The 144,179-nt window shown below is 39.1% G+C and overlaps 3 protein-coding genes across 4 annotated transcripts in view; all 3 read right to left on the bottom strand.

Annotated features, from left to right (window-relative positions):
• Window positions 1-9,624: 9,624 nt before the first annotated feature.
• On the bottom strand, window positions 9,625-29,168 carry TWSG1 (twisted gastrulation BMP signaling modulator 1). The gene is made up of 5 exons (XM_068993761.1): window positions 29,080-29,168; window positions 27,464-27,620; window positions 17,373-17,472; window positions 13,983-14,249; window positions 9,625-12,509 (listed from the first exon to the last, which is right to left on the bottom strand). Exons 2-5 carry the CDS (start codon window positions 27,584-27,586, stop codon window positions 12,328-12,330), a joined length of 672 nt encoding a protein of 223 aa, XP_068849862.1. The 5' UTR covers window positions 27,587-27,620; window positions 29,080-29,168; the 3' UTR covers window positions 9,625-12,327.
• Window positions 29,169-38,413: 9,245 nt separating this feature from the next.
• ANKRD12 (ankyrin repeat domain 12) lies at window positions 38,414-101,667 on the bottom strand. Of its 2 annotated transcripts, XM_068993563.1 has the most exons (12): window positions 101,581-101,667; window positions 93,265-93,412; window positions 85,565-85,633; window positions 81,538-81,684; window positions 78,025-78,222; window positions 76,763-76,905; window positions 66,943-67,090; window positions 51,601-56,294; window positions 46,664-46,762; window positions 44,295-44,438; window positions 41,796-41,891; window positions 38,414-41,166 (listed from the first exon to the last, which is right to left on the bottom strand). In XM_068993563.1, exons 1-12 carry the CDS (start codon window positions 101,665-101,667, stop codon window positions 40,981-40,983), a joined length of 6,159 nt encoding a protein of 2,052 aa, XP_068849664.1. In that variant the 3' UTR covers window positions 38,414-40,980. The 2 variants fall into 2 exon arrangements, with proteins under 2 accessions (XP_068849664.1, XP_068849665.1); XM_068993564.1 differs by lacking the exon at window positions 85,565-85,633.
• A 37,651-nt stretch (window positions 101,668-139,318) lies between these two features.
• NDUFV2 (NADH:ubiquinone oxidoreductase core subunit V2) overlaps window positions 139,319-144,179 on the bottom strand; it is a 20,555-nt gene continuing 15,694 nt past the window's right edge. The window contains exon 8 of the mRNA XM_068993620.1: window positions 139,319-141,511. Coding sequence (XP_068849721.1) covers window positions 141,418-141,511 — 94 coding nt within the window. The 3' untranslated portion in view covers window positions 139,319-141,417. The remainder of the gene's footprint in view (window positions 141,512-144,179) is intronic.

Here is a 144,179-nt window from a genome sequence, read left to right as displayed (position 1 = left end):
CCGCATGCCACAACGAAGACTGAAGACCCCACACAGCCAAATACATAAAATAAACAAATATTGAAACTATTTTTAAAAACCATTGGCTCAGACAGTAAAGAATCTGCCTGCAATGCAGGAGACTCAAGTTTAATGCCTGGGTCAGGAAGATCCCCTGGAGAAGGAAATGGTAACCCACTCCAGTATTCTTGCCTGGGAAATCCTAAGGACAGAGGAGCCTGGTGGGCTCCATGGGGTCACAAAGGGTCAGACAAGACTGAGTGACTAACACTCCCACTTTCAATGTAACTATCACCCAGCCAACAGTTCTCCATACATGGCCAATCCCATTTCACTTTCATCCCCCACCTGGCAAGTCTCAGCTACGGGACTGGTTCATCAGTAACTGCTCATGTGATTGTTTTAAGGAACAGATGATATAACAGAAAGCACTCGATTCAGAAGGTAGAAAGCAAAGTCAGGAAGATTCGACACAATGCTTACCTCCCTTCAGTCAAGCCCCACCCCCAGAGGCAACGACTCTAACTCGTTTCTAACTAATTTTAAATTCTTTTAAACGGAGGACCTCTTCCATGAAAAGGAGATTTCACCTAAGAAACCAACATAGGAATCAGTAGACTGAACTTGGTATATTTCATCGGCGGCGCCCATGGTGAGAATGTCAGGTTGGACTATACTTATAGATGAGTCAATATTTGTGACTCGACTCCACTGATCCTGGAATCACCTGAAGACAGACGCTAATCAAAACTAAACTAATTAAAGCGCACACTGTGCACCTCTGCCTCAGCAGCACGATAACTGTAAAAACAAGAAGGGCCTCAGCACTCGTTTCCTGGAGTCCCAGCAAGTGAGGAAACAGAGGTACAACGGTGGCAAAGGAGGGCTCAGAATCCGGTTCTCCCACGTCCAGCGCTCTGCCCACCGAGTGTCCTACGTTCCATGCTGGAACACACTTGGTCCATGTGACAGGCATCGCCATGACCTGTAATTGAGGGCAGATGCTGCAGGCTCTGAAATTTGCCATTGGAGAGGAATCCTAAGCATCTGCTATTGAATGTTTGATGGAACAGCCAACGGTGTGTTTCATGTGCCAGAGTTGGCCACAGACAACTCTTCCCAGGACTCGAGACATTCTCCAACAGAACCCATCTGATGAAACATCACCAAGGCCCACCCCCACCCGCCCCGCACCCTGTGGATTCTGCTTCTGTCCCTGGGCTCACAGCAGGTAGGTCACCTTAAGCTCACAACACTTTTGTGTAGCACTGAAAAGATCGTAGTTTTCTCTGCATCCAACAGTTCACACATTCCTCCTCCTTGCGGGCGGGTGCTTGTAACCCTGGTTTTACATAAAAGAGAATGAGATTCAGACTCGCTTTGTGACCTTCCCAGGACATCCAGGCAATGCTGCAGCTTAAACCACAGCCTGAGGCCCCACCCAGCTCACCATCTTCACATCTTGTCTGGCTCACAGATGAAGCTGGGCACGTGTCCTGATTTAAGGTGAAAATATAAAACTTGTCCATGGTTTTGGAAGCCTGTGTGTACAGTATGTGTTTATCTTGGCACCAGTTCTAATTTGCTGATTCAGGAAAGGGCGTGTCCAGCAGGAGGCAAGCAGGACATGTGCAGGATTACATGTAGTTGAGCTTCTGGAGCACAAGATGGGAGCCAAGCAGGAGTGACAGCAGAGACTAGGGAGGTGGGCAGGAGTCACTCTCGGAGGTGGACTATACACCATTAGGAGCTTGGCTGTTAATCCTCTAGGGAGTAGGCAAAAAGTAACTGTAGATTTAAAGCCAGAAGTGTGGAGATTTTGCACTTTGCAAAGGTCATGTGGTGACTATAAGGAGGATGGGTTGAAGGTGCCAGGACCAGAGGCAGAAAGAGCAGCCTGCGGCTGCACCTGGGCCAAGTGAGAGCTGCAGGGGAGTGGGGGGGGGGGCGGGGTGGAGGGGGCCAGGATGGGACATGAGACCCTGTGGCCAACTAGGGGAGCCCATGGGAAATGCTCACTTATTTGCACCCTAATGATATTGGGCTTCTCAGGTGGCACTAGTGGTAAAGAACACGCCTGCCAATGCAGGAGACTAAGAGACATGGGTTTGATCCTTGGGTTGGGAAGATCCCCTGGAGGAGGAAATGGCAACCCACTCCAGTATTCTTGCTTGGAGAATCCCATAGACAGAGGAGCCTGATGGGCTACAGTCCAGGGGGCCGTAAAGACTCAGACACAGCTGAAGTGACTTAGCACGCACACACGCTATTGTTATTAGGCAGAATAATATGTGCCACAATTCCCTGGTTTCACTTTTTTATTGGAAAAATTTTAAGATATAATGAACGCACAGCCAAATGACAGGTATTCAGTGTTCAGCCAAGTCGGTTCTGACAGCTGTGTGAGCCATGTAGGCAGAAGGATGGTGGCTGGCCAGTGACTTCAGGTGCAAACACGAGGGGGAGTGAGCACCTTTTTCCTTCCCTTTCTCATGCTATGTCCCGAAGACATGCGGGAGAGGACAGAGTCAGCACCACAGCCTTGGAGGTTTTTCCCTCCAATCTGGATGACCCTAGAGAGATTGCAGAGGGCTGGAGGGCAGAGCCGGGAGCGACAGGAGCTTGGTGTTTAGTGATGCTGGAAGTCCCACAAATGCAGGGGTCAGGACGGCACTCGGCCCAGGTCACCGCCAGGCCCATCCTCAGCACAGACAGCACTTGATACCAAAAGACGCGGCTTCCGTTTCAGCTTGTCTTGATGACAGATTTGTTCTTTTAAAAATGTCACAAAACAAGTAGAACTGGAAGTTATGCTTATGTTTCTCTGTGGCTCATTTCATGTTCTTTTGATAGTTCCAATATGTTTCTGCTCTTGAAAAACTGGTTTTGGCCTGAGACAGTGAGAACTATAGCTAAATGTCTTGGGAGGGCCAGGGGAGGGTGAGGGTAGTGGCCAGGACTGGGACTGGACGGACTCTGGGGGGGGACAACTTCACCCAACTGGGGTGGTGGGTTTCGTGGCAGATGGTTTCCAGTAGGTGGGCAGTAAACTGGACTTGGCTGTGATGATGACTGTTCAGAAGTCTGGTTGCCCGTCAAGGAAATTCTATAAAGCCTTAGCCATATTTATGAGAATTCTCACAATATATTGTCAAGTTAAAAAAAAAAAAAGACTGCATTTCATTGGCCCAGTTCTGTAAGAAAAAGTACACAGGTACATGTGGGTAGAGAAAAAACACTAGAACATTGGGTTACTTGGGATTTGGGGCTTTAAAGAACAGACTCACTGAAATTTCTCAAGAAAAATGGCTTGTTGCAAGAAAAGTCCCACACAAGAATACAGGAAAAGCAGAAAACATGAGGCTGAGATCATTCTGGGTTCAGGCAGGCCTGAGCCCGTGCCATGGGGGGCTTCGCTCTGTCTTGTGACTGGCCAGCCTGTGACACCCCTTTCTGTTCCTCTTCGATTCCTGCGTGCACAGGACCTGCCGGGCTGCACTGGTCCTCCTGGCGTCACTCTTTCAGCTAGGCCCCACTGCGAGCAACTCCTGGACCTGGGGAGAGAACAGCTGGGGTCCACATCGTGGGGTCCGCCTCACCGTCAGATCGCGGCTGGGAGGCAGGCTGCTTTAGGTGGGACACCTCTGCTTCCTGGTCCAGCCGGCATGGGACCTGGCTCCCAGGGTTACCTGACCGGCAGAGCAACCCCAGGTGTGCTCAGATCATGCACACACACGTTGACCTAATCATGGATGATGGGAGAGGATGCAGTTCTGCATGATGCCGTGGCGCCCCCTAGAGGGCGGTCGTCACCCGCAGGCTTCAGACCGGCAGGTGAACGCCCCTCACGCACCCCTTGTCCTGCAGTGTGGAGCAAGGCTAGCTTCCCGCTGCTGTCTTGCTCTGTGCTCAGTGTGGATTGGAAGCATCCGGAAGAGCCCCAGACCCGTCTGTCCCCATTTCTCAGGAGAAACATCTGAATTCGAGAAATAATTTAATCATTCCCCACCCCCCAATCGCCCCTCTCCGCCAATCCATTCTGTGAACCCATTACTATCAGGAAAATCAAGCAGTAAATAGTTTTCTCCTTTGCCCTACGTTCAGTGGACGTTTCCTTTTCTTTTTATCTAGAAATCAAAGAGAGAAAAAGAATGGGAGAGTCTTGTTCACAAAGACATGGCTGTTAGGAGACCTGAGTGCCGGAGGATGGGCCGCAAAAGCCCACACCTCTGGGCGGTGGGAAGGCCGGGGCCTTGCTGTTTGAATACCGTCTCCAGAGTCACCGAACACCTGCACCTCCTGAACATCACTCAAGATTCCTGATCAGTGAGTATGTGTTCTTTAAAGGGGTCAGGTCCCCTTCTGGAGCTTGGAGAGGAGCCTGCCTGGCGCCCTGCCACAGCCCAGGGATTCCTTGAGTCTGTGCTCTGGGCCCTTGTAGAAGGAGCTCTTTGTGTCTGTACTCATGTCAGAAGGTCCCTGGGAGGAAACCTGGTAGGTCAACTCAGAGGATGCATAAAAGGAGGGTTTTAAACACTCTGGGAGACAAGGTTTGTTTTAATAAACTAGCAATCACCTTGGAACAATGACACGGCTCTGCTTCCTCCTCCCCCCAGGGTGCTGCTGCTGCTGCTAAATCACTTCAGTTGTGTCCGACTCTGTATGACCCCATAGACAGCAGCCTACCAGGCTCCCCCGTCCCTGGGATTCTCCAGGCAAGAACACTGGAGTGGGTTGCCATTTCCTGCTCCAATGCATGAAAGTGAAAAGTGAAAGTGAAGTTGCTCAGTCGTATCTGACTCTTAGCGACCCCATGGACTGCAGCCTACCAGGCTCCTCCATCCATGGGATTTTCCAGGCAATGGTACTGGAGCTGCCAAAGTTGCTGGGTACTTTAGGAAACAGGCATGGACAAGGACACTCCAGCTCAAAAATGTCACGGAGGCCCCGCTGCTGGGCTGGAGGGAAGGGGATGTGGTACAGCCATGTCCCACAGCCGGTCAGTCGATGGAGCAGCAGAGGCGAGCCCTAGGTTAGTGTGCTTTACTTGATCAAAGTACATTCTTCTTAAAGATCATTCTCGTGGGGTTTTAAAAATCAAGGTTTGGAGTTTCTTGCTAAGGTTCTTGTTTATTCTGATTAGTTTAAGGAAGTTGAGATGTGGCTGTTTAAATGACTACTGGGCCTGACTTTATATTCTTAAAGTCTTTTATAAGGATAATGAAGTAAATCCCAGGTAAGAGAAAACACAGACCATAGGACTATCTGTCTTAAAATCTTTTTGCTCAAATCTTAGATCCTGTTTGGAATTACTTATTAGAATTTAAGAAATGAATATATGTCACTGGTCTGTCAGAAATGTGACTAGATCAACAGTTTGGGGGATTTTCAGTTACTATCAAGACTCCCACTGACAAAGAATTTTGTCCTTGTCATACGTTGTTTATTAGAGATCAGGTAGCTAGTCATTGAGAGGGACTCAGTTTTTGCTGGGCGACAGAAAAGATTTTTTAAGGAAAAATATTTTATAGGAAAATTCTGCTAGTGTCTTTTTGAAAATTTTAGTTTTAGGTAGGTATTTCTGAAGAGGCAACACATGCTCATGGGTCAGAGTTCAGGGAATAAAAGGGCGTGTCCCTTCCCATCCTGTCCTTCAGCCTCATGTTTGCCCGCTCAGCGCCAGTCAAGGTTTTCATCCTGCGAATCCTTCCAGGTATTTTATGTGTACAAGCGAAAGTGAGCATTGTAGAATACCATACGTTTTAGGGTTCCTCAGTTGGCAGCCCCATGGAGCAGCTACAGAAGCAAACAGAAAATATTCCCAGCAACCCAGGTCTCCTGGGAACGGACCTGAGCTTGTTTATCCGAAAGGATAATGTGAGTGGGAATGGGACTAGATGTAACCGCTGGAATCAAACGCGTCGGAATGCTCCTTTAGGCAAAACCTACCACAGACACCTGTGGTATGCCTGCTGCCTCACTGACTGGCCGCCCCCCTTGTCTGTCCAACTAATACACATGCTGAGGGACCCTAAGAATAAAGACACTCAGAAATGCCACCACTTCCTGTCAGCAAGATCTGTACCCCAGAACAGTACAGACATCCATTCCACAAGTATTTGCTTTATTCCCCAAATGCCCATAGGCATAAGTTTCAAAAGTTTAATTATCAATACTCCAATTTATTTTCTTAAAAAACCCCCCAAACCTGAGGAACCTACTAGCAGTACCTGGAAGAAAATCTCACCAACAAGCCAGGGGGAAAAGCCACTTAAACAAGCGCAAAGCCAAAAATGTTACAAAAACTATAGAACATGACCCCAAACGCTGTCCAAAGGCAGGGAATACAGGATCTGACTTGGCCGATGGAAGGAATACTCAGCACAGGTGTTTGTACTCAACATGGAGAGTGTAGAAATATTAGTAAGTATTTCCTGAGTTCCCTGTGGCCCAAGTATAGGCTCTAAGTAAGTTCTTAAATGTTTTGGCGGCCAAGAGTTAGCCACCTGGTTGTGGTGGGTGTTTAGTTGCTAAGTCATGTCCAACTCTTTGTGACTTCATGGACTATAGCTCGCCAGGCTCCTCTGTCCATGGGATTTCTCAGGCAGGAATACTAGAGTGGGTTGCCATTTCCTTCTCCAGGGGATCTTCCTGACCCAGGGATTGAACCCAGGTCTCCTGTATTGCAGGCAGGTTTTTTTTTTACCATCTAAGCCACCAGGAAAGCCCCAGAGTTAGCACCTACTAAATTATAAAATTAAAGATTATAACAAATTATTGTTGCATTATCCTCTTGTGAATTATGAATAAGCTTAAAATAACAGATGTAGCAGTGGAGGAATAAGTCCTTGTTGATTAATGTTTAGAATATCCTTTATTGAAACTCAAAGCACATTTTTTTTTATCCTCAGAAAATGTATCGTGCTTGAGAGTCAAACTGGCTTTCAGACAAGTTCTTTTCGTTCTTTGGCTAAAGTACTATTTCTTGACTGATTTACTAAATTATATTAGTATGAATTTTTACCATGTTAGGCAAATAAAGGAGAAGGAAATGGCAACCCACTCCAGTATTCTTGCCTGGAGAGTCCCATGGACAGAGGAGCCTGGTTGGCTGCTGTCCATAGAGTCGCACAGAGTCGGACACGACTGAAGCAACTTAGCCTGCATGGATGCACTGGAGAAGGAAATGGCAACCCACTCCAGTATTCTTGCCTGGAGAATCCTGGAGATGGAGGAGCCTGGTGGGCTCCTGTCTATGGGGTCACACAGAGTTGGACACGACTGAAGTGACTTGGCAGGGAAATAAAAAATATTAATTGCCAGACCTCAAATGAAAAACTGCAGGTGTGAAAACATTTTAATGCAGATTTTCTGTTGTTTGATGGTGAGATGAAAAGGCATGAGGCGAGCCTGGCGGGGTGAGTGGGATCAGACTGGGGGCCTGAGAGGCCTGCTGAGGAGCCGGGTCTTTATCTGAGTCCATTGCAGAGCCACCGTTTTAAGTGGACATCTGATAGGATCTGCTGAGTTCATTCATCCATAACCCAGTCAAGGCCAGCCTCCAGGGTGCAGGGTACTGTGTTTAAGGCAACCACACAACAGAAAAATAAGGCCCCTTCTTCATGGGCTCTGAATGCTGGATGAGAAGAGATGAGTAACAAGAGGCTGACTGGTAGATACTTTTGGGGGTGCTGTCACTGCCTATTAAAACAATGGAACTGGAGGGGGGTCATGGGGAGGGGTTGCTGCTTTAGAAACAGAGGTAGAGGCCTTAGCTGAGGTCTGAGTCAGAACAAGGAACCAAAATCTGCACAAACAGCAGAAGTGGCTGAGGAAACAACTGCAAAACCCAAGGGTAGAGTGAAGCTGCTGTGCTGGGGGCAGAGCCAGCAGGGGTGGACAGAGGAGAGAGGTGATTTGAGTGACGAGGTTGCTGAGGCCACAGGCTGGGGAGCTAGGGAGTTATGGCCATAGACCCGGGGCGCCTAGTGTCTCCTTTCCTTACTTCTTTAAATCAAGTCTGACCCTGAGTTCCGTGGCAACCAACGTCAGCCCGAGGCTGTCACCTGCCCTGTGTCTCACAGAGCCCTGGGGCCAGTGTGGGGCCCCTGAACAATGAGAGCTGAAACCTCCAGAAAGAGGCATCTGCAGGCTCAGGAGCCTGCCCCTCTGCGTGAGCTGCCAGCCCTCTCAGAGCTCCAGCCTCGTCCAGGGCCTGCAAAGGCCCCAAGGTTGGCGAGGCCCAGACCCCTCTGCAGCCTGCTCTGCGCTCTCTCCCCTCCCCACAGCAGCATCCCCAGGGGCAGGTGAGGCTTCTGGGAAACAAAAGCAGGAAGTCTGCCTGCCTGATTCCTCCTGGGCACCTCAACCCTCTGGGACACAGGAACACTGAGGCCTGGCTCTCCGCCTGGAACTGGAGCTAGGATTAGGTGCTGATGACCACAGTCTCAGAGGCTTGCCGTGGCTTCAGTGTGAAGCACTGAGCTTCAGGGGCAGGAACCATCAAGACACTGCAGGGGTGACCATGTCTGAATGAGGGGTGGGGTGGGGGAGGGAGACTACTTTCAGGCAGAGGGGCATCTCTGCACTCTCCAGCTTCCTCCATCAGTCCCAACAGCACCAGGAGGACTGGAGACCCTTCTTTCCTCATCTCTGCTCTTCAAGCTCTCATTTCAGAAGCCAGATGGCAGGGTTGTAGCTGCCTCTATCCTGCCAGCACAACTTCAAAATAAAAAGATGTGAATTTGTTTTTTGGAGGTTAGGAAAAACCTCTAAGAACTCAACAGCCACAACTCCTAACCAGCAGCTGCAGGCTTGTCTGTGGGCACTGTGGCCTGGAGCTGATGGGTCTTCAATAGCAGCCTGCTGCCTGGGGTCCGCCCCACCAAATTCTCAAATTCAGAGGTTCCCCCTCCTGACTCCAACCCTCCCTACGTCAGCTCCTCACAACCGCCGGCCCTGGACACCATCAGCAAAAGAACAGCTTTCTGGATCAAATGAATAACCTTTCCTGAAATTGATTCTACCCCTCAGGTCCATCACCCCTGATGTCAAGCAGGCGGGCAAGGACAGCCTGTCCCCTGGGCCTTTCCTCTCCACTAGGCTGTCACAACGCAGAGTCTGGGAACAGCCCTGACCTCACTGCACGAGAAGCCTAGGGCACTCAGCGCCAGCAGCCCTGCCTGTTGAGTCAGGGTGGGGCCGATAGGTAGGCCTCTTACCCACGGCATTCTCAGTGCTCCTGCTGACCAACCGACCAACCCTTGGAAGTTCACATGAGGTTGTGTGGCTTCACAAGGCCCGAAGGGCAAGGAGAATGTATGTATCTCATTCCAAGTTTTCCCCATGTTGGAGTAAAGCCCATGAAAAAGCAGAGAGCAAACTTCTGAAAGAGCCTTTGTTTCAACAGATCTGTAGGGATGTCCAGAGAGAGGGTGACATGTCTCAGCTGACCCCTTAAACAATAACTGCACCAGACAGAAATGGCAAACTTATTCTGGTTTGCCACGTCGACATTAACAAAGAACACTGCACACTCATTTCAATTTTTTATTAAAATACTTTTTTGTTCATAGGGACAACCAAAGGAAAAAATACATAATTTTATATGTCAGAGATCATGTAAAATACAATAAACATAAACTCTTGGGAAAGAATAGATTTTAAAAATCTTCAATGAAGATTTCATTAAAAACAAACTTTAAATATGTGGCTTTTTACATTTACCTCATTTTCCAGAAGTCTTGGTTTCTTTTCTCTATTGTGATGCTATTCTATTAGTAAAGTTATTCAAATATCCAAACATTTTATCAATTTTGCTTTCTAAAACATTAGAAATCATATTTCTAAACAAATGACTCTCTTTTATAGCATCTATGTATCTTACTGCACTTGGATTATCATTTGATTTGGTACTACTGTTGTGAGCACAGTCTTAGTAATAATTAGATGTTATTGGGGGGCTCAGAAAAGCACAGACATGTCTTACTAAAGGACTGAAACTTTTATATATGACTTTTAGAACACCTACTGGTTCAAGATTTAATTTTTTTGGATCTAGTTATAAAAAAGGTAACAAAATGACTTTTGATTTTTTTTTAAACCAGAGCTTCAATATAGAAGTGAATTGTGCTTAGAATGATAATAGATGGTATAAATCATAGAAGAGCTATCAGTTTCCCAAATGCTATACTTTTAATTTGGAAAACTATTGTTCAAAACCTGAAATACATTACAGAATTGGAAACGGAATTGTTTAGGTGAATCCTTTCTTTTCACTCCTTCGTAAGTCTAAAGGTTAAGTAAATTTGAATGTAAAACTTACCATTATATTTAGGGATAATTTCTATTGGGAGAAATAGTGATAAGAAAAATCAGTTAAAACACAACATAGTTCAAGAAATTATTCTTCCAATAAGTGATATTATATTTTAGAGTTTAATAATGAACACCAAAAAAGGAAGATAAATGCAATTAAAAGAAAAGCTTGCTGACATATTTATGGAAAATTAAGCATGTTGTCAATAAACACAAAAGCATTCCTCTATTCCTAAGTATAAATGACTCTGAAAAACAGTAAAGTGGAAATGAAGCAGCTGGCTGCAGATTTCTTTAAAATTTTCTCTCAAGTTCAATAAAACCTTTGGTTTTATAGTTATTAGTGAAGAAAGGGAGCTAATGTTTGTTTTCAAGGCACTTGTAAACAGAGGCATTCTAGGTAAAAGTAAGAAGACATCCCAATGTTTTCTCATCTGAAAAATACATCCATGAGCTAAATTTCAACTTTTTAAAAGGCTAAAGTACCTTGAGTGTTCATCAGAGTTATGAAAGAGAGAAAAGGTATCAAGTCTTTATATTTTATGAAAGTTAATCATAATATCACATATGATCTTATAACTACTGTTCAGATAATGAATACGAAAACCATTATCTATTTTTATATACTAAAATATTTAGATATACAAAGAGGTATTCCTAGAAAGTTATTTATAATTCAAATATATACTATTTGAGAAATTAATAATTTTGTAAAGCTAAGAGTCTCTGAACATAAACATGTACGTTTCAGTTTCACCCTTGAAGATCAAGATTTTATTACCAAGAAGGTCACATACTATTTAAGCTTATCTTCACTGACACAATGTTCTGTAGTGTATTTAGAGTTAATGTCGTCTTGAACAGAATTATCTGGGGGTTGGGGTGGGGGCAGGCAGCAGTTCATAATCTTAACCTCCTAGTGTGTGATTACCTATGTTTAAGGAGAACACTTGATTCAGATACAAACCTAAAGGACAGGTTACAAAATAACAAAATAATGAATGTAAATAGTTTTGTTTCTATTAGAATCCAGGCATTTTCAACCCTCCTCGTTCACACCTGGATTCTCTGCTCTGTCCCCTCCGACCACCCGTCCACTGGAGGACGCGGCACTAAGCCTGAGCGGGCTCATTTCCCCATCCAGCAAGCACAGGGCTGCCATCTCCATACAAGGGGCGCTGTGTCCCTGGAGTCCAGGTGGCAGTGGTTTCCCATTCCTGGAGCTCTTTACACTGGTACCTTAAGTCAGAGAAAGCTCTCCCTTCTTGCTTACCAAGCCGTCCTCTTCACAAAGCCTCAGGAGTGCCAGGCAATTCTTGTAAAGATGCTCCTTATGACCTACACCAGCACTCTGGGCCTGGGTTAGAGGAGGAGAGACTCTCCCTACAGCTTTGTCATATGTGGAGTGCAGAACTGAGTCAGAACCAGAGAGTTCTACATTGTAAAATACAGTAAGCGTTTACCTTCAAAAACCAACGTAAAGGGGTTTCAAATTAAACTTTTACGGTGATCTTTCGGTGAGATCTCAGAATGATCTATATGACTATCTACCCTACGCACAGAATGGGTAAATAATACCAGGCACAGTGGAAAATGGCAAACAACTCTAAAAACTCAGCGTCCTAGGAGTAGTACAATGAAGAAATCATAACTCATTAACATGCTCTAAACCTTTGACACAAGAGGCTTCTGGAATGTGGCAGAAAACGACAAGAGGCTTTGTGTTAGAAGCCTCTCCTTTCGGCAGGCATTCTCTGTGCACTTGCTCCTCAGATGACCAAGGCTGTAGGTGTTTCGAAGAAAGGGCTCCTGCAAGCAGCAGGCAGGAAGAGCAGTTAGAATTGGAAGCCAGAACAACCCTCGATTTGTCAGACTTTAAATGTAACTCGGTCCAAACTCTTTACATTTTCTCAATCTGCTGCATTTGGATGCAACCAGGAGACATCACTGAATAGCTTTCCATATCACACCTCTGACGAAACTGCTTCTGTCTGTACATCTTCTCCTTCCTTAAAACATGCAGTTCATACATTTGACAGTTTTGCTACCATAGTCGATGCACTCTGGGCCGATGCACTCGCAGCAGGCATTGTGGAACCAGCGATACTTGGAAGCACCCATGGACTCACAGGATATTTTACACTGATGTATGGACATGCAGTCATCAAAGTAAACCACGGTACACATGTGTTCTGAAAAACCAAAGATTAAGTAAGGTTTCAGAGCAATGCATAGGAAAAGGAGGAAATGCTCTAATACCTAGCCGAACACTGCTAACAAGTTATTTATCTAAGCTCTCTTGCTGTGAGCCTGCCCAGGATGGTGGGTGAGGTGCAGGGAAAAGAACACATCTGTAATCACACTGAGGAGGGAGTCTCCTGCTCCAGCTCAGACACACAGGGCTTCCCTCACCGCTGCCTCAAATTTCACTTTGACCTGGAAGGAGACCATTGGGCACCTCTGATAAGGAGAGGATCCTCCAGCTAAAACAAGTTTGGGAAATACTGTTCCAAATTTATACTGAGAATTTACAATAAAATAAACTTAAGAAATTCAAAGGATGCACTGTGGTTAGCAATGTGGCACAACTCAGCACTGGTTATTAGAAATTACCCTGGTTGGTGTCTCTAGTAATTAGCTTCGTGCTTATTATTAGTTCATGAATTTGAATAATCTTTGAGAAAAACTTATGAATTATTTAACATCTAGCATGTTGATTATCTGTATTTCAATAATGGGAAAGTGGTAGTAAGACATATTTGTACATTTCTGATGTTCCCCAGACCCAGAATTTGTCTTATAAAGCACTTTAAACTGAGGGGAATTACGGATTCTTACTCTTTATTATCAAAAACTGATCTGCTTTTACTGTTGAGGGCTGAAGCTTACACTACTTCAGATAGGTAGGCTTGTAATGGAGGGCACAAGAAAGGGAAACAAAAAAGCACAAACTATACTGCTTGTGCATAACGCATCTCAGATTATAAGAAATAACTGTAATACTCAAACCTGTCTTATTCTTCCACAGTGGACCTGTGTGGAGAGTTGTATTTGGAAACATCACAGATTTTATGAAAGTTACATCCCTCTTACATTCCAAAGTTCAGGTGTGACTGCTCACTAAGACATGTTCCTAAACACGCTTCTCCAAGTCTTACATGCCACTCTTTCATTCAGTTTCCGGGCTGACCAACAACACTCACTTGCAGACCACTGGCTGGGCCCAGGCTACACCTGGAAATCAGGTGCCTGTAATACCAGCTGGCTCATTACAAAACTGAGCTGATGGCCTGGCATCATTCATGACATCAATGCTATTACAGAAACCTGGGCTCCTAGGACGCTCCAGATGTTACCTGACGATGAACAGCTCTGCATAAGGTAAGCAACTGTTGCTGTCTCATGAAAATAACAACGAAAACCTAATGCAAATAAAATTAGAACCAGGTTATCTATTTTTCAGTGTAGGCTTTATCATCGAGAGTCTGAAAGAGTTGTGAGAACAACTCCTTGTTTACTCAGGGATGGGTTATTAAAGTCCAGAACTTACTTAAGACTGTACACACTCAAAACCAAAAGCTGCTCTAAAAGATGTTAAAACAGGCTTCACAGACCACACAGAAAGCAAGGGGGGCAAGAGAGAAAAAGTCGACTTTGGCAGTTACCTTTGTCACTAGAATATGGAGCGTGAACGTTGTTACTGGGAACAGACACATTTTGGTGGTGGGGTTGGTTCACGGTTTCTAAAAATGAAACCAGGTTCTCGTGATGTGAGAGCTCTTCTGCAACAGGGAAGGAGACGATGTTCCAGTTCAGCTGGGTGTCTCCTTCTGTGAGCGCTCGGAAGAGGGAAGGGATGGGCTCGTGAAGCTCCTCCACTGTGCTCTTCGAAGTTGGTGGCGTGTCGCTATAGTTTCGAGGGTTACACATACCTGGCGGAGGGGGTGGGGGTGGGGGGTTGTGTGTGTGGGGAGATGGGAAGGAAGGCAAAGGGAATAAAATTTCTTTTTTTCACTGATTGAAATGTCATGAGATATTATTAGGTAGTGCCTTGAAACCCAAGCTGCAAAATAGTAAGGTCAGGTGCCTTCTAATATTGTACACAGACACTTTCCTAGCTTTTTGGCTAAGAGGGCCTAGAGGCAATGACACCCTAGTAATTGAGTACACCAAGGGCCCAGATCTTGTTTTCTAAATACCTATACTTGGCTAAGAGGAACAAAGCTCCTTGGGGAAAAGAGTGACTCCAGAGGTGGGTTAGGGAATGTCCAAAATGACCCTGGGACACCTTTCTGTGCCAGAAAGTAAGGAAGTGATTAATGAATGATGGGACATGCCAAAAGACATGGGAGGCAACCTGAAAAGGCTCCCATTGGCCAAACTGACAATTTTAACATTAAAATAAATACTGACAATAATGGATTACCACTCTATGCCAAATTGACAATTTTAACATTAATGGATTACCACTCTATGAATAAAATAGCGATTTATGAGTCCTTATATTATAAATAAATGAATTTAAAAATGGAGGAGAAGGGAAGGTTCTTTTAGTCTTCTAGTCTATAGGAAACATAGAGGACAGAGCAACAAGTTAAATAACCACAAGAAGCTCTCAGTCAGATCCAGAAGGTGGCATATTTTCCACCACAACTCTCTAGTGCCTTCATCAAGTCAATGGAATTTTAAAAGGTGATGAGGGGAGGTGGAACTTTTTTAGAATAAAAGAAACTAAAGAAACCTAACAATCAAATATACTAAGTGGACTCTGATAGATCTTGCTTTGACTAAAACAGCAATAAACAACCCTTAGGCAACTAGGGCAATCTGAACAGGACTGGGTGTTAGACATGAAGAAGTACTGTTAAACATGTTAGCTGCGGCACTGATATTATGTTATGTAAGGAAACTCACTCTTTCTTCAGATGAATAACTAAAGCAGTTTGGAGGTACAGTAAAACTATGTATTTACTTTCTAACAGCCCAAACAAACAAGGCGGGGACAGACACACAGACAGATGATGGGCGGAGCAGGCATGGCTGATGGCACTGGGGACCATTAAACAGCAGTTCACTGTGCTCTCTATTTCTGTGTATATTTGGAAAAGCAAAAACAAAACAAACACACACATACCCAAAACAAAGCCTGTGGGTAGAGATCCAGGATCTAAACACCACAGCATCTGAGGAGTATGTTGAACAGCAAAGATGAAATAAGCTATGGCAGTTCCTCTTAAGAGAAAATCAGAAAAAAGGAACAGATGCTCTTACACAAGGGTGCTGGAGGAGAAAGCTTGCCGGACAAAGTGCGTGGTTCAAGTCCACAGTAGGAGAAGGGACCCCTCTAATCTGGGTCCCCTCAGAAGTCTGGGCCCCACCCACAGAAAGTATGGGACGTGTTTCCACTTAGAAGGGAGGTGCAGCCATAGGTCTGCAAAGAACACCAAGGGAGCCCAACTTGGAGGAGAGCTGCCTACAAGGAGGAGAGCACTGCTGCACAGAAAGATCTGGAATATCTAAACTCTATGCTAGAAACAGCAGCTGAAGTTAAAATGAGAGATGAAGGTATGTAATGAATTAACTCAAAGTTGAAAACCGGTCATTAAATCCTTAAAGGTAAATAATATTTTGGAGGGGGAAACTAGCTAAGAAGCTCACCAGTTAATTCTAAAATTGTAGAGATATGAACATGTATAATTAATCTTTCTCAGTGGAAGAACTCTTCCTAGAAAAAGCCAAATGGCACTATTGTGTGATGGTTAAAAGACACACACACACTCTCTCAAACACACATATACTCTTTCTCTCTCTCTCTCTCTTAACACACACACACACACACACACACACACACACAACCTCTTTCTCTCACACACACACTCTCTCACATACACACATTCTTTCACTCAAACAGTATTTTAGTTAATGATACAAGTACATTCGTGTATTTGGCCTCCATGTTTATGATAAATGCTTTTACGTGTTTATCAGGGGTTAATACCACTGTCTCTTTTTTGCTTTCATTATACATACTAAATTAACTTATATTTAATGCTCTAAAGCAATTCAAACTTCTTTTATTTCAGTTAACATCACACACACACACACAACTACACCCATCAAGGGCAGAGAATAAACTGTCCATTTTGGGAGGACAATGCAGTAAGAATTCATTTATTTGACAGTCACAAAACATTGGCATGCGTTCTGTGTGCCAGACACTGTTCCAGGTACTATCTTAGATTCCGAGATATAGGGGCAGGAAAAGGCAAATTGGCTGTGGCTGTCTCAGAACTCAGTACAGCGTAAAAGAGAAGAAGACACTGAAACATTAACTCCTCTTTGGGAGAGTGCAAGAGCTGAATGTCACCGCAACAGTCTCCCTCAGGCCCATGTCACTGTGGAACTCCGGGAAGATTCAGGAGCAGAAGACCTATTCTATCTATAAAACAAGAGCATGCCCCCTTACAAGGACAATCAGAAGAGGGCTCTTGGAAATTAAAATGAAAGCTAATGGAATTCCCTGACAGTTCAGTGGTTAGGACTCTCCACTTCCACTGTGGGGGCCACAGGTTTGATCCCTGATCGGGGAAGTAAGATCCTGCGTGCCGCACAGTGCAGCCAAAAGAAAAACCAACAAACAACTCTGCTCTCTGCCAAGACTGACCCACCCCAACCCCTGGCCCCCAGGCACCTATTCCTGACCTCTCTCATTTAAAATAATAAATAAAATTTAAAAGTAAAATAAAATTTGCATGACTTAAAAAAATATGTACAAACAGTACAAAAATTAAAAATAAAGGGTAAAAAAAAAATCTTCCGCTTGTTCCTCCACTCTTATTTCACAAGAATTTCTTCCCACACCTTTTCTATAAAAATACAAACACATATATATGTAAATACTATTCGAAACAAGCAAATGCAATGATGTTCTATATACCTACAATATCTTATACATACCCTAGTCTATGTACACAAAATACATTTATACTATTTAAGGTCTCTTAAAGTCAAGGATTCTGTGATAGGAAATATTAACAAACTTAACATCAACTTACCAACACAGTCACAGCACTCATCCCAGAGGGTCCCAAGACACAGCATGCACTCCTTACAGCAGGAGCAGTTTCCTTCTCCAGGGCGGCACTGGCAGAGCTCCTAGAAATGAAGCAGACGTTCAGACTTAAAATTCCAAATAACTACGTTTAAAACCGCTACTTTTTTGCAGCAAAAAAGCACTCCATAATAACTGCATTTATAGTAATTTACTCTTGGCACATTATTTTTTAAATTTAACATAATTCACTATTTGTAGGAACATAAATATCTACAAAGTAGATATTTAGACTTGGAATTAGATTCAAGTACTACTTAGATCTCAGGAGATCCAGATTTTCTTTTGGACACATTCAATGAATGCATTTTGGATCCTTTTATTTTATTTTGAAACAAAATAAAGAGATTTTACTTCATAACCTATAACTTCATCTCCCGTATTAACGCAACACACTCAGTACAAGAACAGAATTCACTTTCCAGCTATTAGATTCACTGTCAAATGCATGGCCAGTTGACTTGTAGTGGGAGCTGTGGCTCCTCAATATGTAAAGTGTAAATAACAGCATCTTTTAACAGCTATTTTCATTAATCTAAATGTGCCTGGCATGGCTGACTGTTTACAAAATGGGCAACAATCCTTCCCCTCCCCATGTCACCCTCTTTGCAGCTCTTCTGATCAAGAGACAAGGGTCTATTTCCAGACCTCTTGAATGGAAGTCATCTTGAAATTTGCTCTGATCAACAGAATTTGGTGGAAGTGATTTAGTGTCAGTTCTGAGTGTGGGCCTGAAGAGACCTGGGGTGTTTCCACTCCTCTTAGAATTTTGCCCAGCTGCCATGTGAAGTCCCAGAGAGAGCCACATGGACAAATCAATCCCTCTGAAGCCACCCCGGCTCAGCCATCCTCCAATCAACCAGCAGCTGACAAGAGCCACAAGAATAAGCCCAGAAAACCCACTCGGCTGATAAAGGCCCAAGCTGCTGATCCACAGAAAGAAAAGCAAAATAAATGGTTATTGTTTCAAGTCACAAAGCTTTGGGATGGTTTGTTACTGCATGAAACTAATTAATGCGGCTTGCTTTGTACATGAAGCTTCAAGGTAATTCCTTTAGCCTCTCCTCTATCCCTCCTCTGGCCACCAGAGCCACTGCTAACAAACCCAACCTAAAGGAAACTCTATGGAAACACATGGCTTACTTGGCTTTCTCCAGTTGGTGACATTATATATATATATATATAAACATAGCACAATATTCATCCCAATTAATCTTACTATGTTTCTAGACCATTAGAGTCAATCCATCATTCTTATATGACATAATTTTTTGCAAAATGATATCTCCAGTTTTAGTGAGAGGTAACTGACATACATCACTCACTGTAATTAACACTGACATACATTAAACTTTCACATTTAAGGTGTACAGCATGATGGTTTGATTTACATTGTGAAATGATCCCTGCAGTAGGTTTAGCTAACATCCATCATCTCATATAGATAAAATGAAAAAAAAAAAAGATTTCTCCTTATGATGAAAACTCTCAGGATCTACTCTCTTAACAGCTTTCCTATATGTCACATAGCAGCAGTAACTACAGTCACCATGTGGGACATCACAGCCCTAAGACTTACTTATAACTGCAAGCTGGTACCTTTTGATCTTCCTCCAATTTCCCCTCCCAGTGATCCCACTTCTGGCAACCACAAATATGACCTCCTTTTCTATGAGTTTGTTGGGGATTTTTGCACTTATTTCACTTAGTACAATGCCTTTAAGGTCAATCCATGTTGTTGCAAATGGTAGGATTTCCTCATTTTTTATGGCCGAATAATATTCCACATCCCTGTGTGTGTGTGTGTGTGTGTGTGCATATATATGTATACAAATATATGCAAATACACACACACACCATAACTTCTTTATCCATTTATTCATCAGTGGAAACTGAGGTTGTTTCCCTATCTTGGCAGTTGTATGTAATGCTGCTATGAACATGGGGGTGCAGATACCTCTCAGAGTTGGGTTTTTGCTTCCTTCAAATATATCCCCAGATGTGGAATTGCTAGATTATGTGATGTGTGATGGTTCTATTTTTAATTTTTTGAGGAACCTTCAAAATGTTCTTAACAGTGGCTGTATCAATTAATATTCCCATCAACAGTGCACAAAGTTCCCTTTTCTTCTGAAATTCTTCACCCCTTTCACAGCCTGTCCATGTTCCAGTACCAGCTTCAGAAAGATTACCTTCTATATCACATTCACTTCAAAGCCGCCATCTTAACTAGAGAGCTGGTTGTGCTGAGATGTGGGATTTCTGTGTGGACTGGCTATTTACTAGTTCACTAAATGCCCCGTGACCAACCCTGAGCACCACTCTGTAGGCTGAATGTAGGATCCCAACCAAACTGGATGCCCATAGAGCTGGAAAGAAAGCCTGACCTATTGCCTCCACTTTTGTCCTGCCACTGCCTCCCCCAGAATTCCTAAGTGGGTTTTATGTAACATTAACAGGCACTGTGCTAAGAGTTTTATAAACATTATGTTAAAGCTCATAAAGCCCTTACCAAGTTATTATTTATCTCTATTTTTTATATGTTATGAATTTGTACATCATTCAATTAGTAAGTGTCTGAGATCTGACCCCGGTTCTGGATCGCTATTCCTGCTTTTAAAACATAAAGCTTATTAATATAAATAACAACATAAAGCTTCTCATTAATTTAGCATTTCAATAATTATAGTTATTACTTTCTTAGAACAAGCCCATAATTAAACTCAGCTAACCCTTCAGGTTGCTTAATCAAAGGCACTATTATATCTTTCACTCTCAGTACTCGAATACAATGACAAGTGCTACTGCCCAAGTTTAATCATTGTTTGTAAAGGTAAAATAAGTATCATTGGCATGAGCTGCAAAACCAGTGAGTTGGGATTTAATACCTAATTCTGTTTTTGCTTCATCCAGTTAATGATCACATCACTGCCTCCCTGGTCTGCAAGTCTCAGGGAAAGTGTGGGTGCTGCTCCTGGTCCAGATGAAAGGCTGGAGGGGGCGGGTCAGCAACCCAACTCAACTGGGCTCCAGTGTCCTTCTTCTGCCTCAGGGCTGCTCCAGCCCCAAGGCCTCCGCGAGCCAGAGCCAGGGGGCCATTCATCTCCACCTCTGCAAAGTACCATGCTAGGTGTTCTTAAAGCATGGTGGTCACACCGTTCAACACATTTACAGTGGAAAAAACTGAAACCTTATACTAAATAGAAAACATAAATTTATATGTTTGAGCTAGCCTACATTGACCAGCACGAGTATTTAGAGATAATTTGGTAATCTGCTTCAAAAGCCTCTATGAAATGAAAACATGGCAGGATGAAAAGTTGTGGGAAGAGTCTAATCATTTAAAATGTATTTTTACTATGTTAGTATCAGTGAAAATCTTGAATATTAAAAAGAATTTCAATTTTTTCATGCCAAAAGACAGATTTCATATGACTATTCAATCTTTAGTGGAAAATCTTATTCTCTGTATGACTAAGGTGCTGGCGAGATCTTAATCCTCTATGCAAAATAAACTGGGGGGCATTATTCATCTAAGACTAAGCCAAGACTTACAGTTTCATTTTACAAACTATTTATGAAAGAGTTTTATTTTATAAACTCTTTATGAAAGAGTTCATTTTATAAACTTCCATACTTCCAGGTCAGAGATAGAAACTGGTCACTTGAGGGAAATTTGTATTTATATTCTGATGTAAATTCGCTGGTAGATATCTCCACTCTTTAACTGTTGCCAAAATCTGAGAGATTTGTTAGCACCATTGTTAAAACAGGGAAATATCATCACTGGAAACAGCATTAGAGTCTAGTGGACAGCAAACGACTTGGGCCCTGTAGGGTCTGGATTCAAGTCCTGGCCCGCAAATGGCAGCATGTCACACTAAGTCTCAGTTTCTCAGATGCTTTGTGATCCGGCAGTCCCACTCCTAAGTATTTACACAAGAGAAATGAAAACATACATCCACACAAAGACCTATACATGAAAGTAAATAACTTCATTCATCATCACCCCAAACTAGAAACAATCCATGTCCATCAGCGAGTGAACAGATGAAGAAATTCACACAACAGAACATCACTCAGCAAGACCAAGAAAGGACTCCCTGACACACACAGCGGCACGGTCAATCTCAGAAGCACTCTACTAACTGAAAGAAGCCAGTGGCTACAAAAGGGAACACACTGTGCGATCCTGTTAGCAGACATTCTGGGAAAGGTGAAATTACAGGAACAAAAATCAACCAGTGGTGGGAAGGTACTGAGGATGGGGAGGAGGTTAGTCTTGACTCCCTGGGCACGAAGGGACTTTTAAGGGTGATGAAAATCCTCCCTACCTCAACTGCTGTAGTGGTTACATGAGCAGATGAGACCAATCTTACCCCCAAAAAGCTTTGGGAGACTAAGGAATACCTCATCTCATTTTTGAAGGACCAGTATAGTACACTGAGGCCCATAAATTTATTATTTTAACAAATCTGACCTGAAAAGTATAAAGCATTATATAAACATAAACTGGTATTAAAAAAAGTAACACAAAAGATAGTTCTGAAAATACATTTCTCTCTATTTTAATTTCAAACTAAATTTTGCTAACATGTATTTTTTAAAAAACAAAGAAACATAAAGCAATGCTGGTGAAAAATGCAGACTATGAAAGTTGTATTAATATACAATAACCTTTATTCTATATTTAAGGGTTAAAAATCACCTAAACATAGAATAAAAAGGACTGTATCAAACATTAAGAGTAGTCAGTATTTAGATTCTAAACAGGACTATAAATTGCTTCCTTTCCTTTTTCTTCTTCTATGTGTTTTTTGGCGTCCCTTTGAGAACACAATATTTTCATCAAGGCAAATTTAAATTTAGGTAGTAGGTCTTCTTAAGATACAGTTTAATTGTGTACAGTACAAAAAAAAAAGACACTCAAAAACATAAGCTGAGGTCCTTAAATATTAAACTAAACAAACCGTAACTATTTATAATATCATGACCTAAAACCCCCAGGAATGTCAGAACAAAGGTAATTACGAAAATGAACACTGTGGGAACATCAGTAACCAACAAGGAATCAAACTGTACCTGTGATGACACAATTTTCACAACCCTTACTTAGGTCAAATGAGTGTTTAAAAACCAAATATAAACAACACATCTTCAAATAATGAACCTTTATTTGAAAGAATAAACATAATTATAATTATGTTAGTTACAACAAATCTGTTTTGACATATGAATACTCTTTAAGGAGGACATCAGACAGACTTTCAAACTTGGGACAGAAATATCTAACCCAAATCTTATCAACATGTCTAAATTCTAATTGGCAAACTTTTGTCTTGAAAATAATATAAACTTAAGTGAAATACTACTAACATTACAAAAACAGAATTTATCCTTTTGGTTAAATAGATCAACATACAAGTTCACGTATATACATGAACTACCAAAATATATTAAATTACACCCATTTTTTATATAACCTCATAACAAAACTTTAATTCTACTTCAAAAGTACCCCAAAGCATTTCTTTAAAATCATCCAGATGAGGTGAAGTGGGAGGAGGTAGAGAAGAGACCGGACTGGCCATATGCTGACCACTGCTGGAGCTGAGTGATGGGTGAATGGGGAGTTATTTTACTATTCTCCCTATGAACATTACATTCAAAAACTTCCAAGTGTCCCGATAAAATCCTCATCTTTGGGGTGTTTTTTTTTTTTGGCCCCACCATGCAGCATATAGGAAAGCACGAAGTCTTAACCACTGGACTGCCAGGGAAGTCCCCTGCATCTTTGCTTTGAAGGGAAACAATGACTTATTCTTCCCTTAAATTACATTAGGTATGACTTATTACTTCTGGATATTAATTTCAAAGATTTTCAGGAGGCGTTCCCTGAAGCAAAACAGGACAAAAATAAGTCAGAGTCACAACCTTTAAAGAGAGGGAAGTAGGAAAAAAAGGGAAAACATAGTAATGTTCATAAAAGGAAAGAAGAAACACTGCATACTTTACACCAAATATTACTAGTGTAGTAACCAAGCCAAATAACTGTAGCAAAAAACTAACATGGAATTTAATTAGCACTGATTAAGGCACAAGGGAGAGGAAGTTAATTTTTTAGTTTACTGTGATTAAAGAAAACCCTGAAGTTACCTGAACTATTGACAATTTTAACTTGAAATACATTTTAAAAAGCTAGAATTATTAGTGAGAAACTACTTTGAAATTTCAACTTGTTTCAGATAATCTAAGATTTATTGAGTAGTTAAATAACTTTTTAGAATAAAAAAAACCAGACTGTTGATTTAGTTCATAAAAGTGCAAAATAAATATTCAGACAACAGGCAAAGTGCTAAAAGAATGCATCAGTGATCTCTGAACCCAAGTTTGAATAGCTTCATGAAATATAATGTTTATATCATCCTAAATATGACCATAAATATTAGCTAAAAATATAAGTCAATAAGGGGTTTTTCAGTTCTTAATACAAAAAGGGTCTGGAGATTTCAGCAGCAGAAGTATAATATTGATCCAAATTTTAAGTATTCTTTTCAAAAAGGCAGAAGAAAAAAACAGGAAAGATTTTGTTAAAAGCAAAATCTTATATTACCATTTTTCCCCTAAAAGAGGACAGCTCAACCACTCGTTATATGAGCAAAGGAATATACCAAGATGACAATATTGCTTTCCTGATGTTAAAATTAGCTTTCTTTCCTGTCAGCACAAGATAAATACTTACACAGGGACCACCCTTCTACACAGCAACTTGTAGGAGGGGTAGGAATGACTGTGTTGGTGAAACACATTTACACAACTCTGAGCTTCCAGAAAATGTTTTATATTTAGTTGTTTCATGAGTTGCCGAGGGCTCAAACATAAACAAATGTTCTAACTTATCCTCACAGTACATCATTTCAACACGACAGATGTTGTTCAAACCAAACCAAAAGAACAAAAAGCAAAGCTAAATGCCCTCTTAGGAGGGAAGTTTCTTCTACAGCATGGCCTTCCTTAAAGTTCTTATCTCCCATCTCTGTTTCTGTGCATGTTTTTCTGCAAGTTTAAGGAGAAAAGCTATCATTGCCATCTAACATGTCAACGTGCCTTGATCTATGTTGAGTGGAAACGTGGAATTTTAATAACTCAGTATGTGTGATGGCAAACAAAGCCCCAGCAATTCCTCACCTTCTCAGGGCCGTCAACCACTCTAAGAACCTCCTGAACACTAGGGACTCTTTTCTTAGAAAACTGTACATATGCAAATTTGAATATAATTCTGGGGATCCCTTATAAGAGAAGCATTTACGAGGCCCAAAGATCCCAGCTGATAATTCTTAACACGTGAAAGGTCAATAACAATCTATTCCTCAAGTGAAGAGAACAGGACTAGAAGAGGGCATAAAGTTCAAGTTTCTACCTGACCAGTCAGACTATCCTCCACACAAGGGCAAAAATGACAAGAACCAGGTATCTACCAATCAACTACCACCCCAAACAGCACAAACATCAACCATTCAAAACAAACAAACCAAAAACTTCACTTCAGGAAAATGATCAGCCTCAGAGCAGATCCAGCATCGAGGACTTCTCTGACCCTCAAGTGATACCCTCCAGTCTATGTATGCCAGCCCTGCCACAAACAGTCTGGCCAATCAGACTTTTACGCTTCATTCTTAACTATAAAAGACATCAAAGGAATATTGTACATTTGAGGAAAGCCTCATGCATGAAATAAATATACATTGAAAGAAAAAAATTATCTTGGAAGAAAAAGAAACCTAGGTAACAGAATGGGGTCGAGGGGGAGGGGAGAGACATATCTCCATCTCCATCAATAAAAATTCTAGTAATTCTCAGAGATATCTGAGAAAATGGCATATTCGATACAAGTAAAAGTGTTAATATGAAAAATTACCAAGCAGAAAATAAGTTATTGCTAAAATTTTAAAATTCAATAGAAAAGGTTTTAAGAAAATCCTCAATAAAAAGACTCTCATTTTAACCTTACACACTCTGCCACTATACACTACCAAGGGCTATCTCCACTATTCCAGAAAAGGAGTAGATGATTCCTGGCTCTGAAGGAGCAGGAATCAGAAATGCTCACATGTGTGAAACCGTGGTGTGTGTTTTTTATTTTTTAAAGAGTCCTATGTTCTTCCAATGAGTTTACCAGAATCATCATTTAATAGGAGAAGCTGCACCTGATTTTCCAGTTTTTACACATTTTTTTTAACCTACTTTTGGAAGCATTTTGTATTACAGATTTTTTAAATTAAATAGCAAAACAAAAACTTTAAGAGTATTTATCGACAGTAACCAAAAGCTTTCTTCTTTAAATACTGCCTTACCAAACAAGGTCTTTAAATAAAATCCAATTTTTAATTAGCTGAATAATGGAAATCATAGTCTTGGAGAGTCAAAAATAATTTGAGATTTAAGTAGAGTTCCATCTAAGCATGAATATAGCAATTATTATGAGACTATTTCTAATAGTGAATAGTGAAGCTACACTGAAACAATGTGGGAAGTGGCACAGATTCCCCTATGACCACAGCATAAAGCTGGACTTCACGAGAAGACTACAAAATTTTCAGCCACCATTAAGCCAGTGTGTCAAATCAAAACTTCCAGGTATAAAGCTACATGATATTAAAGAATTATTTTTAATTTTTAAATTGCTGATAGCTATGTTCAAGAGTTCTTATCTTTCAGAGATAGACATTAGAATTTGATAAAATAATGTCAGGGGTCTGCTTGACACTAACAGAGATGGGGACCCTAACAGTGCTAGGGAACAGAGATGAGGCAAGGGAAGCCCTGGGTTAATGACTGCTGCAACTGCTGATGGTTACTGTTGTTCATTATATTCTTCTCTCTTCTATTTAAAAACATCCAGAGTTTAAAAAAAAAATAATTAACAACCAACCAACCAGCCTCTCTAGTTAAAAGTTTTGGTTTAAAATGCAAAGGGAGGGTATGTGGAGTATGAGATGGTGGTAACCACACTTGCAGAAAGGCCAGGCTTCCCATAATGTTAACTATTAATGAGCACCAAAACGTCACAAATCAGCACAGAATACCTCTCATCTACAAAACTCATGATCACTTCTAGTACATATGCACAAGTGCTCTCATATCAGGAGTACAGGCAAGAGTTGGCTGAGTCATACTTCATACAGAATTCAAATATACGTAGTTTCAGCAGTGCACTGAATCTCTTAGCCAACAGCTAGAACAGAGGCTAATTAATACAGACACAAGACTGCCGATGGTCTAACAGGATGGGAAAAGGGAGAACAGCTATATAAGAGGTGAAGTTCACCACTAATTAACAAAACTTTATGGACAGTAATAATCAGTATGCATATGGAAAGGCCATAGCCTTCGTGTTCAGACACAGGCCACGTTCCACAGCCACTTATTAGCTCTGTGAACTAAACCAATCGCTCAACCCCACTTTTCTCTTCAGAAAGGCTTGCCTTGATGGCCGAGAGAGATCACTGTCAAGTATCTTGAAAGCAGATTCTCCCAACACTTGCGACCTTGAGAAACCCTGGCCCCAAACCACCCAGCTCAGCTGCTCCTAGGTTCCCAACCCTTAGGAACTGTGTAAATAATAAATGTTTACTGCATTAAGCTACTCTGTTTGGGGTAACTTGTTACACAGAACAGACAATTAGTACATTATATTTAGAGAACAGTCTGTCTATGATTTGACTAGCTAAATTTTTTTTTTCTAAATATAGTAAGTGAGCCTCTTTGCTATGTAAACTCGATTGTACAACAGAACCCTTTAATTCACCTGAATAGATAGCTCATCACCTTGTAACGGCCTGTTTACAAAGCTGGATATTATTTCCTGTACTGAACTCCTTGAGTCTGAGTTTGTTTGTGAAGTATGGGGGCAAAACCCCAGACTAGTGTTACGGTTCTTACACTGTATTACATAGACACTCTCTGTGTATTTGCATTCTGTATTTGCTATATAATAAATTTTAATATTAGTAAAAAGAGTATTCTTAGTCCTACCTGAATGAGGCATTTGCTCACATCACTGGCACAGAGTGCTTTGTTACAACTCAGTGACATAGGGACCCATGTCAGGAACACCAGAATGGGGAGAGTAAGCATAACAACAGAGAGTGACTTCATGATTCTTCAAAGACAATCAGTAACTCCCAGGAAGCTAAACAAACAAAAAAACAAAAAATTTTAATTCAAAGGCAAGTACTAAGGTAAAAGCAAATACAAAAATGAAAAACAAGTAAACTAAGACTCGTTGTTTGTGTTAGGACTTCTGAGTGATCATTTATAAAGATTATTCTCAACAAAAGATTACTTACACACTCAAAAAAAAGTTACAATTTTATATAGTAACATCTTGTTAGCCATCTTCAAATGTATAGAATTCTGAAATTCCTCAGACAATCCAGAAATGGTGACTGTGAAAGTTAAAGCAAATTAGTTTCAATATTACACCATTACTATTCAGCTTTAGTTTCAGGCCTACTATTCAACTTTAAGCCAGTCAAAAAACCCAAAAAACTATTAATATTGCATTATAAATTTTTAAAAACATTTAATGATATTTTAATTCCCACAATTAAAATGAAATTTAAAAATGCAAACTATTCTAGTGGTTACTTATTACTACCTCATTTTGTCTCTTAACATAATTAGCTAGAATGAAGCAGCTCAACGGAAGGAGTGGGCAGTTGCTCCTGACATACTTCAGCGATTAACAAAGGGAAGAGTAAATTATTGACTGCATTAAGAACTCCGATTTATCAAAATGTGACGATATTCTTCTACTTCTTTACCTTAACTACCACAGATTCTTCAAAATTACTGAAAAAGATGTTACAGTCCAAAACGAGAAAAAGACCAGCACAAATTCTGACGGTGGTAAAAACAACCAACACAGTCATTAAATTTTCAAAAAGGGGAAAATAAAACTTTCTCGGGTTTAAAACACACACTCAAAATGGAATCAATGAAATAAATAGGTGAGGTGAGACGGATAAAAGGTATATTTATGGGCCTTTCAGATCGCTGTAAACCTTTATCCTAAGTGTGAGGAAGAACAATAAAGCAAAGCCACAGAAGGTGGAGAGAGAACCGGGGCTCTGTACCCGGGCGGCTCGGTTTTGGACGAGAAAGCCCGGAGACGGAGCCAAAGCGGGGCCCCTCCAGGACCGTCGGACCCACCGCCCGCTGCACTGAACCCGGAGCGGCCGACCCGTACTCGTGGCGGCCCAAGAAGGCGTCGGAAAATGGAAGCTTCCTGAACTAGTTATCAGCCCCAACCACTGAACAGGGGGTATTTCCCCAGCTCACGGCTGTCCCCGCGCCCCTCCCCGAGCTGCCCCTAGCGGGCGCCCAGGTGAACGAGGCGCCGAGAGGCAGGTAGCCGGCTTCTCAGCTGGGAGCGGCTGCCTCCGGGGCCCCGGGAACAAAGCGCCGCGGCCCGGCTGGCGGCGCTGACAGCGGCCCCGGAGGCCCGCGAGGAGCGACGCCTCGCGCCTGGCCCGTCTTGTCCCCCGCAGGCCGCCCAGGCCGCGCGGGCCCCGTCTCCTCCCGCCGCGCCGGCCCAGCCGCGGCCTCCAGACCCCGAGCAGCGCCCCCGCCCGCCCCCCGCCGCTCACCGTGCGCAGCGAGCTCGCCGGGCCCCAAGTTCCCCACGGGTCGGCCGAGCGGGCGCGCTTTGGGATGTGGAGGGAGGCAGGCCGCGCCTCCACGCCGTCCTCCGCGCGGCGCCCGCAAACCTCCGCACCGAAAGAGGCAGACACCGGCCACTCTCCGCCTCACCCCCGCACCCCGCTTCCCTCCGGCCCCTCGGCTCCCGCCTGGGCAGCCGCCAGCTCCCGCCAGGAGGCGTCTCTCACTCCCCGCCGCGCTCCTGTCAGTGCGCGGCCCGGCTCCGCCCCCCGACTAGGCCCCGCCCCCGCCCGCGGGCCCCGCGGGCCTGGGGTCCCGCCCCGCTAGCGCTCCGCCCACCAGAGGCCACACCCCCGACCGGGTACACCCGCCGGGCCCACGCGCTCTGTCCTTTCTCCCTCTTCCCTGTCAGCATCTCCGGCCCCTGCTCGGCAGCTACTTGTTATCACGGACCCTGCTATCCGGCTCTTCTTGCTCCAGGCTCGACTTGCCCTGGTCCCGGAGCTGGGACGTGATGTCCACGAGCTCCTCGAGTCCTCACGGCCATCCTGGGAGGGAGCTGGTCTCCGCCTGGTTATGGGGATGCCCAACTGATCGAGGCAACTCGCCGGCACCCAGTGAGGCTGACACCTGAGCCCAAGGTTGACGTCAGAGGGAGGACTTATAAAAAAAAGCAGGTTTCTGGGGTCTGCCCTCACCTACTGAATAAGTGTCTCCAATAGTAGAGCCTTCAGTGCACTGGATGCTGCGCCCTTGGAGGGCCCCTGGCCCTGTGCTCAGCGCTGGAAGAGCGCAGGGGGCCCCGTGGTGCTGGTCCAGAGGGTGGTTGGCCAGGGAAGATTGAAACCGTTTGGTGTCGTTCCGGGGCTCCAAAGGGCTCCGGTACACAATCCTTTACCTCTCTTCACAGAAGACATTCAACAAAGAGGCAAAGTGATGAATAAGAAGTGTTTTATTAGACTAGGACGCTTGTAAGGCTTACAAAAGAGTGGGCAAAGGGGTGTCACATCCCTAGGCCATAGTTTTATAATCAAAGGAAAAATGGGGAGAGGGAGAACTTCTTCGTCTTTCTTGAGTAGACATCATGCTTCCATCATCAGTTCCTCCCTCAGGTTCGGCAGGGGAGTTTTGTCAAGCTAGGTCCACAAATTACTTTTTTATGTGTGCAGAGAGCATGTCCGAGGGGTCATTAACTTACTGAGCTCATTGGGCAGGATGTGGGGCTCATTCCACCAGTGTTTTATTGCTTGGGGGTCACATCCCATGCTTTTGTTGCATGGTTTTGTGTTTAAGCAAACCTGCTTTCTTGAGTAACCATTAAATTACAGGGGTCTCCCATATTTTTCTATTTACAATCCCCTAGTGGGATAGACTGGAGACAGCAATGGCAACCCATTCCAATGCTCTTGCCTGGAAAATCCCATGGACGGAGGAGCCTGGTAGGCTGCAGTCCATGGGGTCGCCAGGAGTCGGACACAGCTGAGCTACTTCACTTTCACTTTCATGCATTGGAGAAGGAAATGGCAACCCACTCCAGTGTTCTTGCCTGGAGAATCCCAGGGACGGCGGAGCCTGGTGGGCTGCCGTCTATGGGGTCGCACAGAGTCGGACACGACTGAAGCAACTTAGCAGCAGCAGCAGTGGGATAGACTACACCAAAGCTTTTGACTGTGTGGATCACAAGAAACTGTGGAAAATTCTTCAACAGATGGGAAAACCAGACCACCTTACTTGCCTCCTGAGAAATCTGTATGTGGTTCAAGAAGCAACAGTTAGTACTGGACATAGAACAACAGACTGGTTCCAAATTGGGAAAGGAGTACATCAAAGTTGTATATTGTCACCCTGCTTATTTAACTTATATGCAGAGTACATCATGCGAAAAGCAGGACTGGATGAAGCACAAGCTTTAATCAAGATTGCTGGGAGAAATATTAATAACCTCAGATATGCAGATAACACCACCCTTATGGCAGAAAGCGATGAACTAAAGAGCCTCTTAATGAAAGTTTAAGAGAAGAGTGAAAATGTTGGCTTACAACACAACATTCAGAAAACCAAGATAATGACGTCTGGTCCCATCACTTCATGGCTAATAGATGGGGAAACAATGGGAACAGTGACAGACTTTATTTTCTTGGGCTCCAAAATCACTGCAGATGGTGACTGTAGCCATGAAAAATTAAAAGACGCTTGCTCCTGGGAAGAAAAGTTATGACCCACTTAGCATATTAAAAAGCAGAGACATTACTTTGCCAACAAAGGTCCATCTAGTCAAAGCTATGGTTTTTGCAGTAGTCATGTATGGATGTGAGAGTTGGTCTATAAAGAAAGCTAAGTGCTGAAGAATTGATACTTTTAAACTGTGGTGTTGGAAAAGACTCTTGAGAGTCCCTTGGACTGCAAGGAGATCCAACCAGTCCATCCTAAAGGAAATCAACCCTGAATATGCATTGGAAGGACTGATGCTGAAGCAGAAACTCCAATACTCTGGCCACCTGACTTGAAGAATTGACCGAGTGGAAAAGACCCTGATGCTGGGAAAGATTGAAGGTGGGAGGAGAAGGGGATGACAGAAAATGAGATGGTTGGATGGCATCACTGACTCAATGAACCTGAGTTTGAGTAAGCTCTGGGAGTTGGTGATGGATAGGGAAGCCTGGCGTGCTGCAGTCCATGGGGTTGCAAAGAGTCAGAGACAACTGAACAACTGAACTGAGCGGGATTAACTGGGCTTCCCTGGTGCTCAGATGGTAAAGAATGTGCCTGCAATGTAGGAGATCTGGGTTCAATCCATGGGTTGGGAAGATCCCCTGGAGGAGGGCATGGCAACCCACTCCAGTATTCTTGCCTGGAGAACCCCCATGGACAGAGGAGCCTGGCGGGGTACAGTCCATGGGGTCACAAAAAGTCAGACACGACTGAGCAACTAAACACAGTAGGACTAACTATTTAATCACCTACTCTGTCCCTATCAGACTGGCTAATGGGGTGGATTACATTATTGATATTAGTCCATTTTTATACAGTAAGTAAATAAGTATATATTTCAAAAACCATTTCTGAAAACTTTCTGAAAGCAATAATTAAGTGTACACAAATTTAAGGATCTTATTCTTGGCATTACTTACTGGTTAAATGATTATGATACTCCAGTGCAAAGGGCTAAACCAGCTATGAAAAAATAGTATTATAGATCAGAGGTTTACAAACTTTGTATTCTCAGGACTCTTTTATACTCTTGAAAATTACTGAGTGCTCCAAAGTTATTTTGCTTATGTGTGCTACATCTTTCAAAACTTTGAAAATTAAAACCAAGAAATTTCAGAAATATTCATTATTCCACATATTATGCACTCTCTAAAAAAAATTTAATGTGAGAGGAGAATGTAAAGGCAAATAAGGTATTAGAATTAAACTAAGGATGGTTTTGACCCCAGGAACTACCTGTCTTGGGGACTCCAAGTCTTGGAATTCCCAGGATCCCCAGCTCACACTTGGAGAACTAGCACTGCAGATGAATACCATTGCCCCAGAAAGATATTAATGACATGTCAACATTTTACAGCCGTGCATGTATTTAAAATGACTAATATTTAAAACTATACAATTATTTTAAAAGCCCTGGAAAGAGAACTGTGGTGTAAGGAGTGGTGGTCTCTTGGTGAGATTATGAACAATTTGTGTTGTTTTTTTTCTTTGTGCTTGTCTGCATTTTCTCGTATCTTTGCTTGCATTACTTGGGTAGTAAGAAAAAGATAGTTATTTTTAATTTGAAGATCCTCTTTGATATGCTCTAGAAGATCAAATGTCGGTTGAGCTTCCAGGTGGCAATCAAGTGGTTCTGGACCTGTTTTGGAATTGAGAGCTGCAAGGGTTATTATAGTGGCTATTTTATTTCACCAATGACCAATGCAATAGCCTCTTAGTAGGGTTTGATAGGCTTCCCAGGTGGTGCTAGTGGTAAAGAACCCAACTACCAATGTAGGAGACATTAAGAGGCTCAGGTTTGATCCCTGTGTTGGGAAGATGCCCTGGAGAAGGGTATGGCAACCCACTCCAATATTCTTGCTTGGAGAATCCCATGGACAGAGGAGCCTGACAGGCTACAGTCTTTGTGGTTGCAAAGAGCTGGACATAACTGAAGCGATTTGGTACAGCACAGGGTTGATGACAGGGTCAAATGTCACCACTTCACCTAAAGTGATTCATTCAATCATCTGATGTAGATGCATCAGTTGACTGTCAAACCATCACAGTGAAGAGGTTTCCTATTGCTGATAACAAACACTGCCTTAAAGCAACATCCATCTATTTTCTTACGGTGCTGGAAGTCCTAAACTCAGGCTAGATCAGAAGAGCTGTACTCCTTCTGGAGGCTCTCAGGGAGACTCTGTGACCTAGCTTCTAGAAGCTACCTGCATTCCCTGTCTTGTGTCCCTTTCTCCATCTGCAAGGCTAGCAGCACAGCATCTTCAGGTGAATAAACACACTTCCCTTCCACGCTTGCTCTCCCTCAATCCCCCGCTTCTCTCTTCCTCCCTGTTTCTCAGCTCCTCTACACATCTTCTCACTCTCCCATCGCAATATCTGTAACTTTATCATGTTCCCAAAGTTCCTCTTCCTATGTAAATTTACATGGACAGCTCTTAGGGATTAGGATGTGGACATCTTCGTGGGCTGGGGGAGGGGTGGGGTGGGTGGAGGTAGTGAAGCTAGGGGTGGGGGAAGTTGTTCTGCCCAGTATAGAGGGACAACAAGGACAATTGTAGCTTCTTACCTCTGGGTCTCTCCTCACTCCAGCCAATCCACCCCAGGAGACAGAGAGCAAAAGGGTCACCAAGGCACAGTGCTGGGTGCCCCCGGTAAGCACTCCAGTTGGTCTGGAGTCTCCACTTTGGAGCTTCCTTGCTGGTGTGTGGGCAGATCGCCCAGTCCTGCCCATGGGAGGAGGAAGCTGGGCTTGCATGGAGGAGGCATCCAGCCTGTGCACCACATGGCCCAGTGGAGACAGGAAAACCACTCTGTGTCCTGAAATCAGCCAAATGCCCCAAGCTGGGTACTCCGGTCTGGAATCCACCACTCCCCTCTTCATGCTTTGCATCCAAGAGACTCAGCTGAATTCGCGGATTTGATGGATCTAAACTAAAGGGAGCCAGTCTACCAGCCTCTCAGCTGCCCTGTGGGGGTAAGATCTAGGGATGGGAAGGCCTTTGGGGAGAAGCCTCCTTCCCCATCCTCGCCCTGCTCTTCCATCCCTGCTTTGTGATGGGAATTACCAGGAAGCTCTCAAAAGAAAACACTGAATTCCAAAGGCCTCTCAACTCTTCCTTTTTTAAACATAAAGAAATGTAGAAAATCTTGAGGCTATTTCTGTTTTGTTTCAAGTTCTTAAGATCCTCCTAATTCCCTCAGTGATGAACGGCTGTGAATCCACCAGGCAGGACACCCAAGGGAGCTCTTCAAAGTCTCAGGGCCCAGCAAACCTCCGGGGAAGCTGCCGGCCCACCTGCTGGGAGAAAATGCTGTTTTGGCAGAAGATGTTTGCACAGCACTATCAAGGGCTATTGAGAGATTTACAAATCATTCTGGAAAGCTCCTAAGACCTCTCAAATCATGAGTAAACACTACTCATGGCTCACTCTTGCCTACCAGATTAGGTCCAAACTCTGTAGCTTCTTTAAAATACTTTTCAACTGTTTCTTTTTTCCTGATTACAGAAAATTTAAAAATTATGGAACGTCATACTCACCCTGGGCCATTTTAGCTTCTGGAGATTGCACCTCATTTTATGTGTATTCCTTTTTTAAGTCACATGCAGTGACATGCTTGTGAAAAATGAAATGATAAGAATACTTCACTGCAACATGCTTTTTCCCACCTGGCATATCTAGAACATCTTTTCATGCTACTAGATTTAGATCTTTATACAAATACTCTCCATAAAGCCAAGGTGTTCTATTTGCATGCTTCATTCTTTTCCATTCCTGTATTCTGCACATTTTTCCTTTGGCTTTGTACAGGATTCGTTTTTCCTTGTTGCGTAAACCCTATCCACTTTTTTTCTAAATTTATTTTATTGGCGTATAGTTGATTTACAATGTTGCGTAAGTTTCAGGTGTACAACAAAGTGATTCAGTTATACATGTTATTAATATCCATATTTTTCAGACTTTTCTATTATAGCCTATTACAGGAGATCAGCCCTGGGATTTCCTTGGAAGAAATGATGCTAATGCTGAAACTCCAGTACTTTGGCCACCTCATGCAAAGAGTTGATTCATTGGAAAAGACTCTGATGCTGGGAGGAATTGGGGCCAGGAGGAGAAGGGGACGACAGAGGATGAGATGGCTGGATGGCATCACCGACTCGATGGATGTGAGTCTGAGTGAACTCTGGGAGTTGGTGATGGACAGGGAGGCCTGGCGTGCTGCGATTCACGGGGTCGCAGAGTCGGACACGACTGAGCGACTGAACTGAACTGAACAGGATACTGACTCTAGTTCCATTTTCTACAGTAGGTCTCTGTTGTTTATTCATTCTATATGTAATAGTTTGCATCTGCTAATCCCAAACTCTTAGCCCACCCCTCCCGAACCCTCCTCTCCCTTGGCAACCACAAGTGTGTTCTCTAGCCTGCAAGTCTGTTTTGTAGGTAAGTTCACTTGTGTCGTATGTTAGATTCCACATATAAATGATATGGTATTTGTCTTTCTCTTCCTGACTTACTTTACTTAGTATGAGCAGTCTTCATTGTCTGGGAACCTTGCTTCCACTCTGAAACTCATGGGTATGAACTGAGAGGCGAATGGTTCCAGGGCAGGTAAGAGGGGACATAAGACTATCACAGCTGTGCTGATGTTTTATCCCATGGGGAGACAGAGCAATTCTGAGACAAGAGTTCTTTCGAGACTTGAGCTGGGGAGGGCTAACCACAACAAAATAATTGAAACAACAATAAAACCAACCCACGCCAAAACACCCACAGGAAGGCAGTTGGTTTCCTACTTTTCCCTGCTTGCCAGCATCTGCTTGTTCACGCTTGGAATTAGTGATGTTTTTGGACTTCTATGTCTGAAATGGAGCAGGACCCTATGGTCTTTGTCCCCCATGTCCTCTGCCTGCCTTCTGTGGGAAAACTAGCCAGAAAATAAGTTAATCAGAGAAATGAGAATATGCAGAAGCAAGGAAAACAGTTAAGAGAGACCAAATAATAATAGTTTAGTCATTAAGCATAGTCAAGGACCTTTGGTTCCTCCTCCAGGGCTACAGATAATATTCTGAGCTATATCCTGTGAGCTGTCTTATAGGTACTGAAACCCCCACCAGGTAGAAGTTAAACTGTATGATGACCTGCCTGTAACCATGACACAGCTGCCACAATTCCTAGAACTGGCCTCAAGGAAATGGGAACAAACTGACCATGGAATTGAAGACTAGCTGTCACACTGATGACCAATTTCAAGGTGACTATCAGAGCTGTGATGTTTCTGCACATAGCCCCCACCCTCAGCCTATACAAGCTCTAGCCCACTGATGGTCAGAGGAAAGAGTGGGCCTTTGGACAGAAGTCTATCCTCCCCTCAAGTTGTTAGCATCCAAAATAAAGCAAGCTTTTGCCTCTTTATTGCCTTCTGAGCAGCCAGAAGCCGGGCCCCACTTCTGGTTACATGTTGGGAGTACACTTTTAATTAAGATGTTTCTTCATGAAACTTCCACCACGTGCTAACTTAAAAGTCTAAGGGCCAGAGCTTCTTGATGCTTTCTGGAGGACAAACTGCTCCTTCCACCATATCCAGCCTGCGGTGTCTCTAATTCAGGGAACCAGAAGGCTTTAACAGGGCTTCCATCTGAAGTATCTCTGATTAGACTGTACCGTTCAAGATTTTCTGCTCTCTGCCCTTCAACAATGGCTTCAGCTTTTTGCCTTCAAGCCCGTCAGACTTAAAAGTTCTGAGATTTTTCTTTCTTTCCTTCAAGCTCTTTAAAATACAGATGTCACATTCATCTCTTTCGTTTTATATCATCATTCCCATCTCACAAAGCATGTTGCTCTGATTCTCTTTCCCTTTTAGGAAAACAGAATTTTTGTATTCTCCAAATATTCCAGTTGGGATGGTTACACAGTAGTTTAATTATTTTGAGATAGTTAAAAATATACTACTATAATTCATTTTAGCAAAACTGCTTACATAAGAATGTTTGCAATGATACAATATTTTGCCTTAAATCACTAAAACCGAAATGCATGGATATTCATACATTCCTTAAATTCTTACGGACATTAATAAAGACCTGACAAAGGATTTGAGTGCAGAATAAATACTTTCTAAAATCAATCAGTAATACAAAGACAACACAATGAACACTTGAGGACTTTTCACACAATAAAATGTACACATGGTACATTAAACATATTAGCAGTGTTCAAACTCCCCACTCATGAGCGAAATGCAAATTAAAAGCACAGGAAAATACCACTACCATATCCATCAAAATTGCTAAAATTGAAGACTGACAAGTCAGTCTCTCCAAATGTACTTTTCACTGCTACTGCTGCTGCTGTGTCACTTCAGTCGTGTTCGACTCTGTGCGACCCCGTAGACGGCAGCCCGCCAGGCTCCCCCATTCCTGGGATTCTCCAGGCAAGAATATACTGGAGTGGGGTGCCACTGCCTTCTCCAGTGCATGAAAGTGAAAAGTGAAAGTGAAGTCGCTCAGTCGTGTATGACTCTTAGTGACCCCATGGACTGCAGCCTGCCAGGCTCCTCCATCCATGGGATTTTCCAGGCAAGAGTACTGGAGTGGGATGCCATTGCCTTCTCCAGTACTTTTCACTGTTTAAATGCTAATGCTTAAACTCTAACCTTTTTAGCCATCTGATTAATTGGGAATTATTTAAATTTTAAGGTTTGAAAAGGATTTTTTAAGAAGTTGTGAAAATGCTTTTTTTCAAAAATACAAGAAGACAAGACTACCTCATGAATTTTAAAAAGTCAATTTCTCCTACATAAAATTTTGGGCTTTTCTGTGTCAGAGATAGAATAAAAAATATTGTTAACTTTTTGAGACCTCATTACTGAGGAGACAAGGCTAATTTTTGTCTTAGAAAAAGGTTGTTTCCCCCCAATGAGCATTTTACCATTTTGCCACCTGCTCAAGTAAACACTGGTGTTGGAGTCATGTGGGAGTAGAAAATAAAAAATTAAAAATAAATCACTTATCACACATTTCACTCCTATTTTTTCTATAAAAATATAACTCTTTATTAAATAACATGCACAAATATCAACTAGTCATTTATTAAACAGATATGATTTAGAACAAGATTTAAAGAAATACAAATCCTTAGGTACAATTTAGTATCTTGTTCATGATATTTGAACAGTTAAAAAAAAATCACTGATTAAACTAACCATCCTTTTATTTCTTTCATAATCTTATATCATTTTAGGCATAGACTTCATTCCAAGTTTTTTTCTAGCATTTCAGAGCTTCAGAATATCTTTAATATCAAGAGCCCTTAACTACTTACTTAAGTATAAATTCCTCCGGACAAGGCATTCACTTTTTTTTTCTAAGCTATTCCAATTGGCTTCGAGTCACTTTACAGAGGAAATCTGCAGAAGCAGAATCATGGCAGACAGGCTCCAGCAACTTGAGGTACCGTTGAAGAGGGAGAGAACTGTGGTTAGTACTAAGACGCTGGGGTGACTAAAAAACGCCAGATTTCTGCTTGTTTGGTTTTTCTCTTCTGCAGCTTGTTCTGTTTGGCCAAACAGTGATTTTTTTTTTCCCCCGTCCCCCATCTCTGGTTGAACCATCAGAACAAAATGCTGTATGAACTTCCCCTTCTTTTATTTTCTGTGACTTCAATGCTCAGTAATCTGGTTTTTTCACTTTTAGGCAAAAGTATAAACAAAATTTGCATTAATTTTTTCATATTAAAAAGTATTGCTTTTATAAATTAGCTTTTAATGTTCCCAGCCTTAATAAACTTAACTTCAACAAAACCAGTGCTTTAAAATCTACCCTGCCTTTCTTGGCCTCATTTATCCAATAAAAAAGGCCAAAATCTTTCATCTAAATTTCTAAAGACTACTACATCCAATCTTTATAATAAAGTCCTTGCACTGTGTATTTTTCACATGTGCTGCTTTATTGCGCATGCCAAGTACAGTATGAATTAAAATATAAACTGAAGTAAAAATTCAAAACCCCTAAGCTTAATATATACCTTTGCACTCAAAAACTTCAATTTTACATTCTTTCCCATTAGCTGGGACTTCCAACTTGCTAGCTGAATTTAAATCACTTTATTCCTTATATATTCTTTACTTCTACTGGAATAAAAAACATCCAGTATTATTTTATAATTTAAGAAGGTATTATGGAAAGTTCTGTAAATTTTATTTCATATACTTATGATCCATTTTACATATAACCTAATTTTCTTTCCAAAAATGTTTAATAAGTTTAGCAGCAGGTTTCAAATCTGAAATATTCCTGAACATTTAATTGATATCATGTTATAGGAGAAACTGGACTTTTTCTATGTATATTGCTAATTATTTTACTAAAAAACAGCATACCAAATCTTACTTTAATTATAAAATTCTGAAAAGTATATGTTTTGCATCTTGATACAAGGAAAAAATACAACATATTAATTTTTCATAAACATTGCAGAGGTCAATAGGAATATGCCCATTGCTTTTACTTATTGTGACTACCAAGTATTTCTTTCTTGAGTACTCAGTTTTTATTTAAAAGTGCAAAGGTTATTAAGCTTAAAACATTATATTTGAGCAATGTAAAAAAGTTTTACAATGATTTAACATGACCAATAAAATTTATTAAACATATTTACATATATTCACAGATTCTTTCATACTTGAGTATTAAAATAGACATTTACAATTTCAGAATTTTCATTCAAAGGCATTTTTTGGGGGGAGGGAGAATAGACTCTATCGTGAGATGAAGAAAGAGCTGTTTCTTTGCATGACTAATTCTAAATAAAATGTCCAACATAGTAAGCCAAAGGTCCTACCCTGGGAGACTGGTATGAAACACCTTACACTACCGCCAGGCATCACTGTGGAGAGGGTTAAATTATAGGAAGCATGCAGCTAAGTCACAGTCTCTACAATTCTGTGATGGTAACAAGCTAACGCAGACACGCATGCCTTATTTAAAGGTCCTGCTACCTCAACACACTATCACTACACTCCATACCATACAAACTACAACTTTGGTCCAATAAAACATTAGACAAAACAGTTTTACAATTATCTCTTTGTGTATGTTTTGACTACCAATCCCTTTGTATACATTTTGACCATTAATTACAAGATTTACATCTGCACAATATGTATAAAATAAGTTATTAAAAAGGAAGACAATATTAAAACTTTCGAAAAGAAAGCTATACAATTAACTTAGATAAAATAAACTGAAGAAATTTTGTGCCAAGTTTTCCTTCCACATTAGAAACTGCGCCTTTTAGTTTGTTGATCTATCTTAGCAGACTGTGACAGAACCTGAACACCCGCAGTCACCTTGTACACAGAGCGCTAACAGCTTCCAGCGCCATTAGCAGCCCCTCTGCTCCCTACTCAACTATGACATCTGCCAACGGGCTCCAATGTGAGTCATCTTCCACCAATATAAATAGTAGTTTTCAGTTAGAAACTGCTTGGATATAAGATCCAAAATAATTCTTTTCATTTTTAATAAAATGACAGTGTTTACTACATCACCAACTTTAGTTGAACTTTACTAACAATTGTGAAGGCATAATATCGTATTTTTGTCAAAAGGCAGCATTCCACAGCGTAACTCTTGAGCCTCATTTGTTTAAGACACCATCAGGAAGTAACGGCTGCTATATAGGAGTCAATTCAAAGTCATCGTTAACATCAACCAGGGGAACGTAAAACTCCTGAATTTCATAGATGCTGATAGATTTATAGGTGGCAGGATCAAGTTCCTGGAGTTTGAGCTGCCATTCTAACCTCTGGACGGCATTTAAAGCTGCAGCTTCATGCTGTTGCCTCATTAAAAGACAGGTCTATTTAAGAGAAGAGAAGAATTGATTATTTATTAGAAACTGCTTTGTTTAAAAAAATTAATCTCATGCATTGTTTCTTTAGGGAGCAAGATGGATATACTAGGGTATGTGAAGTTTCTGAGTTACGTCCATTTCTGGTTTACCCTGTCTTATATCTGTATCCATACACCAAACCTTTCTGGGCCTGTGACTTTATACTCATCTAACAGACTTCAATTTGAAACTGTTCTTTCAAGCAATAAAATTTCAAATTGTCAGAAGAATTATGAAAATCTAAGGAAGAGTGATTTTTAAAAATAATTCAAGCCAAATAATTTTCTTTACAGACTACTGGCAAAATAACATTTCTTCTCTCTCTGTTCTTCCCCTCCTCTTGTACAAAGGATAACAAGCATGAAGACCCCCTTTAGAAACAGCTTTTTCTGTGGCAGCTGCACCTTTGATACTAAATTGGACTCAAAAAATGCGGGGTGGGGGTCCTTTTCTTCATTTATCTTCCAAAGTGAGAACAGCATGAGGATTCACAGCTTACCATCTTTCGTTTCCTAACCACTCCTCTATCACACAGCAATAGTTTCTGTTGATGAAGGGGAAGCATCCAGTTAAAGTGAACTTCTAAACATACATACCTTTAATTTGTCAAATTTATCATCCACATCTTGTAACCATGACATGAACTGTCTTGCATTAAAGCGATCCCTCACAGAAGTTTTACTGTCATCAGACTGAAACAGTAAAAATAATTGGATATTACAAAATAAAATAATCTACTTTAAAAAATCTATATGCCACTGTATCTTTTTATAGTATATTTTACTTTTAAAGGAATGATGAAAGTATATTTCAAAAAAGATAATATCTAACTGAGTATTTAAACAGGCTGATAAAATATTCCCATACTGAGCTGATTAGTTATTAGAATTATTAGGATGTTGAGTTTAGTAAGTAATTAAAGAGAACCCTACTGCTATGTGAGTCAAAACGTCTCAAAAAGGCATGTCATATGATGTATTAAATGCCTGTGACCTTCTTAACATATAACTGATCATGAAACTCATTTTAACGTGACAGTTGGCTCAGACCTGGTAAACAATCTGCCTGCAACTCAGGAGACTCGGGTTTGATCCCTGAGTGGGGAATATCGCTGGAGAAGGTAATGTCAGCCCACTCCAGTATTCTTGCTTGGGAAGAATGGCCAGAGGAGTCTGGAGTGCTGCAGTCCATGGGGTCGCAAAGAGTTGGATGCAACTGAGCTACTAACACTGTCACTTAACCACACGTTGGGAGGAAACAACACCATGGTCGCAGACAGGGCTCTGGGGCTGGTGCTTCTCCCAGGACTGATTCCTTTTTTTAGGACCTATTCTTTGGAGAGTTTATACGGAAATACTATACCGACTCTTACCAGTTTTGGTATTTCTTTAAGATAGGCAATATTCAAAGGTCAGCGTTGTATCCTATTGTGTAATCTCAAATTGATTACATACTCCTTCAATTTTCTATTCTGTAAATGGGGTTAAGAGCATCTCTTTACGTATTGTTTGAGAACTGACTTGTGAAGGCCTCATTCTAATGCCCAGGCAACAGGCAGCACTGGGCCCACCAGGCAGCAGGCAGCACTGGGCCCACCAGGCAGCTGCCTCCATAACTGCCCCACCCAACCTGACCACCAGCACCGCTACAGGGGTAACCAGGCCTCAGACAGTCCCACTACCACACTGCCCACATTCTGACCTGTGACCACTTTTGCCCTGGTCTTCAGGAAAGATGTATTGACCATTTTAAAATTTATCATTCAATGCTTTTTAATATTACAAGTTTATCTGGAAAATGAAGAGGTCTGAAAAGAGAATAGCCTACCTAAGCCAAGTGGACTTGTTCCTTAGACCCTCTGCAGCTCTGTTCACCTGGACAAGCCTGCTCCTCAGTTGAGAGAGACTGTCTATCAACTATAAGGCCAGCCGTACAAGGACAGGCAACAGGCCCACAGTCGTTCTCAAGATGATGACTACGTTCTTCCGTTGACTGTGGCGTGATCCTTTTTAGTCTCTGATCATTCTGGGTTTACTAGGAAAATTCACTTCTTTTCAGAAATTCTCTTTATGACCCGTCTGGGACTCCTTTTTTTCTTTTTAAACAGACGAGAAAAAGAAAGCCCAGAAAGAACTAAGTAATTTTCTCTGTAATATACTGTGTATCCTTTGTGTTTCTATGGTTGGCCTGATTTAAAACAGCATTTCCCGGGACTTCCCTGGTGGTACAGTGGATAAGGTATCTGCCTGCCAATCCAAGGTACATGGGTTTGATCCCTGGTCCAGGAAGATCTCACAGGCTGCAGAGCAACTTAGCCCTCGAGCTGCAATTATTGAAGCCTGTTTGCCTAGAGCCCATGCTCTTCTACAAGAGAAGCTCCCACCATGAGAAGCCTGTGCACTGCAACTAGACAGTAGCCCTTACTTTCTGCACTAGAGAAAGCCTGTACGTAGCAATGAAGACCCAGCACGGCCAAATAAATAATTAACTTTTTAAAAAACCCCAGCATTTCCTAGTCTTTTTTGGTGATGATCCTTCACTGTCTTGTGTTGATACTTTTATATTCTCTTATGACAGGTGAATTTCATTCTGGTTTATGAACTACAAAAAAATTCTGATGACTGATGTCTGGTTCTGGATTCCTGAAATTTATATGTGGCAGTACATGTTTTCAAACTATAGGTACAGTTTCCCATAGTTCTTTTAATTTATCCCAACACCCCCCAAGATCCAAATAAAGCCTGGTCTTCTCTCAGCACTGACTCAACCTGGGTTCCACCTGCCAATTTTTTTTAGCTTCTAGCTTTAAGCTTCCCAGTTGCTCGAAGATCAGGATCGGGGTATAAAATCCATGACAGAAACAACTTACAAGTTATCTATAAAATGAGGCTATCTCAAACACACACGTATCTGTTCTGTAATTGTCTTGATTTAATGATATAAACCTGATGTTCAGAGGGCCAGGTGATCTGGAAGTGCTTTACTCATTTTCGCCTTTGTGCTTTACTGACTGTTGAACTCAAGTTTGTCCTGAGGATACCAACTACCAGAGGCGCTGCTGTCCTAGGGGCACTGAGGCAGCAGGGAGACCTTACCTGGGCATCCAGGGGCACGCTGTACACTTCTGCGTCCAGGAGAACTGTGCATGCACTGAATGGCAGTGTCTGATTTGCCAGTGTCCTTGCAGCTCTGTAATGAACCCGAAGAACCTCCTGTTCATTGGATACAATGAGTTTTTCCTAGTTGAACAAAGAATTAAAAAACAAAAACAAAAACTCTTCAACCACTTGTTTTAAAAGAAAAAAAATCACTTAAAATGTTAAAAGAACTTGAATCTCAGAGACGTTTTTCCTTCATAGTAAGGCTGAGAAATTTGAGAACTCTGAGAATTCTAAATTCTCAAAGAATACTCTGAGAAAAAGTAAATTTTCTTTCCAAAATTGGCAGTCTCTTTTTAAAAATGATCTTCTGAAAGTGTACGATGATGGCTTTCATTAATAACATACAGTCATCTGCTGGTATCTGTGGGGGATGGGTTCCAGGATCCTTGTGGATACCAAAATTCATGGATGTGCAAGTCCCTTATACAAAATGGCATCATATTTGCATATAACCTACACACATACTCCCATATACTTTAAATCATCTTTAGATTACTTACAATACCTAAGACAATGTAAATGCTAGGTAAATTTGCCAATATGTGGCAAAATCAAGTTTTGCTTATTAGAACTTTCTGGAATTTTTTTCCTTGAGTATTTTGATCCCTAGTTGGTTGACTCCATGAATATGGAACCTGTGGATATGGCGGGCTCACTGTATTTACCAAGATGTTCAATTGTCACCACTTAACTCCAGGACATTTTTGTCACCCCAGGAAGAAATACCCCAGGCCCACCAGCAGTCACTCTGCATTCCCCTTCTGCCCCTGACAACCTCAACTCTACTTCTGGTTTCTATGAATTTACTTATGAACATTTCATACAGGTGACATCAAACAGTGTGTGGTCTTTTGTGACTGGCTTCTTTCATGTCACGTTTTCAAGGTTCATCTGTGTTGTAGCACACATCACTTCCATTCATTTTTACATTTTATTTACCTATTCATCAGTTGATGGCTCCTTTGGGACACAGTGAATAAGGCTGCTATGAACATTCATGCTCAGTTCTTTGTTTGAATGTGTATTTTTATTTTTCTTGGGTAAATAACTACGAGTGGGATTGCTGGGTCATATGGTAGGTTTATGTTTAATTTGTTGACAAATTGCCAAAATGTATTCAACAGCAAACTCCGGGAGTTGGTGATGGACAGGGAGGCCTGGTGTGCTGTAGTCCATGGGGTCACAAAGAGCTGGACATGACTGAGTGAATGAACTGAATTGATTTCAACACCAGTTGTGTCATTTTATGTTCTTGCCAGCAAGGTGGAAGATTCCAGTTTTTCAAACCCTTGCCAACATTTGTTATTATCTGTCTTTTTATTATATGCATTCTAAGTGTTCTGAAGTGGTACTCCATCGTGGTGGCATGGTGGCTGCTTCTCTTCTGTAACAGCAAGGCATTTGTAACGTGGCTACATGCACAGATGAAATATACCACAAGCTTGTGGCTGAAACAGCTACTGATGTGGGTTATACACGCTGACTTCTTTCTGCTAACGAACTGTTCACTGATGTGGGTCATGCAGTGTTGTAAGTTGTTTGAGTGCATCTTTATTTGCTTTTCTATTTTTAATACTATAAATTTATTTCATTCATTTACAAACATCATTTTGAGCAAAGGTTTTATATTGGAATCCATGGCACAAAAAAGGTTAAGAACCTCTACCCTAGAGAATCAATCATGAATGAAGAAATTACATACAAGGTTTTGCTTGTATAAGAATCTATGTGTATGTCTGTAAAGAAAGGTCATAACTTATATCACATTTTCAGAAAGTTCCTGACTGTCCCAGAAGAGATATAGAAGGTAATTTATTATTTTTATCAATCCCAGTTACTTTGATGATTTCTATAAATAGATAGGTTTGTTCTCTTGTCATTTCATGCCAAAACTAACCACCAGAAACTGGAATACTAAAGCAGACCGAAAAGACCAAGGAGCACAGCCTCAGTATGATTCTGCACCATGGCAGCTGGTACCAAGCAACAATCTCAGAACTGGGAAACCCATCTGTCTATACGGGAATTCACTGCTACTGGCCTGCAGATCCAGCAAATGACACTGAGAAATTTTAAGAGGTTTCTGTTTATCAAATAAATACTGAACATAAATTGTAATACAGGAATGGCTGTCCAAAAATAGGCTTAAAAATTCTCCATCTTATTGTAGAAGAACAAAAATAAAATCAAGCCATTTCCCAAAATGGTTCTAAATAAGGAAGATTCACTAATAAAAAACTGTAGGCCATCATAATCTGTTAAAACTGTTATTTTTTGCATAAGTGAATTTAAACATTTCTTACCCTTTCAATACTGTGCTGCAAACGTAGTTTCATCCTGACAACTTCCTGTTGTCGAAAAAGCTCTTTAAGTGGATCTGACAGTGAAGGTGGGGGTGTAATCTAATTGAAAAAAAAAAAGTTGAAAATTAGATTAGATTAATTAGATTTCATTTACAATAATCAGCTATTTCTATAAACTTAAACCTTTTTAGTGCAGAACATAATGAAAACATGAATTCTTACGTTCTTTGAATTAAATAACACAGTAAGTAACAATTTCACAACTGGTTGTTACTTTTCAATTTCAACTCTTTGAAAGAAAGCAAAACATCACATATTTGAAATGCTCTGAAAGAAAGCAAAACGTACACACTTTACCTCTGAGGCCACAGCAAATCCCAAAGAGCAAATCAGGATGGAGGGAGTTGTTTGCCGCAGAGACACGTTTTAGAGCGTCAGTATGTGACAGTTCACAGACAGGGAGGAAGGAATAACAAACACACAAATCCACCACACAAACAGTCCTAAAGATGACGGCAGTCTGAGTGTACAGTAAGTAAAGTCTCTCTGTAGACATGATAAAATCCAAACACAAAACTGCAGTCTTATATTTAGTGAATAAACTTTTTTAAAAATAGATGAAACTGTCTTCTAATAGAGCTGTGGTTTTCAAACTTCATTACAAATGTGATACCTCACTTTGTCTATCCAATCTCCAAAGAGCTTATGGTTAGTTGACCTCTGATTTGATCCTTATCATGAACTGTGCTTTTTGACAGATGCTGGAGCTTAAGAAAGCTGACTTAGTCTCAAGCACACTCTTGAGCATTAATACAGAGACACCCAAGTATGGCAGCAACTGTCTGTGATCCCTGCATATTCTCCCTCTGCTCCCAGCTTTTAATAACTGTCAACATACTAGAGTGAAGAAACAAAGGTTTCTCAGAACATCCTTGCACAAAGCAATAACCGTGGGGGACTCTTCTGGCAGTGGCACAAGGAGATACTGACACACGGCTGCAGGGACAGTGTAGTGCCTACCATACCTGAAACACTTGCCAAAGATGCAAAACTGGACCTAGTCAAGACTCTGTTCATAAACAGTAAACAGTGTAACACCATTAGGATTCAATCAGTTGAGTCAATGCAGACTATTCTATAAAACACCTTATTGGGGCTGATCATTTTTCAGGTCTCTAATTATACATTTGTGTCTTAAAACTTCTTTAAATTTAGTAAGAGGCAAGAGTACAGTTTGGTGCTATTACTTCAGTTTTGAAAAGCCACACAGGTGATCCTTCAAGTAGCACAGAGAAAACACCTCCTCCTTTGAGACTGGAGTGTCAGAGAAGGCTTCTCTGAGAGGGTCATGCCCGAGCTCCACCTTAAAGGAAGAGCCGGAATAAAGAGTTCAGAGAAGTTAGTTGTGGGGGAAAAGAGACAGAAGGGAGGGAGCTAATTCGCATAGGAGAGAACAGTACGATCACCTGCCTGAGACAAGCAGTCTGGTGTCAGGAGGCACCTACAGGCAGGCCTGAGTTCCTGGAGCATCAAGAGTGAGAGCAGAGAGGGCAGCATGGAGAGAGCAGCAGGGCCCAGTACTACAGGCTGTAGTCTACCCTGTACACACTGCTTCTCCAGGCATGACTCACAGGACGCTGGGTCCACAAACATGGTTTACAGGAAATGGTCCGAGAACAAGTGAGGTTGGGAAACACTGTATGGATACACACACACATAAATATACTTATTTACATATCTCATAATTAACAAACTAAATTTTAATAGTTTTAGAAATCCTACAGTGAAGAAATCTATTTTTTGATTAAATGATGTTTCCCAAACTTATTTAGTCATGAAAAATAACCCTCTTTCTCCACTGAAGAAGGTATTTAAGTATCACGTTGTGGAACACATATTATGTGTAACACATTGGGGCAAATTTTATATGTAATAGGGAACCAGGGAAAGGTCTTGACAGCTCACAGCTGTACTGGAGAACAGCTATTGGGGGACACGACTATAAGCAAGGAATGAGGAAAACAGGTCACTGGTGCACTGGGGTGAGAGGGGGAGGCAGAGAAAGGGATGGGGTCTAAAAATATGGGTGACTGAGGATAAAAAAGAGGGAGCAGCTGAGGACTCACAGGTCTTTCAGCACTAGGACTGGATGGCTGCTAACAGAGACCACAAGAGGGGACCCGAGGAGAGAGAAGCAAGTTAGGGGCAAGTTCAGTGCTGAAATGTTGAGTAGACCAGCTAGTATAAAAGATGCCAAGGAGAGAGGTTTGTGCAGAATATACAAATCTGGGAATTCTCAAAATACATCCATCTGTAGAGAAGGAGTATGTGGAGGCTTTTTGAGGATACTTTCCCTCTGCTTTTTCCTCATCTTGTCCTATGTTGTGGGACATTCAGAAAACATCCAGAAGCAGGTAGAACACAGTTACGGAAGTCAATAGTGTATTCAGGGTTGAAGACAGAGGTAGGCATCATTCTCCAAGAGACCTGCAGTGTCCCAGCCCTTTGTAAGATTACAGCTCAAAGGGAGGGGCAGGCCTGTAAACAGTTAACTGTAACATCCTGGGTAGGTTTGAGGAAGATACAAGCAATTCTGTTCCGACAAGATCCTGCCCAGAGTGACATCACAGCTCACACGACGACGGAAGAGAGAAAAATGGCCCTGACGAAGACAGCATTCCATGTAGAGCGAACAGCACGGCCAAAGCACCCAGGCAGCGAGCAGAGACTCCACAGGAGAAGGGGCTCAGTGTGACTGAAAGGCTGAGTGACTCGGACAAGTGGTGAGATGATGAAGCAGGAGTGGGGAGACGGGTCAGGCTGCTGTGCTCAGATGTGGGTTTTTATGTGTGGCCAATGGGGAGCCAGCTAATCACAGCTGAGATACTTCAATAGGGAAACAGCTTTTTATTGTTTTTAAAGCGACAGAAATTTAATAACAAAAGGAAAGTGCCAAAAGAAAGAAACTAGGAGAAAGAAGTGGAAAAGTTGCTGCAATGCTGAAGTGAGAGATACTGATGAGGGCCCTGGGACAGGCAGCAGAGAACATCAAGTCCTCAGATCTTAGGGATAGAACCAGGTTAACTGATGGGTTTCTACTGTGGTGTCATCACCAATACATAACGTGTTTGTCAGGGAGTGGGTGGGAGGGTCCTGTTTCGAAGTCTGAGGTTGGAGTGGGTGCCGTTAAGACCTGCCTTCTGGAAACAGAGAATTGGGTGGCCAAAGCACCGCAGCAGCTCAAGATAACAATCACCTCCCCCAGGCCAGGGCAGGCTCCCCACCAGAGGCTCCCACAGGTGCAGGCAGTCACTGCACTCACCTCAGGGCACCTGCCTCTCAATTCCACTTCCTTCACACATGCAGGCACAGCTCCTGACAACTCCCACCTATGACGCTCCTGGAAAACCCTCAGGGTCAGCATACTGGGGAACCAAGCCTGGGACATGTGCCTGAGGTCATTTAACTGACTGCCCAGGAGGCGCGTGCCATCTGATTCTAGAGATGACGTGGCTCGACAGGACATTTGGGACTAACGCTGCTGAAACCACAGAAAGAGACAGGACCTCACTGACTGAAGAATTAACTCCTAGAGAACCTTGATGTTTAAGGGGTTAGTACAAGAGTATTCTTGCCTGGAGAATCCCATGGACTGAGGAGCCTGGTGGGCTACAGTCCACAGGGTCGCAGAGAGTCAGACACGACTGAGCAACTTCACTCACTCACTCACAACAGTCATAAGAAGACAGAAAAAGATTAGTGAGATAAGAGAACCAGAAGAGCACACCATCATGAAAAACCAGGGAGGGGAGGAGTTTATGAAGAACCAGATGGTTATGAAGTCGAATGTGACAGAGAGCAAGCAGAAAGAAAAAGGGAAAGGTCAAGCAATGAGTCAATTCGGAGCTCATGGGGGATCTCTGCCAGTGCACACACAGTGAGAGTGTGAACAGGAAGTAACACAGAGGGGACACTGGACACAGATTACTCTCTAAGGTATGGTGTGAGATCACTCACTAGGCATGACCAAGTGCCACAAGCAAGGGATAACTTTTTTCTCCGTAGGACGAAGGAGACCCAAATATGTTCAGTTGATGGGTAACGGCCAGTGAAAAGAGAAACTATAAAAATATAGTAGCAAGAAGTGTTCTCATAGAGGAAGGTTCCAAAGAAGGCTGGAGGGAATGGAATCAAAAGGACAAGGAAAGGAGTTACCCTTCAGAGAAATAAAAGCATTAACTCCTTACGGTTGAAAGAAGCAGCGGGTAAAGAACACAATATCGAGGACCAGTGCTGTTCAGTAAGGCAGCACAGACCACACACGACTCCTGAGCACTGACTGATGCATGGCTGGTCTGAACTGAGACATACTGCAAGCCAGCCTGGTTTCAAATACTCAGCACCAAATATTTACCTATGTAGACTATCTCGAAAGCTCTTCTATACTGATTATATTTTGACATAGAATTGTGGATATATTGGGTGAAATATTAATTTCACCCATCTCCTTTTACTCTCTAAAACTTCAAAAGTAAAATCACTCAGTCGTCTTCTACTCTTTGCAACCCCATGGACTATACAGTCCATGGAATTCTCCAGGCCAAAATACTGGAGTGGATAGCCCTTCCCTTCTCCAGGGGATCTTCCCAACCCAGGGACTGAACCCTGGTCTCCCGCATTGCAGGCAGATTCTTTAACAGCTGAGCCACCAGGGAAGCCCAAGAATACTGGAGTGGGTAACCTATCCCTTCTCTAGCGGATCTTCCCGACCCAGGAATCAAACTGGGGTCTCCTGCATTGCAGGTGGATTCTTTACCAACTGAGCTATCAGGGAAGTCTCCCATTAAAATGCGGTTACTAGAAAACTGAAGACTACATGTGACCTTCATCACATTCCTACCAATGGGGTTCTCAGTGTATCAAGAGGGGCTACTTACTGTGGGTATGCAGATCTTGCTTAAGGGGTTTCCGTCCAGGAGATATGACCCATTAAACGTCACATATTCATCGTAATACTGAGGTGCCTGAGGGATCACACTACATAACAACTTGCGCTTCTCTTCAATCTTTTTTCTTATGTGCAAGTATTCAAAATAGGGATTTGCGCGCTCTGAGCTGTATGGCTGAATCTCATCAAGCTTCAGTGAGTCCACAATGGCAGCCAGGGACTGCTGGGTTTTCTCTTTTGCTTGCAGCAGAGACGGACTCACTTGCACTGGCTGAGGCACCCGAGACACTTTTCTTTTCCGCGGGTGGTGAATCTGAGGGTCGTCCTCCTCAGTTAATCTTATTCTTCCTCGAGGGGACGCAGACTCACTGTCTTTGTCTGGCAACAGTGCACAGCTGGCCAGAAGCTGCTTGCTTTGACTGGCTCCTGTGTTTCCTTTGTTTCTGGTCATCCTTTGAGGGATCTGGTTTTCAGGTTTATCATCTTCAGCACTTTCCTCTAGTTCTACTTTAACTAAGTGTCCGTATTTATGCATTTCTGGTGGAGCCAATGGCTGTGGATGGTTCTCCAGGCTCGATAAAGTACTCTGTTGTGACTCCTCATCCTCGATGGAAAGCAAACACTTCTCACTTTCAGGACAATGTTTTGGATTATCTGGTTCACTCAGGTTTCCTTTTGGCACTCCTGCATTCATTTCACATAAATCAGAATCACACTTATCATTTAAATGAGTCAAAACCAAACTCTCCAGTTTGTTTTCTTTTTCATGTGAAGCATCCTGAGTATCAGAAGTGCTTTTTTCAGCCTCATGGCCACTGGAAGACTTAAACATTAGCTTGCTAAATGCGTAATGAGGATTTGGCTGGGAAGACCCGTCACTTCCATTAAAGCCCTTTTCTGATGTCAATACTGGCAAAGCACTAGCTTTCTCAAAATTTGGTGCTGCTTCTTCAACAGTGCTTTCAGAGTACACTGGGACAAAGGCATCTGTCTTCTGAACGTCTGTTAGGACAAAAGTATTTTCCGTATCTTTTGTAGGTTCAGTATCAGTATCCAAAACAGAACTGATCATTTGAATTGCATTTTTCTGCTGTAGAATACCTGGTTCTTGAGTGGTGACATAGGACAAAGAAGTATGTCTGGAAATAGATTCAGCATCTGAAAGTGATTGGCTGTGAGAAGAGCAAGGTTGCTGGGAAGGGAGAAAGGATGCTGGATCCTGAGCACAAGTGTTTCCTGGCAATTCAGTCTGGTGCACGGACACAAAATCAATATTCTGTTCTCTCAATACTTTGTTTTCAGGATTACAAAAACCCTGAACAGAAGAATCTTGATCAGGCGCAGCAGAATTTGGGCAGCTAAAATCTCCGGTGTTTAACGACTCCATCTCCCATGACTTACTTTGGATCACACCAACCTGATTAGAGAGCTCTAAGTGCACAGGACTGCCCATCAGCATGCCCATGGGAGCAGTGCCCTTGATGACATTTGTATCAGCAGCATTATATTTGCTGTTTATAGATCTAGTTGGAGAGGCTGCAAAACTGGAATGTATGTTAGACACGCTCAAAAGTTCTCTTTCAGGCACGTTGGAAGATACCTCAGATTTGGGAGAAGGACAAATATCTCTTGGCACAGCTGAGCCATCTTGACTGCTCTCTTCTGATATTGTTTGGAACTGCTTTGTATGCTCACAAATGACAGAGGGCATGCTACATCTTCGGGCTTCTGCAGCTGATCTCCCTTCACTTGTAACTAGTTTAGCATCTTCGACAGAAGATGCCCGGAGATGGGAAGTCAGAAGCCTGCTAGCATACGATGCTTTAATCCGCTCTGATAGGTCAGTCAGGCTATCTAGCTCCCTGTCATGAAGGGCAGGAGATTTGGCAACTGGCAAAAACGGTGACTGGGAAAAGGACATTTGAGAATCCGAACCCTCTAACATAAAATCTGAGTCATATTCAACTGGAGGCCTTGGGGTTGTCATTGTAGTAAGGCAGGAATCTTCTGAGCTAGCCACTGAAATCATAGAGACAGACCTGGAGCTGAGACCTGGCTTTTCACTTTCTGATCTAGGAGACCTGTTCAAGCTATTATCTGAAACAAAGGATGACTTGCCTAAACTCATTGTATTTTTGGTGTCCACAGATTGGGATCTATTACTTACAGCATCTTTACAGTGTTTCTCCTTAGTGTAAGTATCAGTCAACTCAGAACTCTTTGATCTAGTAAGTTCTTTATTTTTGGACTCAGCTAGTGCATGCTTTGTTTTTTCTTTATCTTTTACTTTAAGTTCTAAACAATTGCGATTTCTCAACCGTTCCTTTTCTTTCTGCTTAATCTTTTCCTTGTGTTTTCTGTGCCACTGCTCTATTTCCAGGTCTTTAAGGCTTAGCATCCTTTCAAAGCTGGTCTGCATTAAGTCGTCATTCACGAGCCTCTTTTCTTTGGGCCGAGTATCTTTTGATGCTGGTGATGACTTAGGTTTAGGCTTATCTGCTTCAGATTTTAGTTTGAGTGAACTATTCAGTTGAATTTTATCCTTATGTTTGTCTCGTTCTTTATATCTATCTATATCTTTATCTTTTTTATCTTTCTCTTTTCCATCAGGAGTTCTTAAAGGTTCATCTTTTGTTTTTTCTTTGAGAGAGAAAGTTTTTTCATGTTGTGCTTTATTACTGTCTGTTATACTTGACTTTCTCTCTTCCTGGAAGTGTTTGGAATTACTTATATTTACACTGTCTCTAGATTTGTCCTTTTTATCTACCTCCCTATCTTTTTCTTTATTTTTGCTTTTTTCTGATTTAGAATAGTCACTACTATCTGATGGCTTGTTTTTTTTTTCCATCAAGTGCTTCTCTTTGCTCTCTGCTGGATGTCTCTCTTTCTCAGGTTTTTCTTTGTCATGTTTCCTATCCATCTTTTCTCTACTTTTATCTCTGTCATCGTTTTTTTTAATGGTAGTAATGTTTTTTAGCTTCTCACCTTCTCTATGGCATTTTTCTGTGTGATGTGAATATAGCTTGTCCTTTTCTTTTATTCTGTCGACAGAGTCACTAGGATCTAATCTTTCTTTCTCTGACTTATGCTCATGTTTTATCTTCTTCTCTTTTTCAGAATTTTTTCTGTCAGCCCTCTCAATGTCCCTATCTTTAGTTTGAAATCGTTTTTCAGATTTTTCCTTACTTTCTTTCATATGCTTTTCAATTTCTATGTCTTTTTCCCCTGAATGTAACCCTACAGTGTCTTCAGTGGCACTTACACCTAAAGAGCTGAATTCTGTTTCTTTATCTGTAAGTACATTCTCTCTCTCATCTTTTAAATCTTTTATTTTTTCCTCCCTAAAAGATTTCTCACTTTCCTTTTTAATCTTTTCCCGTTCTTCTTTAAAGTTTCTCTCTTTGGAGATATGCTTTTCCTTGGTTGATTTATCATCTTTTATGTTTTTCTCCAACTTTGACTTTTTTTCTAATGTTAGGGACTCATGTTCCATACTTAAAAATAGATCTTCAGTTTCATCACTTTTAAAAAAATTCTCTTTCCAAAACTCTCTATCAAATTCCACACTGCGTTGCAGCTCTTTAGCACCATCCCTACTTTTGTATTTTTCCTTTTCACCTTCAATTTCTTTTTTATGCTTTTCTTTTTCCCTTTCTTTATGTTTTAACTTATGTTTTTTTAATGTTTTACCCTCTTTATCCATTTTTTTCAGTGTGCAATCTGAATTTTCAAATGTTGGACTGTGATCATCATCTTTTATTTTGGCATTTGACTTTTCACCAAATTCTAAGTGGAAATCTTTATGATGTTTGTTTTTTTCCTTATGCTTACAAGATTTTACACTTGAACTTTCTGGCAAGAATTCAGATTCTATATTGTCATACCGAACAAGATCAGGCTGTAATGACATTTCAGAACTTCCTGGTGATAAACAGGTTTTAGAATGTTCTTGTTTTAGTGGTGTTGACTGCTTTTCACTGAGTCCACAAGAATGTTTGGGAGATTTACCACTGGAAATATGAAATAAATGTAATGAAGTATCATCTTTCGGGCTAAAAGATTTCCTAAAATTCCCCTCATCTCTGGTCTTATCTGAACAATCTAGTGCAGTATTAACTGTCAAGTTTGTTACTCTGGTATTTTCTTTCCCCTCTTTTTCTTGCTTCAGCTCTTGGTTCTCTTTATTTTTGTTCTGGTTCTTTAATTTTCTTTTAACTTTGCCTTTCTGTTTGTGTTCATTTGAAACTCCATATTCCTTTTTGGTTTGAATATCAGAATTTGATGTTTCAGGGACGGAACATGGAGCAGAACACTTTTTGTTCTGAAGAATTTCTTCATCTGAACTTTCAGAACTTGAATACAAAACCCTAGATGGCTTTTGTTTTTTACTTTTAAATGATTTAGGATAGAAAGCTTTTTCCTGTTTTGCAAATAAACTACTCTTTTCTACTTCAGATTCATTCTCTTTTCGCAGTTCTTTCCTAAGAATATGCCTGTCATCAATCATTTTATTTATTTCTTCTTCATCATCATCTTTGAACTCATACTCATCAAGGGCAGATGGAAGAGGTGCTTTACTGGGAACTATCTGTTTACTTTCACAGATGAGAGAGTCTTTCTCTGTCTCAGAGTCAATATTTTCATCAACGCTGGAAGGATTTACAGACTGAGCCTCTTCAGAATCTAGAATATGAAAAAGAAAATCTCCTGTTAGTCAAGAGACAACTGTCAGGAAAATAATACTGAGAGAAAAAACATAGCATATACAGCAAATACTTCAATTCTGAAAAATTTTCATATTTACATGTAAATAATACAATGAAAAAATATGTAAGAGCTTTGCTACAGTTTTGTGGAAAAGCTTCAGAGACTCTGCTTCAGTATGATACCTCATGACACCTGTAAAAGCACACAATACACTGGACATACTATAGATACATATATATAAACTAATATTAAAATGTATGAACAATATAATTAAGACTCCAAAAGGGCTAGATTCAGGGAAACATTGGCTACTAATGTAAAAAACAAAAAAAAAAATCATTTTGTGGCCACGCTATGTGGCATGTGGAATTTTAGTTCCCCAACCAGGGATCAAACTGGTGCCCTGAAGGATGGAGACTTAATCGCTGGACCAAAAGGGAAGTCTCCTATAAAATTTTATATATATGTACATTTTCTTTTTTCCTGGACAGAGAATATTTAAGTAAAATTCTTTGATGCAGAAAAGATTAACAATCACTAACTTAAAAAGTTTAATAAAAATTAGTTTTATATGCTTCAGAACTTTTTACTACTAAAACCATAAATGATCAAATGATTCCCATAAGGACAGAACTTGAATAAAGGTGAATGGTTGTAACTACACAAGAAACATGACTGTCAGCTTTACCGCCAGTAAAAAAAAAAAAAGAAGAAGAAGAAATATATCCACCAATCACAAAATCAAGATTGTAACAGATAGACTGATATATAATTTGAAAAAAGCTACTTTATTCTTTAGTTCTTTCATAGATTTTTTCCTTCCTAGTTGGGCATCTTTTCTTAGCTGAAATGTATGTTGTATGCATGGAGCCTCCAACGGAAAAGAAAACCCAGGCCTGTAAAATTAAAAGAAAACTGAAGACTCTAACCAAAAGAGGAGAACATCAAACTTCACTTTTTTGGCTAAATATATAACAATATAAAGGTAATCAATTTATTTGAATACATCAAGTTTTCCCTAAAAGTGATCTAACTCTCAAATATTGTTTACATGGAAATTCAAGTTGCAGACGCCATTTTAGAGTGTCTGTAAGGTTCTGAGCACTGGACAAGAGCTCTGGAGAGATGTGGAGAAGATGTGGTAATATTCCAATACTATTAAGTGCCAACTGAGTGACAGTTATATTGACATGTGGAATTAAAAAAAGAACATTTTTAGAATGACAGTTGCTTGTAAGCATAACTCCATTCCCAGTTCTTAACACTGCAATACAAAGCATTAAACTGTAGAACTTTATGGTGCAAAAAAGGGAACAGCTGTTTTGGAAGTAGTATTTGTTCTACTCCTCAATTAAATAAATACAAGAATATGTACTTATATGACAGGTGTTATTTTCCTTGTTGGCACCTTATTTACCATTTGTTCTTGAGGATTTTTCTCCCCTTGCAGTTTTTAAGGAGTTGATGTTTTATGGTTTTCTATATAACTATTCTATTTATATTCTTTCCCATTAGGTAAGTTTAACTGGAACTGGGAATGATTTTTTCCCTTGTGTATTCCTTAACACCTCAAGTCGACACTAGAATCAATCTTAAGTAAACATTTAGTATGCTTCTCTAGGCACAAAGTGCTCAGCGGGAGGTGTGATGTGATGAAAAGAACACAGCTCTGCAGAGTAACAGTGACTCAGCCTGATGATGGCTCAGATGGGGGCTGGTACCCGGTTGAAAGGGTGCAGGTACCCTTCTCCAGTCAGCACCTGGCAAAGGGGAGCAGACTTCTCACAGCAACAGCACTGAATATTAGGAACTTCAGGCAGACTTCAGGGTGTGAAAACAACTAATGTAACAAAAGGCAGCTCAAACACAGCATGTCCCATTTCATATACAGCTTTTTTTCATTCAATAGTTGCAGACATTTTCTTTTTAAGTTGCATTTTCTTTGTTACTGTTTTTAAGGGCTGCATGTTACACGGAGTTAATATATAATCACGATATACCATGATGACAGTGTGGAGTTATCCCGGGAGGAGGATGGCAGCCTGGCCCTGGCCACTGAGTTGCACCCGCCCACCAGGCTCGCTTCTCTGTGTGCGGGCTCTCAGTACTGCCAATCAGGACCCTGCATGGCTCTCCTAAAGCTGGCCAGTTTGGGACCCCAGAGATGACTCTATGTCTCTGTGATGCCATTCTGCTGGCAGACTAGGTTCAAATCCCTTTTCTTCCCTAAGGAGTCCTAAACCTTTTTTATTTACTTTACCCAGGACTATGGATAAAGCTGGTCTTGGAATTCTGGCGCAGTAGTAAAAGCAAACATGTCTGCTCCACCTCTCTTAGGATAGTGAGAACTTCACATAAGAATCCAAATCCTCAAGCCCCTGTACTGAAAATGGCCATGGTCATCGTGATATGACACCGTTTTCAATTTGTTTCCAACTTTTTTCGTCTTTACTATTTATTTAGTTACTAGGTTTGAATTTGTATTTAGAACAGTTTACTGAATTATTTCTGATAAAAAAGCTCCTTTAAAAAATATTATGTTTATCATCTCAACAATTTTCTCTGGGAAATGAGGGAGACAAGTGAGAAATAAGCAATCATTAAAGCATTAAATTTTTCATTAAAGCATTTTGTTATCTGTGAAAAAGTGCTAAATAACAAAATATAAAACTTAATTGATTAAAAATGCAATACATTTGAAAGTTGTTCTTGTACATCTCAAGGCCTTATTTGGAAAATAAATTGAAATCATGGAGATGCAATAAGCAAAATCCAGATTTTGAGAAAAATTACCAGGCAAATGATTTTTTCAACCACAAAAAATTACAAGAACAAAAGAACGGAAGGGGATATTTACATGACACGGTGAATTCTCAAAATCTAATTCACACACTATGTGTACTATAATCTACTCCTTTCTTGATAAATTCTTCACAAATATCTCTGACACTTTGTTCTAAAATATGACAATTGCTAGTTGCTGTCACTTGGGAATTTTTCATCAAAATCTGAATCTTTGCATTTTCCCCTTAGACTTTTTTAACCTTGCACTTTAGTTGCGAATGAAATTTTAGGTTCAAAATAATTTTCATACAACGTTGAGCCTGAAGCTGCACCCATCTTCTCACAACAGCTTTTAAGAACAAGAAATCAGTCACTCTGACTCTGATTCTGTGCCTCTGATTCTGGGAGTTTGTAAAATTTTAAACAATCTTCATCCTTGAAGTCGTGATGTAACTTGATGTGGGGTTTTCCCTTTTCATGCTTTTTGTTTTTGCTTTGTACATTCCCCTCTGATCTATAAATATCTTTCTTCAGTTAAGAGACATCTTCTTCAACTAAAAAAATTATTTTCTTCCCAACAATTATTATTTAAAAATAATATTGGATATGCTGGGTACGGTTTTTTTTTAAACCATTTTTCTCATATTCCTAATGTACTTTTCAATGTTTTATGTGTTGCCCTTCTCTTAGATCTCAAATTAGATCTTCAGCGATGTCCAGTTTATTATTTAACCCTATATGGAATGCTTACTTTCAGTAATGAAAAACATTTTGAATTTCAAGGACTTTCCTGGCCAACTTTTTCAAGGTGGCCTGTTAGGGTTATTGGATCGACAGCCCCCACCACTATCCCAGCGTCTCCAAGCGCACTGAGAACTTACCCTTCTGCTTCCTATGTAATTTTCATTCTCCAGATCAACTGTTGTGCGTGTTCATTTTGGCCCTTCTTGCTTGTCTTTCAGTTGATTTTCCTCAACTCACTGGATTTCTTTTCATACTGATAAAGGGAAAAACTGGTTTCTTCAGCAGTTTAATGGAGGACCTCTACAGCAGGCGTCCCCTGCATGTGCTCCTTGGTCCCTCTAACCGCAGTCTGTTGCTGAGAATGCGCCTGCAACAAGCTGACTCTCAACTTCAGAGCCCCCGGGGCTCCACTGGGAGGGATATTTGAGTTGTTGCTTTGCTCCGCAATACTCTACTAACCACAACCAGTATACCGAACCTGATTACATAAATATAACTTACGTTCTAGTCAAGGAAGTAACATTAGAAAAAGGAAACATATCTTTATAGCTTCCATATCCCTAAATTGATTGTAAAATGCAGTCTAGAGACAGGAAAATAAAATATTGGGTAATTTTATACAGCCTATTCTAAATCTCCATTTCTAAAGCTCAATTTAAAATAAAATAAACCTCAATTTTCCTAAGTAAAGGTTAGTTATTTTAATTTTACTGTATAGGAAAAAAGTAGTCATGTTTAGTACATTTATTTGGACGTAAGTATGCCATATGGGAATATATTTTCACTGTATTTCTACAGTAACAGGTACAGGTAAAGGAGTTACAGCAAAGAATTGAGGGGTGAGCTGGGGAGAGAAGAGAGTATAATCAATAGGTGAAAACACTATGTCTAAAAGCGAAACTGACATAAAAAGTAAAACCAAGTACCCCACTACTCTGTACACTCCCTTAGTTATACATGGCCTTTCTATCAATGTATCAGTCACACAAAAATGAAGTCTATAAAGTATAAATTAATCAAGACTGTTCCCCTCTGAAAATATGACTGGTATCACTACAAAAAATTTGATGTCACTAAAGGAAACTGACAAAAATCACCCAGTCTCGGCTATTCCATCAATACGTGTGTGTGTGTGTGTGTGTGTGTATATATATATATGCATATATATATTTTTATATATATTACATGGAGGTCCTTTAAACCATGAGTAGGTAAAACAGGATGATATAGCTAAGGCTAAACTCATTTATTTGTATACATATATGTAATATTTTAAGTTAAAGGTCTTTTTTAAGAATTCTGCCCAAATGTACCCTTCAGAGAGTTTTAGTCTTAAATAGTCAGCAATATCTCAAGGACTAAAATAATGTGACAGACTCACTTTAAGTTGCTAGGCATTGGTAGAAATGCAGTTTATAAGACAAACCATCAAGCTAATATATTTTTAACAAAAAATCAATTCATTCTGAATTTGCAATAAGCCATTTTATATATGTAGGGCAAATACACTTAAAATTTCTTGATTATATTTAGATAAACTTCAAAGAGAGATATTGAGATTATTATTTTATGTAACACAAAAATTTAAAGACATATTCATTTGCAGACATCCAAACAACATACTAGCTGCAGTCACAATTTCCCATGTATTTTTCTGATATATGAGCAAGTAAAAAATGTAGAACTATGCAATTTTTATAGACACTACTAAAGAGCAAATGCTTATAATATGGTAATTTAGGTACAATAATTTCTTTCCCTTTTTCTCCACTTAACAAAATTTGACAAATAAAATTTTAAAAAGACATTCAACCTTGAATTTAAAACTCTTAAGCTTTAGAGTTAGGTTGATATAATGAATCTACATAAAACGCATGATAAAACCTGTATTGATTTTAAAGTACTGGCTTTCATATAAGAGAACTATAGAGGTTTTGGCTGTTTAAGGTTCAGGTAGAAGTAGTTGGTGATATTTAGAGAAACGTGTGAAGAGTTAAAATCAGAACTCTGTGTATAAACTGTACCATATATATCACAAAACAGAGGAGAAAAAGCAGAGTATGCAAAACATGGTGACAGAATTTCTTTTAACTAATCACTAAAGAATATCTTATTGCCTATTACGCTGTATGCTCAGCCCTCTGCACATCACATGCCTTTTCATTTCTTGTAAGCACCTATACCACAGTAAGATGGGTGAAGAATAAAAGTTGCTGAACACCAAGCACAGTGCTTACTCTATGTGACCTCTACCTGTAGTCTTTATGCTTCGAAGGTTAAAAGAAGCTTGTTTTAAAACTTCCTCAGGTGGGTCTTCTTCCTACTTACAGTTTAATTGTTAACATCACATAATCCATTTCATAAAAATTTCTGGTCTATTTTGACTTAAGTAATTGTTTTTTGAATCTCTTGATTTATTAACTGTTTTAATTCCATATCTGCATGAATGGTCATATTTTCATAGTTCCTGAAATATAAAACTGAGGATATGAGTTTAACAAATATGACAATATATTTAGAATAGTTACAATCTTTTAACATTAAGAAAATAAGGCTTTGAATTACTGGTCATTTTGTGTACTTTATAACACAGAAATGCACTCAGCAAACACCAGAGGTAAACATATCACTGTCTTTTTAGAAACTTCTTAATCTGTCTCATGGTAGACTCTAAATACAGACTGCCTACTTATGATGGAGTATTTCCTTCCTTAATCCGAAGCATGCAAGTGAGCAAAGCTTATAGCAGTGGCTTAATAAACATGGCCAGATTACTGGCAGTCAAAGTAATGTAAGAAAAGGGTGAACAATTATTTTTAACAATGCCTGGCATTTTCAACTTTACCCACTGGGCACTTTGTTTACATAATAAAACAGGGTCTGCAAACCTGCAGCAGAATCTTTGGCAATTAATGAGTATAGAAAGCATGGGGAGGGGCACAATGCGACAGAGTCACCCACTTCTCTGGTACTGTAATTCTGGTTCAGGAGCATGGTCTAGTTCTTGGAATATGACTCAGCTTTCAGCAGGTTAAGTAAGTAAATGAAGTCGCTCAGTCGTGTCCGACTCTTTGTGACCCCGTGGACTGTAGCCTATCAGGCTTCTCAGTCCATGGGATTCTCCAGGCAAGAATACTGCAGTGGGTTACCATTTCCTTCTCCAGGGGATCTTCCCAACCTAGGGATCGGACCCAGGTCTCCTGCATTGGAGGCTGATGCTTTAATCTCTGGGCCACCAGGGAAGATTCAGCAGGTTAGCAAGAAGCAAATATCTGTAGCAAATCCTATTATCAGATAGAATTTCTGTCAGGAAGGTAATATGGAATAAGATTGTGGAAAAAGGGCAGAGGTTAGGGGAAGAAAACCACAGAATTATGCAGATTTAAGCGTTGTACACTTATATGCAAATCAGTTGTACTGACCAGGACATGAATTCCTCCAACAATATCATATATATCTGATGTGCATGACATAAAATGACTACTCAAGGAGGTTCATGAACTTGGGCCACCCTGCACATTGTTTATTACTAATCTGTGATGAAATGATGAAGTAACAGGCTTGTATCAGAGGAAATCAGCGACGTCACAAGCACACTCTGAGCTCATCGGACAGATACCTCTTGTCAGAGCATTCTCCTCTCTGATGAAAGAAGCCGTGCACTGGCATATATTCTGGCACAAGCTCTGTGCCCTGAGGACCTGACACTCTGCAGAACAGTGCCTCTGTGCAGCACTGTCACAAAGCACAGCACCTAATGGGATAAGCCAAACTCTAAAATGTTTCCTACAGAATGCCTCTTTATCTACTCCAAATTTAAGTTCTGAAATCCACAACCAGTTATACTCTCTAACTTTGCAACACTTAAAGTGTATCTGTCACATGGATGACGTACATACAAAATGGGTAACAATGCTGTCAAGCTTTACATGTACAAATGTCTATGGGCAGTCAAATTAATACTCCATTAAATATTAATACATTCTGAATTTAGATTAGAGATGTTTAATCTGACAAGGACCTCATGTAAATTAAACAATAAATTTGGGTATTTTCATCAGTCTTTTTCAGCAACTTCAAAATCTTTGTATGATACTTACGGATGATTTTTACTGATGATTTTTAAATCATTCCTTGAGGGATTTTGATCAAGCAATAATTCAGGTACATTCACCATGTGGAAAATAAGTATGCTGAAAAATCAATACATAGCTGATGAACACATGAAACAGGATCAGTGAAAATAAAAAACGGTTCTAAAAGACGTGCTTTACTCTAATGAAACACGTTAAGTTCAAATAAAATACCTAACTTCTTCCAAGGGAAAATTTATTGCAGCACTTCTTTCTCAAAGAAAGATTTTTAACCAAAGCTGCTTTTCACTGCTATTGTTTTCTGAAGAGACCAGGATTACAAAGTCCATAGGCATAATAAATGGGAGAATTAACATATCATATAGAATGTTTCTCTTCTTCAAATCTTATTTTCTTACTTCCCTATGGAAACTACATAATTCAGTTATTATAATCCTTATTTCATACAGTGCAAAGATGTTCAACTGACTTTCAGTTTGCACCTGGCAGATGGATTTACAAATACTTTGAAATTAAAGACGTGACAGGGGTTAGGAGATAATCATGTTAGTATCTCCATTTCCTTCACCAGCTATGTCCTCCAAGCTCACAGATGGCCCCTCCATGCTGAAGCACCAGAGGAGACCTTGCTGTTGCCAGACCAGGTGTTCCCAGACTCACCCAGTCTCCTTAATGGACAAACTCAGTCTACAGGTTCAGCGACTCTGGATTTGTGGGTAATGGAAGCTTCTGGCATAATCCCTAAGGCCCAATTACCCCTTCCTCCAATTAAACAAATATTTGTTAAGCAATGTCTATGTACTAAACACTTCAGTCTACATTTATTGGAGGGTGAAGGAGAGAAAATATACACAAAAAGGAATGTTGCCACCTTTACAATTCCTCCTATAGTTTTAGCTCCCATCATTACAATTTCCACTACTAAACACTGCTGTCAAAGCTTTAAATAACATGTTTGTCTCTCTCTATTCCTCCCTCCCCCATGTTTCTTCTCCTTATAATTAGCCCCCCTTTTGGACGGGTGATAGTCAAGCAGAAGCCTTGATCCTTTCCTAAGTGGAATACGAGAACAATCACTATTGCCAGCCCCTTTCAGAACTACTGAAAACATACCAGGCATTTCCCCTAACATATCATCTTGAGAATTTCTTAGTATTTAAAAAACCCAATATCCTGAACCTTTTATGTGCTATTCACCTTAACTGAGTTTTGTACAAAATTCCCCTGGAGAAGTACCTATTAAGTACACAATTAAAATTTTAGTCTTGTCCATTTTTTAAAGTCTGACATGGTGTTTTAAGTCATTTTTATTTTTTTCTACAAGTCCTCCCTCTTTTCGTACAATCCAGCTGGGAGAAGATGCTGGGTGCAGCTCAGCACACTGTTCTGTCTGGGCCCCTCCTGCCAATGGCAGCGGGATCTGACCCGGAGGACTGAGGAGAGGAGCAGAGTGTCTCTCCAGCAGGAGGGCAGGCAAGGGTTTCATCCTCTTTCTAATTTAATGTTGGCAACTACTGATGCTCAGTGCTCCCAGACATCAACTAACAGGGGGCTGCAAAGTGGTCAGTCTCTCTTGTCATTCTTTTAGCTGGAGTAATCTTATAAGAAAACATTTCTTCTCATCATAATGGGGTTACCCAGTGGTAAGAGTTCATACAGGAATATGGAAGCAAAATAAATGATTGACTTTTCCCCTTTTTTGCCTATTTTTTAAGATAACAAACTGGTTCTTTGGTAACCATGAATTAATTTAAAAATTCACCATGAAAGATTCATGAATTTATACATGTTCAATGGGTTTCAAATCTTTGCAATTAACACCCTTACTGAAGCTCAAACTTTCCCAATTTTGGCCAGTGGAGAACTGTTCCAAGCTGTCTAAGGCCTTCTGACAAAACCTGAAATCTGAAGTAAGGAGATGTTCTATATTTCCTGCCCTAGACTTAGTTTAGCATCATCCATTGTTTTCCAAGAAAGTCTGGCTTTCTTTTAGGAGAAAATGTTTCCCAATTATAATCTGGGTACCAGGAATGACTACTGCTACTGTCTTTGTCAGCTTTAGATCTTTTCAACAGATCTAAATTTGTATTTTAGTTTTAATTTGGAAATAATTTCAACTTACAAAGTTAGAAAATAAAAAATAATAAACACTATGAATCCTTTATCTAGGTTTTCCTATTAACACTTTACTCTTCTTGCATTATACTTTCTTTCTATATATAACATATGTGTATAAATACATTTTCTTCCTTAACTATATGAGGGTAAATTACATATATAATGGCTCTTTACCCTATATACTTCAGAGAGTATTTTGCAAGACATAAAGATATTATTTGTTACAGCATAGTTGCCAATTTCATGAATTTACACTGAAACAACACTAATCTACTGTCCATAATCCTTGCTAAATGATCTAATATCTTTTATAACTATTTCCCCCCTCCACAACAGAAACCAGTCCTGGAGCAGGTATGTTTTTTACTTATCGGTTTTTAAAAAACTCTGAGTATGCCAAAAGTTTTCTGAAATACTCTTCTTGGATCTTCCCTTTTTAAAACTGTGATTGTAAAATTGTGCCGCAATTTTACAACAATGACCAGAATTCAACCACCTAAACACAAAAATAAAAATACAAAGGTGACTCATCAATGCCAGGAAGGGTCTGGTGAGTAGTGCTCTAATTGATAAAAGGATTAAAATAATTCAGACGTGGTACAGCTAGCAGTGGCAGTGTGTAGCAGTGCTGGTAACTATTAATGGGGAGAGAGTCTGCAACAGGCTCGAATCTGACATCAGCAATTTGTGGGGAAAAGAAATCACAGAAATAGGGCAAGAGCATCAGGACTCCATTTACACGGAAGACGTGGAGACAGGACCTCAACTGAGGTTACCAAACTCACCATTCTGAACAGCTAGAGTGCTAGGTGTTACAAAGCAGAAGTACAACATTCTACTAAAATAGCATGTCAACAGGTGAACGGAGACCATGTGGAACAAACCTGTGTAACTCTCATCATCATCAGACAAAGGCACCTCTCTTTTCAGCAACAACTCCAGCTCCTCTGTTTCTGCCACATCCACTGGACGCTCCCCATGTTTATTAGCTTGAAAAGGGTTTCCACCATGACGAAGCAGCAGTTTCACAATCTGCAACATTGAACAGTAGGAAGACTCAGTCCTTTCGTAGACTGCATTATTTCAACCATTCTCTCGATTACATGCATAGTCTCCTCCTGCTCCGTCTACTCTGCCTCCTTCCCCAGTATCTATTCTAAATCATAATTACTCAAGTTCCATTTTCACTGCCATCCCCCTTCTGATTGCATCTACTACCAAGACAGTTGCTCCTTAAAATTGAGGTTGGGCTATCTTAGCACTGAATCTCATGATTTTTCTTCCTGTTTCATCAAACATTTGACAAATATTTATTGAGCACCTATTAACAAGGACTGCATCAAGTTCTGCAGATAAATCAATGAACAAGAGTAACAAGCTCCCTGGCCCCTTGCAATGTACAGGCTACAGGAATTCTCAAAAGAAGTATTTCCCCTGTTTAAGGCAACCAGCCCGACACCAAGGCTCGTTAATAATCTTCTTGTCTCTATCTCCCTGGAATGTAAACTATCACTAACTGATATGAGATTACTTAAAATTAATGAAGCTTAAAATGCAAGGCCTCTGACTTTCATGATCCCCTTACATGGCCCTGAATCTTTTTATTCATTTCTTAAAGAACCTTGTCCTCAAAAATTACATAAGCTTTGGGCTCCACAAACCAAGATGTGCCTGGTTAGTCATTTCATTTTTTTGGTTTTTCTTTCTTTCTTCCTATTCCACTTCTTTTCTATATTAAAACCTCTTTTTTGATTGACTCATTTCTAGAAACCAATCTTTCCAGTTCATTTCTCTTTTGCCTTAACACAATAATGGGAATAAAGAAACAGACTTTTTTAAAAAAGAAACTGTTTAAGCCTATACTCTTCTCCTCCACCTAAACCTCTCTTCTTTCCTGAACAGTCAAGCTCCTGGACAGTGTTTACCCTTGCAGCCTTGACTACTACTTTCTTACGGGCCCTTCACCCTTCCACCTACAATTATGTTGCCTTCAGTCCAGTGAAATCTAAGCCACAGGTGATTTCCCCAGGGCTCTGTCCTTGATTCACTTGACTCATGCTCTGTTCTACATCATCTCCCTGGAGCGCTCACCACCCACTCTGAATGAGATGACAATTACACAATCCATCCATCCATTTTCATTCTCGTGCTCATTCTTTCTTAGCCCTCTTCAGCTTCAGAACTAAATATCCAAGTGTTCTTTCGATATATTGTATTTTAATACAAACATTGAAACCAATTGGTCCCAGAGTTCATTAAACTTGCACCCTTATCTTTTATCTTTTCTATTCTTAGTGACTAGCACCAAAATATACCCAGTCACTGAAGCCAGAACGATGGGAGTCATCACTGATTCTTGTTTTTCATTCATTGTTGCTGTTTAGTCACTGATTTGTGTCCTTCACTTTTGTGATCCCATAGACTGTAGCCCACCAGGTTCCTCTGTCCATAGGATTATTCAGGCAAGAATACTGGAGTGGGTTGCTAGTCCCTTCTCCAGGGGGATCTTTCTGACCAAGGGATCGAACCTGCATCTTCTGCATTGGCAGGAGGATTCTTTATCACTAGCACCACCAGCGAAGTCCTTTTCACTCATATTCCTCATCAGATAGCTGGGAAGTATTATTAATTCTGCTTCCGTGACATCTCTTTTGCTTTGAGCTTTTATTTCCAGTGACATGAGTGTGTTCTGTCATAGGTAAATCTGTACTATAATTTATTAACACATTTCTGCCCTTATCCTAGGGCATAAACTTTATGTGAAATCTTTGTTCGTCTTTGTATTCTCAATACGCAACTATGATGTGTTCTGGTATACAGCGCATCTTTTTCAAAAAACAACATTAAACAAGATGCTACAAATCAGGAATTTCTAACAAAAGAAAGTATTTAAGAGTAACAATGGTTCACAGTGAAATAAAAATGAAAAATTGTTTCTAGGCTATGGAAGAATAAACCATCAAAACAGAACATTTGAAATGTAAGAATACAAAAAGAAAACAAATAACTCATGATCAATTGTTAATGTTCAATTTTCATATTTTCATAAAATTATTTTTTATAAGATCAAATAGCTTTTCAAGGGTGCTAGTGAGAAACAATTGTCCCTGATATTTATCTTCGAATGCTTAAATATCACACCTAGCATGCTGCTTCCATATTTTTCAGTTTTAGGTGTTGTCTACTGTCTTACAATGGAAGACAGGGATTCAGCTCTCGTTTACCAACTGCACCGCTGTACTCCTATACATAACCATTCCCCCTCCTCCTAACTTTCCAGAACAGTCATATTATTTTGTGTGTGTATATTATGACTAATATAAATACTGAACCAAGTAGCATATCATGACTAAATTTTCATTCTTACACAAGTCATTTTATCCCAGAGTTAACTATCTTCATTTTTCATTTGCTCAGTGTTCTACATACTTATCTTTAACTCATCCCCCATTCTGCTACAAGCACAGATCCCTTCAGTTCCACACACAACCACTGTTTCTGTTAAAGTCCTTCTCCAAGCCTTCTCACTTACTTTCAAATGGACTGGCTGCTGTCTAGATTTGCTTCTCATCTGTCATCTTCCTTCATCCTATCATCCTAGAAACACCCTTTCCCCAGTTTTGTGTTCTTTAAATCGTATCTTCTTTGTTGGTTTATGCCATTTTGTTGGAACACCACCTCCAGGAGATTCTTGAGAAATGGTTAAATAATCTAAGATATTTTTTGTACATGTCAGAAAATACCTCTACTCTATCCTCACTTGAGTAATACTTACTTTGGACACAGAATAGTTTCCCCTCCAATTTTAAAGGCATGAGCATTATCTTTTAGCTTCTAGTGCTGTTATTGAAAAGTCTGACACCATTCTGATTTTTTTACCTTTACATGGAACTTGCTTTTTCTCTCTGTAAGCTAGAGGACATCCTTTGCCCCTATGGTTCTGAAATCCCAGGATAATGAAATTTGATCTCAGTCTTTTTAACATTCATGCTGAGCATTCAATTACCCTTTCAATCTGAAGACACCTGTTCTTTCAGTTCTGAGAAAATTCCTGCTTTTATATCTGATAAAGTCCTGTGTTTTCATTGATCTGTCTTCTAAGAACTCTTTAAGACACTGGATCTCCTGAATTAATCTTTTTTCTCATTTCCCCTCCTCCATCTTTGTCTATTTCCTGGTTTCTGGGAGGTTTTCTCAACTTTAACTTTCAATATTCTATTTTTCATCCTGTTATCATTTTGTTAATTTCTAAGAGCTTTTTTTTTTGTTAATTTGCTAATTTTCGTTATTTAGCAAGCCTTCAGTTTTTGTTTCATGGCTACAAGAAACTCTCATCTCTTTGGGAAAGGTAATGAAATTTTTTTTTTGAAGTTTCTCTTGGTCTGTGTCCTCCAAGTTACTACTTTTCTATTTGCCTGTTCTGGTCTTTACCTTCCATATCAGAGACCTTTCCCAAAGGTCAGGTGATCAATGGCTGTCCACATTTAAGACTAAGGAACTAAAAGACTTTCTGTAAGTTTTCTAGGCCTAGGTAGGATTTGCTGATAGGTGGACTTTGTGCTAATGTGATATGGCTGGGCCACTTCATCGGAGCCCCTCTTGGCTAGCTCATTTTTCTATGGAGAAATCTCTCAATTCATGTTTTACTGTCACCATTCTGCTTGACTGAGGTCTTAATGTTAATAAGCTGACATTTAATCCTTACTTCCAACTATTCTTGTAGTATGTCAGTCCAGACAGTATGGTTTATACTTCTTAGAAAATAAACCTTCAATCAAATCAAATCTGCCAGGGAGATGTAGTCATCTGGCTGTGAACGGTTAAGAAGGGCTATGAGGGTCAAAAACAGTTTGATTCAATCCTCTTGTTTTCTTATTCAACAGGCATTTCCTGGTGAACCCAGCCATTAATTGCTGAGCTTCAGTTTTTCTGGGATTTTGTGCTGAAATGGCTTTGGCTTCAATTTTCTTGGACTTTTTAAAATCAGGAGGAGCTGGTAAATTTGGTCTGTAGGCCAAATCTGGCCTGCTGACTAAGAATAATTATATTCTTATAAAATACTTTAAAAAATTGATAAAGGAGAAATATAAAGGAAGACACAGGAAAAAGAGCAGGGGAAGAAGGGAGGAGGTATTTACTATCTGGCTCTCTACAGAAAGTTTGCCAAACCCTGTTTTATGTAGTCACCACTCAGTCCTCAAATTTCTATCTCCCTAAATACTGGTTTCCTGTTTCTGTTCTTTGTCTTTGTGGGTCCATGTTCTTTAAAATCTCACCTTACTATCATTTGAGAGGTTTGAGAAGGTAAAAACCTCTAGTTATTATAAATATTGGTATAGTGAACATCTTCACAAATTGAAATATTTCCCCACCACATTTCTAGCCTTATTTCCTTAGGCTAGAGTCCTAGTTTGAAAAAACAGAAGATCTTGATATTGCTGAATGCTTTCTATACCTATTAGGAAATAATTTTTAAAATATTTATTCCTATGATGGGACAATTAGTTCATTCAAGCATGCTACAAAAACCCTAATCTAAATAACTGATAAAGGACAGAAATGGTATGGACCTAACAGAAGCAGAAGATATTAAGAAGAGGTGGCAAGAATACATGGAAGAACTGTACAAAAAAGATCTTCACAACCCAGATAATCACGATGATGTGATCACTAATCTAGAGCCAGACATCTTGGAATGTGAAGTCAAGTGGGCCTTAGAAAGCATCACTATGAAAAAAGCTAGTGGAGGTGATGGAATTCCAGTTGAGCTATTTCACAATACTGAAAGATGAAGCTGTGAAAGTGCAGCACTCAATATGCCAGCAAATTTGGAAAACTCAGTAGTGGCCACAGGACAGGAAAAGGTCAGTTTTCATTCCAATCCCAAAGAAAGGCAATGCCAAAGAATGCTCAAAGTACTGCACAATTGCACTCATCTCACATGCTAGTAAAGTAATGCTCAAAATTCTCCAAGCCAGACTTCAGCAATACGTGAACCGTGAACTCCCTGATGTTCAAGCTGATTTTAGAAATGGCAGAGTAATCAGAGATCAAATTGCCAACATCCGCTGGATCATGGAAAAAGCAAGAGACTTCCAGAAACGCATCTCTTTCTGCTTTATTGACTATGCCAAAGCCTTTGACTGTGTGAATCACAATAAACTGTGGAAAATTCTGAAAGAGATGGGAATACCAGACCACCTGACCTGCCTCTTGAGAAATCTGTATGCAGGTCAAGAAGCAACAGTTACAACTGGCCATGGAACAATAGACTGGTTCCAAACAGGAAAAGGAGTACGTCAAGGCTGTATATTGTCACCCTGCTTATTTTACTTATAGGCAGAAACGCTGGACTGGAAGAAACACAAGCTGGAATCAAGATTGCCAGGAGAAATATCAATAACCTCAGATATGCAGATGACACCACCCTTATGGCAGAAAGTGAAGAGGAACTAAAAAGCCTCCTGATGAAAGTGAAAGAGGAGAGTGAAAAAGTTGGCTTAAAGCTCAACATTCAGAAAACAAAGATCATGGCATCCGGTCCCATCACTTCATGGGAAATAGATGGGGAAACAGTAGAAACAGTGTCAGACTTTATTTTTTTGGGCTCCAAAATCACTGCAGATGGTGACTGCAGCCATGAAATTAAAAGACACTTACTCCTTGGAAGGAAAGTTATGACCAACCTAGATAGCATATTCAAAAGCAGAGACATTACTTTGCCAACTAAGGTCCACCTAGTCAAGGCTATGGTTTTTCCTGTGGTCATGTATGGATGTGAGAGTTGGACTGTGAAGAAGGCTGAGCGCCGAAGAACTGATGCTTTTGAACTGTGGTGTTGGAGAAGACTCTTGAGAGTCCCTTGGACTGCAAGGAGATCCAACCAGTCCATTCTGAAGGAGATCAGCCCTGGGATTTCTTTGGAAGGAATGATGCTAAAGCTGAAACTCCAGTACTTTGGCCACCTCATGCGAAGAGTTGACTCATTGGAAAAGACTCTGATGCTGGGAGGGATTGGGGGCAGGAGGAGAAGGGGACGACAGAGGATGAGATGGCTGGATGGCATCATAGACTCGATGGACGTGAGTCTGAGTGAACTCCGGGAGATGGTGATGGACAGGGAGGCCTGGCGTGCTGCGATTCATGGTGTCGCAAAGAGTCGGACACGACCGAGCGACTGAACTGAACTGAACTGAACTGAAATAATCAATAATTTACAGATCATCCTCACATTCAAAAAATTACTTATTCTAAAAAGAATTTAAAGTAACAAAGTTGCTTAAAATAGCAGGCAGCATATTAGAAGTAGGTAAAAATGTTGAGACAAGAAGAAAATAATGGTAGGTAGTATCTAAAACAGAACCAGGAATAGGGCTATTATAAGAACATATATTATGAAGTACTATACACTTGAGAAAGGTAGGGCAAAGATTAGGTTCTTAGTAAGCTATGTTAAGAAAAGTAATCTTCTCTTACTCTAAATAATTTAGGACAGAACTATCTTTCTGTTTTTCCCACCTAAGAAATGTCTTATGGATGGCTCAGTCATCATGAGTATCACTGGAAGAAATCTAATTCTTTGCTAGAGAATCATATGGTACAGATAAACACAAATGAGCTTTTGGTGGCTCTCGTTTCCCTCCTCCTCTTTGGGGACAAGTAAAGAATAAGAAGAAAATAGCCCTCAACAGCTCTGAAGTATGACTCCTACTATCCTAGGCATGTTGGTAGGAGGAAAAGCAAAGGTCTCTTGGAAACAGCATGCCAGTCTCCCTCTGGAAAGAGACTGGAAATAGTGTTTGAATCCTTGTAAGTGAATCAGCTCAAAGGTCAGCTTCTGGAAATATTTTGCAGCAACGTGCATATTTAGAAACTTATATTCATAGAAACATGTCTTACTCATAAGGCATAATTATTTAACATTACATTTAGCAATCAAGAAATCTTTTTATGCAACATTTGAAGAAAAACTATTCATGTTTGAAAAACTATCAATAATCCTTATTTTGAAAAAAGGGAAGTGAATACAGTATTTAACACAGCACACCCAGAATATAAATTATATATGTATGAGACTCAATATTCAATGCAGAAAATAGACAAGCACACGAGTAAAAAATAATATAGTTAAGTGCTATCCCATAGGTTATGTGTGAGACTGGAACAACAGTAAGGATCAGTTTAGGAAAAATAACATTGTAGGCTTCATTTTTCCTCAAAATTTGAACTTGAGAATTATGAAAAAGTCTTTTAGAAAGATTTAAATGAGAAAATGGCACTTTTAATTTCTGAATTTTAGTTTCTAAAATATTTGAGTATATTTGAAAAACAGCAATAGAAGCCTTTTAATCTCTGACCTCTGACATTTTTATAACATTTTAGATTTCAAGGTAGGTTTATGTGCTCAGTGTCTTTTTTTCCTTCAAAATATTCCCTTTAAATAGGTACTATTTATTATGAATGAGAAAAAGGAAGTTGAGAGGAAAAAAGTAACTTGAGACCACACATTTGGCAAACTGGCCAGGCCAGAACTGAATTTGTATCTATCTTCACCAAATTTCCTTTTTTTCTCAACTAAAGCGGCTTTTTAAAGGCAGGCAGCATGACCCTGAAATTTTTATTGTGTCAAAAAAGAAAATAAGGCTGAGAATGTTTGCTGCTAATGAAAGAACTAAGGGGGATTTTTCTAGCAGAAAGGTATGAGATGACACCAAAATTTGAGCTAGGGTGTTAGAAAGCATGTCCTATGTTATTCACCAGAGAGCAGAGACAGTGTATTGAACAGCTCTTCCAGCTTAATATATCATTACCTCACTTTGTCTTAAGAAGACATTGGTATTTATCTTATTTAGTCCCTTAACTTGGGACTCCTATCAGTTTAATAAACTTAGGAGTGTCTCAGACTAACATGACCTCATGTGTCTTTGTTTTGCCAAACTCCGGGAGAAGCTAAGGGTACTGGAATGTAGTGGGTCATACAGTTTCCACAACAGACACCAAAGGATGTTCATTTACTGTGATGATTAAAGTGATTAATACATATGAATCATTTACAACACTTATCTCCAAGTGAAAACACACAAATATTGCTGTGAGAAATTAATGCAATGTAGTGGAAATCTCACAGAGACAAAGAATCCCACATGAAATTCACAGCAAAGAGAAATCCTTGGACAGCGTCTGTGCCACAGATCTAGGGCAGCTAGTCTCACCTGAAGCAGGATCCAGGACATTTTGTATACAAAGATACTTTCAAAAACAATGAACTGATGGATGTGTTTGACTTAATTCAGGGCATTTTAGAGTTATGAAAGAGAGAGTAAGGAAATACAAAATATTTATGTACACAGAGAACTAAATAAGAAAAATTAGAACAAGGCTGAGTAGTAACCAAGGTAATAAATAAAAATCCAAGGCAAAATAAACTTAGAGTACACTCTGTGAGTCTCAGAGCAGCAATATATATTAAAATCCTTTGCAGGGGTCAGTAACTAGAGACTAAAAATTTAATAAAGCAAAATAGCTTATACCTTGTTAGAAATGAAGAGAAGAAACACAGCTGCTTTTGGCTAATGGTACTAGGAAGGGTGGAGGGACACAAGGGAGAATTTAGGTATTTTTCTGAGCTAAGCAATACTTTTCAACTTTCTAAACTATGCACAAGTATGTCAATAAAAGTCTAATTAACTGAAAAACAGAAAGTACTTCTTTGATGAACAGAATCCTTTGCTTTAGACACTGCTAACAGTGGCCCAGGTTGATTTGCTTCGGCTATAACCAGGTTACAGTAATGGAACTAAGCACTGCTGCTGCTGCTGCTGCTGCTGCTTAGTCGTTTCAGTCATGTCCGACTCTGCGACCCCATAGACGGCAGCCCGCCAGGCTCCCCTGTCCCTGGGATTCTCCAGGCAAGAACACTGGAGTGGGTTGCCATTTCCTTCTCCAATGTGTGAAAGTGAAGTAGCTCAGTCGTGTCCAACTTGTAGCGACCCCATGGACTGCAGCCTACCAGGCTCCTCCGTCCATGGGATTTTCCAGGCAAGAGTACTGGAGTGGGTGCCATCACCTTCTCCAGGAACTAAGCATTAAACACGCTTAAAACAGAAGCTTTATTACAACAAAGACGGGGTAGGCTTTGATGTCAATAAGCCAGAGACTGAAAATGCAAATGGAATTTAAAACCCAGCATGGGTCATAATATTGCATCAAAACAAATCAAGGTATTTAAAGATGCCATTAAAATTTCAAGCATATATAATCATGTTTGATTAAATCGTCTTATTATATATATAAGCATCTGAATATCTTTAAACAAATAATGTCAGCTAAAATTCAAGAACTGATGTTATATACAAAGGAATCATTAAATATTAATGTCTTAAAAAAGGTATGACAGTGTAAAATTTTTATAAGTAAAATATGCTTTAATCACGACATCTAATTATCCGACAGTGGAATGGCCCTTCAAATAAAAATTTTGTCAAGTTGCTTAATTATCAAATTAAATAGATTTTATGAAAAGATAATGCTAAACCCATAATAGGAATTAGCAGTTAGAAGGTAGAAAAAGGGAAAATAAAACACAAATGAGCTGGTCAGGCAATGAAGGAAATATGACACTAGATTGTACAACTAAGAAGTGAGTTAAATTACTCTGGGTTAAATTTTGAAGATGTGTATTACTGCTCCTCCTGTCATACTCACATCTCTGTGCCCACTACTAGCGGAATCATGGAGTGGAGTGTCATCATCTAATCCTTGTGTGTTAACATCTGCTCCAGCTGATATCAGTATCTTAGCAACATCATAATATCCCACGTTGCAAGCTTCATGCAGTGGTGTCCAACCTAAAGTTACAATATTAATTGAACATATGGTTCACTTCTACTAATCCAACACATATGCTTTTAATATAACCATGTGTGATACAGTAATTCTAAATGTACACAATACAGAAGGAAAAAGGAATGATGAACAAGCTACTGAAAATAAGTACCTAAGAAAACCACTAATTTTACAGAAGGTTCATCCACAATAATATTATTTCCCATGAAAGTGAAGTCGTTCAGTCGTGTCCAACTCTTTGCGACCTCGTGGACTGAAGCCTATCAGGCTCCTCCTTCCGTGGGGTTCTCCAGGCAAGAATACTGGAGTGGGTTGCCATTTCCTTCTCCAGAGAAGTTTCCTGACCCAGGGATCAAACCTGGATCTCCCACATTGCAGGCAGACCCGATGAATATAAACTTGCTATAATTTATAATAATCAACTGAATTATAAAATAAGAGTAGAAAAGGGCAAAATAAGCTTGTTAGGGTCTTGCAATAATACAAGATATTAAATAGAGTTCCCTGTATACAGCAGATTCTTGCTTATCTATTAATATTTTATATACAGTAGTGTGTATATGTTAATCCTAAAAGTGAAAGTGGAAGTGAAGTCGCTCAGTCATGTCCAATTCTTTGAGACCTCATCGACTGTGGCCCATCAGGCTCCTCTGTCCGTGGGATTCTCCAGGCAAGAGTACTGGTAATCCCAAACTTCTACTAACTTATCTCTTTCCCCTACCCAGGGCTCTCTCATATGCCTTTTTTTTTTCTTTCTTCCATATACTCTTGATGGGAGTGAAAATGGATTCAAGACCTTTCTTTTGGAGGGTTATTTGCCTGATTTTCAAAAAAATGGACAAAATTTTTATCCCAAATTAGATAAAAAATTATATGGTAATATGCCAGATAAAACAGAAGCTTAATATTTAAGAATCTGAGTGATTACTGACATGGAATTGTAGTAGAGATCAGGGTTTCATGTACAAACTCCAAAATAGTTTTACATTAAAGTATACTTTTAGAACACTTTTATTTCAGAAAGAGGAACAAAGAATGTCAATTAAATTATAATCAGAGTCTGTTTAGGTGATAATCTCAAAATTTTAGATCCTGAGTATGTCTTTAATTACAAGTCTTACCTGCAAAATCTTTCACATTCACATTTGCCCCTAAACTTATTAGTTCTTTGACTTGTTTTACATCTCCTCGAATAGCTGCCATATGTAAAGGAGTTTCACCACGTTCATTTCTTTTATTAACTTTATCTTTTTGTCGAGATGAGGAACTGGGAGTTTTCTTTTGGGCTGGTGTTTGCGATGGATGATGTGGTGTGGAATCTGTAAGAAAGAAAAGTTTAAAGTTCTAGACTAAATATTTTGTTCATGTAAAGGTTTTTACAGGTAATGTGCTAATTTCTTGGATTGAGGGAGTACCTTCTCACCCAAACAATCTGACACTAGACTTGGATAATCCGATAATGGCCCAGAGTAGATCTTCCTTTAGGGTTATCAAATACTGCATGTGCCAACTAAGAAAAAAATGTTTCACTGTCAATTCTGCCCTGAAAGTACTTGCTCAATGAATAATTTGATAAACTTCAAAAAAATCATTTTTCATGGCATGTTGTGATATTATTTTAAGACTTAGATGAAATGACACTGAAGGCTAGAGTTTACACCTCTTACTCAAAGTACTGGACACAAAGTATGTATTCCAGCATTAGGTACAAATTAAAGTCATAGATGATTTTAGTATGAAATGAAGCTTATGATCCGTAAGAAATGAGGACAGTCTAGAAAAAGGCCTTTAAAAAGGGGCTGATAAAGGAGGGGAAAACAGTGCTTTGCTTTGATTTCTATCTTCTGGTATTTGTTCCAGTTTCTCTCTCAAAAACAAGAAAGTTAAACTGCATGACACTTAAAAGTCCTCTCCTCCCCATTTCAGAACTAAGAAAAACACAAAACGAAAAATAATTTCTTAATCAATTAAGGATTCAAGACATATGTACAGTGTTAATAATTCTGAAAATTTACAACTATTTAAAAGAAACAACAGCTCTAAGGAAAAAAAAGTCTACAGAAAATAATTTTCCAGCATCATATAATGACTTCCTTGCAAACTGCCACGATGGGAATGATAAAGTATTATCCCTCTTTTCTCAGTAAGAAAAAAGTTTAAAGTTTACTTTTTGATTTTTAATGTACATTGAGTTAGTTAATCTATGAATTTCTATAACATACACTCTAGAAGTACACGAATCTTGTCTAATTCATCACTGTATCTCGACTGCTTAGAAGACTTCCTGTTACAGTGTACTTACACAAATTTGTTGAGTGAATACATGATTATTATAATATTTATAGTTAAATTATTTATTTAGGAAATTAGTGATTGAACTTAAAATAAATTCAAACAACTTGCAAGGAATTAACTCATACAAAATTTTCTCAGCCATACCAAAGTAATATAACACAGACAAAATAACAGTAGTACTATCCATAATGGCAATCAGAATAAACATGGGAAATAAGTTATGTAATGGATAAGACTAGGAACCTTAACAACCGTATCTATCAGCTGGCAAACAGGCTGATACCTCAGAAGCTTTCCCCTCTATACATGTATTAATGAGGAGGACTGATATACCCTTAAATGAAAAGAACAAAGTGCAGAACAGTATTACAGTATTAATCTTTATATTTAAAAACAAACAACAACAAAAGATATGTTTACATGTTTATATCTAAACAACTGAGAAGAAATTATGAATAGGGCTTGAAGCTCAAAGGGAGAGGTTATTGGAAATGAGGAAAGATTTTTCACTTCTTGCCTTACTGCATTAATTACTCTAACGATAGAGGTTCATAGTATTAAATAACACTTTTAAGAAACAAAAGTTTTCTCATCTAGCTATTTAATCTGAGTCAAAGTCAACACTTTTCAAATGTTCAGAAACATTTGAAGTTTAACACTGTAAATAACTTTGATTTGGCCAGTCTCCCCAAGTTGTGGGTGGAAAGGCAGAAGAATAACCAACACAACATGCCCCACTTTAAACAGAAAGCCCTAACACACTCTTGTTAGTGAAAGATATAGATATACTTACGTTTTAATGGAAACTATGATCTATAGAAACTAAGAATTTTACCAAGTTGTCCCATTTTTTAATAACAAAGAGCCAACACTGGAAAAGTTCACTAGAAAAACTGTGTTCTTGTCAATGCATTTCAACAGGGTCTGTCATGTTACCCCAAGTGTTATACAAAGATGCCCTGAAGAAAAGAATTTTTCTTCCAAATTTTTGGAACTTTTCTTTCTAAAAGAAAAAGATTTCTCCAAAGAGATTTACTTTCTTCTTGCATTGCTCAATGAGAACTTTATACAACTTAAAACTCTTGGTTTTAGCTACCGGAATGTATAACTAAGCTCACTGCTCAATGTAGTAACTATCCCAGCCCGGCTGTCTGGACCTTATCTACCTTTTAAACTCTTTTAATAAATGAACAAGTTCGTTGTTTGTTCCTTCTTTGTCTTCATCCTGCTGGTAAGCCATCTTTAATCATTTCTGGAGGGCAAACTATTGATACTTGAATAAACACACACACACACACATACACAAAGCACAATATCTTAAATGGAAACGTGAAATGAAACATGAAATAAATTTACATAATACACTGCAGATATTTTTCTTTTGAAAATAAATTTTGTTGTTGCTGTTGTTCAGTCATTAAGTCATGTCCAACTCTTTGCAACCCTATGAAGTGCAGCACGTCAGGCTCCTCTACCCATGGGATTTCCCAGGTAAGAAAAATGGAGTGGGTAGCCATCCCGTTCTTCAGGGGATCTTCCCAGACCAGGGATCGAACCTGTGTCTCCTGCATTGCAGGAAGATTCTTTACTGTTGAGCCAACACGGAAGCCCAAAATAAATTTTAGCAGATCTTAAACAATAAAACATGAATTATACTCTTGCTTCTAAAAGCATGTGTAAGATTACCAGCTTACAACAGAGTGCTAACTATAAAAGTACAGTATAACTATAAAAGTAAACTATAAACCTAGAAGCAGCTCTATAGAAACTGAAGTAAAACTTTCTGCAGGAAGGAAAAGGCACGCACAGTTCTACAACTGTGTGTTGCAGATTTCTCATGTGGACTGATCCAATTCTAAATTACAGTTGACCTTTGAACAACTCAGGGATCAGGGGTACCCACTCTCCTCACATTTGAAAATCCGTGTGCAACTTACAGTTGGCCCTTCAAATCCAGAATTCTGTATCTTCAAATTCAATCAACCATGGATCACGCAGCAAGCAGTATAGTATTTACTACTGAGAAAAAAATCCGTGTGTATGTGGACCCACTCAGTTCAAACCTGTGTAGTTCAAAGGTCAACTGTACTCATTTTAGCTGACAAACATTTACTGAATGTCTGCCAAGAGCCAAGATCCCTGCTCCTGTATACCTTTTCATCTAGCAGATGAGACAGACAATAAACAATTGTCACACAAACACATGTTAAGATTACAAATTTATAAAAAACTGATTAAATCTAAGAAAGGACATTTAAAGTAGTTAAAAATAACTGTCAAGATACAGCTACAGTGTGAAGAAAACCACAAACACACAGGTCAGTGATGGTGAGTGTCACCTGGACTGTTGTCCCGTGCTGTCATCTGCATAAGAAGTGCCATCTGCTTTCGCTCTGAGAGTGGGTAACCAAAGAGAATGCTAACTGGAGTGGACTTCTTAGTTCCAGCTTCCTTTTTGGTTTTCTTCTTTTCTGGACCTTCTTTCTCTGGAATTATTAATAAATATGTCAGAATCTGAATCAAATTTAAGCACTCAAAAGTAAAGCATAAGGAGACTTTTTAAAAATAGATGATACATGCTTATGAGAAACAAGAGTAACAGAAACTTGCAACAGGCAGACAAAAGAGCACTAGGGTTTTATTACATAAGCAATTTTCTCCCTGAATGCTTTGAAAAAACATCTTAATTATATAATTTTCAGAAAATTAATTAACATTTGGAAATTTAGTCCTAGTAAGATCTGTATTTTAATGATCAATTCTATTAAATAACACTTCAAACATTCCTTAGCTTTACATCTCTGAAACTCCTTCATTCACTTTAATCTTATTCAATTATTCCTAAGCCTGTATAGCAATATTCCTTCACATTACCTCCCTAATTCCACTAATAATTTGTACATCCTCTAAGGAGCTGTTTACGACAAAGCACATCACACAGAGTAATTACTGAAAAATAATGCCAAATCACTCTATTGCAGTTACAGGATAGTTGAACATGGAAGACTATTAATCAAAGCTGAAACTGAGCAAAGTTAAAGATTCTATATGTGTGTGGAAAGGGGCTGGGGGAATTAAGAAAGATCCTGCAAAGATTCAAAAATGTCTAAAAATTTTTCAAAGAGATTTGATCCACCATAAAGCCAGTTCTCAGATTTAGCTATTTGGCAAATCTCTGGCAATGGAGCCAATATTCCCCGTTATAAGCCAGAAAATTCAGATGGAACTGGATTCCACAGTTCAAAGAAACATAGGTGCCTGTTACTCCTTCCTTAAGGACATTTCTGGGAATTAATTCAAGTGGCCCTGTGAGATGAGCTGCCTGTTAACTGTCTAGGCATCTATTTCCTGGAAAATCCTGTACCAATATCTGGGATCTACTGATCCAGGTTTGCAGTATACAGAGAAGCTACAAAACTATAAATAAATTAATAAAAATTGTAAACAAATGTAAAATAGCAAAATGAGTACAAGAAGACAAGGCTTAGTAGTCAATACTGTTGTTTTTCTCACGTAGATGTGGCCAGCAGTTAGACTACTCCAGGAGATAAGCATTTATTGATCTAGTAACTTTCAAGAAATGAATAAAAGTTTGATACTATTTATATATTACTGTATTATTATTTAAGGCATAAAATCCTACAGTGTGCCACTTTAAGTTAATCAGGACAAACTGGCATCCTAAGGGTCTGGAAAAATCAAAGGGCCTGCTTTTATACTCTGCTGCCCACAAATCACCCAAAATTCAATAGCTCCGAAAATGTCCATTTTGTTGATATTTGCAGAATTTTACATAACAGAAATAAAAAATTCCAAGATTTTTAAAGTCAGCCTTTATTAATAGTTCTAATATATTATTTTCTTACTTTTCATTTCATTAATGATCCAATTAGTATAAAGCCCATTTTAGCAGTGTTACACCTAACTTACTAAATTTATTATAAACCCCTAAATAGGTCTTTTGGAAAAATCTATTTTTTCCTGAAACACATTCTTTTTCCTAATAATGTTCTGTATGCTTTGGTTCTCAGAATTAATAAGGAACCACAACTGTTGTTTTAATAGTTGTCGATCTGAATACCAAATCTTTAAATATAATGAATGTACTTCTCACTTAAATTAAAATACTTATAACAGTTTAAAGAAAGAAGTTGTTTTAAGAAAAAAAGTACAGTTTAGTAATTAGAAGAAGCAAAATAAAAAATACATATCTATCCTTAAAACACTTAAAATTTTGGAAAAACAATTTTCTTTTATTTTCTCATTTGCAAACTCTTGATTTCTGGTTTTAACTGCATTTTAGTAACACAATGTTTTAAGAAGAATATGCTTGAGGACTTCCCTGGCAGTCTGGTAGTTAAGACTCTGCACTTCCAATGCAGGGGATGGAGGCTAGATCCCTGTTAGGGGACTAGGATCCCATGTGCCATGAAGGAGTGGCCAAAAAATTTTTAAACAGTAAATTCAATAAGATTAAGATCAAAAAGCAAAAATCAATTATGTTCCTCTATACTTGCAATGACCTCCTAAAAAAAGAATATACTCTAAAGTGACACTCAGTTTATAGCAGAAAAACTTTAAATAATGAATTCATTATTAAAATTCCATGCTACCAAACAAACAAAGATATTATATTTTGGAAAGGAATAAACAAATTGGATATATTCCAAATGTTCAATCAAAAACTCATTACTAACATTCATATGAACACTATTTTTTCTCTGAGTTACCTCAGCCATCTGTCTTGAGTTCATGCTCTACATGAGATATGAAAATAAGGTAGGTGAACAGTAGCTGGTGTAAGATAGATTAGAGATAACTTTATACCATTTTAAAAAATCATAAATCTTAGATTAGTATGTCCCAAGTGTGCTTTTTCATGTCGAAACCATTCAACAAAACTCTGTGAAAGCATGGATTCTTAACAACTGGACCACCAGGGAAGACCACCTTGGAAGAGATTTTTAAAGAAAAATCCAGGTGGTTCACTTAAGACTAAAGAAAAACAGATACAGCCTTTTCAACAATCCAGTATGCTTTACTTCAAGGTTCAGAGGACCTTTAGAATTACAGAGATATCTGAGTCTTATAATCCTGAAAATTAGTGCCTTCTTCCCATGTCTTATCAGAATAAACAGAAAGCTCAACACTGTCACATCTCAATTAAGTATACTGAGAAGAGACAAAAATGTTTTTCTTGGGGAACTAGTTCATAAGCCTACCAGTGTCTCAGAAATATGACATTTTCCCACAAAGCAGCCACAGTATAAGGAATGAAACCATGGGAGCTACAATTCAAATACAGATGGTTTTGCAATATCTAGTTTCTGACAGGCGAGTGCTTATATCTTCTGATTTCCAGCCATGACCCTCAGACCACAGGCAATTTCATTACATACCGCTCTTTTAGGTGTGCCTTGGTACTCAGGGGCCCCATTTTAGGAAAGTACCACTAACTCCACAATAAGTATAGATCTGTTTAATTTAATGCTAACTGTAGACAAACCATTGCCAAATTTTGATAACTAAGTATTACTGACTTATCAGGTCAATTGACAGTTTTTGGGATAATTTTAAGAATAATTACTTCGCTGTATACCAACTCCACAAATTTATAAATTAAATACAAAGTATATTAGGAACAGAAATTTTTAGTTTTTACAGTTAAAGGCCATATGCTAAAAACTGGACACTGAGGGACTAAACAATATTTTACATTTAAAAAGTTCGGAGATAAGAATGTAAGCTAATTAAGAAGTTAAAAAAAAAAAAGAATCAAAACACCTAGCTAATTTAGTTTTCACATACTAAAGGATACATTTACTCTTTGATGGGATTTCTCCAGGAAACTTGGCGTTTTAATTCATTTTAAAATTCAACAGGGGCAGTAAAAAAGTCAACAGACTAAAGAGGTCAACTGAAAAAATTTTTAATGTTTTTAAAAACACTGCATGCTTGAAGAGTAAGATGACACTGTCTACGAAAATCACTATGTGTGGTATAACGTGTGAAGGGCGTACAGCTAAGTGATGGAGGACCAGGGCACGTTCCCACAGGGGCCACTGCTCAGCACAGCTCCAAGGTGTACTGCTCTCATACTCTTCTACATGAATGGGTCCCCAGCTGTGCTGCATGCCTGAGTGGCTGTGCAGGATCCTGCTTGCAGCATCCACACAGAACATGTCTTGGACATGGTACATGGGAGCTCTCAAATGAGGCTGGAAAATTTTATGTCACTCATATAGTCACTTATTCAACCACAGACATCTATATGCTGGTTTGAAAATAAGTTATTTATAGTACAAGAATTAATTATAAATGTGACAGAAACCACTGGCTAACAGGAACCCCTGATAATCTAGTTACCTGAGCATGTCCTGTAAGAAGATATAAGTCTCTCCCCCCAATTCTCACTTGTATGTCCTGGGTCTGAATCTACAGAATGAGAAGAGACAGGAGAAGAGAAAAAAGCATACGAAGGGAAATGCAGAATTCAACAAACCAACATTTTTCAAAAGACCACAATGATGTATCACTGTTTTTCCAAAAGATTATTTTTAAGGTAAAGCCAAAAGTACATTTAAAACACAGGTTTGGCCAATACCTAAGATTTCAGTTTCTTTAGTCTTAAAGCTAAAAAAGTCAACTATGTAGGTTGCGGTAACAGTTATTACTGAGGCTGCTTATTAAAACATATCATCTTTCTTTAGAATATTTTTTCAATCTCTGAATATTGATAAAACAGACAGTACTCTTAACTGCTTTTCTGTTTAGAATTTGCCTTTACAGAACTTGAATAAAGACTTGAATCATCCTTTTTGTTCTATGAATGCCAAAACTACTCAGAAGACAATCGAACATTTTGGACTACAGTATCATTCCAGACCAAGTATTTCTATAAAACTATGAACATTTCAAATACTATGAATTATTACACTGACCACCTCTTAGAAAGAAAGCAGGGTAAAGCAAAACAAAATTTATCAGCTAAGAAATGGAATGCTGCCTAACAACTCAATAAATTAGACAATTAAGAATATGGAGAACTGATTTTTGACAGTACGGCCAGAGCAAATATTTTTACTTACAAATAAATGCTACTATAACTTAAAATAATATTATTCTAATCTTTACAATCTCAATTTATTGGCTCATAGTTTTCTTTCCAGAATGATTACTATAAACATTATTCATGAGTTCAGTTAGGTATAAGTAAAAAACAAAAATATTGGGGGAAAAAAATTTAGAGAACAAATAACTCCTAAACATAACATTTGCAAAAAAATAAAATAAAATAAGCCTAAAAGTTTAGTGATGAGAAAGCTCACTCAATTGAAAGGGAAATGATTAATAAAATAACATTTAGACCAATTCCAGAGCCAATGGGTAAACAGATTGAATCACAAGCCTTTCAATAAACATTTGCTTTTTGTAATTGTTAACAAAACCATTAAGTTAACAACTAGAAGAATTCTATGAAGAATATTTGACATTTCATTTCAAGATAAACAAAAATTTAAAAAGACCTCCACAGGTTGCAAAGCAAAGTGGCAACTAATATGTTGCACCAACAAACTGAATTAAATGGATAAGTGAAAGCAGATCATATTACTGCGATCAATTAAAGAATAGTAGATAAAATAAACTTGCTTTCAATTATATTCATTAATGTAAGGAAGTAGTTTAATAGTTTATCCAAACCTTCCTTTGGAAGTAATTAATCTATCCTGGCCCCACATACCCATTGGCTTTTACTCAAATAAGTATGCTCATATTTGGGGCATCTGTATATGTATTCTATAAAGATTTAATTAAGGAGCTAGAAAATTATCAGGGGGAAGGGACAAAAATAAATCTATAATAGACTATCTCCATGAAAATCACCAAAAGATGAGTATCCTTATTAAGCAAAACACTAATTTTATCTGTTACTTTTAACACAGTTATCAGAAAAATAACATTTGTTTTTTTTTTTTAAAAGTTGTCTTCTCCAAAGTTGCTTGAGTCATTAAATAGGGTAGGTCCTTCAATGGGATCAAAGCCTCAGGAAAGCAGGCCTTAATGGATGGCCGGCAGAGACTGAATTCAGAGCATGTGAACACACTCTACAACTGCGACCATGGCCTTGGGGAATGGAGCATACTGTGCCTCTATGCATCTTCTCCTTCCACATTTATTCACACATTACTTACATATGCCACTAGAAAACACACAATAAGCAAATAGATAATGCTTATAAGAAGAAATAAACATTTTTTAAAAAGAATGTTGTATTTTTTTTTTTACTTAAACATGCAAACTAAAATGAAATACTACTGGTTTATCACTATAGATAATTAGATCTATCAAACCTAAAAAAAAAAGCAACTGCCCTGATGCTACTTGAGATTAAAGAACACAAATGTACTGCTGGAAGACTCTGTAACTACATATAATTATTTTAGAGAAATATAGAAACATTGTATCCTTTTAACCCTATAACCCTACTCTTGGAATGAATAAGAAAGAAAAAATTCAGGGTATAACAAAAACACAATCTGGAAAGATACTCTTATGGCATTATTCATAACAAAATAATTCAAATGTAGGCTGGAGGCCAAAAAGACTCACTCATGTGTAGCCTCAAGCAGTCAAGTTCAGTACTTTCATGTTAAAGAACTCTTATGGCATCCAATGAATGCCATTAGGCTAGGAAAGAAAATTAGTATGATTTTATGGTGGACAGAGGAGGAATAAAGTCCACTCAGTAGAAACATTAGCAACTATTAAAGATAACAGCAGTTATCAGTTATTAATATTTTGTTGCTGTTTAGTTGCTAAGTCTTATTCAACTCTTTTGTGGCCCCACTGACTGTAGCCTGGCAGGATCCTCTGTCCATGGGATTTTCCGGGCAAGAATACTGGAGTAGGTTGCTATTTCCTTCTCCAAGGGGTCTTCCCAACCCAAGAATCAAACTCATGTCTCTTGCATTGGCAGGCAGATTCTCTTAACAGTGAGCCACCAGGGAAGCCATATCAGTATTATAAGGTGCCTACTTTAAATATTCATTATCCTCTTCCTATTAATAGGAATACCCCAACTTTGATTAGAGTGACAATATACCCAGCTCAAAAATATTCAACTTTTCAGACTTTCCTGCAACTAGCACAGCCTAACCAGTTGAGGTGCAGGCAAAAGCATCACTGGTCTTTCCTGCCCAGGAAGGATGTCCTGTTACTATAAGGCAAAATGTTGAAGGACAAAGCCTATATACAAGCTAAGGGTGGCAGAGCAGAAATACGAAAGGAACCTAGTCCTTTCGGTATTACTGAACTGCTGCACTGCCTATGCCTGCTCTTACTGCAGTAGATGAAAAATCTCTAAGTCAGTTTTCTATTTTAATTAATATATTACAAACTGATTTTATATGTTATGTCACTCAGAGATCACAATTTCTGAAGTTGGTATTATATATGCACTTTTACAGATGAGACAAATGGGACTTATGAGGAACTCAGCTAATCTGGCCAGAGCAAGAACTCAACATTGGTCTGTCAGACTCAAGAGCCCCTGATAAGAAACACTAGGGTCTGACTTCTCTCTTATTATAACTGTAACAACTTATTTTGTCTGGATTCTGGATGTCTGGGAAAGACTGAAAGTAAAAGCTAAAAAATGGTGATAAAGCAAGCTGACGACATAGCTGTAAAGAAACAATTTGTTTTCTTGTCTATACAGTAACTCACTGAGTCTATGGAAGTAAGGCTTACTATACAGTGAGTTACTGTATAGACAAGCCTCCTAACATTTCATGGGACAAGATTTATAGAAATTCTCTAATAGGATAGGACGATGTGGGATAGATACTGGAATGATATAAGTAGTTATGCTGGAGATTTGTTGAAATGAAGACAATTATAATATAGCTATAAAAACTCATGGGCAACACTTCGAATTATGCTGTAATTTCCCCCCAAATTTTATCTGTCTAGTTAAGCAACTACTTTTCCAGAAAGTGCTATCTTTTAAAAAATTAATAAACATGAAATAATTGAGGATTTAAAGAGTTTAAGACACACTAGGCTATCTCAAAATGAAGACTAGGAATGACTCATCTGGTTGATGGCATTATTGCGGATTATAAGAATCACTGAATCTTTCTTGGACAATATGAATGTCTTTAAAAAATAATAATGGTTGTTTTATAAAAATAATGTATGTCTGTCATGTTAAACATTCAAGGCATATAAAAAAATACAAAGAAGAAAGTAACAAGTCATCCCCAATCCTGGAAACAACATGTTAACATCTCCTGAGTAGCATGCAAAGTACCTTTCTAAATGTATGTAAAGACAGAGGGATCAGGGGAGAGAGAGAGAGAAAAATCAATTTATGTAAGAGGAAGAAAATACCACACACATGTGCAGTCTTTAAATAAAAATCTGTAAGATTAACTTTAATCCAACATAAAAAGAAAAGGAACTAAAGGAATCACTTCTCTACAAGATATTCATATGCTAAAATATAAACACAGGCATATTTATAAACATACAGATAAAATTTTAAATAAGGAAAGATTAGAAGTTTTAAGCAATAATTTTGAAAAAAAATTTCAGTTTTAGGCAATTTCAGTTAATCCCTTGACATGAGAGAAGATGAGCTGAGTAGCACTCAGCTTTTTCTCCTTTTTCCCCATTCCTTATTCTTTTACTTTTCACTAACTCAGGGTTTATAATATTTACATTTTTATTCAGGACCCTTAATAACTCACTAGGTTTAGGTTTAGTTCTACAATGAAACAGTGTTTATATTTAAACAATTTTCTCTTTCTGTATGTGTGTTAATATCTGTTTTATGTGCATAGGCATATAGACAAATATAAAGAATATGACATAATGCAATCAAACAGTACATATTATTTCATAACCTGTTTTTTCAATTTGTATACTATGAACATCTTTCCATACTGCTTATTCTTCTACAATATTATTTTTAACAGTAAAAGGTATTTCCTCAGTGTTTACCATAATTAAACAAATCCTTTATTACCTGACAGTACTTTCCTGTTTTTTCTATTAAAAGTTGAGAGAATTCCGTATATATGTGTCAGTATACTGTACTGGTGTTTTTCGTTCTGGCTTACTTCATTCTGTATAATAGGCTCCAGTTTCATCCATCTCATCAGAACTGATTCAAATGTATTCTTTTTAATGGCTAAGTAATACTCCATTGTGTATATGTACCACAGCTTTCTTATCCATTCGTCTGCTGATGGACATCTAGGTTGTTTCCATGTCCTGGCTATTATAAACAGTGCTGCAATGAACATTGGGGTACATGTGTCTCTTTCAATTCTGGTTTCCTCGGTGTGTATGCCCAGCAGTGGGATTGCTGGGTCATAAGGCAGCTCTATTTGCAATTTTTTAAGGAATCTCCACACTGTTTTCCATAGTGGCTGTACTAGTTTGCATTCCCACCAACCGAAGTGCCAGTCTATGTTTGATACAGGATACAGGATGCTTGGGGCTGGTGCATGGGGATGATTCAGAGAGATGATATGGGGTGGGAGGTGGGAGGGGGATTCAGGATTGGGCGCTTGTATACACCCGTGGTGGATTCATGTCAATGTATGGCAAAACCAATACAGTATTGTAAAGTAAAATAAAGTAAAATTTAAAAAAATAAAATAACCCCCCCCCAAAAAAAGTTGAGAGAAATATACTTGAAGATAGTTTTCATTGTCATCAATAATTATTTATATTGAATAAATGTCAAAAGAAAGAATAAGTCAAATGTTAACAAATTTAGTTTTTAGCATATGTTGTTATATCAAGATAGTTCTATAACTTAGACAAACTAAAGCAAGTTCCTATTCTAAATCAGTGACCAGTTTGTATGATTTCATGAAAGTGTAAGTTGCTCAGTCGTGTGTGACTCTCTGCGACCCCATGGACTATACAGTCCATGGAATTCTCCAGGCCAGAATACTGGAGCGGGTAGCCTTTCCCTTCTCCAGGGCATCTTTCCAATCCAGGGATCGAACCCAGGTCTCCCGCACTGCAGGTGGATTCTTTACCAGCTGAGCCACCAAGGAAGCCCTTGTATGATTCAACCAATGATAATTTTCTCAGTCATTATAAACTCTATTTCCTTAACTACTATTATTTCATAAAAAGATCAATGTCATATATGAGTTTTGGTGCTATAATTATCATTCATATTTAAAACAGCCATTAATGGTACTCTGGACTCTTTTTTAAAATTATGAAAATGAGACAGCTTAATTGTAAATAAGACATTTTTCCTTGGGCCTGGAGAAATTCTTCTCAATGCTTTGGATGTGTGTTTATGTGTGTTCATGCGGAACTAAGGCGTTCATCTGTTACTTACTAAAATTTATAAATTCAGACTACCAAAACTACAGATACACATTTAAATACATCAAAATCTTATTTAACGTTAGCATGTGACCTTTTTAAAAAAAATGTTCATACTACGCAAGTCTGAGAGAGAGCTACAATGCCCCCTATTAAATTCAAATAGTGGAAAGACTGTAGCAGAGAAAAGCATTATATCCCATCAATAAAATATGAATCAGACCATGTTCATTCAGCGCCTAAAGTTCATGTGTTCCTAAGTCTTTCTTCTTTATTTTACACTAAATGAAAGACAAATAACCTAGCTGATCTAATAACAAGGGTTCTCCTGGGAAGTGTGTTATTTTGAAATCTTATATATTTTGAAAAACATGTTTACAATCTTTGAATTTTTCTAAGTCCCTTCTTCAAACTACTAGTAGGAGAACACTGTCACTGGAAAACAACATAGTTAATGTAAGTACTTTATTTATTTATTTTTTTGGTAAGTACTTTAAAAATGACTAGCAGAAGGACTTCCAAGGAGAAAGTCTGAGAGAAATTAAAGCCTGTGTATCTGAAGGCACATAAGCACCTTCTTCTCAGCTAAATGACCTCATAACCTTGAAAACAATGCTGAAAAATAAGGAGGGCCAGGCTTCAAAAAAAAAAAGAGAATCCAAACCTTTAGAAGGCAGTAACTTAAAATGAACAAAGCACATAATTTCCTACTCAAAAAAAAAAAGCAATTTTCAAGGTTTAAAAATGGCATTAAGTGTTTAAGAAAAACTTCTAATTCAAGCTAAGAGAAATAGCCAAATACACAAAAGGAAACCTAGCTGCTACCAAAAGTGTACACTAAAATTAGGTTATTTTCTAAACTATATTAGTATAACTCATTTCAAAAGTCCTTAGGATATTTTCAAAGATTCTGGAGTCAAGATTGTTTCTATACTGATGACTAAGGTAGCTAGAAAGATAAAAGTAGGATACAATCTCTGTACATATATTTAGAATGTAATACTGATTTTTTTCTGTGAGTGAAACTAAAAACAAACATTCTTAAGAACAGTTCATTATTAATACTTCATTCAGGGGATAAAACGATTATGATAAACATATAACAAACACTCAAGTTTATGAGTTTTAGGAAATGACTATCTTAGGGCTAAAATACAACCTAGTATTTATAGACAGTGGTCATAAGGTTCTAATCTATCATGAATAACTGGGATTGACTGATGTCAAGTATCATTCCTGATATAGTGAGAGTCTTGAGGAAAAAAGTACTATGAATTGGACTGAGGCAGCCTCAATATTTTTCTTCTTTTTTTGGAAGGGACATATTTCTGACTCGTTTCTGAATCTAAAATGTTTAAGCTTTTTCTCCTTTGGTGGGTTCAATACGTTGTCCACAAAAACTGAACAACTCTTTCTCAAATTTACCACATCAAAGATCCACGTAACCGAGTAAATTTTCAACAATGAAATGCTCCCCAAGAAATCAAGTTCGGAAAATGATAAGAGGTCTGTAACACTGAGACTGAGAAAAAAACTGCTTTTATATATGATAGAAATTATACTTGGGCAAGGAATATATGAATTTCTGCCCCAATGATAAACCTGAAATTCCAAAATACAAATATTTCTCTATAAAATGTAGTGTAAGAGAAATGATAAAATCACAGTAAAAAAAGATAATTTTACTAGAAAACAACAAATTTTCCTACCTGTGTCTGAATCTCGTTCTTCATTTCTTGATGGGCTGATGGTAAAAGGAAGTTTACGTTTCATGGATGATTTCTCTTTCATCTCCTTGCCCACATCATTTCGATCAATTTTTGGAGTTTTGCTATAGGATGCAATCTTGTCTTTACTCTATTAAAAAATAAAACATGAATAAAGTTTTAATGATACTAGCTAAGCAGTACAGTATTAAAAAATACTTTATGAAGGACATTTTCATACACAAAAGTTGAAAGGGTATTACAAACTACCATCATATTCAATGTCCTCAAGGGCCACTTTCAACAACATGTTTTCTAAATTGTTTCATATTCCCTTTCATTTAGTAATATAATTTTAAATAACAGTAAAACAAAGTATCTTGAATAACAGAACTCTATGTCTAAGACAGACATCATCCAATAAACAAATATATAAATCAGAAAAAGAATTCTACATTGAATTGAGTAGTGAAGATTACTGAAAAATAAAACCATCAAATTATTTCCCAGGTGTAAAGGAAAATCCTCTTGAGCTGTCTTTTCACTTCTGCTAATGAAATGGAGCTTCACAGGCATGCCTTTTACTTACAATGCTGTTTTAAATGGTCAATTTTATTATTATTCTGGCATAGTGAGGCCAACAGGTCAGGAGACCACTGCCAGTGGCAAGAGTTTGTCACTCACAGCTCCCAAGAAAAGAGGGCATGTCACATGTGCAATGCAGTTTCTCCTGGGGAAGCACCTAGCCAGTTCAGGAGGCAGAGGGAGGGAAAGGCAGGCATGCGGAAGCTTTAGTGTGGCTTCCACAGGAAAAGGCTAGGAGAGCAAGCAGGTTTAGGGTTGGCTAGTCCAAGTAACTTGTGCAGGGTCTGGGGTATACGTGTCACTTCTCTAGTTTTCTGGTAACTGACGGTTATTCTGGGGTAACCATCAGGGCAGGGGGACAGTGGTCCAGAGTATGAGAGTTGCTAGAGCTGGTGGTTAGGGATGAACCCTGGATTGCTGGTTTGCAAATGAAAGGTATGGTCACAAATGAGCTATTTATTTTCTCTGGGAACTGAGTGGCCCTGAGAAGGATAGTCTGCCCAAGGTCAGTGAGGCCCCAGATGTCCAAGTATCAGAAGTAAAAAGGCATGATTAATAAAAGGTTAGCCAACAAAGTTCAAGAGATCTGCCTTAGAAAATACAAGTATTTTCTTATTAACAAAAGAATCTAAGAAAAACATTAAGAAGTTCCTTCTACCTTGCATATATGTTATGATACTGTTCCTTGACATAAACAAGTTAAAAGAAACCATGTAAATATATTACATGAAAAGTGTTTGCAAGACTGTATCAATCATGTCCTCCTATGTGATAATTTGGTGACTAGTGTGAATATTCATACAGGGCTTGTAAGATAGCCCAGCTGGTAAAGAATCCACCTGCTGCAGGTGACCCCAGTTCAATTTCTGGGTCAGGAAGATCCTCCAGAGAAGGGACAGGTTACCCATTCCAGTATTCTTGGGCTTCCCTGGTGGCTCAGACAGTAAAGAATCCACCCGCAATGCAGAAGACCTAGGTTCAATCCCTGGGTTGGGAAGATCCCCTGGAGAAGGGAGCAGGTACCCATTCCAGTATTGTTGCCTGGATAAGCCTGGCAGGCTATAGTCCATGGTATCCCAAAGAGTTGGACACAACTGAGCAACTTTCACTTTAAGTGTGAATATTCTTACCTGCTACAAACTTACTCTGTTCTCAAGTAAAACTGTCCTTAAAACTGTTACCCAAAAAGTGTTTTTGTGAGAATTTTAACACTAAAAACTATTTTCAGATCTGGGGAAAGTAACTTTCAAAAGAAATAGTTACTTCTGATTGTCCTGAAATTTCTGTATTATCAAATAGTATTTATATGTTAATAATATAAATACTCTTTGTCTATTCAGGAGAGGGTCACCGGCACATTCTTCTTTTATACGATGACATAATAAACTTAACAGATTTTTTCATTTTAAAATGTTAAGTGCTTTTCATTTACAGTAATGTTTTTCTTAAAATAATCTACAACAGCCATCACACACAGCATGAAAGTATTAACAGTTAGCCAAGAATGACCTTCTATCACTGCTGATACTAAACAAGGTGCTGGTAGTCTTTACCAACTCAAGAAGATAGAAAAAAAGAAGTATAAATTTACCTGGAGATAATTTAAAATATATATACATATATAAACCTTTGAAGGATACAAATCAAAATGTTAATGGCTATCTGTGGGTAACGGCATTGCAGGTGTGCTGGGAGACAAGCCACCATGGCTTTCTTGCATTTCTGTACATCTAGCAAACAGAAGCACTAAATAAATCCCTTTGTTCTATCTTTTCAAAGTTATCTGTATACAGAACAGCCTTGGAAGACAGCAACAGTGTCTTCCTCTGCAGCAAAGGGTAGATTAGGTCTGTTCACTGTTCAATATATAACTTTTCTCTTTAGGGCTAAGGTCAGGTAGATAAGGCAGAGACAGTGTCTTCCTCTGCAGCAAAGGGTAGATTAAGTCTGTTCACTGTTCAATATATAACGTCTCTCTTTAGGGCTAAGGTCAGGTAGATTTACCTCCCATTAAAAAGATTTGGGGTTCCTCTCCTGTTACACAATCCACTGTATATGTAGCTGTCACTGGCCTTCACTACATCCCTTTGTGGGAAATAGGGCTCTGACAACAGACACAAACACTGATACATGGCTACTGCTATGGCTATGTGAAAAAAACTTTCCTTTTTATCTGACCCAGGAGTCTCATGTCTTCTGCTAGAGTCCATGAAACTAATTAGCCTGCAAATAGGGTAGAGTAAAACCTCAAGATCCTTTATCTCAAACAAAGCAATTTCTATTTTCATTATGCTTATATATTTTTAAATTTTTCTACAGTGAACATGTATTACATTATTTGAATAAAAAAAGTTCTCAATTATCAGGTGGAGAGGACAAGAGATAATGAAGACTGAACCTTCACTGATGATGAAAAGGTAGATGATTAACATTCACTCTTTCACACTTCATGAACGTAACTCAAGATTTAGACTATCAGAAAATGTTTGATAAAAGATACTGCTTTGCAAATTATGAACACCAACTTACAGCTAGAAATGTTTCAGTGGAAAAATTTCTAAACTAAAACCAATGGGGGAAAAAATCCCACAGATTGTCAGTAAAAGGATAAAATATCTGGAGAATTTTGAGTAGGTATTTTTGATGAACCCCTAACTATTGTGATACTTACTAAGGTAATAAAAATCACTTTATATAAAAAGCATATTGCTATGGAATTATTATTTAAAATATAATCTATTTGAATGTATTTAAGAAATTAAATTTTGGTTCATGTTATTTTTAAATTTAGAAATCTCTTAACAGCAATGTTTTGTGTTATATTATGCTATAAATATGGTCTCTATTTACATAAGAGAACAACTACAGATTCATTTCTAAAAATTTTATGGAAGGAAAAACTCAGCAGAAGCTAGAAATTGGCTTCAAGGCCAATAACTCACTAAGAAAAGACAATCCTAAGAATATGCTTTGCAAATAAATAAGTGAAAAAAGATAATCATGTCGCCTTCTCTCCTCCCCTCTAATTTTGTCATAAGAAACAGTAGTAACAAATAGCATAAGCAAAAAACTGAGAATGGATATTACTGCCCTTCCTCTCTTAAGCTGTCAAATATTTATTTAAAATGAAAGAAAATTACTTCCACCAGCAGCTTTGGATGCCAAGCTGCTCAGAGATCCGGAGCATGGCAATACTAAGAACCATGCACACTGCTTCAGAAGGGCTTCTGACTCTTACACAAACACATGTGTGCTCTTGAAAAAACACTGAATGATTAAACTGAGGCTGAGAACAATTAAATATATCCCTTTGGGTAAGCCAACTGTTAATAACTAAAGAATTTAATAGTTTGTATTTATTCTTCCTATTTATTTTATAAACCTAATGATTAGTAAGCATTCTTAACTTACCTAAGGAATGTTTTTAACAGAAATATATTAGTAAAAGTTTTTGCTTTTTTGCTTGCCTCTACAGTTTTAAGAAATCACACTTTTATGAAGGCAATGCTTAGGACTACTACATATGTAGTGGCAATCATCAAAAGAATAAAACAAGTACCTAGAAGACTAAAGGCTTCAACAATTTTGGCCTTATAAATTCAAATCCAAAAACTGACATCAAGCAACCTTCACTACACTTTAGCATTTAGAAGTGAAAGTTCTAATTCTCTCCTCAAATCTAACATTGCATCCTGTCCCCACAACTCTGAGATTTCCTCTACTCAGATCACGGTGAGGTATCTCCACTGACAAAACCCAACAACTTCATCTTTCCCATTCACCGCTGTGGCATCTGGCCACTCTCGGCTGTGCAACCTCCGCTTCTCTCTTGTCCTCTCCTGACCCCTCCTAAAATGTGTGAATTCCTCAGGGTATACTCTCCTCCACTCCTGCCCCATTCTCTTTGGATGACATCATCATACCTATAGGTCACGTTTCCACAAATTCTCATACTTTTAATTTTCTTTTAGCTGTTCTCAGCTCTACTCTCGTTATGTCTACTTACACCTCTATTGGATGTTCTGACTTCATTCAACAAGTACAAACCAAACACACTTCCTGAAACAACCTCTTGCTTTTCCTGAGTGCCCTCTCAGGGAACAGTCCAATCAACCTCAGCGTGGACCCAGATCACTTTTCTACATACACAGGTAAATCTCAGTAATTCAGTGTCTTTCAGAACTGCCAATTCTCTCTATCCTCACAGTCACTGCCCATACTGCCTCCTCCTCGGATTTTTAAATACTACTATTGATCTCTGCTACTGCCCTTCCGTTTGGCTCACTGGCTACAGGATAAATGTCAAGATCTTTACCAAGGAACACAAGGCCATAATGAACTGGTCCCTGTCTGAAGCTTATTTCCTATCCTCCATCCTTCACAGGCTACATCCTAACTTTGTGTGCAGTACTTTAACAGACTCTTGTCTTTTTTACATCTCCTGCTTAAGACTACTACTTACTCTCATTTTCCAGCTGGTCACATACGTACTTATCCATGAGAATCCAGATTACATATCTTTTCCACTGTGAGACCCCATGAACACCCATAAACTGACTGCTTTTCTCCTTTGTCCCATCACTGTACACTTGAACACTTTCATTAGTGTGCTTCCTACAATGGTACACAAGTTCACAAAGTGTGGTCCCTTAGATTATTTCAGGGGACCTGCAAGGTCAGAAATAAGCTGACAATAACACATAAGATGTCAGTGTATCTTTGTCTCCCATTCTCTAAAAAGTGTGTATTTGACTCTTGAGACTATGTGACAAGAGATAGCTGAACTCATGGACTGCAGAAGCAAATAATTTCAATATCTTTCTGTTAAGCCAAACATTAAAGATATTTTGCAAAACTAATGACACTCTTCTCCCTGATACTGTCTTGGATTATATAGTTTCATAAAAATATATTCGTAATATGTAACAGTTTTTAGACCAATTATTAAACACATAAATTTCTTCTCAGTTTTCATTTCTGATTATGTAAATATCAACCAGTTCAGTTCAGTCGCTCAGTCGTGTCTGACTCTTTGCAACCCCATGAATCGCAGCACCCCAGGCCTCCCTGTCCATCACCAACTCCCGGAGTTCACTCAGAATCACGTCCATCGAGTCAGTGATGTCATCCAGACATCTCATCCTCTGTCGTCCCCTTCTCCTCCTGCCCTCAATCCCTCCCAGCATCAAAGTCTTTTCCAATGAGTCACCTCTTCGCATGAGGTGGCCGAAGTACTGGAGTTTCAGCTTTACATCATTCCTTCCAAAGAAATCCCAGGGCTGATATCCTTCAGAATGGACTGGGTGGATCTCCTTGCAGTCCACGGGACTCTCAAGAGTCTTCTCCAGCACCACAGTTCAAAAGCATCAATTCTTCGATGCTCAGCCTTCTTCACAGTCCAACTCTCACATCTACTACTGGGAAAACCATAGCCTTGACTAGATGGACCTTTGTTGGCAAAGTAATGTCTCTGCTTTTGAATATGCTATCTAGGTTGGTCATAACTTTCCTTCCAAGGAGTAAGCGTCTTTTAATTTCATGGCTGCAATCACCATCTGCAGTGATTTTGGAGCCTAAAAAAATAAAGTCTGACACTGTTTCCACTGTTTTCCCATCTATTTCCCACGAAGTGATGGGACCGGATACCATGATCTTCGTTTTCTGAACGTTGAGCTTTAAGCCAACTTTTTCACTCTCCACTTTCACTTTCATCAAGAGGCTTTTTAGCTCCTCTTCACTTTCTGCCATAAGGGTGGTGTCATCTGCATATCTGAGGTTATTGATATTTCTCCCAGCAATCTTGATTCCAGCTTGTGCTTCTTCCAGCCCAGCGTTTTTCATGATGTACTCTGCATATAAGTTAAATAAACAGGGTGACAATATACAGCCTTGATGTACTCCTTTTCCTATTTGGAACCAGTCTGTTGTTTCATGGCCAGTTCTAACTGTTGCTTCCTGACCTGCATATAGGTTTCTCAAGAGGCAGGTTAGGTGGTCTGGTATTCCCATCTCTTTCAGAATTTTCCAGTTTATTGTGATCCACACAGTCAAAGGCTTTGGCATAGTCAATAAAGCAGAAATAGATGTTTTTCTGGAACCCTCTTGCTTTTTCCATGATCCAGTGGATGTTGGCAATTTGATCTCTGGTTCCTCTGCCTTTTCTAAAACCAGCTTGAACACCTGGAAGGCCTGGCTTGGAGAACTTTGAGCATTATTTTACTAGTGTGTGAAATGAGTGCAATTGTGTGGTAGTTTGAGCATTCTTTGGCATTGCCTTTCTTTGGGATTGGAATGAAAACTGACCTTTTCCAGTCCTGTGGCCACTGCTGAGTTTTCCAAATTTGCTGGCATACTGAGTGCAGCACTTTCACAGCATCACCTTTCAGTATTTGAAATAGCTCTACTGGAATTCCATCATCTCCACTAGCTTTGTTCGTAGTGATGCTTTCTAAGGCCCACTTGACTTCACATTCCAGGATGTCTGGCTCTAGGTGAGCGATCACACCATCGTGATTATCTTGGTTTTGAAGATCCTTTTTGTACAGTTCTTCTGGGTATTCTTGCCACCTCTTCTTAATATCTTCTGCTTCTGTGAGGTCCATACCATTTCTGTCCTTTATCGAGCCCATCTTTGCATGAAATGTTCCCTTAGTATCTCTAATTTTCTTGACAAGATGTCTAGTCTTTCCCATTCTGTTGTTTTCCTCTATTTCTTTGCATTGATTGCTGAGGAAGGCTTTCTTATCTCTCCTTGCTATTCTTTGGAACTCTGCATTCAGATGCTTATATCTTTCCTTTTCTCCTTTGCTTTTTGCTTCTCTTCTTTTCACAGCTATTTGTAAGGCCTCCCCAGACAGCCATTTTGCTTTTTTGCATTTCTTTTCCATGGGGACGGTCTTGATCCTTGTCTCCTGTACAATGTCATGAACCTCCGTCCATAGTTCATCAGACACTCTATCTATCAGATCTAGTCCTTTAAATCTATTTCTCACTTCCACTATACAATCATATAGGTTTAGAGGGCCTAAATTAAATAGGAATGAAGAAGGACAGTTGTAAAAGGGCAGAATCACTGGCAAGGACTAATAAGGAACAACAAAAACAGTTAACATTTACTGAGTACTTACTGTGTAACAAGCATTGTATTAGATAAAACACTTTAGTCATTTCACTGTCACAACAATTCTATAAAGTACCACTGTCCTCTATTACACTGAGGTTGGAAAAATTACGTAAGATTTATCCAAAGTTACAGACATGGGAAACTGAATAGCTACAGTATTTGTGTGTTTTGTTACCAGGAGTCAGAGGGAAGAAATAACAAATGACTGTGAAGTCTTGGATCCCACCCCCCCCCCATGATTATTTCGCAAGTTAATTGTGCAATCTTAGTAATTTTGTTATCTTAGGGAATGAGAAACAATCTCACCCCCAGGATTTGCCTTCCATACTACTTTTTGTTTTATGGATAATTATTAATATTAAAAATATGAAATCATGGGAATTCCCTGGCACCCTAATTCATTGGTTAGGACATCTAACTAATTCACTGCGGAGGGCCAGGTTCAACACCTGGAAGGGGAACTAAGACCTGGCAAGCTTCTAGGTATGCCCAAAATTAAATAAAACCTACAATTAGAGAAGTTTTTTAAAAAGTAAATAAAAATACTAAATCAGGAGTTTTTTTTTCACAATTTCCAAAGAGTTGACAAAATCTTTAGCATAATCATATACCTTTCTTCCATATGGTTTTTCTACCATATTGCTGTCACTGTCAGAATTTTCACTCTGAACTGGTTTTGTGAACCCAGATTTGGGCATCTTATAGCTGTTCAGCTAGCTGCTTCTTCTGTCAGTCTTCTCATCCTGGATCTGTGAAGAATGGATAAATAAGGGTTATTTGTAAAGGTATGCAATAAAACCTACTTAAAGTTTATGCACCACAATTAGCGCAATTTGGTTTTCTCTATGTCTCTATAAGGTCATTTCTTAGGTTTATCTTAGCCTAAAGTAAGCTTTCATTTAATGATCTAAGCTTTTAATTAAAGATCTCCTATTCAAGCCCATTCAGCTTGCCACTGAAAAGAAGAAAACTACTATTACATCGCTTTCCATGTTCTCTAGACTATTATCTAACCTTAGCTTTTGGGGTAACCAGCCATGTTGAAGTGGAAGTTAAGTGTTTGTCACCCCACCCAGCATGGCTCCAGCAGCTGGAGCTCATAACAGATTCTCTGGTAGTTCTGCATTGGTCTGGAAATTGTTTCTAATTATTTCTAGGTATGATGAGTAATTTTATAACATCTAATGCTATTTTAAATAAAGTCCTCACTACTTAAAATCCCCAGAGTGGTTTCTTTTCACTCACTGAACTCCGAGACACCCCCAGGTATTTAGTAACTCTATAGCCTATACACTGGTTTAATCCTTATCATACTGTAATTGTCACTTTACGTATTGTTTTCTTTCCAACTTGTTCAGTCTTCTGTCTCCTGCTCTACAAACTGATTTAACAGATCAAAGAGCCTCTTGGAAGCTTTTTGCTTGAGAGATCTAGAAAAAATTCCAAAACGTGGGTTTTACAATACAAAACAGGTAGACTAGACCTGTGTTGCTGTCTGTTAGCCACACAGGGTTGTTGAAAGTTAAATTAATTAAAAATTGCTCCCACACTACACAGTGTATCTATACTGTTGGCACCGTTATCTGTTCTATGACCACAGAAAGCTCTCCTGCACCGCCTTTGGCTACACTGAGGCTGTCGGCCAACAGGAGCAGGACTTGGGCCACAGCAACAAGCATAACAACTAACAATCCTAATTATTTCATGCTGTAAATTTCCTATAAGAGGGTATGGATCTAAGTAAGATACATTCTAGGATCTATAGGAATTATTAAAATCCAGACATTCGGAATAGAAAATTAGTAAAAAATCTATATTCTTCAAATTGGTGCTTTAAAATTTGTGGTTTCAATAGAAACATAACCAAAATATCCTTAACTGAACTGAATTAATTGGTAAATTATCAAAACGAGTTTAAATTAACCTGAATGTAGCCAAATTAGAGTATACTGCAACACATTAAACTTCCAGAATTCAAATAGTTCAAATCTTTCATTTTATAGAACAGGAAGCAAACTTGAAGAAATAAAGGGAAAATATTGACACTACACCAAAGAGGCAAAGTTTCCCTTGGGGTCATTTAACTGTTTCTACTGTTACTATATAAAGAGTCATTTAAACATAGCACTGTCCTCAAAGCCAGCTCTATGCAAAGCTTACAGAGTTAGAGCTACAAGTCATATCTAAACAGAATTCTGATTCAAAAGCAGAACTGAGCTGCATAGCATCAACATGCACTAACCTGGGCAAAACTATGAAGATAAAACACTATCTCTTTTGTAGATCAAGTGAAACAAGTCACTGGTGGATGAAGAAATGTCATGAATATTTTTTTTAAGTTAAAATTAAACATGGCAATAATATTGTATTAATAGACTGTTAGAAAAAGCTATTATTAATCAATAACTGAATCTGGAAAATCTCAGCAGCAAGAAAACTGACAAATGGATTTTTAAAATATTACTTTAGTCAATCAAGTATTTGATATATAATTATGTTCTGGGCCTAAGATACATAATGTAATCATCAGAATGATCGATGCACAAAGAGGTGATCAAAATCACACTGGCTAAGTAAAACTTGAATCGTTAAAAATGTACAAATAACCCAACAGAAGGCAGAAACAGAAATACTGAGGAATGAAAAAGAGAAGGAACACACAAAACAGTAATAAAATGATAGACCTAATTGAAACATAGCAATAATTATATAAAATGCAAATACTAAAAACACCAATTAAAAGACACAGATTGTCAGAGAAGAGGGAAACAATGATCAAACTATGTACTACTCATAAATTCACTTAAAATATAATGGTATGAGTAGATTAAAAGTAAAAGAATGGAAAAAGATATGCCATGCAAGCATACTCAAAGGAAAGCTGGAGTAACTATATTAATATCAGACAAAACAGATCTCAAAGCAAAGAAGGACACTACATATTACATACTGATAAAAGGACCAGTTCACAGAACATATATCTAACTAGCAACAGACCTTCAAAGTGCAGGAAATAAAAACCAACAAAACTGACAGAAGAAATAACCAATTGATAGTTATAGTTAGAGGCTCACTACTAAGTAAGAGAGAATATCAACAAAGATATAAAAGGACTGAAAAAATGCCATCAATGTGAACTGACTGGATTTAATTGACATTTATAGAAAAATCTTCAAGAAAATTTTATAGAAAAATTTCTGCAAGAAAATCAGATACCAAGGGAACATTTCATGCAAAGATGGGCACAATAAAGGACAGAAATGGTATGGACCTAACAGAAGCAGAAGATATTAAGAAGAGGTGGCAAGAATACACAGAAGAACTATACAAAAAAGATCTTCATGACCCAGATAATCACGATGGTGGGATCACCAACCTAGAGCCAGACATCCTGGAATGCGAAGTCAAGTGGGCCTTGGGAAGCATCACTACGAATAAAACTAGTGCAGGTGATGGAATTCCCATTGAGCTATTTCAAACCCTAAAAGATGATGCTATTAAAGTGCTGCACTCAATATGCCAGCAAATTTAGGTAACTCAGTAGTGGTCACAGGACTGGAAAAGGTCAGTTTTCATTCCAATGCCAAAGAATGTTCAAACTACCGAACAGCTGCACTCAGTTCACATACAAGCAAAGTAATGCTCAAAATTCTCCAAGTCAGGCTTCAACAATACGTGAACTGTGAACTTCCAGATGTTCAAGCTGGATTTAGAAAAGGCAGAGGAACTAGAGATCAAATTGCCAAAATCCGCTGGATCATTGAAAAGCAAGAGAGTTCCAAAAAAACATCTACTTCTGCTTTATTAACTACACCAAAGCCTTTGACTGTGTGGATCACAACAAACTAAAGAAAATTTTTCAGTTCAGTTCAGTTCAGTCGCTCAGTCGTGTCTGACTCTTTGCGACCCCATGAATCGCAGCACCCCAGGCCTCCCTGTCCATCACCATCTCGCGGAGTTCACTCAGACTCACATCCATCGAGTCAGTGATGCCATCCAGCCATCTCATCCTCGGTTGTCCCCTTCTCCTGCCCCCAATCCCTCCCAGCATCAGAGTCTTTTACAATGAGTCAATTCTTCGCATTAGGTGGCCGAAGTACTGGAGTTTCACCTTTAGCATCATTCCTTCCAAAGAAATCCCAGGGCTGATCTCCTTCAGAATGGACTGGGTGGATCTCCTTGCAGTCCAAGGGACTCAAGAGTCTTCTCCAACACCATAGTTCAAAAGCACCAATTCTTCGGCGCTCAGTCTTCTTCACAGTCCAACTCTCACATCCATACATGACCACAGGAAAAAACATAGCCTTGACTAGATGGACCTTTGTGGGCAAAGTAATGTCTCTGGTATTGAATATACTATCTAGGTTGGTCATAACTTTCCTTCCAAGGAGTAAGCGTCTCTTAATTTCATGGCTGCAGTCACCATCTGCAGTGATTTTGGAGCCCCCCAAAATACAGCCTGACACTGTTTCTACTGTTTCCCCATCTATTTCCCATGAAGTGATGGGACCGGATGCCGTGATCTTCGTTTTCTGAATGTTGAGCTTTAAGCCAACTTTTTCACTCTCCTCTTTCACTTTCATCAAGAGGCTTTTTAGCTCCTCTTCACTTTCTGTCATAAGGGTGGTGTCATCTGCATATTTCTCCCGGCAATCTTGATTCCAGCTTGTGCTTCATCCAGCCCAGCGTTTCTCATGATGCACTCTGCATATAAGTTAAATAAGCAGGGTGACAATATACAGCCTTGATGTACTCCTTTTCCTATTTGGAACCAGTCTGTTGTTTCATGGCCAGTTCTAACTGTTGCTTCTTGACCTGCATACAGATTTCTCAAGAGGCAGGTCAGGTGGTCTGGTATTCCCATCTCTTGAAGAATTTTCCACAGTTTATTGTGATCCACACAGTCAAAGGCTTTGGCATAGTCAATAAAGCAGAAATAGATGTTTTTCTGGAACTCTCTTGCTTTTTCCATGATCCAGCGGATGTTGGCAATTTGATCTCTGGTTCCTCTGCCTTTTCTAAAACCAGCTTGAACATCAGGGAGTTCACATTTCATGTACAGCTGAAGCCTGCCTTGGAAAACTTTGAGCATTACTTTACTAGCGTATAAATGAGTGCAGTTGTGCAGTAGTTTGAGCATTGTTTGGCATTGCCTTTCTTTGGGATTGGAATGAAAACTGACCTTTTCCTGTCCTGTGGCCACTGCTGAGTTTTCCAAATTTGCTGGCATATTGAGTGCAGCACTTTCACAGCATCATCTTTCAGGATTTGAAATAGCTCAACTGGAATTCCATCATCTCCACTGGCTTTGTTCGTAGTGATGCTTCCTAAGGCCCACTTGACTTCACATTCCAGGATGTCTGGCTCTAGATGAGTGATCACACCATCGTGATTATCTTGGTCGTGAAGATCTTTTTCGTACAGTTCTTCTGTACAAAATTTTCTGTGGAAAATTCTTAGAGATGGGAATACCAGACCACCTGACCTGCCTCCTGAGAAATCTGTACACAGGTCAAGAAGCAACATTTAGAACTGGACAAGGAACAGACTGGTTCCAAATTGCGAAAGGAGTACGTCAAGGCTGTATATTGTCACCCTGTTTATTTAACTTATAGGCAGAGTACATCATGAGAAATGCTGGACTGGATGAAGTACAAACTGCAGTCAAGACTGCCGGGAAAAATATCCATAACCTCAGATATGCAGATGACAGCACTCTTATGGCACAAAGTGAAGAACTAAAAAGCCTCTTGATGAAAGTGAAAGAGGAGAGTGAAAAAGCTGACTTAAAACTCAACGTTCAGAAAACTAAGATCATGGCATCTGGTCCCATCACTTCATGGCAAATAGATGGGGAAACAATGGAAACATTGTCAGACTTTATTTTTGTGCTCCAAAATCACTGTAGATGGTGACTGCAGTCATGAAATTAAAAGATGCTTGCTCCTTGGAAGAAACGTTATGACCAACCTAGACAGCATATTAAAAAGCAGAGACATTACTTTGTCAACAAAAGTCCATCTAGTCAAAGCTATGGTTTTTCCAGTAGTCATGTACAGATGTAACAGTTGGACTATAAAGAAAGCTGAGTGCCGAAGAATTGATGCTTTTGAACTGTGGTGTTCAAGTAGACTCTTGAGAGTCCCTTGGACAGCAAAGAGATCCAATTAGTCTTAAAGGAAATCAGTCCTGAACATTCATTGGAAGGACTGATGCTGAAACTCCAATACTGGCCACCTGTTGCGAAGAACTGACTCATTGCAAAAGACCGTGATCCTAGGAAAGATTGAAGGCAGGAGGAGAAGGGGACAATAGAGGATGAGATGGTTGGATGGCATCACCAACTCGATGGACATGAGTTTGAGTAAGCTCTGGGAGCTGGTGATGGACAGGGAAGCCTGGCGTGCTGCAGTCCATGGGGTCGCAAAGAGTTGGACTCGACTGAGCAACTGAACTGATTTGAAATAAAAGAGAGAAAACCTATAAAATCAAAACAATCAATGAAAGGGGGAGCATTACTACAGATACTAAAAATACCAATAAGTAAAGGAAAATAGGGGAACATCACAAACTTTATACTAATACATTCAAATTAAATGAAATAGACAAATTCCTTGAAAGGCACAGACTACCAAAGTTCAATGAACTAGACAGTCTCAATAGGTCAATACTTTTTAAATGACTCAATTTCATATTTAGGAAAAATAGAAAACTCCTAGCATCAGTGGTAAACTCTGCTAAATTCTACAAAACTCTCCTGAAAAGGAAAGAGAATATATTTTTTGAGTCCATCAATACTCTGATAGCAAAATCAGTCTTTTACAAGAAAATTCCAGAGCAATATACTTTATAATCATATAACAAAACTGTCAACCAAATTTTAGTAAACTTGTAAAATTTGTAAAAATTAGTAAATTAGTAAAAAAAAAAAAAAAATCCAACTACATAAAGAAAGATAATACATCATGACTACGTGGGATTTACATGAGGAATCTGAGGTCAGCTTAATGTTTGGCAATTGATCAAGGTAATTCACTGTATTAACAGACTAAGAGAAATAAGCATTTCAACAGATGCAGAAAAAGCATGCATCCATCCATAACATCTAGCAGAAAACACAGGAGAATATTTTAGTGATCTTGGGTTAGCCAAGATTTCTTAAATAGGCTATGAAAGCAAAAATTTATTACAAAAGAAAATATATGGATTAAGTGGGACTTCACAGAGGAAACTCTGAGCTTTAAATGACACTGTTAAGCAAATGAAGAGCAAGACATACAGGGAGAAAATACTTGCAAACTATGTCTTTATAAAAGACTTATAGCCAGAATATATAAATAAATAACAAATCAATTAGGATAATCCAACCTTAAAAGAACAAAAGATTTAAACAGTCCATCAAAGAATATACAGAAAATGATGTTCAATCTCATTAGTCATCAGGAACATAATAATGAGATACCATTATACATCCATGAGAATGGCTAATATTAAACAGTAAGGAAGACCAAGTATTGGTGAAGGTGTAGGGGAACCAGAACTCATATATACAGCCAAGGGTTAGATGGAAAGGCAAACTAGTACAGCGCTTTACAAGTGAAAATAGTTGGTGGTATCTTCCCAAGGCTAAGAAGAGTTATTCTTTACTTCCATCCTTTGTATGATAGTTTTGGTGAGTAACAACACTGCTTGTTGTTCAACCTCCTTGCCCTAAGACTGCAGAGAGACAGCAATACCTGTTAAGGGCCGCAAGCTCTATGAAAGACTTCCTTTGCTCTCTAACAGCTAAAAGAAACAGTCAAAAAGTTTTGATTCTACCTTTTCAAAGGTGTTTCTTCCTTTACAATAAATACATTCTTGCTTCTTATAGACCAAGGAGACTACGTATTCATCTGACAGCAACTTAATTCTGGGGCTGACAATCCATAAATGTATGCTATTATATTCAAGAGTTTTTCTACTCTACTTAATCACAATAGTAAAACGTATCTTTTTCTAAAAGTGATTCAGCATTCTAAAGTTTTTTTTTTAAATGATGTTCCTGTTTGTGATCATTCAAGGGATACTAAAAAAAAATTATCTTTAATAGTATTGCTATTTGAATAACTTTGTTTCTAATAAACTATTCCAGTTGCTATTCAGAAGTACCAAGATAGCAAATATAGGTACATCAAAAACTTGAGTATAAACTAAACATCCTTTGGATGAAGAAACTGCATATATGCCATTTATTCTTTTAGTGTAAGCACTTTAAGAACAAAGGTTGGTTTTGTTTTTTTTTAAGCTGAGTCAAAATTATACCAAAAACTCATTAAATTTCTTACACAGTGGTGAGTAATGGATGGGTGACTATTTCTGGTTGGTTAGTATCATTGTCTTGAACCATCTATATATTCAGTGTCACCTTCCACTGTTCCCCCTTCCTACATGTATGCTACTCTCAAAAACACACTTAGAAATTTCATAGCTCTCTAAATAGTCACAGAATCTGTACTTAGCACCAGTTACATCATCTGATTACTAGTCAAAAAAACTGAATCCATTAACAACTCAAATTTATCAAGCTAATAAACAATAGTGGCCCCAGAAGTCCTCGATGATAAGTGCTACACATTTAGTAGGTCTGAAAAAGACGCAGGAATTTGTCCTTTCAATAAATATCCCAGTGGTTCTTATCATCAGGGAAGTTTGAAAAACAAATTTTAATGATATAAAAGATCTCAGAAAAGAATTCACTTAGAAAAATTAAAAATAGGGGATTTCCCTACCATACTAAACACAATGTGTATGTATGCGGGTGTGTGGGTTACCATCTAATTTTAAAATAACCACATTAGGCAGCCTGATAGTCTCTTTAAAAACAAAACAAAACATTTTACTATCATTTCCTTTTTTCACAGTATGATAACTCTTTGGAAGAGTATTTTAACTTACAATGAAATGGATTCTGAAGAGCATTCAAGCACTGGTATCATCACTAGTTTGTTCCTCTACAGGTTGTTAGTTATGCTATAAACACTCCATAGCTGCCTTCTCCTAGGTTTACCTGTTTCTGTTTTTTACGGGAAGATTTGGGAGCAACCATTAGTTTCTTGTCACTGCTTATTAATTATAACATTTAATACTGGCTTCCCTGGAAGTCGGTTTTTTCCTCTACTCTAGACAGAAAAATTGTTTTAGTTATTGCTTTCTTGTATTTTTAAGTTTGAAATAGTCTCAACAGAAGCCTATAAACCACAGTTAACATTTCTTTCTTTTAGATTACAAGTAGAAAATGATTTAAGTTCTATCCAATTCTTTCAGCTTAGTTTAGTCGCTCAGTCATGTCCAACTCTTTGAGACCCCATGGACTGCAGCACACCAAGCCTCCCTGTCCATCACCATCTCCCAGAGCTTGCTCAAATTCATGTCCATCAAGCTGATGATGCCATCCAACCATCTCATCCTCTGTCGTCCTCTTCTCCTCTTGCCTTCAGTCTTCCCAGAATCCAGATCTTTTCCAATGAGTCAGTTCTTTGCATCAGGTGGCCAAAGTAGTGAAGCTGCAGCATCAGTCCAATATTCATTGGAAGCAATGAATATTCAGGACTGATTTCCTTTAGGATGGACTGGCTGGATTTTCTTGCAGTCCAGGGGATTCTCTAGAGTCTTCTCCAACAACACACTTCAAAAGCATAAATTCTTCGGTGCTCAGCTTTCTTTATGGTCCAACTCTTAACATCCATACATGACTACTGGAAAAACCATAGCCTTGACTAGACGGATCTTGGTTGGCAAAGTAATGTCTCTGCTTTTTAATATGCTGTCTAGGCTGGTCTTAACTTTTCTTCCAAGGAGCAAGCATCTTTTAATTTCATGGCTGCAGTCACCATCTGCAGTGATTTTAGAGCCCCAAAAGATAAAGTCTGTCATTGATTTCACTGTTTCCCCATCTATTTGCCATGAAGTGATGGGACCAGATGCCATGATCTTAGTTTTCTGAATGTTGAGTTTTAAGACAGCTCTTTCACTCTCCTCTTTCGCTTTCATCAAGAGGCTCTTCAGTTCCTCTTTGCTTTCTGCCATAAGGGTGGTGTCATCTGCATAGCTGCCATAAGGGTGGTGTCATCTGCATAGCTGAAGTTACTGATATTTCTTCCAGCAATCTTGACTCCAGCTTGAGCTTTATATTTAAATGTAACTTTAAACAGTATTTTCTAAACTGATTTTTCAAAGCATCCTTCATGGAGATCTCTAGAAACTGCTTCTGAGAGGGCAGGTGTAAAATCACAACTGGAAGAAAGCTACGTATCTCAAATCTCTTGACCTGTGTAAGGTGGTGAAAAAGATCTCATCATCCATCTACCTTATCAAATTCTTTTTAGTAGGCAAAATCATTCCACAAATTCTCTTGGATTATACACACATTTGCTTTAGCAAAAGGAGCCTTATCAATTCATTTCTGAGACACAATACACACTTGATGCTTGGGGGACACAATGCATGCATGCCCCCCAAAAGTCCAGTTTGTTGGAAATCTGCCAAATATTATTGATATAAATGTATATCATTACTCACGAAGTTTAATCAGACAGGTGTAACAAACAAGAACAGCAGAAGCAAATACAACTAACTCAAGAACAATGGTACACACAGATAAGCATCCTTTCTGAAAGCAAGGCAACTGCAATGATGCTAAGTCTTTCGTGCAGGTCAGACAGAATAACTACCCTGGCTCTTCAATAAACATTTCTAAGTTTTTCTTTTTTATTTATGAACTGCCTGTTATACTAAAGCTTAAAGCTAACTATCTGGGGAGAAGTTTATTTTTTTAGCGGAGAGTACAAATTGCCAACAGCAAGAGTCCAACCTTGAGAAGATACTCTGAAAAGCTACTCCAGATAAACTTTGGCACCATGTCTGTGGGGAAAAAACTATCCAACATGTCAAAAGGAGGGCAAGTTAAAAGACAAAGGAGAGAGAGAGGATGCTGGTGGACTATAGGCAAGATAAGAATGAGAGAAAAAACACCTCTGGTTGGCAGTACAGATGGAGAATTTTGGAGAACAGAAATGGATAACAGAACCTGTGAAACTGTATGCTACGGTAAAAATCGACAGACGTGTTCCTTTAAGAATTAAAGAAAAGTCTCTTTGAGACACTTCCTAGTCTTTCGGCTTTAGTGAGTACTGGACCCTCAGAACCAGTGCTTTAAACACCATTTTACTCTGTTGTCTTTAGTCACTCTTTCAACTGTAAGTCTGACTTAAAAATTCTTCAGTGGGGAATCACAAACCACTAGGCTTTTGTCTTTAGCTTCCATCTAAAAAACCAGAAGAGATCTAACTCAAAGTGTGCCAGCTAGTCTTCCCAACTAAGTTATCAGATATACTTGGCTTTAGCATAGCTCCAGAGTTACTTGGCAATGAGTACTTTCTTAAGAACGTATTTTTACCAAGGTAGTGGGGGAAGGAAGAGAGAATTTTCCTACGATTGGACTAAGGTAAGTAGAAGTTTAAAAAAAGGTCAAAAACGAAGCAAAACAATACCCTCAAGAGAAAACAAGCAGAACAAAGTTACTGACACCAAGACATAGTAACGGAAAAATACAGACTATGCAGATTAAAACAACTGAAACATAAACATAGATGCAACTAAGTGACAGTTTAAAATAATGCTTTCCCTCATTTCAACCCTAGGCTGCTATTAATTTAAAGATGATCGAACTGTGCTGGCAGTATTTTTAGGTTTGATGAGGTGCTCCTTGATTGACATTACTACTTTTATGACATTTCAATTTACTCAAAATATGCTGTTCTTTTAGGCTCATGCCACATGGGAATTCAAACTTGCTTGCTTATCAGAAGCAAAGCAGAATACTTTTTTAAAGATACAGACTCTAACTTAATCTTTAGATCCACTGAAACGATACCTAGGGAGGCAAGACAAACACCACTTTTTGAAAAGCTCCTTTGTTGCTGCCAGGGGAAGAGGGAAAACAGGGACTAGCTGCTCAATGGGTACAGGGTTTCCTTCTGGATGATGAAAATGTTCTGGAATTAGTGGTGACTGTTGTATAGTACTATAAATATACTTAAAACCACTGAATTGTACAATTATTTTATAGGAATTTTATTTCACTAAAAAAATCTCCCTGGAAGTACACGTTAGCAATTCTGAAATCACTACACATGTCCTCTGGAAACAAACATTTGAGAAAATGGACAGTGGATGGTAGGAGATGGTCTTCTCACCACAGGAGCAGGACGCTCCAGACAGGCAGGTCAGGAGAAGGCTGGAATGCGGCAGAGGATTACTATCTGAGACATCAATATGAATTCATGTCTAGTTTGATGTAAGATGGTACAGAAAAACCTGAAGGATCTTTCTGGCCAACCCAATGGCTACAGTTACACCCAGAAGTATTCACAGATATACATATACAGAATTAGTACACATACATATATTCCTTCCTGTCAGCTAAGGGAGCCTGGAAGCAACAACACCTCACTAACAAGGAGCACACCTAAGATCTTGGTTAGTGTTACTTTTCTCCAATGAAAAGATTCTGGGCTCCTTAGAGAAATGGCTGATCCTAAGACTGAGGCAGGACACAGACAAAGTAAGTCTGGACACTCTCATACTGCCAGAGTAAGGAAGTGCTCAAAAAATATGTAACCATATAAAGTTAACAATGGGAATATGTCAAAGGGATACAGATATCAACTGAAGGAGGTCCCCGTTGGCAAACTCATGATAATCTGAGCAACAGAGTAAGTAAAACAGTACTGGGTTATAATCCAAGGTATACATATCTGTGTCCATACTGACACAAATAAATGATTAAGACAAAGAACAGGAGAGAACAAATCTTCCATGAGGAATTCCAGGTAGTTCCTGGGGATTTTCTGCTCTCAAGGTGGTAGGACATAAAGACTTACTGTTAAGTGTGGGCCACACAGTAACTTCCTTCCACAGGACACAACATGGAAAGGGGAGGAAGGAGTAAGTTGAAAAACCCTACAAATTCTAACTCAGCAAGGTCTGTATGCAAGTCAGGAAGCAGCAGTTAGAACTGGACATGGAACAACAGATTTGTTCCAAATAGGAAAAGGAGTACGTCAAGGCTGTATATTGTCACCCTGCTTATTTAACTTATATGCAGAGTACATCATGAGAAATGCTGGACTGGAAGAAACACAAGCTGGAATCAAGACTGCCGGGAGAAATATCAATCACCTCAGATATGCAGATGACACCACCCTTATGGCAGAAAGTGAAGAGGAACTAAAAAGCCTCTTGATGAAAGTGAAAGTGGAGAGTGAAAAAGTTGGCTTAAAGCTCAACGTTCAGAAAACGAAGATCATGGCATCCAGTCCCATCACTTCAAGGGAAATAGATGGGGAAACAGTAGAAACAGTGTCAGACTTTATTTTGGGGGGCTCCAAAATCACTGCAGATGGTGACTGCAGCCATGAAATTAAAAGACGCTTACTTCATAGAAGAAAAGTTATGACCAACCTAGATAGCATATTCAAAAGCAGAGACATTAGTTTGCCCACAAAGGTCCATCTAGTCAAGGCTATGGTTTTTCCTGTGGTCATGTATGGATGTGAGAGTTGGACTGTGAAGAAGGCTGAGCGCCGAAGAATTGATGCTTTTGAACTGTGGTGCTGGAGAAGACTCTTGAGAGTCCCTTGGACTGCAAGGAGATCCACCCAGCCCATTCTGAAGGAGATCAGCCCTGGGATTTCTTTGGAAGGAATGATGCTAAAGCTGAAACTCCAGTACTTTGGCCAGCTCATGCGAAGAGTTGACTCATTGGAAAAGACTCTGATGCTGGGAGGGATTGGGGGCAGGAGGAGAAGGGGACAACCGAGGATGAGATGGCTGGATGGCATCACTGACTCGATGGATGTGAGTCTGAGTGAACTCCAAGAGTTGGTGATGGACAGGGAGGCCTGGGGTGCTGCGATTCATGGGGTCGCAAAGAGTTGGACACGACTAAGCGACTGAACTGAACTGAACCTTTTTGATAACATGTAGTTAAAAGGGCATTTTACCTCTGTAATCTCCCTTCTCAAAATGCATAAGTCCACGCTTTTCATAGGAAAAATAAAAGGTCAATTTCAACAGTGGGACACCTTACAAAAACACCTGACCAGTACTCTATAAAACTCTCAAGGTCATCAAAAACAACAACCACCTGAGAAACTATCACAGCCATGAGCACTTAAGGAGACATGATGACTACATGTAATCAGGTATCATGAACAGGATCCTGGAACAGAGAAATCAAATTAGGTAAAAACTATAGAGACCGGAATAAAGGATGGATTGTAGTTAATAAGAATGTATCAATTATATAAATGTATACAAAAGACACTGATCACAGAGGACACTGGGGTGAGGTACACAGGAACTCTGTTCTCTCTCTGCCTTTTTGTTTTTAAATCTCTGCAATTCTTCTGTGTATCTAGAACTATTCTAAAGCAAACAGGTTATTTTACAAAGTTCCCCAGGGAGTTTTAATGGTTTGGGAACTGTTAAAGCAACATTTGCCTTGATCCTTTTCACAGAAAGCACCTGGATACCTACCCCCTAGTCACTCTACTCCATACTGACTTTTCTTCATTGATAGCCTTTATCTCTGCCTCAAATACTGCCCATTTTGGTTTTCTTGTCTCCCTCCCATCTCTATCCCATGCTCCAATCCCTTAGGTTATTTGACTTAATATTAAAACCTTTTCACTGCACTTTAGCCACTTATTTTTCCTCTTTTGAATTTTGTTAGGGTTCCTTTGGCATTTCTACTTCAGCAATCATCATTTTCCTATGATTTCTAAATGACAAACCATGCTGTTTTTTTGAATACACATATATACACAAATGAACTGTGGTTAAATATACTTAATATAGAATTTACCACTTTTAATCATTCTTTAATGTATAATTGACATGAAACATCAGTTTCAGGTGTACAACACAATAATAATTTTATTTGTATATATTGCAAAACGATCACAGTAAGTTAGTAACACCCATCACCATGCATAGTTGAAAAATTTTTATGAGATTTAGTCTCTTAGCAACTTGCAAATATGCAATACAGTGTTGTTAACTACAGTCATGATACATTCCTTTTTACCCGTAACTTTTTTGTTTAATCTTTTGACCTCTTTTATTCATTTCTGCCCTTCCCTCCTTCCAGCAACCACCAATCTGTTCTTTGTATCTATGAACTTTTTTTTTTAAGGTCCTCTAAGAGAGATCCTATGGTGTTTGTCTTCCTGTCTAACTTATTTCACTTAGCATAATACCCTCAAAGTCACCACGTTATCAAATGGCAAGACTTCATTCTTTTTTATGGCTGAATAATTTACCATTGTATATATAATCACATTTTTTTATCCATTCATCCATAGATGGGCACTGCAGTTGTTTTCACATCTTGGCTATTATAAATAATATATTTGCAAGTTAGCGTTTTCATTTTCTTCAGATAAATACCCAGAAGTGGAATTGCTAAATCATAAGGAATTATATTTTTAATATTTTGAGGAACCTCCATACAGTCTCCTACAGTGGTTATATCCATTTACATTTCTACCAATAGTGCTAAAGGGTTCTCTTTTCTCCATATCCTTGCCAACACTTATTTTTTTTTAATGTGTAGGTCTGTGGCGTTCAATTCATCCACACTACTGTGCAACCACTACCAGCAACCAACTTCAGAACCTTTTCATCTACTCCAACTGAAACTCTACCCATTAAACAATAATTCCCCACTCCCCCTGGTCCCTGGCAACCACCATGTCATTCTCTGTCTCTATGAAGCTGACTACTCTAAATACTTCATAAAAATGGAATGATGTAACATTTATCCTTTCTTGACTGGCTTATTTCACTTACCCATGTCTTCAAGGTTCATCCATGTTGTAACATATGTCCTTCCTTTTACAGGCGGAATAATATTCTATTTATTGTATGTAAAAACCACATTTTGTTTATCCACTGACAGAGACCATGCTAAGAATATGAGTGTACAATGGACTATACAATCAAACATATATTTTATGCCTCTATTTTCTTTATGGACCCTTTCTTCTCTTTTAGGCTCAAACTATCTTTATTCCAAGATCTGAAAGTATATTTTCTTTTATTCCTTGTAATTTTTTTTCACATTTAACTCTTCCCATCTATCTGTAATGACAGTCTTTAATAACAATCTTATTCCTTTACATGGGGCTTCCCAGGTAGCTCGGTGGTAAAGAATCCACCTGCCACACAGAATACCCAGGTCCAATCCCTGGGTCAGGAAGATCCCCTGGAAAAGGAAATGGCAACCCACTCCAGTATTTCTGCCCAGGGAAATCCCATGGACAGAAGAGCCTGCCAGGCTACGTGGGATCACAAAGATCCCATGAACTGTAGTAACTTAGCAACTGAGCATGCATGCAAATAATTTTAAACTAGAAATGCAAATATCATTAATAGGAATCAGATGACAAGTGAAAATATTTGCAACACATATGAAAAAGAACTAGTAATTAAAGAGCTGTAACAAATCAATTAAAAAAAAAATCAGAAGACAACTTGAGGCAGTCCAAAGAACAAGAAATACAAACATGGAGTAAACACAGAGAAATATTCAGATTCATTCATAATTTTAAAACTAGAAAGTAACAGATAACTTTTCATTTAAAAGACTGACAGAATTAAGGCTGTGTTGGCAAGGAATAAGGAAAATCATACATATGAATATTCATACACTACTGATGGCAAAGAAATTGGGATTACCTTTTTGGAGAGGAATTTGGCAAAACTATTAAAATACAGATGCACAGCCTTTTGTCTTAATAATCCAATTTTAGTATTTACCCTATAGGTATACTATACAAATATGCAAAGATAATATACAAAGGCATTTGCTACAAGGTTACTTGTATCCAAAACACTGGGGAAATAGTCTACTCATTTTATAAAATCTAGCTAAATGAAGTACAGTATATTTTTATCCTAAAAGTTATACAAAATTCCTATTTCCCTGATGGCTCCTCTTCTGCAAAAACTCGAAGTGTCAGGAGTAACTCAGGACCTGATCCTGGATCCCTTTTTAATCCCTACTGCTGCTAAGTCGCTTCAGGCATGTCCGACTCTGTGCAACCCCATAGATGGCAGCCCACCAGGCTCCTCCGTCCCTGGGATTCTCCAGGCAAGAACACTGGAATGGGTTGCCATTTCCTTCTCCAATGCAAGAAAGTGAAAAGTGAAAGTGAAGATGCTCAGTCGTGTCCGACTCTTAGCAACCCCATGGACTGCAGCCTACCAGGCTCCTCCGTCCATGGGATTTTCCAGGCAAGAGTACTGGAGTGGGGTGCCACTGCCTTCTCCTGTGTCTTCTCAGTCTCCTGCACACACACACAGACACACATGCTCACATACATCATGCGGCCCAGATGCTTCTCCTCATAAATTGCTTCAGGGATTGTTAGGCCTAACACACTCCCTAAACAACCTGATCCACTGAAGAGCTACTCCCTTCCAAGTCTGTATCTCTAGTCCTCCTCTAAAATTCCGAATCTGTCTACCCAGCTGCCTACCTGTCATCTTCACATGGGTGTTTAGCCAAAAAATTACTACAGAAAATTCTTAATTTTCTCTGTCAAACTTTCTTCACATTCCCCACCCTTCTTCTCTATTTCAATAAATGGCACCACCATCCATCCATCCATCACTTAAGACAAAAACTCAGAAATATTGATTCCATCTCTAAGACACATTTCAAATTAAACCCATGTCTTTCCATATCAATTGCTAACCAACCCAAGCCACTATCACCACTTAGGCTAGCACAAAACTCGCCAAATTATCTCCCTTTTTGTATTCTTACTCTATCCCTCCCTTCTCTCTCTCACACACACATATTCCTTCTACAAGCAGCCATCAGTGGTCAGATCTCTTAAAACTAAAAATCAGATGCTACCACTGACTTGCTTTTTTGTATTAGTTTCCCACCGAAAAAAAATCGCAACTCAAACTAAACCATATGGAACAGAATTAATGGAACAGACCTGTGAGAAAATTTTTAACGCATTTAAAATTCTCAAAGAAATAAGAGAAAATTACAATATGCAGCAGGACTAAATAGAACCAAGAAGAAATGCAGAGTATGAAAGTACGATGACTGAAATAAAGAACTCCACAGATTAGGTAAATGGATAAACAAAAGAATGAGCTAGCGAGCTAGAAGATCAGGTAGAGGACAGTTGCAGAAGATATCAAGAGAGAATTTTTTTTTTAAGAAAATTCAAGTTAAGAGATGGAGAAGAGACAAGAAGCAATAGAATCCATATTAACAGAATTCCCAGAAAGAAAAAAACTGAAGACAAACTACTTGAGAAAATGACAATCATTTTCCAGAACTGAGGAAAGATCAAAGATCTTAGATGAAAATGTCTGGAATACAACCTGGCATACTCCCAATAAGTAGCTAACTGTTGAATGAAAGAAGGACGGAATGAATATGAATCCAAGTGCCAAACAGGACAGAAAAGGAACTATACCCAGACACACTATAGACTGAAAAAGATAAACAAAAATTTCAAAATCTAGAGAGGAACTGCAGGTCACACACACAGGAAAAGAAATCAAGCTGACATCACAACTTGCAAAAAGCAACAGCAGAGACAAGAAAATAATGTAGAAATATTTCAAAACGTAAAGGGAAAAGAATTTCAAACCAAAAATCTTTAATCAAACTAAGCTATCATTTAAAAGTGAGGGTTATCATATTTTCAGGCATAAAAAGGTCTTAGAATGCATATATAAAAAACCCTGTTTGAAAATTGTTTTTTCAAGTAGGCACTTAACTGAAATAAATCTGTGAGAACACTATGTGATATATGGTAATTGCATGCATGTTCAGTCACTAAGTCATGTCTGACTCTTTGTGATCCCAGGACTGTAGTTCACCAGGCTCCTCTGTCCATGGAGTTTTCCAGTTAAGAATACTGAAATGGGTAGTAATTTTCTACACCAAGGATTCTTCCCGACCCAGGGATCGAACCCATGTCTCCTGCATCAGCAAGCACATTCTGTACCAGTGAGCCACCTGGGAAGCTCTTATATGGGAATTAATTATTTGTTAGGGAATTAGGTTATTTGTTAGGAATAACCTAACAGATCTAGTATATCATACAAAAAGAAAAATGACAGATGGACGGATGCCTGAAGAATACCTCTACAGAACTAAAATTCTACAAAACATCAACATGGCTGCTGGGACCTTGTGGGGGCAGGAGGTGTAGTGGCAGAGACGAAAGGAAACTGAGAAAGTGGGTAAAGTACTTCTCTTGTTTGGAAGAAAGAAAATATACATATTTGAATATATATTTGAAAATATACATATTTAAATATATTTAAAAATATACTTATAAGATTAAGAAACTGTGGGAAATGAACAAAAATATAGTAAATAGAATGTAAATAATTTCCAACAGATATTATGAAAATTATAATAAATGAAAATGGATTAACCTCATTAATTAAAAGATAAAGAGTCTCTGAGGTTGGGTAAAAATAAGATTCAGCAATATACTTTGTAAAAGAGACCCAAAAAGGATACAAAAACAGTTAACAATAAAAGGACAGGAAGAAGACGCACCAGGAGATGCAACCCCAGGTTGGCAGACTCTTTTTTCAACCCCATTCATCAACCATTCAGACCCTTACTGATCTGGGGACAGCTTCCTGTCATTCCTGGGCCTAGGGGTTCCAGTTTTCCTTTTAGGACAGAGCTTCAATTTCTGCTTCCTAATATGCCTTTGAGTTTTTTTTTCCATTTCAAGCACCTGCTGATTCTGCTTTTTTGCTTTCAAGCTCAGATGTGTTTTTTAAATATTTTATTTTTATCTAGCTTTCCATATACATTACTGAAAAAGAAGGGAGTGTCCCCAGTCTGCCTCACAGTCCAGAAATCCCCAGAGCATACACTTAATGTCTTCATCTACATCACGGAATGGTAAGGCTCAAATAATAAGGCTATGAGAAAATGTTATCTTCACATACACAGTCTTTGGTGCATATAAAATACTCAAATGCTGCCCTCTAAATTTACCAGCAATTTTACATTCTAACTAAAGGAAGTAAAGATGGAACCATATGAATGGAATGGAAATTCCTAACTTTTTTCCTGATCCAGCTTCCACTGGGCTACAGCTATGCTGAAAGTAAAAATGTTTCTTCCAAAATTGTTTTGAGGAAAAAATGTAACTAGTAAAAGATGAAATCAACAGAATTCAAATGACCCTTAAGAGTAGGGACTACCCTGTGGTCCAGTGGTTAACACTCTATGCTTCCACTGCAGGTGGCAGTGGTTCCATCCCTGGTTGAGGAACTAAGATGCCATGAAGCACTGCCAAAATAAAATGGTTACTTTAAAAAATAATAATAAATAAAAAGTTATGGAGCTCATCCTTTAAAAGAGAGAGAGAGAGTCCTTCAGTTAGGAAAGTGACTATTATTTTCTCTGTGATTTGATCTGGGAGACTTTAGTCCAAGATTCTATTCTGAGTCTACCACTGACTTTTTGGTTGACCTTCATTACTTCTCAGTACTTCTGTTTCTTCTTGAAAGTAAAGTTAGGCTAGATTACATTGAAGAACTTCTATTCTTCCAAAATCCTGATTCCAGAGGTTTAGAACAATTTCACTCCATTCTTCATTTCTATGAATACAAAAATGACAGCTTAAACTACTAAACAATTTTGACATCCTTATTGCTGTGCTCCCCCATGCAAAAGGGCTTCTCTGGTAGCTGAGTCAATAAAGAATCTGCCTCCAATACAGGAGATCATCTGCAGCACAGATGACCTGGGTTCGATCCCTGGGGCTAGGAAGATCCCCTGGAAAAAAGAAATGGCAATCCATTCCAGTATTCCTGCCTGGAAAATCCCATGGACAGAAGAGCCTGGCAGACTACAGTCTGTGGGATCACAAGGGTCGGACACGACTTAGTGACTGAACAACCATTACCCATGCAAAAAAAGTGAACCATCAGACATAAATATTAAACACTTCTTATTTGCACAAAGACCAAAAGCTTAACTCTGTAACTAACAGAAAAGCTTTAAGATAAACCTTAAATATGGCTGTATTTCTAGAATAAGAACTGGACCTCTCTACCATCTCAACTACTTAAACAGTTAAGAGTTTCAGTCTCTGAAACAGGTTCATGCCTGCTTTATCATACCTTCCCAAAGTAAGCTGTGGGTGATTTTCACCACAATGTTTCTGGCAGCTATCTCATAACATTCCCCCACAAGAATATGATGGTTATATTTCAGACCAAGAAATCAGTATCATAAAAATCAAAAATTTAACCAACAGCATGAAAAAGATGAAAACAACCACTTCCTTTAAAATAAATTGTCTTTTTAACACTGTCCTTAAGACTATATTTTCTACAGTTCTTAAGAAATGTCTATGGTCTATTTTATATAGTTCTATATTAATTTTTATAATAAACAGGTATTACTTACATAATATACAAATGAAAATTTTTTAAAATAATAGGTTAACTTCCACTTGGTTTGCTCTGGAGAACTACAGTGTTCTGGTTAGAACCCAAGGGGAAAGACTGATGAGATGGCAGATGAGAGAAGTACCTCAGACAGAGCTTGAGGAAGAAGTAAGAGGTACTTTCTGTGTTTTATGTTTTCTAATCTAGCCATTAAAATATGAAAGCAAACAAAAGATTAGGGACAGAAGCTCAATCCAGTAAAATAGGTTGCACTTTGTGTTGGTGCTGCTGTATATTATCTCCTTCAAAAATCTAAAAGTGAAAGTAAAAGTTGCTTAGTCGTGTCCAACTCAGCGACGCCATGGACTGTCCATGTAATTCTCCAGGCCAGAATACTGGAGTGGGTAGCCTTTCCCTCCTCCAGGGATCTTCCCAATCCAGGGATCAAACCCAGGTCTTCTGAATTGCAGGTGGATTCTTTACCAGCTGAGCCACAAGGGAAGCCCAAGAACACTGGAGTGGGTAGCCTGTCCCTTCTCCAGCAGATCTTTCAAACCCAGGGATCAAACCCAGGTCTCCTGCACTGCAGGCAGATTCTTTACCAACTGAGCTAGCAGGGAAGCCCTAAAGCACAGTATTAATTTAGAAGACTGTATCAAGTAAATGCACTGTAAATAGTCAATTTAGTTTAGCTCTATGTGTGTATTACCTTCAAAATTCCACAAAGGTAACCAGCGGTGTAAAAGAGAGCAGCACTTAGACAGCCAAATTGCTTGAAATATAAACAACCAAGCAAGGGTTCATGCTTGCTTTAACTTATCTTCTCAAAGTAAGCCATGGTTGATTTTTAGCACAATGTTTTCTGGCAGCTATTCCATAACATTTTCCCACAAGAAAATGACGATTGTATTCCAGACCAAGAAATTACACTCGCCCACAGAGAGCAGGCCACAGGGAAGGACAGCAAGAACTGAAGCACAGCAGGGGAGACAAAGAGGCTAAACAGAGGAAGAAGGATGGACATGAAGCACCTCGTCACTGTGTCGTTTTATCTTTATGATGACAAAAGCAACTTCAGGCTTTAAAAAAGTCAGTGACACAATTTGAGTAGCATGTTTAAAAGCGCCATTGAGGGGAAAAAAGGGGCCGTTGGTGAAACTCTGGAAGAGAGACTAAAGAGGAATAACAGGAAAGACATGGAGACTACTTCAAGTATGACAACCAGATTGTGAGATGGGAATAAGAGTCCACAAGAGCAAGGAGGCTAGAATGACACCAGCAACAAGAAGCAGAAATGCTCTGAAAATACTTTAAGAGAAACAATTATCCACTGTATTTGTCTCCTAACAGAAATGACCAAACAATATCTCAAATTTTTTAAAACATAAAGTTCCCATTACTTCATTAGATAACATTTACAAAAGAGAATGTAAAAATATTTTTTGGCATTGTCAACAGTGGACCATAAAGGATCATACTCTAACAATACAGTTAGAATTTTTAAAGAAAAGTAATACAGGCAGTTGGATTTAGAATGATCTACTTGCCCTCGATATCTAAGCATATTTACATATAAATTTATTTCCAGAACTGTAAAGGTCAATATACAAAATACTCATCTGCAATGGAGAGTTGACATAAATGACTTCTAAGATTCTAAAAGTGAGTTGCTGGGGTTACTGACCTCTTTCTGGCCTGACAGGGCTCTAAATGTCTGACTTCCATAGGCCAGCAGAGGGCTGCAACAGCCCAGAGAAAAGGGTCAGGCAGCTTTGCTTGCATTTCTGGCACTGAGTGGTGGAAAATTTACAATACTGAAAGTAGAGATCTAATAACCATGACGTACTCACTCCACTATCAACAGACTCTCAAAGGGGGCAAAGACCAATCCCCCAGATCCTGAAAACTAGCAACACTCACCATTAAGCATTCTGCCACCAGCTCCTTTCACTTATTGCAAAATAGTGAAGTATTTGGAAGCAGAACAAAATCTCACTAATGTAGGGTAATTAGAAGGGAAAAAAGCCAGTCAAAATGAGTTAGCAATTCACACTTTCTTCCAGACCACTGCTCCACACACTACTGCTACAAGACTAACCTTCCTAAAATGATTTCATGAGATTACTCTCACATCTACTTTGCCAATCTGTTCTGCATATAGTGCAATGTTGAAGTCTTTACTCTGACTAGATTTAAAGGTAGATTTCTACCTCGTGTATATAGATAATCATTTTCAGCTCCACTAGCCAGTCCACCCTTACTGTTATATACAATACACAACAGAGCTGAAATGGAAAATGTCACCATGGTGAACCCTGTAGAAAGAAAGAAATTTACACAGGCCTAGGGAAAGGGTAGAGCTACTGCTGGAAAAAGTCTGCACAAAGAGGGAGATAGGACTTCGCTGGGGCAAGAAAGGAAATGGCTCAGGGAAAGATACACAGAGGCCTTCAACTAAACTTATAAATGTTTAATTCTTAAGTCTGCAGACAGGTGCCATATGCACACTATGCTGTTTTCTGTACCTTTTAAATTATCTGAAATATGTGAAAATAAAAAACATTTTTGGTATTTTAACTTCACCCCTCAAAAGACAAGTAATTCTTGATCTGCTCAAGAGATTAGACCTCTGGTCTATTCTCAGTACTACTCACCCTTTAATTCTGAATACACTCTAACTCATTTTTACTTAAAAATGCTTTCCTTAAAAATGATAAGTACATATTTTAGCCTTAAATGAAAGGAAAGGACTTTTAACTGCTTAGATAATTGCATATAGTTTGAATAGTGGCGCATAAAAAAGAGATTTGAAATAAAAAGCATGGCATAAAAACCCAGAATAGTTTTTATGATAATCACAGCTTCTGCAATATAAGCCTGAAATCCTGAAAATCAGCTTTATCTACATCCAAACTCTCTATGTGTTAGAGGTAGCTGAAGCCAGTACCCCTTTTCAAGACAGCAACACTTATGAAAGTATTAAGTTATTTCTCATCTACATACCACACCATTCCCACCCTGATCCAACAATGAAGTGGGTGATTAACACTACTTCAATTATAGCCAAAATTGTAGCTTCCACACAACTTCACACCAGGACTGAATTGTCTGGGCCTTTTAGTCCTGATCTACCACTTCTGTGTCCTGCACACTCTTTGACATAAATCCACTTACAATACTACCCACAAGAATTCAGGACAACTGCCAACTCTAAATGAAGTATAACCTATAAAAATACCAAATGGCTGTATTATACACCTGAAACTAATATGACTGATACTATATACCAACTAGACAGCAATAAAAAAAAGAATTCAGGATAACTGCATATGAGTCATTTAAAAGGTGCTCTAAGTTGACTTAGGATAATAGTATGCATGATTGGTTGCTCTTTTTAGTCAGGTCAGTTTAGGATTGTACACTGCATTCCTATCAAAGGATGCTGAGGAGAGTAACGAGGAATGTGGTACAGAGGGAACAAAGCATAGTGAATTCCCTGCAGTCTAACAGCATTAAGTATGTGACACGAAAAGGGTGGTACTGTGGAAAGTCCAACCCCAATGGCAAAGAGTATGTGTCTATTTGGTTTCATTTTTAAAATAAAGCATTTCCTGAAATATAACAATGTAAATATTATGAACTGGGGGTAAAAAGGCAAATCTCACTGATGATGCCAATATTAAATAGCTTTATCTATAAAAAGAAATATCCTGTAAGTCTAAAACCATAAATTTAGGACTATTTAAGAATTTAACAGTTTTACATAAAAAACTGAACTTAAATTTCCAACTCAGTGATTCTTCATCTTTTTTGGACAGACCCATCTCAAAGCCCAAAGCCATAGGACCTTCAACTAAAAAATCTGCAATGTAATTTCCAGATGTTTACAGAGCCTCTCTGTAATTATGGATCCTTGTTGTAAGTAATTATCTCTTCCAGCTAGATTTTAAGCTCCATACAAGCAGAAACTATCTTCTTCAGATATGTGCTTAGCAATGGCACCTAAAACCTTAATATCTAAGCACTTTTTCAATGATCTCCTTGTCTGCTATATGAATTCTATACAACCTCTTGAATTATTTTCTAAGAAAACCTGTGTTACATTATTCCCCATCTTGGAAATTTGTTTTTATCAAGCCCCTCTTCCTTGCAATCACGACCTTTTTCATCTGCTACCCATTTTCTTCCCCTTAGTCCCAATTCATCCTCTTAGGCCAGTAAGCCCATTCGCCTGACATTAGCATTGGGGTGATCCCTTAGAATGTGATGGAATCTGGGATACAACAATGAACAAGACAGACACAATCCATGTCCTTGAGGGCTCACTGTGTTCCATTCTACACCAACTAAAAAGCATTTGAATGATTAAAGAATATGGTCCCCTTTCACATATCCAGTGTAAATTCTAAAGAAAAAAGTACTACAGCTAAGATCATATTAAAATATTCAGTGTAAATTCTTAAAAAAACACTACAGAAAAATATCAGCGAAGATCATATTAAATTCCTACCTCAACAACACTAAATGCAATACTGTTCATAAAAACATTTATTTAAAATTTGTTGGGTCTTCCTTGGTGGTCCAGTGCTTAAGAATCTGCCTTCCAATGCAGGAGATGCAGGTTCCTGGTTGGAGAACTAAGATCCCACACGAGGCAGGGCAACTAAGCCCATGTGCCACAACTAAGACCCGACACAGCCAAAACAAACAAATATAAGAAAATAAAAGTTGTTAATTAAGTATGCACTATTTAAAACCTTGATTATATCCATAATACTTGTTCACTGTGGCAAAGCTTGAAAATACAGAAAAATAAATTCTAGTTACAATCATATTCAATATCCAGAGATAGTCTGTCACATTGTCAGACTGAATCATTCAAGAACTTTCCTTGTAAAAATTCATAATACAAAATAATTATTTTCCCCACAAAGGCTCAAATTTTATATATCATTTCATCTTTTTTTTGTCTTAATAATATCAACTTCTTTGAAGGTATAATTTTTTAAAGTAGCAATACAATCACTAATTTAAATTCATCTGTACAATGAAAACAAACTTCAAAAAGGCATGGTAAAGAGTGAATTGAAGAGAAAAAAGTAGAAGCAATGACAGATATTATTTTCTTGGGCTCCAAAATCACTGCAGACAGTGAGTGCAGCCATGAAATTAAAAGACGCTTCCTCTTTGGAAGGAGCAAGACAGTGTATTAAGAAGTAAATACATCACTTTGCCAACAAAAGTCTAGACTCAAAGCTATGTTTTTTTCCGGTTGTCATGAATGGGTGTGAGAGTTGGACCATAAAGAGGGCTGAGCACCGAAGAACTGATGCTTTTGAATTGTGGTGCTGGAGAAGACTCTTGAGAGTTCCTTGGGCTCCAAGAAGATCAAACCAGTCAATCCTAAAGGAAATCAACACTAAATATCCATTGGAAGGACTGATGCTGAAGCATCTTTGGCCACCTGATGCAAAGAACTGACTCATTGGGAAAGATTCTGATGCTGGGTAAGATTGAGGGCAGGAGGAGAAGGCAGAGACAGAGGATGAGATGGTCAGATGGTTAGACAGACTCAGTGGACATGACTCTGACCAAATTCTAGTAAACAGTGAAGGACAGAGGAAACTGGAGTGCAGCAGTCCATGGGGTCACAAAGAGTTGGACACGATCCAGCAACTTTCAATAACAACAGAGTGAATAAGAATTTATGAGGACAGCCCATTATCAGTCACAGGAGGTTTGTAATTATGCCTCTGACCAAAGGATATGAAGTATCAATTCACAGCAGAGAAAGGGCAAATGATTATTTCTCCACGTTATTAGCTAATGATCAAATTCCTGTAGCTAAAATCAAATCCATTCACACCACAATTTAAGATTAAAGTCTTGGATAACAAGAAAGTGGTTATATAATTTACATGGAAGTGAAATGAAGTGACGTGAAATGAAGTCGCTCAGTCGTGTCCAACTCTTTGCGACCCCATGGACTATAGCCTACCAGGCTCCTCCCTCCATGAGATTCTCCAGGCAAGAATACTGGAGTGGGTTGCCATTTCCTTCTCCGAGGGATGTTCCCGACCCAGAGATCGAACCTGGGACTCCAGCATTCCAGGCAGATGCTTTAACCTCTGAGCCACCAGGGAAGCCCAATTTGGACATAAATATTAATGTTAACTAACAACAGACAGGGACAGATTTACTTTCACTGGATATTGCAAAGCTACTGAACAATAGCACCTGAAGGGGGAAGAGGAGCTAAGGAGGGGAAAAGTATACGGGAAAGGAACAGCGAGTGAGCCCCTTTGCTGTTACACATTCCTGTTTATTTTCAATAGTGTGAGGACTAATAGAAGGTAAAGAAGTATTTTCTGGTCCTGTTTGACTGCAGCCAAAAGAGAACACTCATCTTCATTCTCGAGATGTTTTTATGAACCCTGGAAGACAGGGATAATTTCCGGAGGGTGAATAACCACTGCTGGGTGATCACCTCAACTAAAAATCTGCAAACAGACGACATGATCCTCTATGTAGAAAACCCTAAAGACTCCACCAGAAAATTACTAGAGCTAATCAATGAATATAGTAAAGTTGTAGGATATAAAATGAACACACAGAAATCTCTTGCATTCCTATACACTAATAACGAGAAAATTTCAAGAAATTAAGGAAACAATTCCATTCACCATTGCAACGAAAAGAATAAAATACTTAGGAATATATCTACCTAAAGAAACAAAAGACCTATATATAGAAAACTATAAAACATTGGTGAAAAAAATCAATATGCTAAGTCGCTTCAGTCGTGTCCGACTCTGTGAGACCCCATAGACGGCAGCCCACCAGGCTACCCCATTCCTGGGATTCTCCAGGAAAGAACACTGGAGTGGGTTGCCATTTCCTTCTCCAATGCATGAAAGTGAAAAGTGAAAGTGAAGTCGCTCAGTCGTGTCCGACCCTCAGAGACCCCATGGACTGCAGCCTTCCAGGCTCCTCCGTCCATGGGATTTTCCAAGCAAGTACTGGAGTGGGGTGCCACTGCCTTCTCTGGAAAGAAATCAAAGAGGACACTAATAGATGGAGAAATATACCATGCTCATGGATTGGAAGAATCAATATAGTGAAAATGAGTATACTACCCAAAGCAATCTATAGATTCAATGCAGTCCCTATCAAGCTACCAACGGTATTTTTCACAGACCTAGAACAAATAATTTCACAATTTGTATGGAAATACAAAAAACCTCGAATAGCCAAAGCAATCTTGAGAAAGAAGAATGGAACTGGAGGAATCAACCTGACTTCAGGCTCTACTACAAAGCCACAGTCATCAAGACAGTATGGTACTGGCACAAAGACAGAAATATAGATCAATGGAACAAAATAGAAAGCCCAGAGATAAACCCACACACCTATGGACAAAGGAGGCAAGAATACAGAATGGAGAAAAGACAATCTATTTAATAAGTGGTGCTGGGAAAACTGGTCAACTACTTGTAAAATAATGAAACTAGAACACTTTCTAACACCACACACAAAAATAAACTCAAAATGGATGAAAGATCTAAACCTAAGACCAGAAACTATAAAACTCCTAGAGGAGAACATAGGCAAAACACTCTCCGACATAAATCACTGCAGGATCCTCTATGACCCACCTCCCAGAATACTGGAAATAAAAGCAAAAATAAACAATGGGACCTAATTAATATTAAAGCCTTCTGCACAACAAAAGAAACTATAAGCAAGGTGAAAAGACAGCCTTCAGAATGGGAGAAAATAATAGCAAATGAAGCAACTGACAAACAACTAATCTCAAAAATATACAAGCAACTCCTGCAGCTCAATTCCAGAAAAATAAACGACCCAATCAAAAAATGGGCCAAAGAACTAAACAGACATTTCTCCAAAGAAGACATACAGATGCTCAACATCACTCATTATCAGAGAAATGCAAATCAAAACCACAATGAGGTACCATTTCACACCAGTCAGAATGGCTGCTATCCAAAAGTCTACAAGCAATAAATGCTGGAGACGGTGTGGAGAAAAGAGAACCCTCTTACGCTGTTGGTGGGAATGCAAACTAGTACAGCCACTATGGAGAACAGTGTAGAGATTCCTTAAAAAAACTGGAAACAGAACTGCCATTATGAACCAGCAATCCCACTGCTGGGCATACACACTGAGGAAACCAGAACTGAAAGAGACACGTGTACCCCAATGTTCATCGCAGCACTGTTTATAATAGCCAGGACATGGAAGCAACCTAGATGTCCATCAGCAGACGAATGGATAAGAAAGCTGTGGTACATATACACAAAGGAGTATTACTCAGCCATGGAAAAGAATACATCTGAATCAGTTCTAATGAGGTGGATGAAACTGGAGCCGATTATACAGAGTGAAGTAAGCCAGAAAGAAAAACACCAATACAGCATACTAACGCATATATATGGAATTTAGAAAGATGGTAACGATAACCCTGTATGCGAGACAGCAAAAGAGACACAGATGTATAGAACAGACTTTTGGACTCTGTGGGAGAGGGCGAGGGTGGGATGATTTGGGAGAATGGCACTGAAACATGTATAATATCATATATAAAACGAATCACCAGTCCAGGTTTGATGCATGATACAGGATGCTTGGGGCTGGTGCACTGGGATGACCCAGAGGGAGTATGGGGAGGGAGGTGGAAGGGGGGTTCAGGATGGGGAACACGTGTACACCCATGGTGGATTCATGTTGATGTATGACAAACCAATACAATATTGTAAAGTAGACTCCAACTAAAATAAATAAATTTATATTAAAAAATAATATAAATAAATAAATAAAAATCTGCAAACAAATTGGATTGATCTTAAGAGAAAAACTGGGCTTCCCTAGTGGCTCAGACGGTAAAGAGTCTGCCACCAATGTGGGAGACCTGGGTTCGATCCCTGGGTCAAGAAGATCCCCTGAAGAAGGAAATGGCAACTCATTCCAGTATTCTTGCTGGAGAATCCCAAGGACAGGGGAGCCTGGCAGGCTACAGTCCATGGGATTGCAGAGTCGGACACGACTGAGCAACTAACACTTTCACAAACTTTAAGAACAAACAATTCTCAAAATAATAGATGAACATTTATATAACATAAATTTCAAGTTAGTTCTTGAGTAATAGCGTCTGGAGTTGGAGACATTCCAGTGACAACTTTCTGAAATCTTTTTCATAACTAGATATATAAAATTACTCTCATCATATATTAAAATAACATATGTGAAAGTATCTAACAGTACAAAAGCTCAATAAAAGTTCTTTTCTTTGATCACCAAGTAACTTCCAAATAGTCAAAATTAAGCTCTGGTAATTTAAAAGGACTTATTTTAACTCAGAGGTTGCAAGAGTTTAGTACACAATATGAGAATATAAACCAAGGCTTTATTCCTAGTTACAATATTTTTGGGCAAATTATGGTGAGAAGTATTTTATAAATTAAAAATATTTATTCTCAACTACCTGACATCATTAATCACCATTACTAACTAGTAAATTGCTATAAAGAATGTTTTTAGTATTTACTTCTACCCTGTTTGTTAAAGCTCCAGAAGTGGTAGAAGAGAAAGGAAAGAAAGCTGTGTACAATGCGGCTTTGGTAGAAGAGAAAATAAAAGTAGGTGCTTCTTTCCTCTTCCTTTACATTTGCTAATACTTCTCTTTCATAAAGCAGTCTTAGCATTACTCCAGAGAATTTTAACGTGGATCCTATCCATGGCTCAATATCATCAGATAAGCGGACATTTTGCTGATCTCAAGAGTAGTAGTGAAACTGAAGAGATCTGATGTAAAAATACTTCATGAACTATCGAGGATATAAGTTTTTACATACTATTATCTTTTACCATGAATTTATATATCTATTTCTAGGAAAAAAGACCCACGTACGCATGGTTTTGTTTTCTATTATAAGTTAGAATGCCAACAAAACTCCTATTTAGGAAGAACAACAGTCTGAAATGTAAGAAGCTACAGGACTCTCACAACACTTTCAAGCAATAAGGGAGTTTAAAAATATGGTATTTAATCACTAATATTTGTAGTATTTTCCCCAATTTTGGCCCAAATGCAAACTGATAAGCAGAAGTGTAAGCAACTACATATTTCAAAACAATTTTAGTGCAATAAACAAATATTAAGCAATCAGCCAAAGAGATACAATTTTTAAATGCCAAAGAAATGATTTTGTAACTTAGCTTCATAATTTATCTTTTTTTTTTAACCTCAACTTGGAAGTATTTCTGTGGAGGGTTCTACTTCTAACCTAGACAAACTCCTATTTACTCTTCCTGACTCTATTCCTTTATAAAAGACCTAAATGAGTCTGGTTAGTTATCTTTCTCCTTCACTCACTTTGTTTTAAGTAAGTTTGTTTATGATCTGAAAGGATATATGCACCTCAATATTCATTTGCAACACTGTTTACAAAGTCAAGACATGGAAGCAACCTAAACGCCCATTGACGTTTAGGAATGGATGAAGAAGCCATGATACATATATTCAATGAAATATTACTCACTAATAATGAGTAAAAAGAATGAAATAACGCCATTTGCAGGAACATGGATGGACCTAGAGAGTGTCATATTGAAGTAAGTCAGACAGAGGAGGAAGAGTACCACATGACAGCCCTTATATGTGGAATCTAAAAAGAAATGACACAAACGAACTTGCGAAACAGACAGAGCACAAACTTATGGCTGCTGGGAGGAAAGGACAGTTACGGAGTTTGGGATGGACATGTATATACTGCTATATTTAAAATGGATAACCAACGAGAACCTACTGCTGCTCAATGCTGGAATGCTACTCAAATGCTATGTGACAGCCTGGATGGGAGGGGAGTTTGAGGGAGAATGGGTACATGTATACGAATGGCTGAGTCCTGGTTCACCTGAAACTATCACAACATTGTTAATCAGCTATACCCCCAATACAAAATAAAAAGCTTAAAAAAAAAGTATATTCCCTTTTGACAATGAACATTAATATCAAGGTGGAGTCTGTTAAAACAGTTCTTAAAAAGCTGTTAACAACTGTGGTCCTTCGGTAGCTGGTGAGACTAATTTGCTTCTGACAATTAATGTAAAAAAAAAACAAAACACGAACAACGATATCAACATCTCACGAAAAGGCTTGCTGGCCTATCTTCCACAATTCTTTGTTTTTTTAACCAACACAGTAGAAGGTAGAATGCTGGCCCCACAAATTTTTCACAAAGTCGGAAACTTAAACACTGCCTTAAAACTTCTCAAAATCAGAGAAGCACTCTTAATTAGAGGTAGAACAGAGAAATGGTTAAGAATGAGGACAGCAGAGCTGTCACTTTTTTGGGGTCTGTGAATATCTGCACACCACATAACAGTTCAAAGCCTCATTTTTCTCAGCCATAGTGTCTGTTTTACAGGGTTATTACGAAAATTATCTGAAATAGTTCACTTAAAAACTCAAGATTCTAAGTGCTCAACAATGTTTATCATAACCTTTAGCTTCAAAGTTACAAATAATCCGTGTAACACCACTACACTACAGTACTCATGTACTGACTCCCAGTATTATCAATGTAAAGCACTAAAAAGAAAGGTCTCTCAACCTAACAGCAGAAGTCAACACTTAGTCTTAACATTCCTACTGGGTATATTTTATTTTAGATCTACAAGATAACCTTAACATGAACTACTCAAAAGTTGAGTTTACAAAGGAAATTACATCTCCTGTTGCTGTATATCTCAAAACTAGCAACAAATTAACATTGTTACTAAGATACTTTAACTGTTACTTTTTAAAAGTCACTGTCTGTTAAAGAAACAGACTGTGCATGCAAGAGTGTATATGAGAATGTATTCAAATGCTATATGAAGAAACTTCATATTCTCCACAGGAAGTCAGACTCTTAACAACCACAATATTTAAAATGTTCATAAGAGGCTTTACTAAGATTAGAACTAAGCAGGGATCAGAAAATGTATCTACAGGGAGTTATAATCTGTAAAACAGCAGGTGCTCAAAACAATAAAGACTAAGCAAAAACCTAGGGATGTAGACACCTTAGATAATACAGTAGGAAACTTATTTTTTCTAAAAATATCACTTTTTATATGTATAAAGGCTTATAGAATATAATGTGCTTTCCATACATAATCATATTGGCCATCAAAAATGCTGTAAATTATATAACAAAATGTTTTGTTTGCAGATTACAAATGCAAGGCTCTGAAAATTAATATGATTTGTCAAAAACCACAGTTAGGAAGTGACAAATCAAGAATTTAAACCCCAGTCCTCTCATTTATATTTCCCCTGTTCTTTCCACTATTCCATAAAGCTACTTCTTAAAAGAAAGAAGTAGATTAGCACCTTCACAAAAAGAAAGCTCTAGGCCAAACCACAGACATTTAATTAGCTGTGCTGAGTTGGGGAAGTCATTTCACCTTATCAGGCCTTTATTTTTTCATCTGTAAAATGAGGGAAACAGATTAGAAAATTTGAAGTCCTTTCCAGTTCTAAGGATAAATCTCTAGACCGTACCCTTTAAGAGTACCAGCATTTTACAAATACATGTTGATGTCAGCTTTAGCAATGAGTTCCAAGTCAGAAAGTGGTGTCATTAGCTATTAAGCAACGTATGGCAATTACTGGATAAATTCGTCACACCCATCTGATAGATGCTGCTTCAGTAGCATCAAGTTTATATACGGAAAGCTGTCTAAACCTTTTCCAGACTACAATGGAAATTAAATACCACTAATCATTCTCTCTTTAGATTGAAACAATGCTCTTAATATATAAGAATGGTTTAAAGAAAATTTAACCACTAGTCAACTAGTACCAAGAAACTGAAAATTTTCAATATTATTTTTATTCCCTAGAATAAAAACCTCTTTTCCAATGAAGAGTTTTCCATATATCCCTACTGTTTCTTTGATATCAGGTACATGTTTCACCAACTTCTATATGGGGAAAAAAAAAGTAACATACAAGCATTTTGATAAAAATATCTTCCATTTAAATTTATTCCACCAGTTAGGTACTTATCGCCAAACAAAATTCAAGCTTTTCTCCCCTTCACAATATCAGAGAACTAAAGTCAAAGACTGCACAACATACTTCCACCTATTAAGTTCTTTCCTCATCTCAATATTTTTTTCTCTTCCTCAGTCTTCATGGAATACACACCCAGGGATTTCCACTTTCCCAGTTCTGCCTGTTCATAAAACCATCTTAACAACCATGGAAACCAGAGCGCTTAAGATCATTATAGCCCTCTTTCTCTTTTCCTTTCATGAATACTACTTAGTTAGGTTTTACTTCATTTTAACACCTTGCCTGTCCTTAAAATAGAACACATATCCTGAATAGTTAATCTTGACCTTACTTACTCAACCATTCGCAGACCTTTAGAAATTGTTAGTCCTTGTGTCAACTATAAAAAATTTTTTAGTAAACCTTCCCCCTCTTGCCTAGGAAACATTTCGAATGTTTACAGGTTTTTGTGTTTAGCCCAAATTAAAGACTTTCCCCAACAAGCTTAGCTAATATAACGACTTGATCTTACACAGTCGACACTATCTCATTTTGTTTTTTAAGCCTCTTGGCACCAATACAGCATATGTTCTGCCAGTTCTGAGCTAATCTCCAGGAAAGCCTTTGTATAACGATTGAAGAAACTGAAACAGATCAGTCCCCAAGATTTTTAAGAGCCTACACGAGCATATGTTTTTAATCAGCAGTCAATTTATTTTAAAATAGCTATTTCACCAGTTCGCCTTCTTCCATAAAACCGTTTTAAAATAAAAAAGGACACACGACCGGGAACACAGGTTCAGGTCAAGTTCAGGACCAGAGGCTTTTCCGAAGCGTTGGGGATGCCGGGGTCTGAATCCCGTCACCGCGTCCACGGGTTGGCCGCGGGTGTCTAGTGGACATCACACTCTCGACCGCTACGCCGCTTGAAGCGTTCCCTACGGCTTCAACGGGTTCAAAAGTGTCAACTTCCCGTCCCAAACTGTTTCTTACTGTTATTATTAAAACAGCTGTCAGCTGGGCTCCGGTGACCTCTTTGTACAACCCTTTATTCAACGCTTTGGGATCCTCGAGAATGCGTCACGGCGAGTTACCCTCGAACGAGCTCCGAGAGCCCGACGGCCCGCGGGTCCGCGAGCACCGGCCCCGCTCACCCGCGCCGCCCTCCCGGCCTCACTCGGTCCCCGCGGCTCAGACTAGGCGCGCCCCCGCTCCGCCCCGCCCCGCCCCGCTCCGGCGGCGCCCCCGGCCGCGCACACCCGCTCCCCGCCCGCCCGCTCGCACACGCGCCGCGGCCCCGCCATGTTCCGGGAGCGGCGCGGCCGCCCGCCCGGCCCCCGCCCCCCGGGTCCCCGCCCGGCCGCTCCCGCCGCGCCCCGGCTCCGGCGCTCCCGGCGGGCGGCCCGTCCTGTCAGCGCGGCGGGGCGGGGCGCGTCCTTACCTCGCTCTGGGGAGGAGACGGGAGCGGGCGCGACTGAGGGGCTCCTCCCGGGCGCCGGGGCCGGGGCTCGAAACCGCGCCCCTCCTTCCTCCTCGCCTGTCGCCACGCCCCCCTCGCCCGCACAGACCCCAGGCACGGCCGGCGCGGGAGGGTCTACCCCCGGGACGAAGGCCTCGGCTCCGCCGTCGCTGTCGTGCTCTCCGCCACCGCCGCCGCAACCGCCGCGAACGCCGCCGAGGCCGGGCTCGAAAACATCTCCGGTCTCCGCCGTCCCTCACCACAGCCTGCTCGCTCCCAGGACGGCGCCGCCCGGCGATTGGCCGCGGCGCGGGCACGTGACGCGCGGGCACGGGACGGGCAGCGTGAGCGCCCCGCCTCCGGCCCGCCGCCCCTTCCGTCCGCCCGCCCCGCCCGCGGCCCGCGGCTCTAGAGGCGTCGGGAGAAGCTTCCCGAGCCGGGGGCGGGGGTCGGGGCGTACCAAGTGGACGCGGGGCAACGGGGTCGGCGGCGGACCGGGCGGAGCCCCGCGTCGCCGTCTCCCCTCCGCCGGCTCCGACCCCAGAAGGCAGGGGCTGAGGGAGCGAGGGAGTAGCGCAGGCGCCGCCTCGCCTTGCGCAGTGGCCACCACCGTGGCTTGACTGGAAACTTCTGGAAATGGCGGCGGCGACGAGGAAGAAGAGGCTCTGTCTACGTAGGGTATTCACACGTTTTTGTTTTGCGGGGGCGGGCGGACGAATTTGCCAGCCGGGACCCGGGAGACCGACGCTGCGCCCCCGGCTGGAGGCGGAGGCGGGTGTCTGCCCGGCCCGCGGCCCGCGGCGCGCGGTGGGCCCGGGGTATCCGGAGAGGCGGGCACCCGCTTCCGCGCACTGCGCCTGCGCGCCGGCCGGCCGCACCTGCGGGAGCCCGGGGACCCGCGGGGCCGCGACGCGCCCTCACCTGCGCCAGGTGGGCCTGGGCCCGTCCCGAAAGCACATCCACGTGCACCTGCCCCCAGGTCCGCACGCACTGTGCAGTACGCCCTCCCCCAGTCACACGTTCGGATAACCTTTTTAGACAAATTTCGGTGCATTTCCCCCCAACCGCTCGGGGCACTGCCAGCTGGAGGACTGCGCAAAGGAAAAGTCACCGCCTCGGCAGCCCCGCTGCTGGCAGTCTGACTTCCTCTGGAGGTTAATCCGCGACAGTCTGTACTTGCCCTTATTTAACCACCGAGGGGATTACATAATCGGAGGGAAACCATTTTATTCTGAGTTGCTTCTGGTGACTTTTTATTTACAAGGAGGTTAATCCGCGACAGTTTGTGCATGCCTTTATCTAACCATCAGAGGGCCCTCATCGTTGTGGCCTCTCAACTACAGCAGGGGTTTGTGACTTAGTGAAGTTGAGTTTGTCATTAATCAGCAGATGAGCTATTTCAGACGACAGAGAAAGCTACATCCCAGCATTTAACTATATAAAACATAAGCTTGCATTAAAGATCAGTTTTTTCCTTTCCTACATTTCTCCCATCTTTAAATACATCAGGTTCAAAATGAGTAGTAAGACTGCACCTTGTGGCTAGAAGTGGAACACTGTTACATTTAAGTTGGATATTTATGGCATGAAGTAACAAATACTAAAAATTTATAACCAACTCGTCTGACTTCTCAAGTGGTTGAATTGGTTCTCATTTAACTCGCTGTAACGACAATAGCAATAACTATTTCTACAGCAGTACAAGCCTCAGTTAAAAATTGAAAGCAAATCTTGAATTTGCTGAAATCAGTTAACCATAATTTATGGCAATAACTACATGCACAGCCTTGTTACTTAAAAATCAGATTACGTGGGTAGTTATGATCCAAGGCATTGTACTGTCTACTACTGAATAAGGACACTATCTGTACAAAGTTCATTGTAGAAGTTTGTAAAATTTCTACAAGTTGCAAAAAATTTTAAACTCCTATTAAGATTATATGTGACACATTATAAATCAGCCAATTTGTTATTGGAAAGGTTCAAATGAAACTTACGAAGGGAAGAGGAGCTAATTTTCCTTTTTAATGTGAAACTGGAAGTACAAATCAAGAGGGTAATTCTTAATATAGATATAATAGGATAGAGGCCTGAAAAGAAGCTGGAGCTAGTTGACTATGTAGCTAAGGCTTTTCACTGTAGAGCCCTGTCTTTCATTAGCTCAAATCTCTTCAGCAAGTGGGCAAAATGTTTTTTTAATAGCACCAGGTCAAGGATCCCAAGCAACAAACATCACTCTTAGCCAAGGTTAAGTTTTATCACATTTATTTAGGATTATTACTACCAGACACTTAAAATGCATATGTGGTATGTGAAATAGAAGCCATCTGCAAAATTTACTCTTTCCAACTTCTTACTGTTAGAATCAACTACTGTTATGTTTTCTACATGAAGTCCAGTTAGATCATTCAGAAAATCCTGCCATATTTCAGGAAGGTGAATTAATAAAAATAAAATCTCAGTCATGGCTTACCATATTGACAGTCTTTACAGATGTAATACTTGGGCAGTGAATACCCATATGATTGTCACTTGCTATAGGATATAATAGGACAGTTGCTCTGTCCAGTTATAGCTCAAGTACTTCTGAGGAACTGGTAGCCTTCCCTAGCAACGTTCAGTAGCCACTCCAAAAACCACCAAAAAACCCAGGCACAAGAATTTTTGCCCAGTAGGAAGAATGACAAGTTGAATTATTTGTTGCTCTATTTTTGTAATATGAACATTTCCTCCCTAAATAGCTCTTTTTGAAAAAAACATCATAGAGCTAGGAAATGAGAAGAGGAAAAGAGGGAGCAAATGGTGGTAGACACATCAACACCACCAGCTTCTCTTCATTGGTTTGAGAATCAGGCTAGGCTATAGCTGTCATCTCTAGCAACAAAAAACTGGCAAGGAGTTTTGAATCAAACGTGTTCATATATCTTTGGAACCATCTTGGATTACTGTAATGAAATTTTACCTGCCAGATGTTTTTAAAAGCCTATCTGTAATTATTAAAAACCAGTGTTCTTGTGTAAAAAATTGGTACAATTTTCAAGAAAAATGGCCAAAAAAAATTAAGATTCAACTCAAAATCCTAATACATACTACTGTAGCACAATGTAAGTGATGATCTAAAAGTATTTTTTGATAATGGTGTAACAGTATGCCTATAAAGACCTAAAACAAATTTTCTGCTTCTAAAATAGAACATAATAACCAATATCTTTAATACATAACTTGTTTTTTCAACTAGTATCTGAAACCTTCCCATTCCTAACTGTTCATCTACTTGGGGAAAAAAAAAAAAAGAATATAAGACATTTTTTACAATAGAATTTTAAAGGAATTTAAAGTTATTTAAAATTTTCATAATTTATTCTTACGTATTTTTTCATAATTTCAAATAAAACCCTAACAGCTAACAGAGAAGATAAGACTATTTAAAAAAAAAAAAATAATAAAAGCATTCCATTGCCTGTGGGAAGATCTGAGGGCTCTGGGGCAGAAGGGAGCATTTTCACTGTGTTTTTTTTGTGCCTCTTGAAAAATTACTTTTGCTGTTACCTTCTTAGGTGAAAAATGAAAATTCGTAAAGGCAGTATCAAAAAGTAAAATGTTTGTTCATATTTTTAAGCATCATATACTAGTCTGTCATAAGACTAAGGCCAACCAGTGACTTTGAGAAATCCTGAAACAGTTGGATTATTTAGATCTACCCCTGAATTAAAGCTGGCAAGCTGGCTATTAATTTTTTATTCAAACTTGCAAAACTCATAGCTAGTTTCCTGAACTGGATGATATACACAAAGGGTTTTATTCTTCTAAGTTGTAGTATGCATTCAGTTTCTAAACTTGTAATATGCATTCAACTGAGGAGCATATTTCCCATTCCCACTGAACTTTCAAACTCAAGTTATATTTCCAGTTTCTTCCCCTAGTTAGTTTTTGTGTACCTGCAGTGTCAGAAGAGTGAAGAATAATGTCAAAGTGTTTTGTACCTTCCCTCTTTAAAAATAATAAACAGTACATCTAAAGACAACTACCTTATCCTTGTCACACCTAGTCTGCTTGACATATCACTTACCAGTTGAAATTACAGTAACAACTTTGTGCCACAAATACAAAAATGTTTAAAGAAAATACTAACAAATAAGGTTTATAGAGAGATCATATTAAGATTTGCCTATGGCTAAAGATGGGAGAGCAAAATATACTTGAAATTTGACAGAATTTTTATTTCACAGTACCCTAATATTGATAAAAGTGAACAGGCAGTTGAAAATGGTGCTCTGAAGTTCTGACATGATACTTAACAGCTGTAAGTTGCTAGGTTACAAGCAAGGTGTACCTAGATGGAAATGAACAAGTAATATAAAAAGTTTAAGTAGATAGGAGATTCATATTTTATTTCTCCACTGACATGTTTACAGCGAATATAAATTAAAGGCCTGCTTGCACACCAAACCCAGGTCCTTTTGGTGGTTCAGTCAAAGAGGTAAGACCTCCAGCTGGCTCACAGGAGAAGCGTCCACTCCTGAAAGAAAAGTAACATTAAGCTGACTGCTAATGATTACCATTTACAATTGTTACCTCACAACAGCCCAGATAAGAAACTATTTCTCTCCCAAGAACTAGCATGGCCTATTTAATCCAAATATCACAACTGCTGCAAGATTTTCACTTCCTAAATATGAAAACTGATGTATAAAAATATGAAATATGAAAAATATAAAAATAATACTAATGCTAGTTCTCACTCATCAGTGAACATATATCAGTGGCTCATTAAATCTTTACAGTGCCAAGAGACAAGGGACACTGGCCAGAGTGTTTTACAGACACAGAAACCAAGTCTGGGGTGAGTCAGCGTCTGCCCAGAGATGAGAGCTAAGAACTCAACCCCAGAGGACGTTTTTAAAATCATGTTTTAATAAACTAGAGCACTACATTTATTCTTTTTATATTTGAATTTTGACTTGAGATCCAGTGTCACAGGGAATACATACTTAATATACTATATTTGGAAACAAACAGAAACTGAGTTCTTTGAGAGATTTGAGGGTTTGGGAGGATGTCCCTTAGAAGCAGTGAAGATGAAATTAATTTGTATTGATGTTTTTAAAGGTTAAATTATTAGTAGTTTTCAACAGCAGGCTCTAGATCAGGGTGGCTACCATAGCCACAAAGAAAACATGAACAGATCTTCCTACAGTTCTATGAAGAGAGGCAGCAAGAGGTAGACGAACCTGTCCTCTTTTCACCCCTACACATACTTTCCCAGGTGATCTTTAGGCTCAACCTCTGTCCTGTCTGACCTCTGCTGCTAGAGCCTCGCTCAGCACCTACTCCTGTTTCACCCTCCTATTCCCTGGCTTTGTTCATTTACCTTGTTCCTGCCATAGATTTCAGCTGAAGAACTTACTCAATTAAATCTTTTTATTCCCTCTGGCTTTGCCCTTCACATTCTGTCATCAATCTTACAAGTCTATTTTTAGAGCCCTAGAAAATCATTTGTTGAGGGGACAGGAAAATGACACCACATAATCATTTATAAGCTCTTTCAAGATATTATATTACATAATGCAAGTAATTAGTGTAGTATAATAATACCTACAAAGTCAGAAATCAGTTAATATATCTGCATTATAGGTTTACTATGAAAACCAAATACAAAAGCAGTCACTACACTATCTGTTAGAGCCTAAAATTAAAGTTGTAGGGTAAGTGGCAAAATGCTATAAAAACAGTATTTCGCTTTGTAATTTTTTTTTTTTTTTTTTAATGTTAACTGGTAGCAACCCACTCTAGTATTCTTGCCTGGAGAATTCCATGGACAGAAGAGGAATCTGGTGGGCTACAGTCTATGGGGTCGCAAAGAGTCAGCCACAACTGAGCAGGCACACTTGCTGCTCTTGACTACCAGTAAAACAATAAAATTAATTAACTTTGAAGGACCTCTCTTTCTTTTCCTTACTATGTTCCTTCTTCTGGGAAGATGTTTTCTATACCCCCAAAGAATTCTGTAAAATTTAAAATATCTTTTTAAAACTAAATATGAAGAATTCAAGTTGGATTTAAAATTAGTTTCAGATAATCCATACTAAAAAACAACCTCTATTCATCAATAAGTTGAAAGCAGGGTTAGAGGTTATGTTCAATACTTTAAAAACAATCCCTAGCACACAAATATTTATAAATGTTAAAAGAAAGAATATTGTATTACCATCAGTTTAGCATTTTCTTTCTAGCCATCATTTACCAAAATAAAAGCAGTTCTGAACCACAGAGACAGTCATCTTTACCAGTTCTGTCCAGAGTATACGTGATAGCAGGGCTCAAGTCAGTTACCGCAGAACCAGTTTCACAACTAGCACCTCTGTCAAATATTAAAGGCAGAGCACTTTATTTTAAAAATACTAGTAAGAAGTAGCCAGATTAGGATAATTTAAAGAATAACTATAGCTGTATTTTGGTTACTGCCATTTTATTCACTTAAAAAATTTTTGGCTGCACCACGTGGCCTGTGCAATCTTAGTTCCCACCCACCGTGTCCCTGCAGTGGAAGTGCAGAGTCCTAACCATTGGACAGCCAGGGAATTCCCTATCTCAACTTTTTAAATAAGAGGTGATAAGAAGGAAGTAAAAATAGATTGAGAAACCAGTAATTCTAAAGTCTTTGGCTCAAATCTGGAACAATGTCAAAAACTCCCACTGAATAACTTTAAAATTACTGATAAGCAACATCCCTATTATTAGATGGTGAAAATGCTTAACTGTGCTACTTAGTTCCTATTTATTAATGTTCAAATACAATGTTACAGTACCCCCTGGATTAAAAACAAACTAATTTTACCCCTGGTAATCTCATCCAGGGGCTTCCCTGGTGGCTCAGACTATAAAGAATCTGCCTACAGTCCAGGAGACCCAGGTTCAATCCTGGACAGAGGATTCTTTCTGGTGGGCTACAGTCCCTGGGGTCGCAAAGAGTTGGACACAACTGAACAACTAACACACACAATCTCATCCAGACTTAGAACTTTAAATGCCATCTATTAACACAATAACTAACAAATCCCCAATGTGTATTTCCAGCCCTAATGTATTTCCTAAATTCCAAGCTTGTATCTACCTTTTAGCCATTCTACCATGAGTTTAAGCATCTCAAACATGCTAAGTAGCACATCCAAAACGAAGTGACTTTT

Source organism: Capricornis sumatraensis, chromosome 21 (genome assembly GCF_032405125.1).
Source record: "Capricornis sumatraensis isolate serow.1 chromosome 21, serow.2, whole genome shotgun sequence".
Lineage (NCBI taxonomy): Eukaryota > Metazoa > Chordata > Mammalia > Artiodactyla > Bovidae > Capricornis > Capricornis sumatraensis.
The sequence above is the reverse complement of the archived record's forward strand: the minus strand, read 5'-3'. Positions and strand labels throughout refer to the sequence as shown.

What these genes read in the sequence shown, in the direction of transcription:
- TWSG1 (XM_068993761.1), bottom strand. Translation starts at nt 27,586, where the DNA reads ATGAAGTCACTCTCTGTTGTTATGCTTACTCTCCCCATTCTGGTGTTC. An exon ending in TGAGTGCTGTGACTGTGTTG is followed by an intron (nt 14,250 to 17,372) that starts GTAAGTTGATGT and finishes CCCCTCCGCCAG; the next exon opens with GTATGTGTAACCCTCGAAAC. An exon ending in TCCATATTCTAGTGACAAAG is followed by an intron (nt 12,510 to 13,982) that starts GTAACTGCCAAA and finishes TTGGTTTTTCAG; the next exon opens with AACACATGTGTACCGTGGTT.
- ANKRD12 (XM_068993563.1), bottom strand. Translation starts at nt 101,667, where the DNA reads ATGCCCAAATCTGGGTTCACAAAACCAGTTCAGAGTGAAAATTCTGAC. An exon ending in TGCAGCACAGTATTGAAAGG is followed by an intron (nt 44,439 to 46,663) that starts GTAAGAAATGTT and finishes TTGTTCAACTAG; the next exon opens with GAAAAACTCATTGTATCCAA. An exon ending in GCGTGCCCCTGGATGCCCAG is followed by an intron (nt 41,892 to 44,294) that starts GTAAGGTCTCCC and finishes TTACTGTTTCAG; the next exon opens with TCTGATGACAGTAAAACTTC.